We start from the raw sequence: 112,712 nt of genomic DNA, 5'->3' as shown, positions 1-112,712 counted from the left end.
CTAGAACCATCACCGTTATATCCCAGGCCCTTGGAACTTTGAGATCCAACTGCCTCCCTGAAGTCCTGTCAACCAGAGCTTTGGGTACACTGGGCTGAAATCAAAGCTCCACATCAAGTTTCCACTAAATATTTCTGTATCCAGAGGTGGGCGCTGATATATGGTGACCTAACTGAAAGGAAAATCATTCATGGGGGTTACAACCAAGTACAAAAAGCTGGAGGTGGAGCCCAGTATAGAAAGGTGCAGTCAAGGCAGCTGGAAGGAAGAGAAAAAGATGATGGTATGGCTGTCGGGGAAAGAACTCTTCCTTCATCACCAGGACCAGTTAACAGCCAGATGAGGAGGAGTATTCTCACTGGGAGAATCTCAGAAGACAAGGAACACCAAAGACAGAGCAGAATAAGTATTTTTCCCTACACCAAAAGTGGACCTCAAAGTGTTTCCCTGTGGCCTGTTGCTAAGAGAGCTTGTCAAGATCAGTGGTTGGTACAGTGAGAAGCATTGGTTTGGGGACATCCTTCATGCATTACAGGTCAACAGAATAAGACTCGGGGTCATATTCACCCAAGATTCCTTCATTAAAATTCCATTTTGAGTTTGCCCATCTTTCCAAGTGGAAGTTTATATTAGTTAGATGGTCATAGTTTTTTGTTGTTGTTTTGGTTGGTTTTTTTGTTTGTTTGTTTTTGTTTTTATCAATTTGACACAAGCTAGGGTCATCTGGGAAATGGGAATCTCAGCTGAGAAAATTCCTTCATTAGTTAGGCCTGTAGGCAAGTCTGTGGGACATTATCTTTTTTTTAAGTCTTTAAAAATTATCTTATTTGTGTGTATGGGTGTTTTGCATACACAAAATATCTGTGCAACATATGAGAATCTTGTACCCATGGAGCTCAGAAGGTGATAATGGACCACCTGGAACTGGAGTTAAAGATGGTTGTGAGCCACAATGTGGGTGCTGAGAATTGAACCACTGTAGGAGCAGCCAGCACTCTTAACAGTCAAGCTATCTCTCCAGCACTGGAATAATTTCTTGATTAATGAATTATATTAGAGTGCCAAACCCACTGTGGGAAGTGCCACTCCTGATAAAGTGGTCCTGGGTTATATTAAAAAAAACATTCTGAGAAAGCCATGAGAACAAGCATCATTCCTCCATGGCTTCTTCTTTAGTTCCTGTTTCTGGGTTCCCGCCTTGGCTTCCTTTAACTGACTGTGATTGGGATGTATAAACAAACTAAACTCTTTTCTCCCCATGTTGCTTTTGTTCGTGGTGCTTATCACAACATTAGAAAGCAAACCAGGGCGGAATTCCTCCTCCTCTACTTGCTCACTTCTAACATCAGGAAACACACGACTCCTCATACCATCTCATTCCTACTCCAAGGAATTTAAAGGGTTAAACCATGAGTCCCAGACTGCAGAGATGGCTCAGTGAGTCGTGGTACTTGCTGCATGAGAATAAGGACCCTAGTTTGAATCTCTAGTGTCTAGAGGACACCAGGACAATGAGGCTGGTGAGGAATTTGTGGGCTATGTTGGTTTTCCAAGCACAAATTTCCTTTTTAGATTTCTTTTTAGATTATGACAATGATGCTAGAGTCATGTGTAATCCACTCTTTTGTATTGCTACTCCATTAAGTTTTCCACCTTTGCTTTGTTGGGTACTAAAAGCTCAGAGATGAACCTAAATGTATAGGTTGTATAAACCTCCTACTCCTCAGTTAACTGCTTTCTATGTTTCCTTATGGTAACATGAAGGTGATGTAGAGAGAAAACTGGCACCAAGAGTGAAATCATTGCTCTCCAAATGCTGGAAGAACCGTTAGAATTGAGTAATGGGTAAATTTGGAAAAGAATGATAGAGAAGGCTTTTACAGTGCTCTACGACAAGTGCTGTGGGTAATTTAGGGAAAGAATCAACATAATTTGCTTATACTCTGTGTGTGCACTGTGACTTTGAACAAAGCTGACCTTAAAAATAACAGGCTATTCAGGTCTATGGCAATCCATCTGAAGATGAAGTTTGTGCTGGATGGGACGTAAAGATCTACCTTCACTTTTCTACCTGTAGGTATCCAGTTTGGCCAGCATCATTTGTAGAAGGTGCTTTCTTTCTTTGTTGTTGTGTTGTTGGCTTCATTGTAAAAAAAAAAAAAAAAAGTAGCTTTAAGTGTATGAACTTAGTGGGGTGCCATGGCGCAGGCCTGTGATCCCAGCACTCAGGCAGACAGAGGCAAGCAGAGGCAGGCAGATCTCTGTGAGTTCGAGACTGTTCTACAAAACAAGTCTAGGATAGCTAGGGCTACACAGAGAAACCCTGTCTCAAAAAAAAGTATATAGACCTGTATCTGCACCCTCACTTCTGTTCCATTGTTTAAGGTGTCTGTTTTAATGCCAGGACCATGCTGCCCTTATTACTATAACTCTGGACTATTAACTTGAAATCTGGAAGGATGATAGTTCCCACAGTATTTTCATTGCTCAAGATTGTTCCAGCTACCCTGGATCTTTGGGTTTCCATATAAAATTTAAGATTAGATTTTTTTAAATTTCTGTAAAAAATTGCATTGGAAATTTGATGGGTTGCAATGAATCTGTAGATGGCTTTTGGTGAAATGGCTATTTTTCTCAATATTAATCCTGCCAATCAATGAACATAAGTCTTTTCATCTCCTGGTATTTTCTTCCACTTCTCTTTTCAGTGTATTAAGTATTCATTTATGAGTCCTAGACTTCCTTGGTTAAATTCATTCATATATATGTATATATGAATATATATATGTATGAATATATATATATATATATATATATATATATATATATATATATATATACACATTAAAGACAGGTTTCTCCGTGTAGCCTTAACTATCCTGGACTCACTTTGTAGACCAGGCTGGCCTCAAACTCAGAGTTCCACCTGCCTCTGCCTCCCTGAGTGCTGGAATTACAGGCGTGCACCACCATGTCTGTCTATTCTTTTTTTTTTCAATGCAGTTTATTCAGGAACCTTGAACAATCATTGGACCCTGGGGAAAGCCAGCCCACAGCTTAAATAGCCTCTGGGTAGCCAACCCCAGCGTGCCACGTGGGCAATGCAGATAGGTCCACATACATGGAAGCAAGCCAGATCCTCAGCCTTAGCCAAATGTGGAGTTGTTTGTGACAGAGAGCACTCACCATCGGGAAGGTGGAAGGCAGAAACCAGCTCCATCTTTAAGGCATAGCATTCCGCAGCTCTCTACAGTTCCCCCTTTTTGTTTTAGACGCATCAGGCAAGAGTAGAGGTCTGATCTCTGATATTAGAAATAAATTGGGACTTTGTACTGATGTTCATTTAGGTGTCATCCACCCAAAGAGCATCAGACCCGTCCGATACCTTTTTCTCAGAGGCGGGACCTGGGGCATCAACCCACATGCAATCAGACTTGCTCTTCTCTGGGTCGAAAGCGGCTGACCCTGAGTGCAGTGCTTAGCCTCGCATCCTGAGCATAACATTTTAGCTTTTTATGGTAGCCAACCATGCTTGGGGAGACTGTCCTGCTTCAATGGCTGTAAAGGCCTGAATGATCATGGCTGCATTACGCTGTTGTGAGACTCTAATCTTGCATATACACCACAGGCAAACCAAGGAGACCAACACCAGAAGGCCTGCTAACGCTCCCATGCCCACCTATTCCTTCAGATGATTCATGGCTGCAGCAATCCATGGTGATAATCCTGTGGCTAGTCCTGCGTCCACTCTGGTAGAATTTACTGTGATGTTTTGAGACTATTATGGATGGAACTATTTTCCTGATTTCTTTCTTGGTATGTTTTTTATTTGTACATTAAGAGTTTCTGGCCACTGAGATTCTTCTGGATCCCCAAACATTACAGGCTATGGCCAATGCTTTTGATTAACTTCCAGAATTTGATGGCAAGGCACAGTTGTTGAATACACCACATACTTGAGTCACAGAACACAAAAAACTCAAGCTAGAACTATTTCAGAAGCTTCACTCCTTCTGGATAATTTTCATAATGATGGAAGGCCAGAGAAAATAATCACCAATCTTACCTTAGCTATGAACACTATGCGCTACAATAATGACTAGCCAGGTAAGACGTACTCACTGGTACAATGGTGGCATGAATGCCATAGGGGTAACCAAGCACTTCCTGAATGAAGTTTAGATCCACTCCATAAGTTCAAATTTATACCTGGCATTAATTCAAGTCCAAGATCCTGTGGCTAGACAGGTCATAGTTCTAAGAGTGAACCTACTTGTGGCTATGCAAAATGCACAAAGCATTAAACTTGTTCCCAATGATGCACTGCTCTACCCATAGATTAGTGGATCTCTCAACCCTCGGCAGATAAGCTTCTTTTTGTAGTAGATGATGGTGAACACACAGACCCACAACTGGTCAAGATGCAGCAGATAACAGACTTTAGGAAGCTCAGATACACAGAGGACATCTACATCATACACCTTCCCTCCAAAGCTCAGGGGTTTTTGTGGAAGGGGGAACAAAAAGATCGTAGGAGTCAGAGATGGACGACTACAACAATACAGTGTTTCCTGGACATAGCACGGAAGCTTCACGTACAAAGTCAAAGCAGCTAAGACAGCATGCATGAGGCCTGTGCAAGCTTAAGCCAGGCAGACTCTGTTTCAAGCTTTTTCTAGGAAGAATGGTTCCAGGAGAGAGATCCAGGGGGCTTTATGTTTCCATGGCTACTCAGGCTTCACTTCTCAGCGTCCATCCAGCCTTCATTCCAATTTGCTAGCAAAAGACCCAAATGTCATCCATCGGATGTGGTTTTGCAGTTTCATAGATTCCAAGTTATGGGGTCATGGAGGTTTCAACCAGATCTCAAAGCCTGGAAAACCAGGCAGAGCTGTCCAGCCAGATTGGAACACCCAATGCAGTGATAAATAGTGGTGCTGAGGAAGAAAAGCCAAAGCCATAATAAAGACCCAAGGAAGGAAGAGATGTTATCAGCCTGCCACACCAGTGAGAGAAAGATCCAGTAAGTGTGAAAAACACTTTGAGAATGCAGACACATGGGATACAACCTCCAAAGCCACCAAAGTGAAAATGACCATGCCCTTTGGGAGCCTGCAACCCCACCATAGAGTGCCCATGATACCAGACAAAGATCTTTGGTGTTGGATGTTTCCTCTTTTCTTGTTTTGGGGATGATGCCTCTTTTTATTTCTCCATGACTCCCTTTCAGAATAGGGGATGTTTACTTAATGTATGGCCTTTACCAATTTTGTATGTGATTTGGTATTTGGTTTTATTTAGGTTTTTGTTCGGTTGTCTCTTTTACAGAGGCTCATAACTGTAATGAGTCTTGATGAGACCTTGGGCTGCCAACCTGTGCTACAACAGTAGACTTTGGGACTGGCTTTGGACATAAAATCAATCTATCATCATCATTGTCATGTTGCTTTTGTTGTCATTGTCATCAATTTTTGCTTTGTTTCTTGAGACAGGGCTTCTCTGTGTAGCCCTGGCTGTCTTGGAACTTGCTTTGTGGACCAGAATGAACTCCAACTCAAGGATCTGTCTGCCTCTGCCTCTTGAGATTAAGGCCTGGCATTAATCCATTTTTCAATTGTAAAGTGGACACGAACTTTTGGAGCCAGGGTTAGGTTATACGGCTTGAATATGGAATGCCTCCAAAGGGCCATATGACAAGGGCTTGGTCCCAGAGTGTGCAGCTCTGAAGCAGGGAACCTTTCGCAGGTAGGGCCTATTAGGGAGTCCTTAGGTCATTGGGGGATTTTCCTCAGAGATTACTGTGATACCGTAGACTCCGTTCTCTCTTCCTAGTGCAAGTAAAAATTCCTAGTTTGTTCTTGCGCGTGTTCATGCTATCACATGCCACCTGCTGCCGCCCTCACAAAACTAAGCCTGTAAACTAAACAACCCTTTTCTCTGTGTAAGTTACTTGTCTCGGGCATTTCATTATACCACTGCAAAATTGAACAACACAGAATGTCACAAAATATCTGGTGTATCTGCAATGTTTTATGTGTATTTTTTCAAAACAATAACCATGTCAACAAGCTTTCTGTTACTGTCACAAATCCCTAATATGTAGCAACTCATGAGCAAAGGTTTATTTTAGGATAGCTACAAAAGTTTCCATCTCTGGTCATGTGGCCATGCTGCTTTGGGAGAACACTCAGGGATGGTGTCCCCGAAGCTTGTTTCATGACAGCAAGGGAACAGAGGGAGAAAGAGAGAGTTTGTAACCCAACATCCCCTTCAAAGGAACACCCCCAAAGACCAAACTTCTTCCCACTGGACCCTCTCTTAACGGTTGCACAACTTACTAGCGGTGCCTTAGGCTGAGGATCAAGCCACCATCATACACACCTTTGGAAGATTCAGAATCAAAACTGCGGCAGCAATCGTGGTTCTTAACGAGCAATGTAATTACAGGTGATTCTTTGTGTGTATGTGTGAATCTCTTCTAGAGGGTACGCTTTGACAACAAATAAATATAACACCAATGAAGAGAAGAAGACGAATTTAATTTATATTAATTTATTAATAAGTGCTTGGCTTGGGAAACAATACAGAAGTGTACTTGCTGAAGACTATATTCTGGTTTTCATCAAATCCAGACCCGCTTCTCACAAGCAATGGTCATCATCTCAGACTCATGACAATCAGTGTCACAGCCTTATCTTTTCCCCCTAGCTACACAGGCTGTGCCATCCACAACGCATGAGCACAGTGAGGAAGCCTGAGACTCCAGGTGAGGAAGCCATCAGCTGAAGCGAGAGGGGAAACTGTGTGGCTGTCATTGCAGGCAGAGTGCTAAACTTTCTGTTGGCAACACGCGGCAAGTGTTGTCCTGAGACTGAAGATACTGGAGGACCAGGTCACATATTCTAGTACCTTCCCTGATTGGTGTGGCCAGCAATTAGATAATTTTTATTTTTTTTTTAAATTGTTCTGGGTGTATAATGTATGGCAAATTATTTCCCCAATAAAAACAAAATGAATTTAACACTGATTCTGTTTTCAAGTTTCAAACAGATTGGATAAGAGACCGACACTTCCCCTTCACTTCCCACCTGCTTCTCAGTGGGTCTTGGATTTGTGTGATTTCTTAACTCGCCCCTTTCCCCCAAAGCATTTCCGAAAGCCAAAGGCACAACATTTAAAGACAATGAAGACCACTGTCAACACAATGGCCAGGAGGAAGCCAATCACATCCAAGGAGTGGTACTGGTACCAGGTGAGGTCATGGGCAGCTGGACGAAGGTGTGGCGCCCCCTTGTGCCTCATCACAAACTCCACCCAGAACACAGCCAGGTCCAGGGGCTCTATAGGGCGGTCCTTGTGAAGGCTGGAGAGGCGCATGATGTTCTCCTTGTAGCTGAACACAAAGCAGTTGTTAGTATGCGGAATACCCATGTAACAGACAGTAGCCCCTTAAACTTGGCTCCAGTGAAGCAGAGAAGCACGTTTTTATTAAAACCAGAAAAGAACACCACCCCACCTATTCTTTACATCTAAAAAGGAGAAGGAGAGATAGACGGTGGAGTGGAGAAAGAGAGGGAGGAAAGAGGGAAGAGGGGAGGAAGAAAAGAGCAAAAGCAAAAAAAAAAAAAAAAAACGTATAAATATTTAAACCTAGTTTCCTGTTTTTTTGCTTTTTAGTGATGTCTTTGTAGGCAATTATATTATACCTTACCTTTATGGTAAGATGAAGTTGAAGAGGAATCAACTATGTATTAAAGAATGTGTTTGAATATGTTGCCCATAGGCTCACAGGTGGGAATTTTGATCCCCAATGTGAAGGTACAGAGAGGTGATGGGACCTTTAGGTGGTGAGAAGCCACTGAGAGAGGTGGTGGCCTTTGTCCCAGAGCTAGAATCTGTCACTGGGAGAGCAGGCTGAGATCAGGCAATGATGTCACTTGTGTTTCCTCTCTTGCATATGCGCATCCTTTGAACCTCCAGGTTTCTACCATGTGAGGAGGCAGCATAAGAGCCTTCATGGATATAGCTGCCCCACTGTGGGCTTCTCAACAACTTCTAGAACTGTGAGCCAAATAAACTTTAACCCTTCATAAATCATGGATTCTGGGCATTCTGTTATTGCAACAGAAAACAGACAGGCAATGTGCCTGAAATTCTTTTTACACACATTCTCATAAACATGCCACACACTGTTGCTGGGTTACATCTACCACTGGCCATCCTCTCTTCTTCTCAAACTTTGTGCTCTTACTTTTAAGATTTTATTCTTATTTTTTATTGTGTTAATATGTACGTGTCTCTCTATGTGTGCATGCACATGAGTGAAGTGCCCATGGAGGCCAAAAGGGAGCACTGGATTCCCCAGAGCTGGGAAACAAACTGAGGGTCTGCGAAGAACAGCAAGTGCTCTTAACTGCTGAGCCATAGCTCTACCTCCCACCTTACAAATAGTTGTCCCGGGTTATACTGTTGCGTGTTTGTGTTTGTTTGGTTGGTTTCATCTTAAGACAGCTTCTTGCTATGTAGCCCCAGCTGGCCTAGAACTGGCTATTTAGCCTTGAAATCTTTTTGAACTGGTAGCAATCCACCTGTCTGTCACCGAAGTGCTGAGAAGACAAGCATCTGTCACATGTCGGTCTTCGCATCATTTTAAAGCAAAATAGTTCCAGTAACCTTGGCATCGATACACTAAATTTCAAGAGACAACGTGGGTGTGTGGGGTGTATGGCTGGGGGTGGGGTGGGGTGCGTGCACATACATGCACTTACGCATTCACTCAAAAGCCGTAAGACAACGTTCTGCTCGCTCACTCTTCACCTCGTTTCTTTGAGATAGTTTCTCACTAGGTCTGGATCTAGGCCGGTGTCTAGTAAGCACTGGCAATTCTCCCACCTCTGCCTTCCACTGTGCTGAGGCCTGGTCTTTCACATAAGTGCTTGGGGTTGAACTCAGTCCTCAGTCTTACACAGCAAGTACTCTTACCCACGAAGCCATCTCTCCAGCACCGTGCCTACAGATCCTTTGATGAGACATTACTTTGGATTTTAGAAATGAGATGCTTACTATGGTGACATTATTTTTAATCTAAGGTTTTTAATAGAGGAACACTAACATTTTTAACGAATTCTACAATAAAATATAAAGTCATTTTACAAGTAGAAATGACTCCCCACATTATCTAGATTCATCTAGATATTTATATATTAGTTGTTGTGCTCTTATCTTAACTGTAAATGCTGCAAGTAATGCTTGTTTTGTTTTGTTTCCCTTGTTTGTTACTTACCTCTTGTCATTGATGACGGTTTTTAGGGCATTTTCCAAATCATCAGCAGTCATTTCAAGGACATTCAGCATCACCCCAGCTCCTCGAGTTTCCATGCGCTTGGCGTTGTCCATCTGATCACCAAACAAGGGCATCATCACCATTGGCACGCCATTGCATATTCCTTCATAAACTCCATGGGAACCAGAGTGGGTGATGAATGCACGAGCCTTTGGATGAGCTGAGAAGCACAACAGACAGGGATACTGAGTTCTCCAGCCTGATGATGTCTAGATTCTGAAAACACCCCAAGGACTGTTATCTACATGTGACCTTTGTTGACACTCAGGGTAGGGGGTGATGTATGTTATGTGTACTGGCCACAATCAAGCTGCACAATCATTTAGAGCATCTATGCCTGTCGTTTTTCTTAATTTAGCTCTGGTTTGACCTAGATGTCAGAGGCTGCCCACTTACCAAGCAGATCATTTTGGGGTAGCCATTTGACAAGTATTGTGTTCTTTGCAAGATTCGATGGTCTAGTTCCAGTGTAGCGCCATAGGACCTTACAGGGACAAAAAGCACATGGTTTAATAAAAGAGCATTGTGACAAAAAAAAAATCTCTATACTAGCTAGAAAGGCTAATCTCATGAGTGAGAACACCTATGGCCTCTGCATGGTGGGAGGTTTGTGTATAAAAGGGCCCTGGAGCTGAAATGCAACACAGTAACTTGATGCTGAAGCTTGCTGAGGCAGAGTAAAAACCACCAACGCAGGCACTAAAGATTTCTTCACTTTGCTCCACTGCAAAGGGGAACTTTCTTAAAAAAGTAAGTGGATGCAAAACTATCAAAATAAGGACAAACAAAATAAAATCTTTTTGGAGAAACATTCTTTATTGATATGAAAAAACACTATTCTGCTTATTTTAACCAAATTCTCCCTAATACTTTGGAGTTTCCTAGAGAAAATGACAAATGTGAGTGCGGAAGACCATGTACCTGAATAAGATTGTGAAATATAATAACAACAACAACAAATTGTGGAATGGCAAAGGATTTCCAAAGGCCAAACTTCTGCACTTAGACCCCTATGTCTGGAGTTAACATTCTCATGAAAACAGATATGAAGGAGTCATGAAGAACTCTTACCGTCTGGGGAATCCTGCCTAAAGCCTCAGCGATTTCCATGGCTTTCTTCTGTGGAATTTCAGAGACCATGGATCCCAAGGAGAAAACCACAATGCCATGCTCTCCAGAGGCATTGATGTAGGCTTCGAACTCCTAGAGCAGGAAAAGAAATCTCCAATTCATCTCTTGCTTCTCACATTCCATGGCAGCTGAGCACAACAGGCTGCGATTACATACTTTCCTCTTACGGAAGTCAGTGAAGTGGTGGATGTAACGAGCACAAAGTCGTCACGGCGACTCTGTCTCCTTGTCCCCTGCCAATTCAGGAGGATTTGCTGCTTACAGGGCCATCTGTGGGGTTCCCTGGAGATTCAGAATCCAGGTAATGCACTGATTTCCCGTAAGAGAAGCAGAGGTCCATACATAAGGGTGCATGCACTTAAATGCGCGCCCATGAACAATGACACACATCCACATACGTACTCCCACCCGTGGCCCCATACAGGAAACAGACACTCAGAGGTACGGCAATTCTCCCACACCGTACGTTGTTGACAAGCCAACTAAGCACCAAAAATCTCTCAGATGGACTCAGATGTTTCCAAAGAACCTGGAGACCACAAATGTGATGATGTGATGTAAGAGGTCAAAGAATATGAAGCACATTGAGGTGATGGTGTGATGTGACAGGTTTCAGCTGAGGAGCTGCTTGGAACGTGATACTTTTATTACTGAACTCGAAATATTCCTGGGCAAACCATATCCCGATCCCTCTACATGAAAGATACAGAGAGACTTCTACCAAGCTCTGTCCTGAACAAATCAGGATCCTACACCGGGTAGCCTTCCCACAGGAACAGCCCTCTCCCCACCCAACTGAGGGACCCTGCAGTTCCCTGGATCATCAGAGCAGTAGCACCTTGATCCCACACACTGGGACCATCTAAAGAATCAGAGAGGCCAGACCAGACTTTTCCGTCACTGGCCTGGATTTTGATCTGTGTCAAGAGCATCCTGGGCTCGGTTGCTCTGAAGCCTTTCTTCCCTATGCATGTGTTTCCTGGTGACAGGCAGCTCCCACCCTAGCGCCCTTTGCTTTCCTTCTACCTCTAGATAGCACATAGCTCACCTACATTCTAGAACTTTTGCTCCTTCAAGATACATGTAACCCTATCTAGAAAGAGTACAATCTAGTTTCCCCCATCCTGTATGCCCTCCCACACCTACTCAGCAGCCAGTAGTATTTGATTAGCACAAAATCAGATCTGCAGGGTCATAAACAGCAGGATTTAACTAAGGCTTAACTGACACACAAGTTTGTGTACAGAGCCACAGAGGCAGGATGGTCAATGACTCTATCAACTTTTGTGGAGTCAATAAAGGTTAGTCCTCTCTACTTGGCGCAATATGACCAAAATTTGCCACATCACCGTCTTTGGGACAACCAAACAGTGAGGCAACATATTAACTGCAAATAATCTTTGCTCTCTGACGTGTTTCTTTCTAAACATGATAAAGTATTCAAAAGAAAGGCCTTCTCTCTCTGGGGGTACTCCCCACCTCCACCCCCACCCCTAAGCTGATGAGACCTTTAAATATCTGCTACATTCTACTGAATGCTGCATGGTTAGTTCTAAGCTCTGAACAAAACATCAGAATCCATTTGGACTACCTGTCGGAAGCCTTTCCCTTGAGCCAAGCACAAGTACTTGGAGTCTGCCTTCCTCTATGCTTTGTCTCTTCCCTCAGTATCTTTACATCTCTGGCCTCCTGTTGGCTGTTTACTTCAAATCCAACACATACGACTGTGGTCTCTGAATTGCTCTCTTTCACCAATATTGTCTCTTGCTCAGACAGAGAGATGACACCTTGCCCTACTGGAAGAAGAGGAAGGCTGCAGGACTGAACTTCCTGTTAGGTTATCTAGATATTAGAACTTTAACGAGGACCATAAAGGTAGTGTCTCCTGTCAGGACCTATAAAAAACTATTGATTCAGACTTGAGCTACCAGGGCCTGAATCAAGAGCACTAGTTCCAATCTAGGGTAAGCACACAGCTCTGTTCTCTGAAAAGTATCCCAAATGTGGTGGGTCTTCCAACAGTTAATGCTGGTTGCATTAAACTGAATTTCTCAGGAAAAAAAAATGCCAAAATATGTTTTCCCAAAATGCCATATACAAAGTGGTAAGTCAGAAGAGGATGCCAAAGACAAATTCAAGACTGGGCAACACAGGAGTTAGAAATAAAAACAGAGCACTTGAAAACACCCCAGCATGCTCACTGAGCTCAGCACATACCTATGGGAAGCTCCTTCCCCAAAGAATACAGGCATGGAAAGACCCCACTCAAATACACACCTGGGATACAGGCTTTTTCTGAAGACAGTTTATCCCACCAATAATAACCATGTTAGGCATGATCGGCTTGGGGTAATCTTTCACAAAGTCATATCTCATCAGCCAGATAGATGCAGGGCTCAGAAGGTCCTTGATAGTCACCTCTTTCTGTAAGATTTCCGAGGCAAGTGATGCATAGGGAGAATAAACCACATTGCATAGAAAGTTCTGTGACAAAGCAAAGAGCATGTTCCTCACTCGCTCCAGGAAATTCATGCGATCTGAGTTTAAAGACAGACCTATGGGCACATAGGACAGAGGAGCGGGGCATTGGGTCGCTTCCAAATCCAGGCCACATGGCAATGTATTCAAGAAGTATACAGAAGGCAGAGCCAGGAACTGGGCCACAATGGAGCCACAAGGAAGGAAAGGGTCTGTCAGTAGAGCATCAAAGTGGCTTTCTTCCAGAGAGGCCATGAACTCGGCATTGTGCAGCAGGTAGGAGCAGCCGGACAGGAGCATAGCAGATTGCCTTTTGACTCTCTCGTATGTTTTGACCACACGCCGCAGAAAAGGATCCTGATCAAAGGCACTGTGCCCAAGTTCTGCAAAAGAAGCTGTCACGTTTTCAACTTGAAATGGCACAGGGTACTTCTTTAAAGTGTAAAACGGTCCTTCTTTTATGTACACTGAGGCTTCAGGCGCTATGACCACTACCTCATGCCCCTTCTGCTGGAGCTGCTGAATAACTCCAAGCATGCTCAGCCAGTGGCTGCCATCCATAGGGAACAGCAGCAGCTTCCCAGCGTGGGACCCTGAGGGACCGAACACACACAGCTGAAGGCACAGCAAGAGCAGAAGCAAATGTGATCTCCAGCACAGCACAGTCATGGTACCTCCTCCGCCTCCGCCGCCACGGGTCTACTCAGGCTTGCTCATGGCTCATGAGAAGCAATTTGTGTGTCCAGTTAATGTTTGATTGTGCCTTATGACTAATGCTGTCAATCAACTGACAAAGACCACAGAACGTTTGCTTTTCAAGACAAAGAGGGTGGAGCTTTACTCAGTTCCTTAATAAATAACAGCAGTTGAACTGACGGCAATTCCTTCCTCGAATCACATTTTTGAATGGATATAGTGAGCCAACCCTCTCTGGCCAATTTGCACTCATTAAATTAGCATTTTCATAGGTCAAAAAGGATTAACAGAGAGGAAAACGGGCCAGGAAGTGCCAAAGCATTAAACCTTCCCAAGAATAACTTCCAAATAGCTGAAAGTTACTCAGAAAGTCTTTTGGAAAGAAAATAGCATTGTGACCAAATCCGCTTTTGCCCATTGAAGCTCTCTCCGTCATTCACTCAGGGCTCCTCCTCACCACTCCCACCATTTTAAAATGTGTGTGTGTGGTATAAGGCCAAAGGGTAACCTTGGGTGTGTTTCTCAGAGTCCATACATTTGTTGTTTGAGGCAGGCTCTTTAATTGGAGTGGAGCCTACCAGTTTAGCTTGTAGGAAGGAATCAACCAAGCTAAGAAATTTTCCTTTCTCTAGTTCCCCAGTGTTGGGATTACAAGCATGCCTAAGTGCTTCCAGCATTTTCATGTGGATTCTGGGGCTTGAATTCAGGTCCTTATGTTTGCAGAGCACTTTACTGACTGAGCTGTCTCCTCAGCCTCGGTCACTGTTTTCACTTCATCCTTAGTGAAGCTAGTACAGTGCTGGGTCTCAAGACTGCAGCTGAGACCAGCACAGTGGAGTGTCCTGCCTTTCCAGGACTCAGGTCTACCAAGAGAGAGAGACTCAAGGTTCAAGCTGATAAACTAGGCCCCTTGACAGTACAAATGAACGGAACCAGGCCGGGGTACAGAATGACCAAGAAGCAAAGGCGCATGAGTCTGTGGGCAGAAATCCTCTCCAAGAGCAGAACTGCATTCCCTCAAGAGAGACAGTGAGAAAATACATTCCGAATAGAAAATCAAAACACCAGCTAGTATAGTCATGTTCATCACACTGGCCTGAGATCAAGGAGAAATTCTGATGATTGAATTGAAGGCAATAAAGTCAGGTGTGAACTATGTGCCAAGCACTGTCAAGCTGACCCCTCTGCGACACATCTTATCCTGTAGAGCCACCTCACAGAAGCACATGGTATTTCCCTCAGTTTACAAACAGACTGAAGCTGACAGAAGCAAACACATTTGCCAGAGTCCTTGTCAGAGCTAAGAGACAGGCCCTGGGTGCTGGTGCCCAACACCTTCGCTCTTAACAACTTTCAGTCTCCAGTAGTACCCAGAAAAGTCCCCAGTGGAAATTTCCACCTAGACATTGAATGGGAAGTTGTGATCCTTGGGCCATGGCTCCACCATGATGAATGAAGAAAAGGCAGAAGCGGGACTTTGAGCCCAAGAAGGTGTTCAAACAGCACCATCTGTGGCCCTTGGAGAGTAAGGGAAGAGCTGCTGATCAGGGATGCCTCCCAAAGTGGCAATCAGAGTGTGAGCAGAACTCAGACTTGTACTCTTTCTGGGGATCCGCTGATGTCCTAAACAGTCTCAGGGAGAAAGCCCAGATCCCAGTTTTGACCACTGTACTGGTCCTGCCTGTATGGGGCAGTGCTGGGAACACCAAGGAGAAACAACTCACTTTGAAGCTTTGGTGTCCTAGAGAGCACAATGGACAGGGCCCCTCGCATTCTGGCAGTTAAAGAACCCTTTTCCTGTGCCTTTACACTTCCTCAACAGGATTCCAGTTTCACTTTTTTTTTCCAAGGGAGACACACACACTCCATACACACATGCACTCTGAACTCTGAAATCCTTCCCCACACTCAATTACTCCATCATTCTTAATTCTTGTTAAGCAGAAAAAGATGAAGCAATGTCTTTGTTTTTTGCAGTGCCTTTAACTGAAATTCCAAAGCATACAATCCAAGTTAAGCTTGAGTATTAGTAATCCTGGAAGGCCCATTTTGTAGGAATTTGCCTGCAGCTTATATGGAGCAAAGAGCCTGTAAACAGTATAATGCTTTTGCAACTTTGTTCCTGTTATCACCCAGAACCTTGAACTTTTTTTTTTATTTATTTACAAGGTGCTGGAGATAGAACCTAGGGCCTCATGCAAAGCAGACAGTGTGCTACATCAGGGCTTTTCGCAGCCAATGTGGACCATAATGTTTGGGGCTCTAACCCTACCCTTGGCCAGGGAATACTGTTGACTGATCTAAATGCAAAACAATCTATATTTCTTATGACCAGAAGGAGAGCCACTTCAAAGCAATCCAATGACAGCTCTGCCCTAGAACATGAGCAGACTGAACACATGTCAAATGCAAGGCTAATCCCTCCCTGTACCAGTGTGTACAGAACATGTGCATTCCACTATGCTGGGTGCTGTGCTAGGTACCATAGCCAAAGCCCAAATAGCCAATGGCCACTGCCTTTTAGGAGGGATCCAGTGGTCAGAGAAACAAACTGAACAATTACAGGGCACAGCAAGACTTACTTTGGTGGCTGAGACACAAAGCAGAGCATCAATGGAGGCCCTTGAAGAACGTGGTATCTTTGAAAAGCCCATCGGAGGGGTTTCTTTTGAAGCTGGAGCCAGAAGTTAATATATGTATCTCTGGGACACCTAGCTCCTGTGATGGGGTAAGAATGGAGGTTGATACTGAACAGAACACACTAGCTCTCCATCCTCCTGTGGATTAGCTAAGGACTCCCTAGAGGAAAAAGGCAGTTTTCCTCCAATCTTTGCAGCATTTTTCTCTGACCCGCCTTTCATCATCTAGAAGCTTGCACAGCTGTCCATGCGCTAGACTGAGCATAAGTGGGTACATTCCTCATAGGCAGACTTTCAGCTTTAGGATCATTGTCTCAACCCTGGGGCCACTTCCATAGCTATATATTCAGTTACTGTTTTGTACAGATGCCATCTGCTTTTATGATGGGCCCAATATTTAAGCCAAGTGCTTAATCTCTCAGACCCAGCTGCCATGTCTTATTTCAGAGCTTCAGCTCCTAGGCTGTCCCTCCAGCTTTCTCTGTCAGTTTCCCCGCTGTGTTAGCCTATACCACCACTGCTTCTGATACTATGGTCAACAGCTTCATAGGGCCTACAAAAAACAAAAACAAACAAACAAACAAAAAAAAAAAAAAACTCAACTCCTTTAGCCTCACTCTTCCTTAGACCCTGGGTCACTTCTTGTAGATTATGCTTCCTCTCTTGCTCCTCTGATTAGTCAGATTTGATTTGACTAATTAGAGGAGCCATTTCCTCCTAATCAGGATTTTTATTACTGTTTACTTAATGTGTACCAAGTGCCAGGCCTAGAGGTTCAAGTTCAGTCACTGCGTGTGACCTAAATTCAAGTGACTGTTCTGGTGCACTAGCACTCCTGGTTCGACCTAGCGCCCTTTGTGACAGAATCTTTAAAAGCTCATTGGTTAACCATTTCCCTTTAGAACTAAATAACCTTTATAGATGTCTATTGGCTCACAGCTGATAAAATAAGGTAATACAGTGTTCAAAAAAAAATACCACAGGAAATGGAGATAAACACAAGTGTCAAGAAAGGTCAGAAGGAAAGCCTTAGTCATGATACAATAGTAGAACAAATAAGAACATTTCACCTGCAGCACCACTAAACAGCCCACAAGTTCCAATTGATTTTGTTCTGAACAAAAATGGCTCTCCAGTTATTAGCTAGGGAACCTGAGTATCCAACAAGGGTCTTTCAGGGGAACTTTACAAAGTCAAAACTATTTCCATCAACAGGATACTGACTTTTTTAAGATCTTATTTTCTCGGAAGTATATGGGGGAGTTTTTTGTGAAACCACAGTAGATTGAATGCAGAGGCATAAGAATCCAGCTCTATTAAGCCGGATGCTGGAGTGATTTGAAGAATATAAATATAAACACCTTTCTGAGTTTTGTTTTGAAAAGTTTTTTTTTCTCTTAAGAACACAATGTATGTTAGTATGCAACTAATAGATATGGGTTGCTGTTTTTTTTTTTCATTGCAGTATTTCTCATGTGACCTGAATGAGTCCTGACCCCAAACTGTTTTAGAACATCAGTCCTTCACAAACCACTGTCCTTCAGACCAGGGGCAGATGAAACCCACTCCTGCCAACCTTCCTGTCCTCTTGGGAAGCTGGCTTGGACGCAGCACAAAAACTCATTTTTAAAAAGCCAGCTTTGTGAAGCACACCCACAATGCTGAGGCGGCGAGGCATCACTGCAAGTTCCTGGCTAGCGTGAGGTACACAGCTGGGAAGAAAAGGGCGAGCAATGGTAGGAGAAGAGGAGAAAACGGAGAGGTAGGGAGGAGGAAGAGGAGAAAACAAGGAAGGAGGGCCCAGAAAGAAAGGGAAAGGGACGTGGGAGGAGAGAAGGGGAAGAGAAGTTGGCGGAGTGGGAGGAGGAGGAAAGGGTGAAGTGGTACTTTTCTATGGCAGCCAGAGTCACAGGCCCTCTCCCCTGCCGTTCTTCGTCCCCGACCGAAAGGCCATTCACCAAGACCGCTGCACTCCGCTCCAGCCTTAAGCATCACTAAGCGTCACTGGGAGCAGAACCATCTCCCGGAGCCCTCCATTCTGATAGGCCGAGGCGCCGCCCGCCCCCACCAATGAGCGGCGCCTGCGTCACAAGGGCATGCGGCGCCGGCCGGTAGGCGGGTGCTCAGCAGCTGCCAGCCGCGCTGCAGCGCCGAGGCCGCGGGCCGGCCAGCCGCCATGGTGGACTACTACGAGGTCCTGGGCGTGCCGCGGCAGGCCTCAGCTGAGGCCATCCGCAAGGCGTACCGCAAGCTAGCGCTAAAGTGGCACCCGGACAAGAACCCCGAGCACAAGGAGGAGGCGGAGAGGCGGTTCAAGCAGGTGGCGCAGGCCTACGAGGTCCTGTCGGACGCCCGCAAGCGCGAGGTGTACGACCGCTGCGGCGAGGTGGGCGAGGTGGGCGGCGGCGGCGCGGCGGGCAGCCCGTTCCAGGACGCCTTCCAGTACGTCTTCTCCTTCCGAGACCCCGCCGAGGTCTTCAGGGAGTTCTTCGGGGGCCGCGACCCCTTCTCCTTCGACTTCTTCGGAGACCCGCTGGAGAACTTCTTTGGGGATCAGAGGAGCTCCCGGGGAAGCAGAAGCCGAGGAGCCGTGCCCTTCTCTGCCTCCTTCACCGACTTCCCAGGGTTTGGGGGTAGCTTCACTTCGTTAGATACCGGATTCACAGCCTTCGGTTCTCCGGGAAACTCGAGCCTTTCTTCTTTCGCCATGTCCTGTGGGGGTGGGGCGGCAGGCAACTACAAGTCGGTGTCAACCTCCACCAAAATAATCAATGGCAAAAAAATCACCACCAAGAGAATCGTTGAGAATGGCCAAGAAAGGGTGGAAGTGGAAGAAGATGGAGAGTTAAAGTCCCTGATAATTAATGGCAAAGAGCAGTTACTTCGCATCAATACTCAGTAAAGACATGAAGTGCGTTTTAAGGCCGATCAGGGCTTTTTTTGTCTAAACGCGTTTTCAAGGGAACTCTACTTTCAGAACAACTGTATTCAAGACATTATATGCAGTTCACGCCGGGGCCTCCTGTTATTGTTGGGACGACAGGGATAGGATCACTCTTGGTCGTTATACCTGTTGTAAATATCTGTATCCCGTTGGCACTTATTAAACTTAATCCTGAGGCAGAGCACCGTTATGTCCTAGTGCTAGGAGACACTGTTCGCAGCACCTAAACTGCACAATGTCCATTTTGTTGAAAATTCGGCCCAGAGAGCTTTCTGTGGGCCACGTAGCTCCTCTTCCCCACATGCACTCTGTGGTGGAAGATATGTATAGACTGAGTCTTTAGTTTAAATTTAAAAAAAAAGAAAATAGCTTTTAGTTTACCTAAAATGATGCTGATATGGGAACAGTTCACCGCTGTTTAAAGGTTGAAACTAGGTTTTTAAAAGCAGTTAAGTTGAAGAAAGGGAACTGTATGTCACTGCTGCAGTGAATTACCATGAGTGTGGCAGTGTATATCACATTTATCCTTCCCAACTTTTGTGGGCTAAAAATCTGAAATCCATTTCAGTGGGCCAAAGGGAGGGTTGTCAAGGATCATGCTCTCTGAAGGTTTAGGGTTGCCTTTGTCAGTCAAGGTCTCAGTGTGTAGTGAGCTGGGTAGTGCTCAGCCCTAAAATTGTTCTACAACAGTGGAAGATGCTGGAAGTGAAATGTGCTTTTTTCAGGACAAACAAGCTTTTCGATTGCCATATATAATATATATGCAGATATGTATATAAGTAAGAGAGTCCATTCTGTTAGCACAGTTGGGTGCTTTCAGAAGATGGTTGCCTGTAGAGAGAGTACAATACAGAATATTCTACCTCGTTCCAATTAGTCTGTGAAGACTTGATAAGATATGGAAGCAAAAGGGATCTGAATAGGTTTAAGATGCCATACTTTGTAATTCTCTACCAAGAGGTCATGGGACACGTAGCACTAATATTACCATAAATAAGACTACATGAAAATATATTGGATAGCCTTACTACCCCAAAAGTGTAACCTCATGCAGTGGCATATATACGATACACAGCAGAAACACGAGATTCAATACTGTCCCCAGGGCACACAGAGTCTTTAGAAATCATGTCAATAAAATAGTCACTGCAGTACTGCAGCAGCTGCTTTCTAAACAAGTTCCCAAATCAAACCAACCACCAGACTTTGAAATACAAAAATGCTTTCTCCATCCTAGTGATCAAATAAAGACAGTCACTGAGGGTTAGGGAGATGGCCTAGGGGTTTGAGTGCTTCCTAGACAAGCATCCCCAGAAATGTACAAGAAGGTCTGGTGTGTGTGATAGTCCTTAGGAGGCCGAGACGTGGGATCTCCGGAAAAAGCTGGCTAGCAAAATGAGCCATATTGTAAGCTCTGGATTTTTTTTCCTTTTGAGAGACTCCAGATAAGGTAGAAGAGTAACAGGATGATTCCTGACGTCAGCCTTGGACCTCCATGTGCGTATGCACACATGCTGGCACACTAAAACACACAGTCACACGTGCGCGCGCGCACAAAAATAGACAAGTCCCTGAGTAGGTTTTTGGTGTGGGTTGCTCTCTGAACTGGTAGAAGGTATCAAGGTTTGGGGGATATCGAGGAACATGTACAGTTCTGTGATGGTTAAATGTGGAAATCACCATGGGTGGGATACAATGAGTGGGTCTGAAACTACACAGTGGATAAAAGACTGTCAGCAGAGAGTCCATAGTAGGCAAAGCCTGGCATGGCAAGGTCACTCAGCGGTCACAGACCTTGAGCTCTGGCTAGTTTTAACAGTTGAGAGCAAACATAAGAATCAATGTTCATCTATCCTGGATTAGTACTGGTGTAAATGGAAAGTTTCTGTCTGGACTGGAACTTATTATGTAGGTCAGGTTGACCTTGAACTCACAGAAATCTATTTTTCTGCTTCCCAAGTACAGGGATTCACGGCATGTGCCACCAGGCCCAACTGTAAAGCAGTGTTTAATGAACTGTCAAGCTTGAAAATGTCTTCAAAAATTGCTCTGTCTCAAAACACTTCTGAAGACATGCCTGTGCAAAGGTCATCTTTTAGGGAAGGTTTGTCATAGTGGTTAAAAGGCATGTCCTGTGCAAAGAGGAGCCTCTTGAATTAACCAGGAGATCTGCATATAAGAGCACATTTCTGACAAGCCTGACAACTTGACTTTGATCCCTGGAACCTGTGGTGGAAGGAGAAAACCAACAACCAGAAGTTGAAGTTGTTCTTGACTTCCACATGAGTACCTGTAGTCATACACACAAGCGCAAATCACTTAACTTTTTTAAAGCATGCAAATCCACTTAAGGACATCCCCTTATGGAGTCCCTGGAAGCATTGCCAGAATGCACCAGCAATACACTGCAAGACCCGGAAGACTAGGAGGCCCTGCTCCACCTAAAACAGGAACAAGAATTCAAACAGCCAGTCACGGTGATGAGAGGTTCATATACATCTATTTGGGGTTTAGCTTAGTCAACATAGCTGAAAGCATTTGGAAGAAACTATACTGTTTTCAAGTAGCCACCTTCACTTTGATTTTATGCCACAGGCTCCAAACAAATTTTAGGAAGTCATCTGTATTAGCTTCCATTTCTAGAATTTCAAATTCCACATTCTCATCAGTTCTCTCTCTCTCCCCAACTCACCCTTATCATCTTCAGCCATTCTTTCTCCTGCACTCTCCATCGTCCTTTCTCTCTTCATCTTCCTTCTTCCCTTTCAGGGTCTCACTATGTATCCCAGATCTAACACTCATAATCCTACCTCATCTTTTGAAGTGCTAGGATTACTGACATATATCCATAAACCCAACTCATAGGTTTTCTCATTAGATACATATTCATTTAACTTCTTTTAGCTCTCCATTAAACCCTTTTAGTGTAGTTTCAATTACTGCCTGACAAGCTGACTAGACTGGGAAGTAGCCAGTGGCTCCAGGACTAAATGTACAACTTATTATTCACCTCTAACCTATGATAAAAAGGCTTGTTACGGTAGACTTCTCTTTTTCTTCTAGTTCTCTACATACCAAATTGGAAACATGCAATTTTATTATATTGAAGAAGAGCTGCAGTCATACAGTAGCTGCTCAGTTACACAGACTGCTGAGCATTTGATATGTGGCTGGTCCCGTAGACCCTATGAACTACTCATCAGCTTCCAGATCCCGAGTGCTCAAGTTTCCTGTGAATACACACCTATCTCATCCCTGAAAGATAAACTACCACATCAACAATTGCAATTTGCTGATTCATTTAACCTTCAAAACAAAATCTGAAAGAAACACACCCCTTGGTGGATCAGGCCACAGCTCAATTTCTTGGCTCCTGCACTGATCAGGATACTTGTCAATAGAAAAACCATGTCTGGATACATGGACATAGAATCCCACTACAGTTCCTTGGTCCTTCTCCCCTCACCCTACCTTTAGTCCTGACAGTGGTGTCTGAAAACGTGGAGTGTAGCACTGTGGACCCTTTACTAGGTCAATTTAACCAAAGCCTCTTAGGAAAAGAGAGATACCTTTGGAAAGATGAGTAGATGAATTTTTTTAAATTTCTGGAAAATTCTTGAGATAAAGGCAGAATACAGACCTGAGAGAGTGGCTTCCTGTTGGCACAGTTTATGCCCCCAATGAAGACCATGTTGGGCATGATGGGCCTGGGGTAGTCGAACACAAAGTCCCCTCGGAAAAGCCACACGGATGCATAGCTGAGAACTTCAACTAAGGACACTTCTTTCTTCAAGAGCTCCGAGGCAAGGCTTTCATAGGGAGCAAATGAGATATGACAAATGTACTTCAAGGTCCAAGGATACAGCATGTTCTTGACCCTTTGCAGGAAGCTCATGTGGTCAGAATGCCTTGTGAGCAGCCTCGGGATGTACGAGGAAGGGTTTGGACATTGCGTGGCCTCGTAGTCTATGTCACAGGGTATGGAGCGCAGAAAAAACACAGCAGGAATCTGTAGGTACTTGGCCAGCACTGCCCCACAAGGGAAAATGGGGTCCATTAAGACTACATCAAAGGAGCTGGAATTCAGTTGCTGGATAAGGTCCTCATTGTGCAATAGACCTGCACAAGAGTTTGCATAGAGTTCTGAAAAGTTTTTCATAGCTTCTATACTTTCAAAAAACAACTTGACGAAATGTTTTATTTCAAAGGCCATCTTAGAGTTGGCCAGTATTTTTTGCTGATAATCTTCCATGGTATATGGAAAAGGATAGGTTTTCAGGGTGAAGAAGTTTTCTTCTTTGATGTGCAAAGTCACCTCTGGAGCCAGGACCACAGTCTGGTGGCCTCGGGCATGGAGCTCCCTGGTGACATCCCTCATGCTCAGCCAGTGGCTGCCCTCCATGGGAAACACCAGAACCTTCGCACCTTCAGCCCAGGGCAGGACACACAGCAGGAGCAGCAGCCCCAAGAGTCCTGGAAGATCCATCTCCCCAGAGGCTCACAGCAGTGGGCTTTCCACACACTGTATTTCTGTGTAAGTATGTTAACCTTATCACCAGGCTGCCTATCACTGCAAGTCTTTGGGTAATTCAGTGCTCTTAAATTAATCATTACAAAATCTCCCTTGGCTGTTTACAATGCCCTGCCCTTTTGCCTACCTCAGCCTACAAAAACTTATGCTTTGCTTGTCATGCCAATAAAACTCCCATGACATGATGTGCCTCCCCACCAGGACATAAAAGTTCATCTCTTGCTTTCCTACAATTCACCAACCAAGGTGCTGGACATTCATTCCTTTCACCACCTTAGACTGTCAGTAGGTTGCTATTAAGCTCTGAATATCACCGTATGCCCTGATCTCCCACATAACCACCCTGCTATGTAAAGACCTTATTTAGTAGCTTTCTAAAGTCTCTCCTCCAATTCACAAGCAGCAGTCAATGAATCACAGCATATAGAGCACTTCAAAACAAGTTTAACCAAACCAAAGAGGATATCCCTTTGCCATGACTCATGGTGCCAGGAATATAAGAATCAGGGATTTGAATTAGCTGACTGCTGACAATCATGAGCATGCTAAAGATCTCAAAGTCAAGATCTGAGGATCTGATTCTTCTGTAAGGTCTCTTGAGAATCTTGTGAGCACTCCATGGAACGAAGTTGATGCTCTGTAAAGCACCTTGGGAAAACACCAGCCTAGTCACCGACATGGAGTAGGTTCTGAAAATATTCCACCCCACCCCCCATAAGCTGATCTCCTAAAATGGGATCAAGAGACTGCTGGGGAATGTGGCTCCACCTCAAGTTCTGTTCTGAATGCTGAGGGCTGCAAGACCCTGCACTCTGTTAAGGGACCTGAGTGAACATTAATCTGGGTCTTCACTGCATTCTGAGGTTTGTGATCAGGTCTCTGGCAATTCATGCCAGACTAGAATCCTGATAAGGATGGAATTCTCCAAAAAGCATGGACTACAGTTTTTTGGGACACTGTGCTCAAATTCAAGAAAAGGTAAGGTGAGGGCAAGACCCCAGGTGTAGGCGCTATGTGCATGACCATGAGTCTAGCTAGGGCTCAGAGAATTCCTCCCACGTGATGACCCATTGCTGCCACCTCCTTTTTTCACATGCCCTGGGGCTGTACCCACTCTTCACTGGGCAAGCCCCTTGGGAAGTCCTGCATTCTGTCTGTCTGCATCTGTGTCACTCTGCCATGCTGGCCAGGCTGAGGCTTCCCTCTGGAGAGAAGCCACTGACTCAACAGATATTTATATGCAAAATGCCTCCCATGTCCTGCTCTGTACAATCAGCTTTTGCATTTCACCCTTTCACGGAGGGTGGGAGTTCAGAAAACTGTTCTGCAGCTTCTCTTCTGAAGGCAACTTTTCTGCTTTTGTCTTCCTGCACCTGCCACTTCCCTGCATGTTTTATCTCAGGTCAAACCCCGTCATCCCCCTTCTGAGGCATCTGCTCTCTATGCAGAATTGCCCACGGATAGGCTAGAGCCACTCCTGTCCATGCGGTGCCCATAAAAGGGAAAGAATGAATGAAGTGAGTGGCTGAGAAGTCAGAACCAGAAATCCAAGGTTGCTGCATTTAGCTGCTGTTGTCAGCCTTAACAACACTCCCAACACTCCATCCAGTAGAAGCAGTAGCCGGTCCTGGGAGGCAGGACCCACTTCTGCCCAGACTCAGCGCACAGTTCTTATGCGTCTGTGCTGGTGAAAAGCAGACCACGGCAACCCTGGTGGTGGTTCTCAGGGAAAGGACCTGATGTGAGCTCACAGATCTAAAGCATGTAAGAGCCAGATACCAAGTCTGAACCAAGTTTCTACATATAAACTCGGTCAAATGAATACTTCAAGTTCTACTCATCAAGTGCCATGAAATGGGACCAGAATCATGAGGAGGCACGTGGCAAAGATTGGCCTTCACAATATTCTTGTTTCCCTTGTTATTCTAAACTGTTGTGAATATGTGTATGCTGTCTTGAGTATTACGATTAATGCCTGGGGAAACAGTATTAGTCCTTGGAACTAGGAAATGATGTTTAGTGCAACACTTTGAAACTTGCCTTTGGCCTGGGCTGGAAGTATGAAGGCCCTGGTAATTGTCCCTGGATACTTCATCCACCCTGGTGAAACACATGAGCATTTCAGTGTCATTCTTAAGGAACTTTGAGATAATTCAGTTGTACATAGGTGCTGCCAATGTCTTAAGAGATGACTGTCACTCAACTAAAAGTCGTGAAGCCTGACAAAATGGGAATCCTTAGTTTTCATCACATACTACATGGCTGAAATTCACATGGAATCTCTGCGTGATTTGGAAGCCACAAAGCCATGTTACCAGGATCACACTCCCACAAGAGCAAAATATTTAAGTCCATACCCTAAGATTTCAAGGTTGGTTGGTGGAATGTCAGGAATGGCCTCAGCTGCAACTTGGTTCTATACTTGTGCAAACCTCTCTATTTCCACAAAGGGGGCACCAGTTAAAGCCTAATAAAAGGCAGCTTTCACCCTAAACTTAGCTGGAGCTAGCAATGCTATACACATATGAACAAGCCACTTTAGTAGCATAGTTTACGCCCCCTATAAAGGGCTTTTATGACATGGTGGCCTTGGGAGAATCCAGCACAAAACACTATTCCTGCATGGCTATCTGTATAGACTAAAAAGATCTGAAAGTAGCTGGACAGACAGAATGGGCCAAAACACAAGGAATTCTTATATCTTTGCAGAGAATTCACAAACTGGGGTATAAAAATGGTTTTGGACACTCTTTCATGCCCTTAAAGTCTGAAATAAGTGAAAATGAGAAACACGCACACATGCGCTCGCGTACACACACACACACACACACACACGCATGCACTCCTGCATGCATGCATGTACTCCCTTTGCATTTCACCCTTTAATGGAGGGTAAGCATACGGAACAATGCTCTGCATTTTCTCCTCCAAAGTTACTTCCCTGCTTTCTTCTCCTGCACTGCTTTACCTCACGTCAGGTTCCATTGTTTCCCATCTATGGCTATCTATGCAGACTTAGCTGAGTCAAGGCAGTGGCCACACCTGCCCGTGTCATGCCCATAAAAGGAAAAGGACGGATGGAGCAGGTCTGCTGAGAGGTCAGAACCTAAAACCTGTGGTTGCTGCTTCAGCTTCTGCTCTCAGCATTAGCAAGAACACTCCCAACATCCCATCCAGTGGTAAAGGAGGCCAGTTCCTGGAGGGGACTCTACTCTCCTGCCCAGGTTCCATATACAGTTCCTATACATGTGCAGTTGTGGAGGATGCCTACGGAAGAGCACAGTAAGACAGTGTTGATGGCTCCCCTCACTGGAAGGGTCTGCTCTGTGCTCAGAGCCTCAAGGCATACATGAGCCAGAGGCCAAGTTTTAAGAACCTGTTTCTATACAAACTAGGTCTAGTGGGTACCATCAGCTCTGCTCACTCAGAAACATCAAAGTAGCTAGAATCACAAAGAAGCATGCAACAAATATTTGACTTAGAAATATTCTTTAAAACTTTTTAAACAAGTTGAGAGTGGTGGCACGTGCCTGCAATCCCAACACTCAGGGAGGTAGACCTCTGTGAGTTTGAGGCCATACTGGTCTACAAAGTGAGTCCAGGACAGTCAAGGCTACACAGAGAAATCTGATCACAAAAAACTAAACCCAAAAAAAAAACTAAATAAATGAGTAAATAAATAAAACAAAAAAAATTTAAAACAGCACCTTTGGAGAGGTTCCAAGATGGTGGCGAGCAGAGCGCACCGTTTTGGAGAGGCAGAGGACATGAATCTCCAGAATTGGTGAGTGGAGAGACAATCGAAACTAGAATTTGGACTTTTGGGATTTCTAAAGGAGAGGGGACACCACAGAAGCGTGGAGTGCTTGTAGAGTTAGATCGGGCAGACTTCTCTGGGAAGGAAGTAGGGCGCTTCCCTTGCCCGGGCCTCCCGCCGGGAAAACCTGCACACAGCACCAGGCAGCTGAGCGCAAAGCTCACAGCCTGGGGACTAAGACAGCAGAGACTGAGCTCCAGGCCCCTTAGCACAGTGGACAGCTGTAACCGCCTGCTGAACATGACCCCTCGGACACATGTTCCACCCGGGCCCTGCCAGGCCCCTCTGCCAAGCTCCGGACCCGTGGAGCGTCCTCTCCCCCCATCCCGCTGACGTGATCCTGCAGCAAGAAGCAGCAGAGCTCACCGCCCAAGCAGCCAGAGCGCACACACCACCGGAAACCGCCACACCGGAACAGCGCACCCACTGCCAGCGCCAGACACAGGCCCAACCACAGAGAGCCAACCACAGAGACTCAGTCCCGTAATACAATCCTTCCTGGATCCCAAAGCCGCAAAGCTCAGTACCCGGGACCCAAGACTGCGGAGGCCAGGCTCCAGACCCCACAGCTGCATTGGAGAGCTGTAACCGCCTGCTGAATGCCAGCCCTCAGAACACACGTCTGAGGAGCCCATGCCCCGCCTAGTGCCCTCTCACCGAGCTCTGGACCCCCCACTACCACCACCACCTGGCCTGGTCCCGCCGGAGTTCATGCAGCGCCAGAAACTCTACCCCTCCAGAGCACACACCCAAAGAGTGCCAGCCACAGAGACTCAGATCCTTAGTACAATCCTTCCCAGATCCCAAGTGTGCAAGTGGCAGCACTGACTACACAGGGCTGCCCAGCCAGTGACTGTATGGGCCATCCAACCCCTCAGTGGCAGAAAACCAGCTGAAGAGCCACCAAAGCCTAGCAGACCTGCAAAAACAATAGCACCCGCAATCTTCAACAGTGCTTGCGATCCCTTAAGTGCCTGCAACACCTTCAGTGCCTGCACAGCACCCCTCTCACACACTGAAGGCCTCTTCATTCCCCAACACCCTGTCCCTTAGGACACACCCACAAGCACACGCTCAAACACATGCTACCCCGCATTTGCCCTTCTGCACCTTCGAACTTTCCTTCTACAGGTATAGCAGAATCACCAACGCACACACTGAAACCACTAGACTTCCTCCATTTTCCTGAAGAATTCTCCAGACACCAGAGAAAGACCTGCCTGATCTGCAGAATCCAGGAATGGACAGTGAACACTACAGATAACCAAATGGCCAGGGGTTGGTGAAAGAACACAACCAACGTAAATCAAGTTATCATGGCTTTACCGGCAACCCCCAAAATTATTGGACACTCCAACTCATCAGAAACACAAGAAAATGATTTTAAAGCTATGATTATCCAGTTATTTGAGGCACATAAAGAGGAAAAACAACAAATCTCTCAGATTCAAACAGTTAAAGAGGAAACAAATAAATCTCTCAAAGATTTGGCCTCCCAAATGGAAACAAAGAAAAATGAAGTGAACAAAGCTCTTAAAGAAACACAGGCAAATATAGCCAAACAAATGGAGGCAGAAGTAGTGGCACTAAGAGAGGAAACAAACAAAAAAAAAAAATAGAGACCATCTTCGAGACACAGGAATCCACCTTCAAACAGATGAAGGAATTGTTGCAAGACATGAAAACAGAATTAGAATCAATAAAGGAAACACAAACCGAGAAAACCCTGGAACTGAAGAACTTAGAGAAAAGAGAAGAAACCACAAAGGTAAGCATCACTAATAGAATACAAGAGGTGGAAGAGAGAATCTCAGGTGCTGAAGATACACTCACAGAAATTGATACTTCTCTCAAAGCAAAAGTAAAATCAGAAAAATCCCAAACACAAACCATCCAAGAAACCAAGGATGCCATGAAAAGGCAAAATCTAAAAATAATAGGAATTGACGAAGAAGAGGATTCCAGGCTCCAAGGTCCAGAAAATATTTTCAAGAAAATCATAGAAGAAAATTTCCCCAACCTAAAAAAAGAGATGTCCACAAACATACAAGAGGCCTACAGAACACCAAATAGACTAGACCAGAAAAGAAACTCCTCACACCACATCATAATCAAAACACTTAATCTACAGAACAAAGAAAAGATACTAAAAGCAGCAAGGAAAAAAGGCCAAGTAACATATAAAGGTAGACTTATCAGAATCACACCAGACTTCTCATCTGAAACTATGAAAGCCAGAAGGGCCTGGGGAGATATCATGCAGGCCCTAAGGGACCACAGATGCCAACCTAGACTACTATACCCAACAAAGCTTTCAATCAACATAGATGGAGAAAACAAAATATTCCATGACAAAACTAAATTTAGGCAATATTTGAACAGCAAACCAGCCCTACAGAAAATACTAGAAGGAAAATTCCAATCCAACGAAAACAACTACATCCAAGAAAACATAGGTTAAAGATAATTTCCAACAAAAATCAAAAGGAAACAAGCAATGAATCACAGTAACATCGCCAACTCCACAGTAATAGGAAATAACATTCAATGGTCATGATTATCTATCAACATCAATGGACTCAACTCTCCAATAAAAAGACACAGACTAACATAATGGGTGCGGAAACAGGATCCAAAATTCTGCTGCATCCAAGAAACACACCTATACAACAAAGATAAACACTACCTCAGAGTAAAAGTCTGGAAAACAGTTTTTCAAGCAAATGGACCCAAAAAACAAGCAGGAGTGGCTATCCTAATATCTAATAAAATAGATTTTCAACCAAAACTAATCAAAAAAGATGTGGAGGGGCACTACATTCTCATCAAAGGAAAAAATCCACCAAGAAGACATCACAATTCTGAAAATCTATGCCCCTAATACAAGAGCACCTACATTCGCAAATGAAACATTATTAAAGCTTAAATCATACATTGATCCTAATACCTTAATATTAGGGGAGATTTCAACACGCCACTCTCACCAAGGGACAAATCAACTACACAGAAACCAAATAGGGAAATAAAAGCACTTACAGAGTCCCTAAAGCAAATGGACCTAATAGACGTCTACGGATCTTTTCACCCAAACTCAAAAGAGTATACCTTCTTTTCAGCACCACATGGAACCTTCTCCAAAATAGACCATCTAGTTTGTCACAAAGCAAGCCTCAACAGATACAAAAAGATTGAAATAATCCCTTGTATTCTATCGGACCATCATGGACTAAAGCTGGACATCAACAACAACAGAAATAACAAAAAGCCGACACGCACATGGAAACTGAACAACTTGCTACTCAATGACAGCTGGGTTAAGGAAGAAATAAAGAAAGAAATTAAAGACTTCCTAGAATTCAATGAAAATGAAGGCCCAAGATACCCAAATTTATGGGACACATGGAAAGCAGTGCTCAGAGGAAAACTTATAGCACTAAGTGCCTGCAAGAAGAAATTTGTAACATCACATACAAATAACTTAATGGCCCAACTGAAAACCCTAGAAAAAAAAGAAGCAGATATACCCAAGAGAAGCAGACAGCTGGAAATTATCAAACTCAGGGCTGAAATCAATCAATTAGAAACAAATAAAACTATTCAAAGAATCAATGAAACAAAAAGCTGGTTCTTTGAGAAAAATCAACAAGATAGACAAACCCTTAGCCAAACTAACTAAAAAACAGAGAGAATCTATCCAAATCAGCAAAATCAGAAATGAAAAAGGTAACATAACTACAGATACTGAGGAAATCCAAACAATCATTAGGTCATACTACAAAAGCCTATATGCCACAAAATTTGAAAATTTAAATGAAATGGACAATTTTCTTGATAGATTCCATCTACCAACATTAAGTCAAGATCAGGTAGAAAGAATGAATAGCCCTATATCCCCCAAGGAAATTGAAGCAGTCATTAACAGTTTCCCCTCCAAAAAAAAGCCCTGGGCCAGATGATTTCAGTGCAGAATTCTACCAGACCTTCAAAGAAGTGCTAACACCAATTCTCCTCAAACTATTCCACAAAATAGAAACAGAAGGAACATTACCAAACTCATTCTATGAAGCAACAGTCACCTCGAGACCTAAACCACACAAAGACCCAACCAAAAAGAAAAAAAGAGAACTTTAGACCTATCTCTCTTATGAACATTGACGCAAAAATACTTGCGTCAATAAAATATTTGCAAACCGAATCCAAGAACACATCAAAGATACCATCTACCATGACCAAGTAGGCTTCATCCCAGGCATGCAAGGGTGGTTCAACATACAGAAATCCATCAATGTAATCCACCACATAAACAAACTGGAGGAGAAAAACCACATGATCATCTCCTTAGACGCCAAAATAGCATTTGACAAAGTCCAACACCCATTCATGTTTAAAGTCTTGGAGAGATCAGGGATACAAGCCACATACTTAAACATAGTAAAGGCAATATACAGCAGGCCTATAGCCAACATCAAACTCAATGGAGAGAAACTTAAAGCAATCCCACTGAAATCAGGGACAAGACAAGGCTGCCCCACTCTCTATATCTCTTCAACATAGTACTTAAAGTCCTAGCCAGAGCAATAAGACAACTAAAGGAGATCAAGGGGCTACAAATCAGAAAGGAAGAGGTCAAAGTGTCACTATTTGCAGATGATATGATAGTATATATGAGCAACCCCAAAAATTCAACCAGAGAACTCCTTCAGCTGATAAACACCTTCAGCAAAGTGGCTGGATACAAAATCAACTCAAAAAAATCAGAAGCCCTCCTGCATACCAAAGACAAAAGGGCCGAGAAAGAAATTAGGGAAACAACACCCTTCACAATAGCCACTAATAACATAAAGTAGCTTGGGGTGATACTAACCAAGCAAGTGAAAGACCTGTTCGAGAAAAACTTCATGTCTCTGAAGAAAGAAATTGAAGAAAATACCAGAAGATGGAAAGATCTCCTGTGCTCATGGATTGGTAGGATTAACATTGTGAAAATGGCCATCCTGCCAAAAGCAATCTACAGATTTCAATGCAATTCCCATCAAAATACCAACTCAATTCTTTACAGACCTTGAAAAAAAGATTCTCAGCTTCATATGGAGAAACAAAAAACCCAGAATATCCAAAACAATCCTGTACAACAACAGATCATCTGGAGGTATCTCCATCCCTGATCTCAAGCTGTACTACAGAGCAATACTAATAAAAACTGCATGGTATTGGCATAGAAACAGAAAGGAGGATCAATGGAACCGAATAGAAGACCCAGAAATAAACCCACACACCTATGAATACTTGACTTTTGACAAAGAAGCCAAAACCATTCAATGGAAAAAAGACAGCATCTTCAACAAATGGTGCTGGTCTAACTGGATGTCTACATGCAGAAAAATGAAAATAGATCCATATTTATCACCCTGCACAAAACTAAAGTTCAAGCGGATCAAAGACCTCAACCAGATACACTAAATTAGAAGAAAAAGTGTGGAACAGCTTAGAACTCATTGGCACAGGAGACAACTTCCTGAACAGAACACCAACAGCAGAGGCTCTAAGAGCATCAATAAATGGGACCTCATGAAACTGAAAAGCTTCTGTAAAGCAAAGGACACTGTCATCAAAACAAAACGACTGCCTACAGATTGGGAAAGAATTTTCACCAACGCTTTATCTGACAGAGGGCTAATATCCAGTATATATAAAGAACTAAAGAAGCCGAAAAGCAACAAACCAAGTAATCCAATTTAAAAAATGGGGAATAGAGCTAAACAGAGAATTCTCGATAGAGGAATATCGAATGGCAGAGAAACACTTAAAGAAATGCTCAACCTCATTAGCCATTAGGGAAATGCAAATCAAAATGACCCTGAGATTTCACCTTACACCCATCAGAATGGCTAAGATGAAAAGCTCAAGTGACTACACATGCTGGAGAGGTTGTGCAGAAAGGGGAACCCTCCTCCATTGCTGGTGGGACTGAATGTAAACTGGTATAACCACTCTGGAAATCAATCTGGTGCTTTCTCAGACAACTAGGAATAGCATTTCCTCAAGATCCAGCCATACCACTCCTAGGCATATATCCAAAAGAGGCTCAAGTACACAATAAGGACATTTTGCTCAGCCATGTTTGTAGCAGCTTTATTTGTAATAGCCAGAAGCTGGAAACAACCCAGATGCCCCTCAATTGAAGAATGGATACAGAAATTGTGGTACATCTACACAATGGAGTATTACTCTGCAATGAAAAATAAGGACATCATGAAATTTGTAGGTAAATGGTGGGATCTGGAAAGGATCATCCTGAGTGAGCTGTCCCAGAAGCAAAAAGATACACACGGTATATACTCACTCATATAGACATATAATATAGGATAAACCTACTAAAATCTGTGCGCCCAAAGAAACTAATCAAGAGGGAGGACTCTGGCTAAAATGCTCAATCCCCACTCCGAAAGGCAAAGAGGATGGACACCAGAAGAAGAAGAAAACAGGAAACAAGTCAGGAGCCTCCCACAGAGGGCCTCTGAAGGGCTCTGCCCTGCAGACTATCGAAGCAGACGCTGAGACTTACGGCCACTAGTGTTTTAAAACGTTTTGAGGATGTGTATGCTGCTTCACGTCTATGAAAACCGGCAGCCACGCAAGCCCTACATGGACATCCTGTGTTCTGGAACAATTCTTGCAGAAGCTCATAGGAGTGGACTACCTCCCCAGGCTATGACTCCTGCTCTAGTTTAATCATCTCCTTATCTCCATGCTCCCTAACATCCAGCATATCATTGTGTGGCACAGTGTGACCTCCTTCAGTTAATCATTACAGAATAAATCCATGCTTAGCAGTGCCTACTGACCTGCCCTGCTGCCTTGGCACAACCAGAAACCGCTCTTATCATCTCTCTACTAGTAAAACGCCAGTGACCTGTGGCTGTTCTCTAGTGGACATCAGAGTTCACCTCACTTGTTCTCCAATATTCAAAACGAGGTTCTGCACTCAATTGATTTAACCATTCCTTTGTCAGCCACCGAGCTCTGAGAAGAACTTGATGGTTGGTATGGTGGTTTGAATGAGAATGGCCCCTATGGTCTCATATATTTGAATGTTTGATTCCTAGTTGATGGAACTGTTTTGGAGGGATTAGGAAGTGTGGCCTTGTTGGAGGAAGCCTGTCACTGAGGATGGGATTTGAGGTTTCAAAAGCCCATGCCAGACCCAGTCTCCCCACCCCTTCTCTCTCTTTCTCTCTCTCTCTCTCTCTCTCTCTCTCTCTCTCTCTCTCTCTCTCTCCCTTCCTCTCCCTCTCCCTCTCTTTTCCTTTCTCCCCATCTCTTCCCTCCCTCCCTCTTCCTTCCCCTCCTACTCTTCTTCCTCCCTCCACCTTCCTCATCTTCCTTCCTCCCTCTCTCTGCCTTCAACTTTGGATAAGATATACGTTCTCAGCTACTGCCCTAGCACCATGCCTGCCTGCCTGCTGCCACGCTCCCTTCCATGATGGTCCCGTTTTTACATTCTGAACTGTAAGCAAGCCCCCAGTTAAGTGCTTTAAAATAAAAAGCATAAGTTGCCTTGGTCATGATGTCTCTTCACAGCCACAGAAAAGAAACCGCAGCAGCTGGCGCCTGCTGTGCCCTCTTGCTAGACATGGTGTACTAGGAATGCTTTCAGGGTTCTCCTCACTGCAAGCTGCTTCAGTACATCACACAACACTTTGAGAAAAAAAAAAAAAAAAAAGGAAGTTTCTAGATTTCAAGACTGGTGTACTTCCTGTACCGGAACAATCATGGACAATATACTTTGAATGCCTGGCGACTGCCAACTTTCTGTCGTAGATGCTGAGGGCTGCACGCTTCTGCACTCCATTAAAAAACCTGGTTCCTCGCTGCCTCCTGTGGTTTGTGATCAGGCTCCTCTCTAGGGTTCTCGCCAGCTCAAAATTCTTCCACGGCTAGATTTTCCAGAATATCATGGCCATGGTCCTGTGGGACACTGTGCTCAAATATCAGTATGACAAAGCAAAGTTGAGACGCAGCTGAGGGCAGGGCTGTGGGGACTGTGCACATGGCCAAGAATCTGACCCTGCCTCAGGGAATTGCTCTAAGCGCTAAGCAGTTGCTGCCACTTCCTTCCTCTACAGGGCCTGGGCCTCCACTCTCCACCAGGTGAGGTCTGCTGTGGTGTCCTGCATTCCGCCTCGCCACATGGGTGTCATTCTGCTCATGGTTGTCCAAAGTAAGATTTCTCTCTACATCAAAGCCACATCCTTAGTACCTGGCAGCAGCCTCAGCATCTGGGCAGATGTGTACATGAAAATGCCTCCCATGTGCTGCCACTACCACAGTGTGTAAGAAGCCCTTGCATTTTACCCTTTGTGGAGACTAGGAGCCCAGGTCAATGCTTTGCAGTTTCTTTTTTATTATTACTTCCCTGCTTTCTTCTGCTGCACCTGTATGCTTTACCTCACGTCAGGTTCCATTGTTTCCCATCTATGGCTATCTATGCAGACTTAGCTGAGTCAAGGCAGTGGCCACACCTGCCCGTGTCATGCCCATAGAAGGAAGAGAATGGATGGAGCAGGTCTGCTGAGAGGTCAGAACCTGAAGCCCGTGCTTGCTGCTTCAGCTTCTGCTCTCAGCATTAGCAAGAACACTCCCAACATCCCATCCAGTGGAAGAGGAGGCCAGTTCCTGGATGGGGGTGGTCTCCTGTCCACAGCTCCCTTGCCAGTGTGACTGTGGAGGACGCCTATGGAAGAGCACAGCAGGGCAGCGTTGACGGCTCCCCTCACTGTGAGAGTCTGTACTGTGCTCAGAGCCCCAACGTACCCAGGAGCCAGATCCTAGGCATGAAGAAGTATCCTAGGTAGCAACTCAATATGGGTATGCTATTGAATCTGCATGGTCAGAACCCTACAATTCAACTAGACTCATGAGGAGACTTACCTATGGCAAAAACTGGACTTTTAACAGTCTTGACTTTATTTGTCTTTTAAATTTTTGTGAATACCTGCATGCCCTTTGGTATTAAACTATTGCCCAGGCAAACCATATTATTTCCTGGAAAACTGATCACCCCAGCACCTTAAGACTTTAGTCCCCTTCCATTTTTTTTTTAATCTGTGTCAAGTATCTTCCTTGGAAAAAGCTATAGTTTATTCTTCAACTTTGCAGTGAAAAATAAAGAGGAAATTGAAATAGCCTGTAATTTCAGCAGTACTTATGATACTCTGAGGTAAACAAATTACAAATGGCTCTCATTTAATATGTAATTATCAAATATATTATTTAATTTCAATTATTTAAAAATAGTTGACCACTATCAACTTGGCTTTTTAAAAATAGTTTAATTTAGTTGGACATGGTGGTATATTCTTATAATTCCAGACTGTGGGAGCAGAAGAATTAGGAGTTCAAAGTCATCATCCGTTACATAGCATGTTCCAAGTCAACCTAAACTGTAAGGAGACTGTCTTAAACAAACAAACAAGTAACCTAACAGAGTGGGTATAATTATATCCCTATCATTTCTCTAACAAATTATTAAAACCTTAGTGGTGTAAATCAGTCCACATTTATTCTCTCCAACAAAAGCATGTCAGTGCACCAAGACTATCCTCTATCTGAAAGCCTGGGTCCAAAATATAAGTGAAACCTCAAAACTTCAGGATTGGCTAGCCCCATATTAGGTCTGTTACTCTAGCTTAACTTGGTTTCACAATTGCCACAGGTGCTGGAAATAGCAAAAGGATTTGATACCCAACTCATTGTGATGTCCAGAGGACAGAGATCAAAGCAACTTGACAAAAGAGCTAGCTTTCACTTGGGTGATGAGGCACCCTACACATCAGATAAAGTCCATTGCTGTCAGCCAAAATTATGGTCCAGTTCATAGCTACCTTGGGAGAGTCTGAAGGAGGAGGGCAGACCAGTGTTCTCTGTGCCTTAGCAAAGAAAATCCTCCAGCTTTGAATGAGATCCAGGGCTCACTCATATGGATTGACTGTCTGCCGAGGGCAACGTAATGAAACCAGACTGAAGTCCGTATCGTAATTATCAGTTCCTTTGAAACTGAGGAAACTCAGAAATGCATTAGATGTACAAAACATAAAAATGTGACAATTTGGTACAGCCACAGAACATTTGAAAACACTAACCACACAGCAACCACATGACTCTGGAACACCTGAAAGATAGCCAGTAAAAGCCAAGCTGAGATGTAAATGAGGCTACCTGCTAGATGGCTTCCGTTTACAGCCTCAGGTACAGTGGAAGCACACACCCTACTGGGAGCACTGTTAAAGTAAAAAGTTCCTTTATCTTGCTACTGAAAATTTGAAAGCAATATATGTCTACTTGAGTCAGGACACGGGTGAGAACCTGTGACATTATGTACACCAATGAAGAATATAGATATCACTTTCTAGGCTATCCTTCTCTGAAATGCAGCTTTTCTGTGAGGATGCCTTTAAAAATGACGACAAATATGAAACAATGTGTTAACATTCCTTTTGAGAAAGTATAGATGTCTGCTGTCCAATGAGACCAGCCCCAACACCTGAACTACAGTTCTTTTGGTTTGGTGTAAACAGATCCTGTTTTTCTTGTCAGTGTAACACCATACAATACGAGACTATTCTTTGCCTTTATTCCTCTCAAAATTAAGCTTGGCCAAGATGGAAGTCATGAAAGTGGCCTCCTTCTTTTGTTTGGAGGGTAGAAAATGAGAATATTTACATATAGCCTGAGATGATGCGTCATTTGAAGTGTTTAATGATATATAATTCAGAAGAATTCATTACCTTGGAATTTATTAAAGCAAAATTACTTATTGAGAATGATTGCGGTTGTGAACATACTAAAAAAAGATACACACACACACACACAATCTATGAGATTCACTTTCAAGACCAATTTGGAAAACTGACCATGAAGAATACAGATTTAGTACCTAAAACATGCTCTTCTAGATCTGCTGCTCTGAGAACACAGGGCAAAACAGAGGTGACATGGGTAAAGAGAGGTGATGGTAGCTGAAGAACAAAAACTAGGGAGAGCAGGTGATCTTCAGAAAACATTGGTGCCAACTGCTCAGTGCCTTCATAGATAGTCCTCCTAGCTTTGTGTAGGATCTAGGTTCACTTCATAAAGAGTGAACCTGCTGTGTGCTAAACAAGAGCTCCCCCACCCTCGCACAACACAGTCGTCCCCCCAACTCTGTAGAACTCAGGACCGTGTTGTTTTCATTAGAAGATCAATGTTGCTGATACCGCTACAGGTGGTAGGGATATGGTTCCCTTCCACTTGGAAAACCCAACGTCATCAAAGGGTTCTCAGTAGTTACACAGGAGAGTCAGAGCTTTGAACTTAACACACCATATCTCCGTGGTAGTCACTGGATTCCACAATTAGAAAGAGAAGAGGAAATCTGAGATTGCATAAAATAGGAGAAAGAAAATCAGATATATACTAACAGATACTACCAGATTGAAGATTTTAAAATTTGAAATTTTAAGGAAAATCCTAATAAATGTTTAATTAGAGGCAAAGGGTTAAGTAATGTAATGACAAAAGAAAACAGTATTATGGTTTAGGTAAGTATGTAATTAGCAGATCATTTAGTGATAAGATGAGAGCTATATGATCAAACTACTGTTAACCTTTGTTCACCAATCTAACTGCCTAGTGTACAGGGCAAAACCATTAAAATGCAGAACTTAAGCAAACACCAGTACTAGGCATTTACTTGGGAACTGGGCAGATTCAGACACAAGTTCTTATACACAAAACATGAAAATGTGCCATCACAGGAACATTCACAGTGACCATGCAACAATCACATGACAATGGAGTACTTGAAATATGGCTTACCCAAAAGTAGCCATGCTATAAAAGGGAAAGAACCATGAGGTTGCTTCCACACTGGCTGAGCGACAGGCCTCCTGTGAGCACACCCACTCCTTCCTCACAGTGGAAGACCATCTTCCACTGTCAACAACTGCAGCTGGCTAGGTTGCAGATTCTCCTGCTAGGGAGAGTCTGAGAACAACACTCCTTTTGATGGGGCAGCTCACGGCCCAGCTTCTCTGGTCCCAGATTCAAGAAACCTCATCACATTTTGCAAGCAAATGGTGGGATCTAGAAAAAGTCATCCTGAGTGAGATATCCCAGGAGCAGAAAGAGACACATGGTATATACTCACTTATAAGTGGATACAAGATCTATAAGATAGGATAAACATACTTAAATATGTACACCTAAAGAAGATAAACAAGAAAGAGGTCCAGGGGTAAGATGATCAATCCTCATATAGAAAGACAAAGGGGATGGACATTAGAAATAGGAGAAAACAAGTAACAGGACAGGAGCCTACCACAGAAGGCACCTGAAAGACTCTACCTAGCAGTGTATCAAAGCAGATGCTGAGACCCATAACTAAGCCTTCCGCAGAGTGTAGGGAATCATATGAAGAAAGGAGGAATTAGTATAACCTAGAGGGAACAGGGAGCCCCACAAGGTCCAAACATATCTGGGCACAGGGGTCTTCCCTGAGACTGTTTATCCAACCAAGGACCATGCATGGATATAACCTACAACCCCTGCTCAGATATAGCCCATGGTAGCTCAGTATCCAAGTGGGTTCCCTAGTAAGGGGGACAGAAATTGTTTCTGACATGAACTCAACGTCTGGTTCATTGAGCTTCACCTCCCCCCCCCAAGGGAGAAGCAGCCTTGCTAGGCCACAGATAAGGACATTGCAACCATCCTGAAGATACCCGACAAGCTAGGGCCAGATGGAAGGAGAGGAGGACACCCCTTCTCAGTGAACTTGAAAGAGGGCAGGGAGGAGATGAGGGAGGGAGGGGAGAATTGGAAGGGAAAGAGGGAGAGGGCTACAGCTGGAATACAAGTGAATGTATAAAATTATTTAAAAATAAAAAATATTTTAAAAAAGAAACCTCATCCCTAAGACACCATCCTAGCCAGTGGGCAGGCTCAGCGGAGTCCCACCATCGCTCCTCAGTCCTGGTAGAGACCCTGAGTATTACTCCCAGTTCTCAATGACCACTAAAAACCTGAAGTAGCGACTCTGAATGCCTTAAGAACTTAACTCACGGGGGGATGCAGAATGAATAAAGTGTAATTGATGAAAAATTTAAGAAAAAAGGGAAAAAAATAATTTAAGAACCTTAAATGACTTTCAAAATTGGAGGAAAACATGGAGTTAGTCAATTGGCATGGAGCACGTCTCGCCCCTGGGGGCAATGGTCTCCTGAACCTACTCAGACCTTGGACACCACCACTGCTAGTTCTAGAACTGACGCAGGATGTTCCAACGAGGGGTTAAGGCTTCTCATAATATTTCCTATAAGCCCACACCTGTTTGTCTATATCCCCCATTTTTATTCATTATTAGCCAGATAGACCCAAGTAATTGTGGTAATGATACTTGCTTTTTTGCCCAATGCTGGAATGCTAGTAAATTTAGGTATGCCCTGGTTACTCGCATGCCTCACTGGGTGCCTGTGCCCATTGATGCCCCTCACGCTATGACTCTCTTCAGACAGAAAAGGGATCTTGGAACTACAGCCACCATTGTTACTACCATCTCATTGACGGCTGTTGGAGCTACCACCAGGGCATTAGCCATGAGTCATACTGGGCAGACTGCTCAGACCCTGAATAATCATTTAGCCAATGTAGCTCATGCCTTAGTTGTACATAAAGGAATTAATGCTCAACTAAAAGGAAGCTTGATGGTGTTCAATCAGAGGATTGACCTCTTGCAGGAGCAAATTGATACCCTATGGCAAATCGTTCAACCTGGCTGTCAATGAAAGTATGCTGGACTTTGTGTCACTAGCATACAACATGAGAATTTTTCCTGTGCTGCAAATCTGTCTAAACAATTGTCGAGCTATATTTTAGGTAATTGGACTGGAGAATTCGATACTACGATGGAGCAGCTGAGAGTGGCCATTGTCACAGTAAATTCTACCAGAGTGGACGCAGGACTAGCCACAGGATTATCAACATGGATTGCTGCAGCCATGAATCATCTGAAGGAATGGGCGGGCATGGGAGCGTTAGCAGGCCTTCTGGTGTTGGTCTCCTTGGTTTGCCTGTGGTATATATGCAAGATTAGAGTCTCACAACAGTGTGATGCAGCCATGATCATTCAGGCCTTTACAGCCATTGAAGCAGGACATTCTCCCCAAGCATGGTTGGATACCATAAAAAGCTAAAATGATACGCTCAGGATGCGAGGCTAAGCACTGCACTCAGGGTCAGCCGCTTTGGACCCAGAGAAGAGCATGTCTGATTGCATGCGGGTTGATGCCCCAGGTCCCGCCTCTGAGAAAAAGGTATCGGACGGGTCTGATGCTCTTTGGGTGGATGACACCTAAATGAACATCTGTACAAAGTCCCAATTTATTTCTAATATCAGAGATCAGACCTCTACTCTTGCCTGATGCGTCTAAAACAAAAAGGGGGAACTGTAGAGAGCTGCGGAATGCTATGCCTTAAAGATGGAGCTGGTTTCCGCCTTCCACCTTCCCGATGGTGAGTGCTCTCTGTCACGAACAACTCCACATTTGGCTAAGGCCGAGGATCTGGCTTGCTTCCATGTATGTGGACCTATCTGCATTGCCCCCGTGGCACGCCTGGGTTGGCTACCCAGAGGCTATTTAAGCTGTGGGCTGGCTTTCTCCGGGGTCCGAGGATTGTTCAATGTTCCTGAATAAACTGCATTGAAAAAAAAAAAAAAGAACTTAACTCACCAAAGACAATTAGAAGAATTACAAAGAGAGAAACCCTAGAAAAATGAGTGGGTTATCGAGCAACTCAGTAATTTCAGTTCAGGTTGGTTTTTTTCTATTGTTTTTAACACAATCTTGCTGGAAACTCATTTGAATAAAGACTGAATACAGACCTGAGAGAGTGGCTTCCTGTTGGCACAGTTTATGCCCCCAATGAAGACCATGTTGGGCATGATGGGCCTGGGGTAGTAGAACACAAAGTCCTTTCTCAATAGCCACACAGAAGCATAGCTGAGGATATCCACCACAGAAAGCTCTCTCTGCAAAAGCTCAGATGCAAGTCTTTCCAAAGGACGAAGATAAATATGGCAGAAACTCTTAAATAGCAAAGGGTGCAGCATGTTCTTCACTCTTTCTAGAAAGCTCATGTGGTCAGAATTCATTGTGAGTATCCTGGGAACATAAGAAGAAGGGCTTGGACATTTTGTTGCCTCAATATCTAGTTCACAGAAAACGGATTGCAGGAAAAACACAGCAGGAACTTTCAGGTGCATCGCCAGCACTGCCCCACAGGGGTAAAAGGGATCTGTTAAAACCACGTCGAAGGAACTGGAGTGCAGATGCTGAATCAGAGCCCTGTCATGCAGCAGACCCATGCAAAACTTTACAAAGAATGTTGACATATTATTTACACCCGCCGTATCCATTAAAAGCGACGTCAGAGAAAATTCACGTTCAAAAAAATTTTGAAGGTGGCCCAGCAGGCGGTGCTTGTATTCTTCCTTGGTGTACGGAACGGCATAGGTTTTGAGGGTGAAGAAGTCCTCTCCTTTGATGTACACAGACACTTCTGGAACCAGGACCACAGTCTGGTGGCCTCGGGCATGGAGCTCCCTCACAACATCCCTCATGCTCAGCCAGTGGCTGCCATCTAAGGGAAACACCAACACCTTCGCACCTTCGCACCTTCGGCCCAGGACAGAACACACAGCAGGAGCAGCAGCCCCGAGAGCTTCTGACACAGGCACACCTGAGTTCCCATTGCTAACACTGGAGAAATCCACAGCAGTTGAACTTGTTTACTGTCTAAGCTGCTTAAGTTATTTCCTCATCTTATTCCCGAGTCCAAATATAAAGTGACTGGGTGGCACAGTACCCTCCTTGAGCTAATCATTGCAGAATATATAAGCCTGGCTTTTATTACTGTCTTAACCTTTTGTCTCATTATCAAGGAACAATTTCTCTTATCTTATCATCTCTCTACTAACAAATCCCCTGTGGCCTGCTACTGCTCCCTGGAGGCTATCAGAGTTCATTTCATAAAACAAACAATGCAAGATGTAAAGATTAATCCCAACACAATAATGGGTGACTTCAGGAGCCCATACTCACCAATACAAAGGTCATCCTAACCAGAAAAACACACAGAAGGATATCACCTACATGGCATCATAGATCAAACGAATGAAACAGGCATTTATAAGACATTGCATCCAAACACTGCAGAACGCACAATGTTCTCAGAAGCCCCCTGGAACTTTCTTAAAAATAAATTATATAATAGGATACTAAGCAAGTCCTAATTCATGTAGGAAAGCTGCAATAACTTTTGGTATTCTACCTGAACACAATGAAAAAAACTACAAAATCAACAGCAAGGGAAACAACAGAACACATGCAAAATCACACACCAGTGAATGATGACCAGGCCACTGAAAAAATCAGTAACAAAAATTTGAAATTCCTAGAATTCAGTGGAAAAGGAAACACACTGTGCCAAAACCCATAGGACAACATGAAAGCAGTCCTAAAAGGATATTTATACCTATAAGTTTATAGCTGCCTAGAGAGAGAGAGAGAGAGCTCTCAATTAAGTAATAGGTACACCTTGTGCCCCAGAAAACAGAAAAAAGCCAAACCCCAAATTAGTACATAGTAAGAAATAAGATCAGAGCAGAAAGAAATGAAATATAATTTTTAAAAAATTACAATCAATGAGACAAAAAGTTGGTTCTTTGAAAAAAATAAATACAATCAACAAATCCTTTGCCAAACTAACCAAAGAAAAAGAAGACATAAATTAATAAAATTAGAGAAAAGGGAAGCCATGAGAGCTAGTAACAACTAAATTTAGAAAATTATCAGGGGTTAACTTAGAAGCTCATACTCTACTAAGATGGGAAATCTACAAGAAATGGAAGACTCTCTGGAGGTAGATGACCTACTGACATTAAACCAAAATGACAGAATAAGTTAAATAAATCTGCAATAAGATTTAGAAGCAGGATTAGAAACTCTCCTGATAAAAAAAATAAACCAGACCCAGCTGAGTTTTACCAGCCATTCAAAGAAAACTGAACACCATCCTAAAAACTGAAAGGGGAGGAACACTGCCAAAGTCTTCTCACAAAATCAGTGTTGCTGTAGTTCAAAACCAGTAAAAACAGCAACAAAAAGAAAATCAAAGGCCAAACTCCCTGATTAACAGAGATGCAAATGTTATCTATAAAACACTTGCAAAGTGATATCAAGAATACTTCAAAAAGATCATTTACCATCATCAAGCCAGCTTCAGTCTAGTGTGCAAATTTGGTTCAACCTAGGGTAATCAATAAAATAAATATAATACACCACATACATGGACAAAAAACAAAAATCACATGAATGCCTCCACAGATGCTGGAAAAGTTGGGGGAACTGAGGCTTCTTTGACCACAAAGGTCCCAAAGAAACTAGCAATGGAAGGGAGTGATCTCAACATAATAAAGGCTATGTACCACAAAACTATAGCTAGCATTATACCAAATGGGGGGGGTGGAGGCTTAAAGCATTTCCAGCAAAATCAGGAACAAAACAAAGGTTCCCTTTTTTCCCATTCCCATTCAATATAGTATTTGAAGTCTGGCCAGAGAATCTGGACAAGAAAAATAAATAAAATAGATCCAATAGGAAAGGAAGAAGTCAACATATCATTATTTGGACATGATATTGTTCTATATATGAGGGATGATAAAGACCTTCCCAGAGTCATTATGTATGCACAGAGGACTTTTATACAGACATAAAGAAAGGTGAATCATGCCATTTGCAGGAATATTGATGCAATCATAACTTTTATGCCATGATGATGAGGAACATGAACCAAAGAAAGAAAACACGCCTTATGTTGCTTCTCTTTCCGGCAAAGCTGAGAAGATGGTAAGGGTGAGGAGCTGGTGATATAGAACGGAGAAAAGCAATCCAGGAAATGGCTGCACTTAAGGACCATCAGGTCAGACTGCTTAGAACCTTAGCAGAAAGCCATCCCAGCTTTGTGTGATATCCAGGTTCACTCCAGGCTTACTGCCTACTGTAAACAAAGGAATAGCTCCACAATGGGGCCAACATCTGGATCCCAGAACTTGCTAGTGAACATCTGAGAGCAAGTTTAGCTTCTCTGGTCCTCCTGGGGTTCAAGATAGCTCATGACCAGAATAGACTGTCTAGCTAGTGTACACATTCAATACAGTCCCAGCACTTCTCCTCAATCCTATCAGAGACCCTCACTATTGCCTTCCAGTCTTCTCACTGGACACTAAAATCCTGATATAACAACTGTGGGCGTCTTAATGATTTAACTTGCCAAAGTTCCTAGAAAAATGGGTGTATAAATGAGCAACTCACAATGAGGACATTTAGAAACCAATCTTGTGTAACAGGCTTTGGATGAAAGCACAATACAGACCTGAGAGAGTGGCTTCCTGATGAGACAGTTCATTCCCCTGACAAAGAACATATCAAGCATGATGGGCCTGAGGAAATCAAACCCAAAGTCAAACCTGAAGAGCCATACGGATGCATGGCTGAGAAATTCCAGTATGGACAAGTTCTCTGGAAAAGCTCAGAGGCCAGGCTCTCATAAGATGTGAGAGAGAAGTGGCAATTGAGCTTGAATAGCAGAGGGTAGAGAATGTTCTTGACTCTCTCCAGGAAGCTCATGTGCTCTAAATTCCCTGTGAGTAACCTTAGAACATATGAGGAAGGGTCCGGACACTGGGCAGCTTCAATGTCAACATCACAAGGAATGAAGCGCAGAAGAAACACAGCAGGAACATACAAATACTTGGCCAGCAGTGCCCCACAGGGATACAGAGAGTCTGTTACTATCACATCAATGGAACTGGAGTTCGGATAGTGCATAAGGCCCTTGCTGTGCAGGAGACTCATGCAAGAGGTCACGTAGAATGTTGGTACATTTTTCATAAGTTCCACATTGCTTAGGATCACTGTCAGAGAATATTCTGTTATGAAGAACGTGTTTAAGAGGCTCAGCATGCTATGTTCATGTCCTTCCTCGACATATGGAACAGCATGGGTTTTCAGAGTGAAGAAGTCCTCCTCTTTGATGTACGCAGGCACATCTGGAGCCACAACCATAGTCTCACGCCCTCAGGCATGCAGTTCCTTTACAATGCTCAGCCAGTGACTGCCCTCTATGGGAACCACCAGAACCTTCCCACTCTGAGCCCAGGGCAGAGCATAGAGCAGGAGCAGAAGCAGCAGCACTGACAGTCCTCTCAGAGACACCTGAATTTGCATGGCCAAGTCCAGGGAAGCCTGTACAGGTGAGCCTTCCTTACACATCTGTGGCCCAACAGGAGTGTCTCCATCTTATATTACCACCAAGTCACGTTGTACAGTGGCATGTCATTGGTAGGCACAATGCCCACCTTCAGTTAATCACTGGATAATAAATCATGCCTTCGCTACTGTCACAACCTTCTCCTGATACACAGAGAAAACAGGCCTAATCATCTCTGTGCTAGAAAGATCCTGTCATTTGTGGCTGGTCTCAAATGGTCAGAGTTCACCTCTTCCCCTGCCCCCAATTTCAAAACAATGTTGTGTGCACTCATTTTGTCATTTCCTTCTCTGTCAACAGTTGAGCTCTGAGCAGTGGCTGATGGCTGAATACCTAGCACAGCCCCTCTTTCTTCTCTGGACACAATCAACCGAATAATTCCTTAAAATCTCTCTTTCTCTTCCCAAGTAGCACTCATTACATAGTTGAATCTATGTAATGCTTTGTGGAAAGTCTGACATGTACATCATGGAATAAAGTCAATGCTATCTGGAAAGCCATCATCCGGGTCCCTTCTGTGAACTGTTCCCTTGATATACTTATCAGATGGAGTCTAGATCTGGCCTGGGATCTCACCTCATCTGAGACTTCAAAAGAGAAGTCCTCTTCTCCTTTACAATAGGGCTACAGTCTTCAGGTCTCTATTTAGGGACCACAGTGGACACTAACATCGGTCCTCACTAAATCCTGGAGTTTGTGATTAGACTTCCTTCCATGATCACTGCGGCTCTGCACTCTGATATGGATGCTGTCTATGAGAGCAGCATGGGGTGCTGTGCTCTCATAGAGCCTGTGTTCTAACTGTGAAATGGAAAAGACGCTCTGAGGCTGAGCCTGGCATGTCAGAGGATCATATAGAATCAGAGTCTGTACAAGTATTTCGTGTACACGTGCTCAGCAGTTGCTGCCATGTATGGGTCCTACTTGCCCTGAGGTGCCATTTCCCACCAAGCATGTCCCAGAACTATCCACAATTCCACCTCATAGTACCTGTGGCTTTCTACCAAGTCTGCTCAGTTATGGTTGTACAGAGAGAAACTTCCATGCGAAGAGAAGCCACTGCTTTAGAGAACTACTCTGATAATAACAGATCCCAGTACTGACCGGGTAGATGTGTGTTTGCAAAATGCTTCCTATCAACCACTAGGTGTCACTGCACAGCAATCCTTTATACCCCTTCAGGAGTCTCAGAGTCCAGAATCCCTTTCCTTTCCCAAAGCAACTTTTCTGTTCTTTTTTTCTGGCTTTTTCTCCTGTCCTCACCACTTCTCTGTATGTTTTACCCTTTACTCAGTTTCTGGCCTTCTCCACAAACATCAAATCCTATCATTTTCCTTCTCCCAACAACCACATGAAATGCCCTGGGTCTGTGCTGAGGCCCCTCCTGTCTGTTAAGAGGTCAAAGAAACTCCTGAGTGGATGGTGATGTTCACTGATAACTCTCTGGTCTCCGCTTTAGCTGCCGCTGCCATTGTTTGCAAGAGAGCCACTCACTCCGCATCTGATAGAAAGGCAGCCAGTTCCTGAAAACAGGACCCCCAAAAAGCAACTGAAAGATCCAAGGAGAGTAGGGAAAGAGCTATCAGAAGATGTTTCTTTTCAAGATGAGAGGGATGCTAGGATCTGCGGCTTAAGGCAAAGTGACTCAGCAAGTCTGTACTGTATTTCTAGTGTCAGATATTTGAAATAGCAGGAAAGGAGAAAGGAGAGAGACACAGAGAAAGAAGGAAGCCCTGTGACAATGCTCTCCAGGTGGACTAGAAAAGTGTGACATGGTTTTTGAAGGTCAATGCAAAGGAGAGGGAAGGAGGACAAAAGCATAACACGAAGAATGCTTGAAAAGCCATAAGGAATCATATTATTCTTTATTTATCCAAAATTACATATAATACATTTAAGTGTATATATGTATATACAGTTACACATATAGTTCAGATGAAGTTCAACCATGAGATAAAAATGCTTCTGTTGTAGTAAATAAAAAATGAGTGTTGGGCTATATATTATTTATTATTAGCTCAATACTTATTGAGATGGTATTATTTGATCCACTCTCACAAATAATAGGACACAGACACCTGTTAGATTTTATAATTGCCTTATCACTTTGGGCCGGGCAGATATTTTTACCTACGTTATCTAGATAACTTCACCATCTATCTCCCAGCTCGCACCCAATGCCATCTGCCTAACCATCTTTATCTGGGTGACTTTCTACCCATAGTCGTATAAATACTTGATTATATTTGGTGGTTTTTTCCGTCCACACCATCCTTGGAGTCTTTTCTCCCAGCCCACTTGGTTTCTCTCCACATTAAACCATCGTGGTGTCCTCTTTCCTCGTCTCTTCCTCTCTGTCTCTTTCCCATGATTCTCTATGTCCTCTAAAGCCCGGGAACCTTAGCCACGCCTCCGCCATTCTGCCCCACCCAAGTATAGGCTGTTTAATCAACCAATCCGCTATGCTTTAGGCAGGTTTACACAACAAGGATAGGGATATCCAGGAAGTAACCAGATCTTGAGGGCCAGCATCAGAACAACCCCCAACAGTTTCCAAGAGCTACAGACTATATCTAATAATAATTAAAAAAAAAAAAACCTCAGTAATTGGCTTTTGAGTTGTTGGTCACGAGAGTCAAAAAGACTCCCAAAAAATACACACCATTGCTGTTGCCCTTAGTCACCTCACAGAGGTTGAAAGTAAACCCCTACTGTTGATGAAACCATGCAGTTTAGACACAGGACTTAGAAACTGGCTATGACCTGAAAGGCCCTGAGGACTAACTTTAATAGTTCTGGAATTTTCTACGCAAGCTGCCAACGTGGAAGATCCACCAAAAGTCATATCCAGCTTTGAAGACTATGATCAAGATGATGAGATTCCTTTAGAGAAAGGCCTAATAGTGGCATTTGTTTCTTGGTGACAATTCTCTAGCTGGATTTAAGATGCACTCAACAGGGAGAAAATGATGCCTGGTACTAGAAACCTAGCCAACCACATGAGGTTTGTAAGGTCTTAGATCTTAGAGAAGAACCTACTACAACGCTTTCCTAAACCAGAATATTTCCTAACTGCAATCTAAATACTTACCCTTAGACAAGCAGGTAAATAGGTCGCACCTAGCCCTCCCTAAAGAAGTCTCTCTTTGCAACAGACAGAGACCATTATAAAAAGCCGCAGCTGTTCAAAATGCAGATTACAATTGATGGGGAGTGCCTAGCCTTAATGGATAGATATATCTCCAATACAACTGTAGCACTTAAGGCTCAGGGAACATACCAGAAGGGACAAATAGATTCAAGATCTAGAGGACCTCCCCCCCCAAAAAAAAACTCTGTTGTGTAATTTTGTCTCCTAGAAATGACAGGAAGGCTTCACCAATGGTACCCAAAAAATATGGCTACCTAAGCTTACCTAAACAAGGACAACACTGGCATGCTAACACTAACACACACTAAAGCAGATGGAGGAAATCTCAAGGAGCCCCACTCTTCTACAAAGAACTACAGGCAACTAAGGATCCTGAGAGTGGGAGTAGTCTTTCCCCAAGAAGAAGGAGTACCCAAGCTGGTTATCCAAAACCGAACGACCAGCCCTGAAATCATCCACATGCAACACTGAATGGACTTAGTAGGCTGTATTTACATATTTACGCACAAATATGACATATATGAGCAATTAGAGATAAGGAGGTTGGGAAATTGAGGGCAAATGAAAGTGGGGCATGGGAAGAGTTGAAGAGAAGGGAATGGAGGGAAAATGTGTAATTATATTTTGAATTAATAAATGAAAAATCAAGATCAATTTAAAATGATGGCTTTCAATTACACATAAAAGATGAGGAGTCACTTGATAATTGTTAACATGTCAAACCAGACTTAAAACTTAGGGAAATGTGAAAGGGGAGTCACTAGGCACCCATTACCTCAGATGTAGTAGTTTAAATCCGTTCACTCTTTCCTCTGCACAGTTTTTTAGATCAGAAAGTGGTTCTGGGACCATGCTCCCTCTGAAGGCAGAGGGCAACACACTTAATTGAGAGGCTCAAGGCTCTGTGGCTAGTGCCATATTAGCATGGCATTCAGCCCTAGCTTGGTTCTACAAAGTGGCAAAGGATGGAGAGAGAAAGGACACTGCACTTAGGCTCACATGCCTCCCCACTGTCATGTGGGGACTCAGACCAGAGGAGAATCTGACTGCATGAGACTGCCCACACTCCTCTGAGAAGTTCACGCTTTTAACACAGTCTATGCCTCACAGTCAGCCCACTTTTGGCATGCTCACCTTGGAATGGTCTATCACAGAGTACCCCACCCTGCATGGACTTCTAAGAAAACTGTGTAAGACATTAAACTGAACTGAAAATAAAATCGAGCATAAAATAAATAAAACCACAACATTTCTTAACCCTCTGCACACAGATAAAAGGGCCTGAACACACTGGCACAAACTAAGACCCTGTGAGGGTGCATCTGGGTGCCTTCTGAAGGAGAAAATAGGAAATCACAGCATAAGACCACATGTGGTACTGCTGAATTTTACCAGACTTCCAAAGAACTGATGCCAATGCTTCTCAAATAAATCCACAAAACAGACAAGGAAAGAACATCATCAAACTCTTTATGAGGTCAGCATTGCCTTAATTCACAAACCACATAAACGTACAGGAAAAAACAAACAAACAAAAAACAACAACAAAAAAAAAACAAGCCACAAACCAATCATCCTGATCAAAGTAGGTGAAGAACTTCTCAATCAAATACTCACCAACTAAATTCAAGACTACGCCACAAAGACCAATCATGGTCAAGCTGGCTTTATACTAGAGGTGTGACATTGTTTCAACACATGCAAATCAACAAATGCAGAATATCACTAAAGTGGACCGAAGGACTGGGACCAAAGGTCATCCTGATAGGTACAGAAAAAGCATTTGGCAAAAGCCAAGATCCCTCAAAGCAAAAAGCCCTGTATACTCCACAAATTGAAAAGACATATCTCAACATAATAAAAGCTATGTACCACAAAACTGTAGATGGAATTTAGGAAGTGGGGAGAAATTCAAAGCACTTCCACTAAAATCAGGAACTAAAAATGATGTCCATTCTGTCCACTTACTGAATCTAGTACCAGAAATCTTGTTAGAACAAGACAAGGGAAGCCAGGTGTGGCGTTGCAAACCTTTAATCCCAGCATTCAGGGAAGGCAGAGGCAGGAAGATTGCTGTAGGTTTAAGGCCAGCCTGGTCTACAAATTGAGTCCAGGACAGCCAAGGCTACACAGAGAAACCTTGTCTTGAAAAAAAAAACAAAGGACAAAGGAGAGAAATAGAAGGACACAAAAAGAAAAGGGAAGATAAGTATCCTCTTTTGCATATGAATATATGATATGGCTGTGCCCAGGAGCAGCCTTAAAGACTCCACCTGAAGTTCTTAGAGATGAGAAACACTTTCTTCAGCGCGGTAGAATGTGAAATTAGCAGTTGTCTTCCTAATCACCAACGGCAAACACATTGTGAAAGTAGCAAGAACACGATCCCATTAAAATTGCCTCAAAAAAGAATAAAGCTAACTGAGGCTGTAAAAGAACTCAACAATGAAGACGTTTTTAACACCAAGGAAAGACATTGGAGGTGACAGTAGGAAATGGGAAACCTCGAATGCTCTCGTGGAACCAACAACTGTGATTTGAAATTCCTTTATCCCTCTCCTAGGAATGTGCAAGTAGCATTCCTCATAATAGGTCAGGTCACAGCTCAGTGTCTGTTCCTGCCCACATTCAGGAAAGCTCACCCTCAGGAAAACGGTATACAGACACATGTACAGATTCAGAAGGAAAGTTAGCATTAGAAAATAGGTTCTGCACGGAATCCTGATTGGTTAAAGACCTCATTCAGTACAGACCTGAGAGAGGGGCTTCTTGATGACACAGTTTATGCCCCCAATGAAGGCCATGTTGGGCATGATGGGCCTGGGGTAGTCGAACACAAAGTCCCCTCGGAACAGCCACACGGATGCATAGCTGAGAAGCTCCACCAAGGTCACCTCTCTCTGCAAAAGCTCCGAGGCAAGGATCCCATATTTAGCAAAAGACATATGACAAATGTACTTCAAGGCCAGGGGGTACAGCAGGTTCTTGACCCTTTGCAGGAAGCTCATGTGATCAGAATGCCTTGTGAGCAGCCTCGGGATGTACGAGGAAGGGTTTGGACATTGCGTGGCCTCGTAGTCTATGTCACAGGGAAGGTAGCGCAGAAAAAACACAGCAGGAAGATGCAAGTACTTGGCCAGCACTGCCCCACAGGGAAAAACTGGATCTGTGAAAACCACATCAAAGGAGCTGGAGTTCAGTTGCCGGATCAGGGCCTTATTGTGCAAAAGATCTGTGCAAGACTTGAAGAGAATCGCTGATAGGTTTTTAAAAGCCTCCGAGATTCTAAAGAATGTCTTCACGTAGTTTCCTGTTTCAAAGACCAGCCTAAAGTTTTGCATCAGGTTTTGCGCATATTCTTCGTCTGTGTACGGAACGGCATAGGTTTTGAGGGTGAAGAAGTCCTCTCCTTTGATGTGCGCAGACACTTCTGGAGCCAGGACCACAGTCTGGTGGCCTCGGGCATGGAGCTCCCTCACAACATCCCTCATGCTCAGCCAGTGGCTGCCCTCTAAGGGAAACACCAACACCTTGGCACCTTCAGCCCAGGGCAGGACACACAGCAGGAGCAGCCCCACTAATCCTTGCAGGGCCACTTGGAGCCCCATGGCCATCTCAATAGGAGCCCACAAGAGCAGATCTTCCTCACCAGGCTATGGCCCTTACATTTGTTTCTTCATCTCTTATCTCCCATCCAACCTTGCCATGTCATTGGGTGGCACAAGCTCCCAGACATTAATCATTGCAGAAGAAATCTGTCCTTGGCACCTGCTCAATCCTGCTTCCAATCAGCTAGAAAAACAGCGACAGGATTCTCTCTCTCTCTCTCTCTCTCTCTCTCTCTCTCTCTCTCTCTCTCTCTTGATCCCATGACATGAATCTACTGAGCGGACTACTCAGAATTCTTTATCTACACAGTGGAATAAGAGCTGTTGCTCTCTACAGCACACTTGGACAAGACCAGCCGAGGCAGTTCCACACAGTGGGCTGACACAGCACACTGCTCTCACGGACTGCTCACCTTGGACCAAAGGTGAGCAGAGAGAAACAGGGGCCTGGAGTCTTCCCAAATGTCAAGTTTGTTCTCCTGAATGATAAGGGCTGCACACTATTTATTATCAATATTCACCGGGTGGACACTAATCCAGGCCTCCACTGGGGTTTGTGATCAAGGTTCTAAGGTCATCACCAGCCCCATACGCTAATAGAACGAAGTCTCCAAACATGGACCATGTATCTTGTGAGCCCCAGGTTCAACTTTCAAGATGAAGAAAGCCAATACATGACCCAGGAGGCTGGTCCTGCCCCATGGTGCTACCCTCACAGGGGACGAGTAGACTGCTGTCATCCAGGACTGTGTGCCCAGGCTCCCTGGGCTGTCAGTCATTCCATCCCACTGCGGCTCTGCCTTCCTGCCCAACCTGGCCACCCACGGTTGGGTTCTTTGGAGAGAACTTGCTTAATGTAGACATTTACAATGAAAACAGTTTCGACCACTGAGCAAATACATGCAATACAGATCACTTCCTGTGTACCTCCAACTCACACCATACAAAAGTTCCTTCATGTTTTACACTTTCCTGGAGTCTGGGATCTTTGTTCTCTTGCTTCCTTTTCCAAAAACAACTTCAGTGCTCCCTTTGTAGCTCTTCCCTGTGCCCCAGCCATTTCTACGCATGCTGCCCAAAAGGCTCTTTTTTTTTTTTTTTTTTTTGTCCTTCTATATGAGTCAGATCTCATCAATTGCCTTCTAATGAGACCAATACAACATGACCTAAGTCTAGGTTGTGGTTACTCATGTCCTTAGCAATGGCCACAGTAGCAAGAAAGGGGATGAGGCAGTTAACTAAGAAATCAGAACTTAGCACCTATGTTTTCTTCTCTAGAATGCTACTGTTGGCATTAAAAAGACAGTGCCCACACCTCATCCGCAGAGCAAAGTAACCGCTTCCTGGCGGTGGGATGCCACTCCTCGACCTGAATTTGGGTTGCATCTCATGTGCATCCCAACTGCACTGAACACCTGTGGGAGAGCACACCAGGACACTGCTGTGGATCCCCAACCTCCCTCCTTCTGTGGGTTTGTAGAGAATTCACTTTCATTTGCAGAAAGCAGTGTTACAGGGACTTTGCTCTCTCTGCAGGCTGAGAGCAAACTGTTTAAGTCAACACTTGAAGTTCCGTGGTTGGTTAGTGACATGTTAGGATTTGACTCAGCCCTAACTTGGTTCCACAACAGAGGCAGACACTGGAGGGAGGGTGGGGGTGCTTTTCCCTAAGTCCACACAAACCAGCCCATTACCATGCGGAGGACATAATAGAAAGAACTTGACAAAAGCCAGCTTTTACCTGAGGCAACTATACACATTCGCTGTTGTTTGGATCAGAGGATTTGCTTCTGGAAGGGTTAGTGAACGCCAACTCACTGAGCAAGTCACCTGGTTACCACGCCCCTTGGTCTGATGGCAGAGGAGCTGTGCTGTGATCGGTGCGAGTACGCAAGGCTGTGACTGGTTTGTTCAAATAGCTGAAGAAGCAATGCAGGCTAAGATTGGTTCAAGTACCTTTGTCACTTGAAGGAGCTGTCCCAGGGACACCCTCCTGGGAACACCTTTTCTTTGTGTGGCCTTTTCTGACCCATCTTCAGTAGTGTGGGCTGAAAGAGTAACATGGAAGAAGCAACAGAGGCAAGAGCTGAGTGCCAGCAGGCCGGGCTGCAGAACGGCCATGCTAGCCTGACAGTCAAAGCAAAGCCACCGAATAGCTTGGGAGCGCCCAGAGGAAAGGAAAAGGAAAGAGGAGTAAATGAGGACAGCGAGATAAGGTCTTCAGACTGGAGAAGAATGAAAGGCTGTGAGGAAGCAGAGAAAAGAAAGTGGGGGTGCTGGCTGCTGGAAGTGTTCCAGAAAACATCCAAGTCTTCAGGGCCAAGGGCCTCAGACCAGGGACAAGAAGAAGACTATGTCACTGGGAGGTGCTAGCTACTGCTGCTCCCACCCCACTGCTGTCTAAATGAGTAACATTTTAAGGTCCTGAGGCATAGTCTTCAAGTTCTTTCCTTCCTTCCAATTGTAATCACACTTCAACCTGTAACAATGCCTTGTGTGTTATACCAGGGGCCTGAGTTTCATCCACAGTATGAAGAAAATTGCAGATGGTGGAGTGGCACAGCCGTGCTGTGTTCTAGGAGGATCTAGAGTGGCCAGGCAGAACCCGTGGTTTTGCAGAGGGAAGATCCTCAGCCTGATCCTCAGAAACAGAACCCTGTGAAAGCAAGAAATGGACATATCCAGCAGAGGGCAGGCAAGAGTAGCAGTGGGAATGGTTTCCGCAGCTTCATTCAGAAGGCTGAATAGATAGAGGAAGCTGCCCTGGGAGCCTGGGAGCCTGGAAGCCAGGGTGCTCTACAAGAGCTTCTCTACTGAGGGTGAAGAATCCTGACCCCTTATTTATGTCCACTGATCACCTTTTAGATAAACATGGAGAGGGGTGGGAACAGGCCTGCAAAAGGCTTTCATCTCCATTACAGGGGTCCCCGCTAAGTTACCTCAGTGGCAGTTAGGAGAAAACAGGAACAAACCTTTACACCTTCTAATATTCCTAAGACACAAAAAGTTTAAAAAAAAAAAAAGTTACAAATGAGCTAAGTTGGTGTTTTTCAGATGGCTCAGCAGTGGCTGTTCTTGCAGAGGAACTGAGTTGTGTTCCCAGTATCTTCATCAGGTGTTTCAAAACCACCTTTAACTCCAACTCCATGGGGATCCAATGCCCTCTTCTGGCCTCTGCACCCCTGTCTCTTTGTCTATTACTGACTCTTTTTCTCTGTCTTTGTCTCTCTGTCTCTGTCTCTGTCTCTCTCTGAAACATTTTCCCTTGGAAAACACTCATTTCTATTTGGTTTTTTTTGTTTGTTTGGTTGGTTGGTTGGTTGGTTGGTTAGTTGGGGTTTTTTTGTTTTGTTTTGTTTTGTTTTGTTTTATGAGTGCCAGAATAGGGCATCAGATTCCAGTATAGATGGTTGTGAGCCACCATGTGGTTGCTGGGAATTTAACTCAGGACCTCTGGAAAAGCAGACAGTGCTCTAAACCATTGAGCCATCTCTCCAGCCCAACACTCATTTCTAAAAATGAAAAAAAAAAAAACCCTAAGGAAATGGCAACATGTATCTGACAAAAGACGGTATTTTGACTATTCAAAGAAACTTCACAATTTAAAAATGAGTAAACAGTAACAATGAACAGAACGTGGCACCGATCTGAACATGTGCTCAGTAACACAGAAGAGCTGTGCAAGGCGCGCGCCGTTGCCAGTCATGGAAAAGAGGCAAACAGTAACTGGGGTGAGCTCCCAGCACACGAGTGCAAACGGCTGACACGGAAAAGACTGCTAATAACACACATCGGCAAGAACATGGAGAAACCGAAACTCAGACAAGCTAATGGGAGGGATATAAAACAGTGCCACTGCTTGGAAACGTGGCTTGTAATTCGTTATGGAAACTTGGGGCTCAGCAAGCCCAGTTATAAGCATTTTCCCAGGAAAATGGAAAGTGTATAATCTATGGAAAACCAAAAAGAGGTATTAGGACAAAGCAGTCACAACTCGCTTGGGGAGGGGACCACTAGTGGGGGAGGGGAGCTGTGACAACAAAGGATAGTGAGGGATGACAGCAAATAGGAGCAAAGAACACGGAACACGCAGATGGTACATTGTTTGGTACCATTAACATATGGCAGTATGTTTGCTCCGAGTAGCAGAAAACAACCACAAAAATTGAATTAGCAAGTTTTTAAAAAATTTACCACAAATACAGAAGTCGGAAATCCTACATACACAGTCAGCTCCAATTCTTCACAGCAATGGAGGAGGAGAAAACATTTCCAACTCATCCCACAAAGCCAGTGATGTCCTCACATCTTACAAAGATCAAATTGTTTTATTGAGATAAAACTCAGCATAAAAGTGCTAGCCATCTAGCTCAGTATCCAAGCGGGCACCCTAGTAAGGGGAACAGGGACTGTTGCTGACATGAACTCAACGGTGGGCTCTTTGACCTCCTCCCCTCCACCCCAGGGAGGAGAAACCCTGCTTGGCCACAGAGGAGGACTTTGCAGCCGGTCCTGAAGATACCTGATAAACCAGTATCAGATGAAAGGGGAGGAGGTCCTCCTCTATCAGTGGACTTGGAAAGGGGCAGGGAGGAGATGAGGGAGAGAGGGTGGGATTGGGAGGGAAAGAGGAAGCGGGATACAGCAGGGATACAAAGTTAATAAGCTGTAACTAATATTAAAAAAATAAAATAAGTGCTTGCCATCAAGCCTGACTGCTGTAGTTTAGTCCTGGAACAGACATGGTGACCATGAGAACTAATTCCTGCAAATTGGCTTCTGATGTCCACATGCAAAACCATAGTATGTGCACCCTTGCCCTACACTAAATGAATAATTTTAAAATGCATAAAACTTCCAGCCTCTTTCATGAATGTATACACAGAAATCTTCAGCAAAATAATATCGAGCCAAATCTAGTGATACATAAAAAGGGTTACAATAGGGTAAACAGGAGTGTCCCTGAAAGACAAAGCTAGCTTAAGATCAACTGCTGTGCTATGCTTTGTCATACAATAAAGAAGAAACTACATGTTGACTTTAACAGACACAAGAAATGCATTTGACAAAATCTACCAGCCCCTATATAGAGACAATACAAAACAAAGTTGTGACCGTTGGAAATTTTCTCAATGTTTTAATCTGAGAATCTACCTAAATATCTCTAGTTATTAACGAGTAATGATGAAATGTTGAATGTCTTCCCTCTAAGACTGGGAACAACAACAACAACAAAAATATCTTCCTTTCTCATATACTCTAGCTAAGCAATTAAGCAGCAAAAAAATAGGTAGATACATAGACAGATACATGAATACATACATACATATATATATATATATATACATACATACATAAGATAGATACATAGATATAGAGATACATACATAGATACATAGAGATATAGATACGTACATAAATACATAGATAAGCTTCCCAGGCTGGAAATGAAGAAATACAGCTCTCTTCTTGTAGCTGACTCGATCTTCTATTTAGAAAATCCTAAAAAATCCACTACAAACCTTGACAGTAAATAAATCCAGCAAGGTTACAGAGAACATAATCACTATTGAAAAACTGATTATATTTCTAGTAATAGAAAATTCAAAACTAAACTAAAACAATCCCACTTAAAATTATATCAAAAACTAAAATGTGCTAGAGAGATGACACAACAGTTTTGAGCACTTACAATTCTGCCAGCTGAGCAGAGTCTGAGACCCTGCAACTATGTCAGGTGGCCCAGGGGTTCTACACCCTCTTCTGGCCTCTGCTGCTACCCACCCAAGCATGCACATACCTCCACACCAACACATGTACAAACACCCATAAAATACTTGAATAACAGATTGAAAGCCTTAAAAGAAAATGACGAAACAGCGTGAGATTATTAAAGAGGACCAAACCACACAGAAGAATATTCCACAGTCACAGAACAGATCTTTTAATGTTGTCAGGATGCATTGAGGCACGAAAAGGAAGCTAGGGGGAAGGGCCCACTGGGTAGAGACAAAAGAATCCCCAAAGAAAACCTGTCTCAAAAAAAAAAAAAAAAAGTTGGACAGGGAAGCCAGGTGTGGTGGCACACACCTTTAATCCCTTTAATCTGCACTCAGGGAGGCAGAGGCAAGTGGAGCTCTGTGAGTTTGAGGCCAGCCTGGTCTACAAAGTGAATCCAGGATAGCCAAGGCTTACACAGAGAAACCTGTCTGGAAAAACCTAAATAAATAAATAAACAAACCCACAGAGCTTGGGCCATCTGGCCTGGACAGCCAAGGCCACACAGAGAAACCCTTGGGCCATCTGGCTTGATTCCACAACAGTAAACCCTGTTGCAAACAAAGTAAAAAAGTTGTCCTCTCACTACCACATGTGTACCATTGTACCTGTGTGCATGCGTGCATGCACACGCGCATATGCACACAAACACACACACACCTCTTATACACATACCAAAGAAACTACAAAGAAAAATAATCTGGAAAGAGATATGTGTGTAGATGCATACACCCTACATTCATTACAACACAACTACAGAAACAATTTAGAGATGAACAATGGCCTGGACGTTCCTCCCACCCAACACTCCCCAAAAATCAAGACATGGAAATGGCCAATAAGCAGTCAAAAAGATAGTGACTATCAAGCCCTTATGGAAATTAAAATAAAAACTATGAAATAGCATTCATACCTACTAGGATGACTACAATTTTTAAGTGGAAAATAACAAGTGTTGGCAAAGATGTTGAGAAACTGGAACCTTCCGTTCATTATTAGTGGAAATACAAAATGGTGAAGCAACTGTAAAAAAAAAAGACCCTCAGGTCCTCAATAATTTAAACATAAAATTGTTTTATGGCCCAGAAATTCCTCTCCTGAACATATATTCAAAAAACCAAAAATGTGTTCAAAGACTTATACCAAAATGTTCATAATAGGACTTTTCTTAATAATGGAAGCTATTCAGATTGTGGAAAGTCAAATATCCATAAACTGATAAAAATGTGAGATATTCATACCCATAACATTAGTCAGCCACAAAAGTGAAGTACGTCATGGTACATGCTACAACATGGATGAACTTTAAAACCTACCAAGAAAGCTGACACAAAAGATCACAAATTCTACTTGAAATTTCCAGAATAGGCAAGTCCATGGAGACAAGAGGGTAAAGACGTCTAAGGTTAGGGCTGTGAGATGTCTTTGGGAATGACTGGAAATGTTCTTAAATGGCTGCAGTGAATGTTGACAAACCTCTGAACATAAAACAAACTCTACACAGCTGTCCTAGTTCGCTTTAACTCTCAGCCTAAGTCACCTGGGAAGGGCGTCTCAGTTGGAGGATTGCACAGGTCAGTCTGGCCTGTGGGCTTGTGCATGGGACAGTTTCTTGATCATTAGTTGATGTAGGGGAACCTAGTCCTATTCCCTGTCTAAGAAAACTCACCAAGCATGAGCCCGAGAAAGGCAGCAAGCAGCTTCCTCAGAAAGTTTTTGCCTCTACCTTCCTGCTTGAATTCTTGCCCTGACTCCCTTCAAGGATGGACCTACAAGTGTAAGCCAAAGAAATCTTTTCCCCTGACCTGCTTTTGGTCAATGTGTTTTATCACAGCAACAGAGAAGAAACGAGGACAAAAAGAAAAAAAGAAATCAATGAACTGTAATCATTAAATAAGTAAGAATATGGTATGCAAACCACTCTGAGGTTTTTTAAAACTCACTTATAAGAGAAATATAAAAAGATATGTAAAAGTTTAAAGCCATTCATCTATTCCAGTATTACCTAAATTATTAGTTACATCTCTAGCTACTTAGACTCTCCTGTGGAATACCAAGTGCAAGTCTGGACTTAGCCCAGGCTTTAGAGCTGAGCAACAGAAACTGGCTGCCAAAATATTGTGTAATCTCCAAGGAAAGACAAACACTGAAGGGAGCCAAGCATCACATGCAGTGTGTGCGCTGGGTTGAATAACACACCTCAAAAAGTGCGTGTTAAGGATGAATCAGCATCTTGAAGGCTGCACAATGAAGAGGGTATTTTTTTAATTTTTATTACAGAGTCTAAAATCATTATTTTGTTATATTGTCTTTTAGCATACTCAGATGGGTTAGAGTGTTTTTTTTTTAAGCTAAATATCAAGGTTTTGTTTTATTCTCTCTCCTTTCCCTATACTCCATTTCTCCAACTCCTTCTCCTTCTCTCTTCTTTCTTCCCTCCTTTCCTTCCTTCCTTCTGCTCCTCCCTCCTTTCTGTCCTTCACCTTCTCCCTCATTCTCCCTTTTTTTTTTTCCTTCTGCCTTCCAGGCTGTCCTTGAATTCATCATCCACCCACCTCAGCTTTCCAGAGTGTCAGGAGCACTCAGGTTACAGATTTATGTCCCCATGCTAGACCTACCTTTCCTTTCTTCTTTCCTTTCTTCCTTCCTTCCTTTCTTCCTTCCATTTCTTTCCTTTGCTTTTTTTTTTTTTTTTAACCATGATGGGAATTGAACTCAGAACTCAATTCCCAAAACCCAAGTGAGTTCCCATCTAGCTACATCCCAAGACCCGGGTCAGCCATTCAGAACGTTTACAGCACAGCGTAACCACTAGCCCACCTGGCCTCCAGCACTCCCAGCACAAGCAGGTATGGAAGTAGCAAGGCTCTTAGGGTCTGCTTGAGGGTTTCCCCCAGATGAAAATCCTGGATGAAAGACAGGAATGGCCTGAAGCCCTTCAACTGTTCTGAATTGAAAACATTATTATTTTTCCAAGTTGCTGTACATCCTACGTCATAAAGAGACATTTATTTGAACCACCATATCTTCCTGGTAAAGGCTGGAAGGCAAATGATCACATTTTAGAAGCCAGATACATTCTACCACATTTTTTAGCTGTTGTTGTCAACCCAGAGTACTATGATTGAAGAAAAAGAGGAATGGTTGTGGCAAAGAAGGAAATATGGTGAGGAACAGCTAACACTAAAGAACTTTTGGAAATCCATATAGAAACCTACTACTGCAGAAGCTTCCTAAAATATGTACATAGAGGAGAGAAATTTACATGGGTTCACTGTATATTGAGGGATACAAAGTTTCACATCGGTGTTCATGCTTACTTAGTTGTGGACCAGGTTAAAGCAAGCTCTGGGAGATAGAACCTCTGACCTGACCTTTACTGGCTGACCTCTGGCTTAGGGCCCAAGGACTAAGCATTCAACAGAATTGGTTGAGAAAGTTTTGATCTGGACCAATCCCCTGAGTCAAACCTTCACCTCTGTGACTAAAAATTTCTAACGCTTCTTCAAAGACTTGGTGACTGTCCCCAGATCACCAAAACAAGCATATTTTCTCCTGATGCCAAGCAAGAACCTGTATTCATCCACCTTTGAAGACACATACCTGGTACTCTGAGCCTGACATTTCCTTGCTTATCACTGTGTCAACTGACCATCTTCCTAAGGAGAGGTAGCTGATGCCAAACATAGGAGAAGGAGCAGCTGACAAGAACCAGATCTGCCAAGGAAGAGATAATGCAGCCAGAAGACATGAGTCCACCCACCTGAGACAGTTTTGCCTCCTTCTTGCAGTTAAGCCCTCCAATGAAGATCATGTTGGGCATGACTGGCCGTGGGTATTCGAACACAAAGTCATACCGTAACAGCCACACAGAGTTCTGGTGTAAGGCAGGTAGGGACACATATCTCTTGAGGAGGTCTGAGGCAAGGACTTCATACTTTGAATACAGACAATAAAATAAGTAGTTCTCCATGACATTAACAATGAAGTTGGCCACCCGTTGGGGAAATGTCATGTGGTCTGAGAATTTGGTATAGAATCTGGGAATGTAGGACACGGGGCTTGGACTTTGACCGTGCATATGCTCCAGATAGCATGGAAAGCCTCTGAAAAGGTAAGCGGAGGGCAGCTTGAGGTACTCAGCCAGGATCACACCACAGGGAATGGCCGGGTCTGTGAACAGAGCATCAAACTTGCTCTCCCTGAGGAAGGTGAGGGTGGCAGAGTCCTTCAGGAGGTTCTGGCAGCTGAAAAAGCACATGTCGATGACAATCATGTTGTTCCTGTACTCTTTTAGAGGAGCCAAAAGCTGTGAACCGGGAGTAAAGTGCTGGTTTCCAAAGGCACGGTAACGGCGCTTCAGCTCCTCCAGGTCATACGGCACTGGGAAGGTTTTCCTTGTGTAGTATTTGGATTCTCCCAAAAGCAAATTGACCTCCGGCACTAGCACCACAATATCATGCCCCCTTTGACTGAGGTGCTCCACTATCTCCTTCATGCTAAGCCAGTGGCTTCCATCCTGGGGGAACACCAGCAGCTTGTCACCTAGAACTGAGCCCCAGAGTATTAAGAAGAGAAGCCCTAGTGGAACCCTCTGACCGGCACGAAGAAGGCAAGCCATCCTAGAAGAAGTTGAAGCAACAACAGTGAATACTCCTGAAGCCACGGACCTCCAGTCACTCCCTCTAGTCATCCAGTGATTTTAAGACTCCCGCCTTCCTCTCCCTTGCTCTAAATCATGTCCTCTAATAAGAAGGAAGCGAAATTAACATTTAAGCACACAGTTGGCTTGGTGCAGCTCAGCAACCTCCCGTAGAGATTCTAGGTTTCCGTCCTCATCTCCACTAATGGACCTCTTCCTCTCCAGTGGGTCTTTGTTACTGTTTAAGGGCAACCTGAGGGGAACTCTGGGGACCCAAGCAGACCCGTTAGGTTAGTGGAGCAATGGCTTTCTCTCAACGCTTCTACGTTTTCTTGCCAACTTTGCTCACAACAGGAGCAAATAGTAACTTAACAGAGGACATATTTGATGTTCAAAGTAACACAGAGACCTGCCCTCCTCAAAATTCTTAATTGTCACTTTTCCTATGTGTCTCTGGGTCTATGTGACCCTATCTTTATGAGGATGCCAGTCTTGTAGGTGGGACCAGTCTTAAGGACCGTATCTTCACTAACTCCATCTGCAATGACTATACAACCAAGGTCAACTCAAAGGTGCTGGGCATTGACGTCAGTGCATTTTCTTGGGAGATAGAAGTTAGGCCTTAACCCCCACCATCGTCTCACACAGTCTGAACCTCTGAATGCAGTTATGGCCAGGCATCTATGTGCAAAAACCTGAGGTTGCTGCCTAAGCAAAGACAATTATAACCCTTGCAGCTTTTGAAAGAAACCTAAAATTAGCTACTTCTCGCTCAACTGTTCACAAAGTCTTGGGCTTAGAACTCCTTCACAGCCATCGAATCATGGAAAATTATGACAAATTTAATTTTAAAAACGTAATTGAGGGCCAGGGATGAAGTTCTATTGGTAGAATGTTTGCCTCACCAGTAATCTTTTTACCAGGGAGGTAGAGGCAGAAGGATTGGAAGTTCAAGTTCATCCTGGAGTTTGAGGACAGCCTGGAGTGCATGAGCATTCGCCTCAAAAACAGGAGGGGCCTGAAGATATGGCTCAGCAGTTAAGAGCACTGTCTGCTCTTTCAGAGGTCCTGAATTCAATTCCCAGAAACCACATGGTGGCTCACAATCATCTATTAAGGGATCTGATGTTCACTTCTGTCATGCAGGCATACTTGCAAATAAAGTCTCATGTGTATAAGTAAATAAACCTTAAAAAAAATTAAAAAAAGAGTTGTTTTTGGTGTCTCTTTACAGAAAAAAACAAAACAAAACCCTAAGACACTCCTTCTAGGTAATTTCATAATAATTAGGATGTCAGTTCTAATCACCCCCTTCCTTTGAGCTTCTAATGTCCCATCTGCAGTACCTTTCCTGGTAAACCTGTGGATAAACAGCCCAGCCTGTCACTCTGGAGCTCCTTCCATTCTTTGCCATCATTATCTATTGTACATTTACTGCCTCTCTCCCAGCTCCCAGTAGCATAGGCAGGGCAGGTCAGTGAATGCTCCTTTTACTCTGTTGTATCTGCAGCATCCAGATCTGTGTCTGCCCTGCAGGAGGCTTTCGGTACGTGTTTGTGGGCGGGTGGACTAGCTTTGGAGCCAGAATGGGTACTCTACCCTTGTGTTTCATTTCCATCCAAGTAGTAATGGTTCACCCCAGGACTAACAAGCACTGACTCTAACATGTTTAAAAGGGAAAAATAAAAATTTTTACTTTAAGCTTACATTGATTCACACAGCACTTGTGTTACCAGGCTGAGAGATGGGTCCCTCCCACCCAGCTTGTATGTATGATTCAACTCTGCCGCTTAGTGGGGTTGACAGAGCCCTTGAATAAAGGGCTCGGTCCCACAAGACTGCCTCCATTTCAGAAACCCAGGTTCCTGTACAGGTTCCTTGGCTACAGATCAGAGGCTCTTTTACTTGGCTTTTGTTCTGTTAGAACTGTTCATAGAACTAAATTACTCACAGTTAAGGGTTCATTGCAGTAGATATCACCAGCAGTAAAGCAAGACACCAGTGGAGAAATGCAAAGGGCCTGGGGACAGGGATGTGAAAGTCTCCTGTACTCTTGGGGAGACAAGCCCTCCACACCTCCAGCAACCTGGCAGCTCCCCAACCCCGCTCCCTCTGTGCTTGCACACAGGCTTTGTTATGTAATGCAGGGGACTGATTAAGTTATTATCGATCAGTAATCACCCCAACCTTCAGCCCCTTTCTCTGCCCTTCCCTCTAATCTCAAAATTGGTCCCAGCTCCCAACCTTACGAACTTTCCAAAAGCTACCCCTTTATCATAAGCTTAAAAAAGGCAGAACAGCTTGTTACAAATAATAAGCCAGTACAGTTTTGCCCTCCCACCCCTTAAAAAAATTACAGGCATTCACGAAGCTCTGGACAGTAAGTGAAGACAAAGAGCCATCTATTTCAAATTCTGTATTGTACTTTCACAACACATATACTTGCCTTTAAAGAGAGTAAAGTCAGAGATGGGTGCGTCTGGGTAGCACGTGAGGAGAGACTTTGGAGAAGAATTAGAAATCTGGAAGTCTGCTTTCAATCAGCCATCATTAGCCAGGGAAGCTATTTATCCCCTGAATGCTGGGTTTCCCAACCACCACCACGGAGGGAGGGTCATGTTTGTTCTGTTACTTTATCACTGTTTTGAGGGCGGACCAGGGATAGATGTGGAAATCAGGGAGCGGGTGTTCTTTGTATCAAAAACCTGACTCACTCAGAACTTGTCACACATATGTATATTTGAACCAGCATGCAAGAGCTTGCCTTAACCTTGACACCCTACTGTTCTGGGGCTCAGGAAAGCAGGCTTGACAGGGCCATCCCCAGGGCAAACCTGGCCCCAGAAACACAGAGGTGAAAGTTCCTTGTTTAAGGCATACAAAGACAGGGCAGGGGGAGAAGTTGTTTATTTGTTTGTTTGTTTTTTACTTTTAATTGAGTCTTTGTGAGTTTCGCATCATGCATCTCAGTCTATTCATGGCCCCCATCCCCTCATACCTGATCTTCAACTTTGCAACATTCTCTCAAATTAAAAAACAAAACACAAACAAGCAAAAAAACAACCACAAAACAGAAAACATCTCATCGTGGGAGCTGTAGCAGGTCAGTGTGTCCCACAGCATGTCCCCTTTGTCTGCACATCTTCACTTACAAATGCTCACTGCAATGAGTCCATTGGCCTGCTTTGAGATCGTTAGCTTCTGTGACATCATCAGGGTTTTTTGTTTTTGTTTTTGTTTTTTGTTTGTTTGTTTGTTTGTTTGTTTTCAACTCAGAATAAAGAGAGACACTGGAGGAGGATGCCGGCATCCTGGCTCACAGCAATGAGAAACTCCTCCCCAGAGACTCAAAAGGAAGTGCAGTGCATCTCTGCCCTTCCTGAGCAGCTGAGGAAGAAAGGTTCTTCCCACAATAGCAAGCACTCTGAGGAGAGAAAGGCTTTCAGCAAGCTGGCATGGATTGGGGGAAGCAAGAGGAACTGTGTGTAGCCTCAGATTCTTTATAACAGACACACATCTTACTGTGGCCTGTGGCCTGGGCCCTTCCTAGCAGGGTCTTGCTAAGAAAATCATTAGGCTCATCTGGATACTGGAAGGGGAAGTCCTGTTCTTATTCTCAGCAGGCCCAACTGGTCATAGGTTGAAGGCAGAAGGAGGGCAGGAAAGGAAGGCGCCTTGCAAGCTTTGTTCATTGGATTTGGCCTTATTGTTTCTTAGACTGCTGTGTGTGTGTGTGTGTGTGTGTGTGTTCACACATGCATGTGTATGTGTGTGTGCGTGTGTACATTCACACACACAGACACAGGAGTGCGCAAGTGTGGGGAGTGTTTCTGTCTTGGGCACCAGAAAAGAGAATGTGGCATGTCTGTCACTCTTAAGTTTGATCCCTAAAGAATTGCTGGCCAGAAGGCCCAGTCCTGCCATCATGGGAAACATTACAGGCTCGTACCGTCTTGCATCATCACATTTCTCCTGAGTGTACAGGGCAAGGTCAGCTCTCACCCAGGGATTTCTGAAGGACAACAACTTAGGCTTGGGGCACCTACCAATGGAATGAAGGGATAGATCCTGGGATGGAACCATTCCGTGTGGGTAATGAACAGATGCCCCCCAAAGTAAGTGAAGGCCACCTGGCATTCAGAGTAGGGGCGAGGTCTGAAAGTTTGCAGGGTATAGTTTCATGCCAGGAGCTAAGGGCTACCTGGAGAGATTAACCATGTAGAGGAATCCCTTCTTGGGTATCCTCTCTTCTAGAACCTTCAGATACCTACAGCCCATGGATAAGGGACCCAGGACCCACAAGATGCAAGAGGACCTTCAGAACAAGTTGAGACTTGAAAAATCTGAATCCAGAATACAAAAATGACAAAAATCAAATTGATTAATTGCCCTAGATTTATTTCTACCTCTGTGATGAAACACCATAGCAAAGAGTTGCCTAGGGGAGAAGGGCTTCTCTGCACTTGTAAGTCTGGGTTCCAGTCCATCATTACTGGGAAGTTAAGATGGCAGAAACTTGAACAGCCAGGCAGAGCCACAATCACAGGCAGAGAAAAGTGACTACACATATGCTTAGGGCTCAGCTAGCTCTCTTTACTTCTTACGCAGTCCAGGACTCCAAACCAGGGGACGGTGCTTCTCACTTTCAGGTCAGATCTCTCCACTTCAACCCTGGCAGTCAAGACACTCCACTGCAGACATGCACAACCCAATCATGTGATTCTGGGTTGTATCAAGTTGATGATTAAACTAACGATCATGTTAATGTTTTAGCACATATCTCCATGATTTTAACAATAAACTCTTCTTAATTTATCAAGTTACGTAAGCAGTCCATGCAAGTGTAAGGAGTGGAAGAAGACATGAGTGACTGTAGTCCCTAGCAAATATGGATTTTGACATAAGCATGGCGTGTCAAGGACTCTGTTTACTCATATGGGCCAGCTAAGAGTCAGAGACCCTCTCATAACCCCAGCTTTGTCGTATGTATGTCTGCCCTGTCTTCATTCTCTCACCTCCACTCCTAACCAGGCTCTGGTACCCAAGCCTTTCAGGAAGCAGCATCCAAGCACCACAGCGTGTATCTACAATCACAGTGCTGGGGACGCAGAGACAGAAAGAGTCCTGGGGCTTGCCGGCCAGCCAGTCTAGGTAAGTTGGTGAGATACAAATCACTGTCTTGAGACAGTGACTCAAGAAAAATAAGAAGTCGTGCAAAAGAGGAAAGCGTTTCATGTTGACCTCCATTATTTATGCACACACACACACACACACACACACACACACACACACACGTGAGAGAGAGAGAGTAGAGAAGAGATGTTAACTAGAAGTTCTGACTCCTATGTTGCTGGGGCATGGGATTTTAGTAGACGGCTGCTGAATGAAAGACTAAACATAAACAAGACATACAAACAAACAAGAAAACCCATTGTTGTGACATCCTGTAACGTCATCCAACCCAGCTCACAACTGCTGAGGGGTTACATTCAGAGGACCTAAGTCTAATTTTTTCCAATGCTGGAAAACTTCATTGTGGGAAATGGTCCAGAAAGGACAAAGGCGAGATGTTTCTCCGGTGTACTGACTACACACAAGGCAGAAAGCTGCAGAGGCCACACACGTGGGCTTCAACCGCTCTTCTGTTGCTGTAACTATTGGCCTCCCAACTCCAGAGCCATCAAGGTCCTAAACTGCCCACGGTGTCCCTAATTAGCTCCAGCTGAACTCAGTAATAAATTCTACTACAACTCACTGGGAGAAATGAAAAAGCCTGGAAGTGGCTCTTTCTTATTAAATCTACTTTAACAACAGCACCCCGTTATCCTCGCTCAAGTATGTAATTACATCTGTGGATACAATTAGCCTGCATAAACTCATGAAGATTTTGTTAAAGGAGGCACTCGGGAAAATTATCTTTAAAATGGACCAGAAACACAACATGTACAGATGTGCACAAGTAACCGCTCACTTTCTCCCAGGATAATGCTTCCTTCTTGTCAGACACAGTATCCAGGCTAGCACTCCTGATCCCCAGCACCATAACACCGTGTGGTTTCCAAGCGGTCACCGTCTCACCCGAAACTGCCATGAAGGCATACATACGTGGAGAGGTCACTCAATGAAAATTTGCCTTAGTGTGCATACTATGCCCACGACCTAAGCCAAAGGGCTGTCTCTGTGATCCAAACATCTCTTTGTGCAGTTGCTCCGCTTCGTATTTACCCATAAATAACCTTCCACTTATAGAAGATTTTTCCCCACATATAAATCCTTTAGCAGATACATAAAACCATATAGACATATAAAACAATACTTAGCTGTAAAACTATCGTTCAATATGCTCATATTTTATAGGTACGTAGACATAAAATCATATATAGCTTTTATGTCTATAAACACTGGCATGGTGCAATGATAGCCTGTAATATCACTATCATTCAGAGAGTTTCAGGTCCCTCCCTGGGAAGGAGGGCAAGAGTGCAGGCATGACCTGGGTAGTGCTTGGCACTTTATTGATGCGGAGTAAAGGGGAAAAAAAATCTTTTAGCTGACTCATTGTCCTAAGGTCTTGCCACCTGCAACTCCCTTGCCTGACCTTCCCAAGAACAGGAAGCCTCACCTCGTGTTTTAAAATTGTAGTTATGTGTGTGGTTGTCTGCCTACCTGCATTTCTGTGCACCCTTTGTGTGCCTATTGCCCTTGGAGGCCAGAAGAGAGGCATCAGATCCTCTAAGACTGAAGTTGAAGATGAAGAGCAACCATGTGGGTGCTGGGAGTTATACAAGATTCTCCAGAACATCACTTAACCCACTCACCTTCATTCTTCATCTTGATACAGCTGAATCCATGGTTCTCCAGCATTGTAAAAGGAACATTTCTTTTCACTTTGTCTATTATATTAAAACGTGCCAATTTGTGAGAAAATATGGCTCAGTCACAAGGTCCACTGAACATTTGGCAGCAAAGCACAACCCATCCTGAACTATCCCCTGAGATAAGACACCGGAGCTTAGGTGCGGTGTGCTTGCCAAGAGTGCTGTGCTCTCGTTTATCAAGGCGCTTTTACTTGCAAGTCATTGGACCACAGTTTAAACAGCCCTGAACCAATACTACTCCATGATGCTTTAGAAGTCTATGTTCGAGCAAGAGGAAATGGTATGGATTTCAGGAGAGGAAACTGTGCATGTCACTGTATAGTCAATACCTTTCTAAAACTAATCAGACATCAGGAATATGGCTCTAAACAAAATACACATGCAAAAAGCAAAGCTGTGCTTTATCAATGACCACCGCAAAATAGAAGAAAAAATTTGCCCATTTGTACCAAAAATTTCTACCAAGCCAATAAAAATACCTAGGAATAAATTGTTATTAAAAATGTGCATAAATAAATTTTAGAAAAATAAAGAAAATACCTAATCTAGGCTATTTTATGACATTCATTTAGAATGCCTTAAAAAAACAAATGTATATCTTTCTTTTTCTTTTCTTTCTTTCTTTCTTTTTCTAGACAGGTTTTCTCTCTGTAGCGTTGGCTGTCCTGGACTCTTGTAGGCCAGGCTGGCCTAGAACTCACAGAGATCTGCCTGCCTCTGCCTCTCAGAGTGCTGGGGTTACAGGCAGGTGCCACCATGCCTGACTCTATCTTTCTTTTTTGTTAACATAATATCTAAGATATGAAAGGTGATAAAGAATACTCACAAAAAAAAAGATAGGATATGTAACACAAATTGTTATCAACAGATATAAAATAAGATTTGAGGCAGAAAAGAAAAACTAATTCTGACTAGGAAGATATCAAGGAAAAACCCTGCCAATGTTTCTCAAACTAGACAAAAAGACATTTAATGTGATGTCAGCAGGGCCTTAGTCATGTGCTAGTTAGTCTGTTTGGTTGGTTGGTCGGTTGGTCAGTAGGATTTAAAACATTTTAAATATTAGGAAAGAAAGTGCATGCTGGAGATCAACAAGAAAATTCAGGAAAAAAGAATAGAAGTTCGGCTCGGAGGTAGATCTCCCAGACACTAACCTACCATATAAAGCAGCTAACTCAGGAGAGGGTCTGAACCCAGGTGGGTAAGTCAGCCAGTGGGGCAAGAATAAAAACTGAGCTGAAAAATTAAAATTAAATATGATAAACACGCAACTTAGTTTAGAGGCCGAGTAATGGAACTAAGAGTGACATTAAGGCCATCCTTTGAGAAGTCACAGACAATGCATCCTTTATGCGATGTCCTTTAAAAACCTCTTACCAAAAAGTGAAATAAAGTTGCTAACAAAGGAAGAGTTAAATGTTTTAACCACAGCATGGGGAAAACGTGTGTGTTTGGCTGGTATAGAAATTAACAAGCTGAAATAAAAATGTTATCAAAGATAAAGTTTATCTATTTTGATTCCTGCAAAGTGAAAATTTCAAGTGGGATAAGATGAAGAGCCATCAGTGGAGACATGTCTGTAGAGCATAGGAAAATGGTAGGGCTGGAGAGATGGCTCAGAGGTTAAGAGCACTGGCTGCTCTTCCAGAGGTCCTGAGTTCAATTCCCAGCAACCACATGGTGGGTCATAACCATGTATAGTGAGATCTGGTGTGCAGATGGAATGATGCATAAAGAATAAATCAATAAATAAATAAATAAATGCTAAGTGTTGGTATGCCTAGTCTTCAAGACCTTTAAAGGAGCTCATCATCAAACATTCCTGTTACTCACAGGAATGTTATTCGACTATAGAATGTGAGTATGTAACTCACTAAAGAAGACACGCAAATGACCTTACATGCCCATGGAAACAGGCAGTGAAAACTGAAGTCCCTGAGCAGGACATTTCTGCAGAAAATCAACAGACTTTTAAAAATGGCGAGGATATGAGGAGACCCAAATCCCAAATCCCCACGATCTATTTATGTTAGTGTGAAGCTCGGAAACTACTTTCCCAAGTATATTAAAATAGAGGAGGTGTGTATACCACCCAACCCACCCACCTTGCTCCCTAGAACACTGGCCTGTGGGGATTAGCCAAGTGTGTGGAAACACTGAGTGTAAGAAAAGCATTTCAGAGTACTTAGCACAGCCGGGTTCTTAAAAAGCAAAAGTTGGAAAATATCTCCACATTTGCTGGCTAAACTGATCTTTAATGTCACCAAATTAGAAACATTTATCCAATCGTTTCAGTGGGAAATGTCAGGAAGTACCTGGAATAATATGACTAATCAAAAAGGAAAATAAAGAACATTGTGCCAAGCCTGACACGATGCTAATTTCAGGTGCAATGATTTACGTTGGACGCGTGCAGGCACGCAGCACGTGCACAACACTGCTAAAACTGCTGCCACCTGAAATAACTTGGGATTTGAGGTAATTTTCATCTCTTATTGTGGTTTTCACTATTGTTTTTTTCAGAACAGTAATAAGAAAGGCAGCTAAGAAATGATACGTGACTATGCATGATTAGCGGTAAGGAAAAGTTTATAAAAAAATCTTCAGGCCCACAGTAAAAGAATTAGTACAAATTCAGTGAACCAGGAATCCTAATTGCAGTGAATGTAAATGAGAAGAGCAGTTGAAGACAAAATTTCTGCTTTCCCAATGTCCAGAGCCTGATTCATGGGTGTCTTAGTTAAGACTCCTAGTGCTGTATTAAAACACCATGCTCAAAAGCAAGGTGGAGAGGAAAGGGTTCATTTTATCTTACTCCTTATGGTCCATGACTGAGGGAAGCCAGAGCAGGAACTGAAGGCAGGCACTGAAGGAGAGACCACGGGAAGAATGTCGCTTACTGTTGCTCCTTGTGGCTTGCTCAGCCTGAGTCTTATACACCCCAGGACCACCTACCCAGAGATGGCACCCACAACAAATTGGGCCCTCCTAAATCAATGGCTAAGACAATGCAGAACAGTGGGCCTCCAAGCAAATCTTATGAAGGAAATTTCCCAACTGATACTAGCTGATACAGAGTTGACATAAAAGCCGGCAGCACAGTAGGTGATTGGAGATTAAACTTGGGGCTTCTTCACACACACTAGGCAAGTACTCACGAAGGAGCCAGCTCATTCTTCTTCAAGGAGAGATAACATAGCTGGAGCAGTGGATTTCCCCGATGACAGCTGACGCCGTGTTGGACATCACAGGTCTGGGGGACTATGACACTAAATCAGTGTGTGACAACCAAACTTGGCTAACAAGGTCATACACTGTGGCAGGTCGGAGACTTCAGAGGCAGTTTCTAGGGCAGTTTTGAAAAACCAGGGGCAAAGTGAACACTCCCTCATATAGTAGAGATGGTTCCCCTCACATCCTTTGGAAATCATGATGCCTGTGGATCTCAAAAGAGCTCTGTGAATGTTAAGAAATAGGACTAGGTCATTGAGCACATTTTTTAAGATGGTGGCAAAATATTCCCCTGGTGAAGATCGTGGATGAGAGTGGATCCAGAAACACAACAGCAAATAAACTCGGCTTTAAGTGCTCACTAACTTCTTATCATTACACAAGCTTCTTCAGTGTGAAAAAAAAAAAATCCAAAAACACCATTCACCCGACTCATTAACAGAGAAAGTATATTATCTTCCTGTGTCCTTCCTTGTTGATAAAAGCCTTGAATTTGTGGTCCAGATCCTCCAGAGTGTGAGAAACTGAATAAGACTTTACCATAAAATTCAGTGATCACCCCAGTTGCCAATTCATCTCTGGTCCCACTGCCCTCACCTCGTGTCGTGCCCTCTGTGGCTGAGTTTCTCCACAACCATCTGCATGGTGAACCAGTGGCTCCCGTCCATGGGCACCACCAGCAGCCTGCCTGCCTGGGCAAAGCCAGAGGCCAACAGCAGACACACACACAGAGGAAGGGAGGCTGGAAGCTCTGCGGGAGCCATGGGGGAAGCTCAGCCCAGGGCATTGCAGCTTTTGGGTCTTTGCTGTTCTGACTCACCAGGGGGAAAGGACAGGATCAAAGCTTCCCTTGTGAAGGACTCATACTCGCATGTCCATCAAGGCACACTGTGCTGACAGTAGCTACCAATAAGAGCACTAATAAATGAGCAGTCCTCATTGAGATGCCTGCTTGTGTGTTTACCTGATAAGGGAAAAGCTTAAAATATATAGGCCTGGACAAAGGTGTGCAATGTGCATACGGCAAGTTATGAACCGTTACGAAGAAACGTGACTGACACCAAGGATTTCAAAAGAAAGAAAGAAGGAAGGAAGGAAGGAGGGAGGGAGGGAGGGAGGGAGGGAGGGAGGGAGGGAGGGAGGGAGGAAGGAAGGAAGGAAGAAGGAAAGATGCATTTCTGGAACTGGTCTCAAAGCAAAATGGATGCAATTTCTTCAGACTCCCACCAGAGTGTCTGCTTAAAAAGGACATGCTGCTTGTGCTTCCAAGGCACAGGAGGAAGATGCTTAGCACTCCACCCTAACCCCTACCACCCACACACCCATGCCACACACTGAAAAACTCTTCCCCCGCTGGGCACATCTACACCTGCACAGCTCCTGCACATTGTGAAAGAGGGGCCACAAAGACTGTAAGAGCCAGAATAGCAGGAAGTCTGCGTGAACCAATCTGTCCTGCATGAATGAAACCGGAACAATGGTAGCAGCCGTGGACACGCTAATGCAGAAGGGGGAAACTTTCACAAGGTCCCACCCTTAGGCAAAGAGCTGTTACAGACTACTGGGAGAGGGGGAGTTAGACTCTCCCTGGCATCAGTCCTTCAGTGATTGTTCAATACAGAGTGGTCAGCCCTGAGACCATATACACACAAGCAACAAAAATAAACTCAGGAGGCTATGTTTGTATATTTGTGAAACACATACACACAGGAAACAATAATAATCAAAGAAGAAGAGGCTGTCAATTTGAGAGTGGGGAAGGATGGGTGGGGTTGGAGAGAAGAAGGGAAGGGAGTCATGATATAATTCTATTTTGTTTAAAAATGTAAAAAAAATGTTGACAAAAACTATTATCACCAACATAACTGGTGAAAACATTTAGATATTTGAGATTCAGAAAAAAAAAAAAAAACATGTTGAAATCTAAAAATTTTTAAAGAAAAAGTTATCATTTAAAGCAAAGGGGAAAGTTAACCAGTTTGGACTCCCGCCAAATAAAAACCATGTAAATTAAAAGACAAATAGCAAAAAGACACAACAAGAACAACAGAACAAAAAACATGTACCACAGCACCACCTATTTAAAAGCCTGGGTGTTAATATTCCTGAACTAGAGACAGGGTAATTGGTAACTTTGTTAAAGAAGTAGGTGTGTAATTCACCACGGAGGAAATGCTAATGGCCCAGCCTTTCTTACGGAAACAGATGCCACAGACAGAGGCAGCTGACACTGAAATTTTCAGGCTCCACTTAATGAAACTGCTAGACAAGCCCTGTGCTCCAGGGAGACGAGCGTAATCAATCAGGAAGTGCTCCGAATGAAGAAGAGACTAAGAACCTGTTGTCCAGACTGATCTTATTTTAAGAAAATAGTTCTAAATGTTTACAGCTACACAGTTTGTGAAGTAATTCCTCAAAACTGAGAAACACACAAGACTCTCCAGAGTGTTTTTTCTTTTTTTTTTTAAAAGAGTTAGTGTACAGGAATGAACAAAATGAAGCTCTGTTTCTTACTGTGTCTCTGTTGCCAAAACCAATGCAGATTGGTAATGATATATATGAGAATGTCAGTGGTACACAGCAAATTTTTTAAGTTGCACAATTGCACAATTATCTGTAAGTGGTCAAAAAATTTAGTTAAAGCAAAAGAACTGAAAATGACAAATGTAAATGACAAACCACAGCTCAGTAAGGAATAACTTCACTGTCCAAAGCCAGGGCTCTCCTCATGTGCTAAAGAAGATATAACATACCTTAGAAAGTGGCTTCCCCTGCTGGCAGTTGATCCCACCAACATAGACCATGTTGGGCATCACAGGTTTGGGAAAGTCCAGCACAAAGTCAATGCGAAGCAACCAAATGGACACTGAGCTGAAGAGGTCTCTCATAGTCACTGGGGTCTGGAGAACTTCAGAGGCAATGTCTGTAGCAGTTTTGAAGAAATAGGGGCAAAATGCATACTCCTGCATGTAGGAGAGATAGTTCCACACTCTCTCCTTGAAAGTCATGGTGTCTGTGAATTTTAAGAGAAATCTTGGAACATAAGAAGGGGGACTGGGGCACTGGGCACCGTCTTCAAGGTAGTGACAAAATATATTTCTTGCAAAGACCACAGATGGGAGTGAAAAGTACTTGGCAACAGTTAAGCCACATACATCAAAAGGATCCAGAAACACAGCATCAAAAGCACTCTGCTTCAAGTACTCCACTAACTCCTTGTCGTTAAACAAACTCCTACAGTGTGAATATAATAAGTCAAAGAAACCTTTGGCTGGATTTTTTAGGAGGGAATATACTTTTTCGTCTTGTTTTTTCCATTGAGAATCAATAAAAAACTTGAACTCGTGGTTTAAGTCCTCCAAAGTATAAGAAAGTGAATATGTCTTCACTGTAAAATTCAGTGATTTTCCCAGTTGCCAACTCACCTCTGGCTTGACTACTACCACCTCATGCCCTCTATTGATGAGTTTCTCCACAACCATCTGCATGGTGAACCAGTGGCTCCCGTCCATGGGCACCACCAGCAGCCTGCCTGCCTGGGCAAAGCCAGAGGCCAACAGCAGACACACACACAGAGGAAGGGCAGGAGCCATGGGGGAAGCTCAGCCCAGGGCAATCCAGCTGCTGAGAATCTGAGCTCTTGTAACACAGGAAGTGTGAGTGAGAGAGAAGTCTGCCTGCTCAGGAGGGCGTGTACTTACACGACAATTCGGGAAAATAAATGATTTACTCCGGAGAACAGTAATAACATGAGCAAACATTGTTAAGGGACGCACTCGATTGTTTTCCAGATAAGAAGGGCTTGTGATCTTTTTCTTGGGCAGAATCACGCAATGTGAGTTTAGAAGTAGTTATTAAGAAATATAGTTGACCCTAAGGAGTCCAACGGTTTTTTGTTTGTTTGTTTGTTTGTTTGTTTGTTTTTAAATGAAGCAAGTTTCAAAGAATCTCAATCTCACATTTCCAGAATTGGTCTCAAAGCAAAACCTAGACACTTCCTTTCGGCCACTAGACTGTGTCTCAAAGGGATTTTCTGCCTTTGCTTCCTAAGCCTGAGGGGAGGGTCCTGAGCCTGACCCCACGACAGACAGTGAAAGAACTCTGACACATGAGCGATACTGCTGCTCTTGGTGCACGTGCAGTAGGATTCTTGTTCCACTTCCAAACATGCGTGTTGTCTGAATTGCTGACACAAGCTTGGCAAACATTCACACAGAGCACACCAGGGACATAAGAAAGGGTGACTGTCATCCCCATTACATCCCTCCTGATGGGTTTGATGCCACAGTCACACAGTCTCCGGAGAAGCAGAAAGTTCTGCTGTGATTCCACTCAGTTGCCCAGGGACTTTCCCCACACATCTACAGCTTTGTCTCCAGTGTCACTGCGGCATCTGCGGGGCTGTTTCCACCTTGTGGCTACTGTCAATAGTGCTGCCACCAACATGACATACAGGCTCTTAGCAACTGATTTCAAGTCCTTCACCTGAGATGGATGCTGCTGGCTCATAAGGAAATGCTCTAGCATTCACTGCTGAGAAACCACCAGACAGCTTTACACGGGGCTGTATCGCTTTAATTTCCCACCAGGCCTGCATTGTTACTATCTAGTCTCCATGGTAGTGTGGATGGCACCTTGTAGTTTCTGCTTGCATTTTTGTAACCACTCCCATATCCTGCCTGATCTTGCCAGGACAAGAAAGCAACACTTAATTTCAAACGTCCTAACACTGGAGTCTCTAATTTTCAGAAACAACATTATCTCAGTTTCCTATGAATTGGTTGAAAATCTCTCACTCACCAAATATACCCAGTAGGAAAAAAAAAAAAAACAACTAACCTATTATAAAGCCTTTCACTTTCTGCACAGCATCTCTAGAAGTTTGTTGAGCTATTATAGACTGTGGGTCTGGTAATTTTGGTATGTGATGTTTCTATTTATTTGCAAGGGTTTTTGTCTGTGTTTTTGTTTGTTTTGTTTTGGAGACAAGGTTTCTCTGTGTAGCCCTAGCTGTCCTGGAACTCTCTCTGTAAAACAGGCTAACCTTGAACCCATAAAGATCTGCCTGCCTCTGCCCCCAGAGTGCTGGGATTAAAAGTGAGCGCCACCTCTGTCTGGAATATTTGCAAGTATTTTTAAATAATAAAGTTTATTTAATTTTTTTTAAAGTCAGGTATATCACAGATTATTCCGTGTATACTGTGCATGTGTGCTTTGTCTCCATGTATGCAGTGTGCACATAAGTACCTGATGATCAGAAGAACTCTGTGGGTTTGGAGTTATTTATAAGCTGTTATGTGGTTGTTGAGAATTAAACCTGGCTCTTCTGTAAATCGGGTGATAGTCTCAACCACCGAGTCATACCTCCAGCCCCATAAATTTTAAATGATCATGAGGATGAGGAAAGTTTGTTATTCTTTCAATTATTTTAATATTAAATATATTTTAAGTTCTGATAACAGTTTTGAAGACTATATTGTTTAATGAATGCATGTTATTTACTTGATAAAGTGCTATATACATTTTACACAAATAAATTCAAGCGTGCATCTGTATATTTTATCCTATTATTCTTTGAAATATAAACAAAGTCTTTTGAAATGCTGAGTGAGCCAGAATGCAAATACTCAGGCCAACTGTTATAAAACATATACAGAGAAAGAGATGGGGTATTCAACCTGAATTCATTTGAATTCTAAATTAAACAGCTCAGAGCAGCAGCTTAAGACATTCCAAAGTCTTAAGGGAAGTCTTAGTTAGGGTTTCTGTTGCTAAGATTTAAAAAAAAAAAATGACCAAAAGAAACTTGGAAAGAAAAGAATTTATTTCAGCTTTCCACTCTCTGGTCATACTACCTCTCTGTGGGAAGGCAGGGTAGGAACTCCAGGGTAAGAACCTGGAGGCAGGAGCTGATGCAGAGGCCATGGATGAATGCTGCTTATTGGTTGTTCCCCATGGCTTGCACAGCCTGCTTTCTTACGCAACCCAGAACCACTTGTCCAGAACTGGCACTGCCTCTCGTGGCCTTTACCCTCCCAGATCAATCATTAGTTAAGAAAATACTGTAATCCCAGCACTTGGGGAAGCCAAGACAGGCAGATCACTGTGAATTCAAGGCCAGCCTGGTCTACAAAGTGAGTCCAAGACAGCCAAGGCTAAACAGAGAAACCCTGTCTCAAAAAAAAAAAAAAAAATGAAGAAGAAAGAAGAGAAGAGAAAGAAAAGGCAGCACAGGCTTGCCAACAGGCCTGTTGTAGGGAAGTAGTTCCTCAATTGTGGTTCCCTTTTCTCAGATAGCTCCAACTGGTATCAAGTTGGTGAAACCAACCAGGACAAGGGTACATAGTCAAAAAGAAGAAAAACTGTATAATAATGGCCTGTGATATGTATAGTGTATCTGATAACTCTTATAAACTACTAAAGAAACTTAATAACATGGCCAGATAAAACATAAAATAACAAAGGTATATTTTAACTACCAATAACTACTTCAAAACCCAAATAGCTTTAAAATAACACAAGCCTAAAAATACCTTTTCATTATAAACACAAAATTTGCCCATAACATACAGTTTTTAAGTACAAAATTGTATTACTGGAATAAAATAAAATCTAAATATGTAAAATAGAATGCAGCTTCCTGGCTAAGAAGACAGTATCAACAACATACCAGCATTTCCTCGATTAACGAAAACAGTTAATGCTATGCACATAGCCCTAATATTTGTTTTGATTTGTAGAGCTCAACAAAATAATTTTCCAGGATCTCTTTTTCATTATGAGCACCTGTGTATCTGTATGTACGTGTCGCAGGCGTGGGAGGTCCCACAGAGGCCAGAATCTGGTGTCAGACACCTGGAGCTGAAGTGAGAGGCGGTTGAGAGCAGCCTGACATGAGCTGCGAGCCAAACCTGGGTTCTCTCAAAGGCTGCAATAGCTCCCGCTTCTGAGCTGTCTCTCCAGCCTCAACAAGACTATTTTTAAGTTTTAAGGGAGAATATATTATGGGACTCGCCAACACAATTTGGAAGCCGGCAACCATGGGACTCACACTACCAAACACGCTAAAGCCTACCACAGAAGCAATCAGCTAAAATACAGTGCGCGTGTGAGTGTGGTCAAATGAGAGGCTGAAAGCAGACAGAAACCAACGTGGAGAATTAAGTCCTGATAAAGACGCACTGCAAGTCCACCCATGGACCACGAGCTATCTATCACTCAAATGATGTTAGTGAACTGTAGTCAACACACATCCACAGCTACATTCAAACACCTATACTGTGCAGGGCCAAGTTCTCAGAAAAGTGCTGTCAGCCTTACAGGTATAAAAACACTCTGATATTTGGGGTTTGGAAATAGCAATATACATTGAAATCTAGGAAGTTTTAAAGTTAACATAGAAAGCAAAGAGAAAAGTTAACCAATTTGGAAGCCCGAAAATAAAAACCAAGTCAATTAAAAAATGAACAGCCAAAGAGCCAGAGAGGCGTCTCAGGGATTAGAAGAAATGGCTGCTTTTTCAGAGGACCCAGGTTCAAAGAACAGCACTCACATTGAGCCTCACAGCTCCCTGCAACTCTAGTTCCAGGGTATCCAGTGCCCTCTTTCTGGTTTCTATGTGTGCTATATGCAGGTGGTATACATACATGAAGAAAAAACACATTACACATAAAAATTGAAAGATAAACAGCTAAGAAAAAAGTGCAGCACATATTTGAAGGGCTAAGTGTTCCTGTTCCCGAACTCTAGAGGCTAGCAGCAAACGGAGAGATTGCTGAAAGGATGTCAATGTGTAATTCACCAAGGAGGAGATACGCAATGGCCCAACCACTTACTGAAACAGCTAGTGAGCACTGTAGCACCTGCTCAGGATGTTTCATCACCAACGTTACAAAAACTTTAAAAGATGGACAACATCCAGAGGAGAAGAGGGCATGGAAAATGACCAAATGGTGAAGTTTCCCAAAGTTTTGAAAGCAATTGACCAAATGCACTAAAATGTTGTGTGTGCATAGCTTTACCCTGCCACTCTGCTCCCGAGGCTCTGTGCTGCTGAAATAATAGCAGGGTTAGGAAATGCTCTGTGTGTAAGGAAGGACTAAAGAGCCAGGCATTGCTGGCACACACCGTTAGTCAGGAGGCAGAGGCAAGAAGATTTGTGAGTTTAAAGTCAGCCTGGTCTACAGAGTGAGTTCCAGGACAGCCAGAGCTACACAGAGAAACACTGTATGAAAGAGAGTGAGGGGAAAGGAGGGAGAGAGAGAGAGAGAGAGAGAGAGAGAGAGAGAGAGAGAGAGAAGACTAATGATAAGTAGTCTAGTCTGAGATTAAAAGTCTGTCAGTATTTGTGGGTTAGAAAGACAAAGACACATTTAAGACAACATGCTTGTCATGTGAAAATATGTAAAGAACTGGAGAGGATGGAGTAGGGATAGATTTGGTCAAAATACATTGTATACATGTATGAGATTCTCAAATAAAAAATCAAAAACTAATTTTTAAAAGACTACGGAAAGGTTACTGCTGTGATGACTATCACTTTCTGGAAAGTGAAGAATAGGTGAAGAAACTTATGTCTAGGCTGACACTAGACCTCATTTAAGAAAATAATTCTGAGTGTTTACAACTACACATACTATTTGTGAATTAATTCCCTGAAACTGAGAATCACACAAAACTCCTCAGAGCATTTTTAAGAAGGTGGTAGAGTACCGGAATGAGCAAAGTCAACTATCATGTCTTACCATGTTTCTCTCTCTATTTCAAAAACAGTAATAAATGCAGCCTGGTGATTATAAGAATGTCAGTGGCGTACACGAATATCAACAAGCAAGATTTATAAGTTGCACTATTATGTGTATAAGAGTAAATGGTTGAAAGAAATGGAGCAAAAGAACTGAAAATGACAAACCACAGCTCAGCAAGGAATAACTTCACTGTCCAAAGCCAGGGCTCTCCTCATGTGCTAAAGAAGATATAACATACCTTAGAAAGTGGCTTCCCCTGCTGGCAGTTGAGTCCACCAACGTAGACCATGTTGGGCATGACAGGTCTGGGAAAGTCCAGCACAAAGTCAGTGCGAAACAACCAAATGGACACTGAGCTGAAGAGGTCTCTCATAGTCACTGGGGTCTGGAGAACTTCAGAGGCAATGTCTGTAGCAGTTTTGAAGAAATAGGGGCAAAATGCACGCTCCTTCATGTGGGAGAGATAGTTCCACACTCTCTCCTTGAAAGTCATGGTGTCTGTGAATTTTAAGAGAAATCTTGGAACATAAGACGGGGGACTGGGGCACTGGGCACCGTCTTCAAGGTAGTGACAAAATATTCCTCCGCTGAAGACCACAGATGGGAGTGAAAAGTACTTGGCAACAGTTAAGCCACACACATCGAAAGGATCCAGAAACACAGCATCAAAAGCACTCTGCTTCAAGTACTCCACTAACTCCTTGTCGTTAAACAAACTCCTACAGTGTGAAAATAATAAGTCAAAGAAACCTTTGCCTGAATTCTTTAGTAGAGCAAACATTCCTACTTCTTGAGTTTTCCATTGAGTTTGAGCAAAAAAATTGAAGTGGTGGTTCAAATCTTCCAGAGTGTAAGAAACGGAGTAAATTTTCACTGTAAAATTCAGTGATTTTCCCAGTTGCCAGCTCACCTCTGGTTTGACTACTACCACCTCGTGCCCTCTGTGGCTGAGTTTCTCCACAATCATCTGCATGGTGAACCAGTGGCTCCCGTCCATGGGCACCACCAGCAGCCTGCCTGCCTGGGCAAAGCCAGAGGCCAACAGCAGACACACACACAGAGGAAGGGAGGCTGGACACTTCGCAGGAGCCATGGGGGAACCCAGCCCAGGGCAATCCAGGAGCTTCAACTCAGTGCTCTTCTAATTTTGAGAAGAGGAGAACTGTGGGAGCTAGGATACCTCCCCCACCCCCCAAGGAGGACATGTACTCACATTCATTAAGAAAGTACACTCCCTGACAGTGACGAACTTTTGAGAACAATAACAATGGAGCCATTATTGAGATGCCTATTTGTTTTCCAGATAAGAAGAGACTATGATCTTTCTCTTGGGCAGAATCAGACAATGTGAGTTTAGAAGTAGTTATGGAGAAATATACTTGACCTTACGGAGTCCAAAAGTTTTCACAAGAGGAAGCAAGTGTCAAAGAATATTATATTTCTACAATGGGTATCAGAGAAAAATCTGGACACTTTCTTTCAGCCACTAGACTGTGTCCCAGAGGGACTTTCTGCCTCTGCTTTCAAGGCCTACAGTGAGGGTCCAGGAGTGTCGCCTCACTGACAGACAGTGAAAGAACTCTGCCAGATGAGCTACACTGCTGGTCTTGGGGCTTGTGCAGTAGGATTCTTGTTCCACATCCAAACTCCCTAAATGCTGTGAATTCCTAGGCAACGATGTTGTAGACCACTCCAGGGATCTGACGTCATATGACTGCCATCTCTGTCACATTTCCCCTTCTTATGTCCAATGCACTGGACAATCACATGTTCCAAAGAGATTCTGAGAGCTCTTCTGTGGGTTCACCAGAGGATCCATGTAACGTTGTCCCGCACTCCCTTGAGCACTCCTTGCAGTGAGGGCATATAATTCCCTTGTGTATTCACCCTGTTTGCACACTACCCTCACTTTGGCTTCTTCAGGGATGAACAAAAAGAGTTCTTATTTAGACTCAGTTGAGTTATGCAGGTTTTCTATATGCTTTCGTGGGTAGCCCCAGTGGCATATGTCAGGTAATACACTGAAGCTCATCTAGCAAGAAGCATTACAGCCAGCCTGGGGTGTATTCCTTGTTAGTACAACAACATGGTTCTTTTTTTTTTTTTACCTCAAATGTCACTGTTAATAAATATAGATTTAGTCACCTATTTACCTTGGTGACTAGGGAACACTCAGGTGATCATCTTCAAAGACTTAATAGACCCTGTCTCAAAACAAAACCAAGTGAACAAAAGAGTGGCTAGGATGAAATCTGTGTGATTCTGATATGGGAAGATTCAGGCTCCCACAGAAAAAATAAAAGAACAACTCTCCAGGACCTCATCTCAAAACCTTAACAATGGAAAACAAGCCCAGGAAGCCTGAGCAGGTCACAGAACTTAATGAAGCTCAAATAAGAAAGAAAGAACAATTGTCTTTTTCAGGTCATGCCACCCAACCCCTGTTCCCAAATCACAGCAATGACGATAAAGGAGAACATTTACCCTGAGTATGGACCTGCTGGCAGAGAAATGAGCTGGCATTCATAATACAAAGCCCTTAGTGTTTTCAGAAAACTAGGACTGCTCTAAAGATATTTCTGGGCGGTTGGGGAGTCACTAGGAGAAAGGACTGGTCACGCCACATGGGGAGAAGCAGAATCAAAGAAAAGAAACTAAGGTCATCCTTAGCTGTACAGGGATCACCATACCTTAGTTTCCCTGCTGGCTCTGGACCGTGTCCAGAGATAACAGCTAAATCCTAGCCCAGCTACAAAAGCAGCCAGGTCAACTTTCATAGGCATGAGAAGGCATCTGAGCCAGAAGCACTTATTACACTTCTATGTTCCTAACTCATCCCAGAGTAGAGTCCGACTTCCCCAGATAGACAAGGAGCTGCATTCCTGTCCCCTTAAGAGTGTTGGGGCTGGCTGTGGTGGCTCTTCACAATTGGCAGCTTGATCGTATCTTGAACCATCTAAAAACTAAGCTGCTGGCCATACCTGTAAGGGCTTTTCTTGATCAGGTTTAGAATGGGAAGAATGATCCACCTTGAATGAGACAGCACCTTCTAGTGGTAGGTAAAAGGAGTTCCAAGGGGAACATTTTTCTTTTTGTCTCATTGCCTTCATGTCCCACTGAGCACTTATTTATCCTGTTGCTGCCACTTCTACTACCTTCCTTTCCTTCTATCACAGCTCTGATTCGCTGGGCTTCCATCAGGGACTGCAGGCCAGTGGCTCACCAGGGATCCTCCAGGATTTCAATGGAACTCTAAGACTTGTTAGGTGTACAGCCTCGTGGATTGAGCGTAACCAAGTTCTCGGGCTCTCCAGTGTGAAGACATTGTTAGACTGCCTGGACTCTAGCTATCACAATGCCTGGGCAGCAGCTGCGCCTGGTAGCATACCCCAGCAGGTACGCATTCATCAGCAAAATCCACCAGCAGCAAAAAAGTACCCAAGCATAAGCAGAGGCAACAAGCACCTTAGTCAACTAGGAAGCTCACAAGAAACCCTCTTACTCAGGCCCTTCCAGAGTTACAGGCTGGAATAAATGGTCTGTTCCTACCCAAGGATACATGTCAAGAAGAGTTCAAAGCATAAGTCTGACATTTCAACACAAAGATATTATTAATATTATAAAGAATCAGGGACCAGTGACAAACTTAAGAGAAATTAATAAAGTTGTAATGAGGGGGCACTAGAAAAATTGAGATCCATGTAATGACTGAGAAAGAGTTTAAAATATGAGTCATAAAAATGTTCAATGAACTATCAAAATATAGGAAGTAAATTTTAATGACAGTAGGCAAAAACACAGAAGTTGAACAACAGACAATAAAAAGTCAGATAGAGGCAAACTGAAAAGCACAAAGCTTCAAGAGCAGATATGACCAAGCAGAAGGATCAGCGAACTGGACAGAGTAATTGGAGCTGTCCACACACAGAGCAAAAGGGAGGAGGCAACTCTACAGGAGAGACAGGATACCCCCAAGAGGCCAGGCTGGCATATATATGAAGGCAGTTAAAGAAAGAAAAGGAAACATGAAACTGATTTTCACCTGAAACTAATACACCAAGACACACTCTTAGTCTTGGTGTATTAGTGTATTAATTTCTCTTAGTGTATTAATTTCTCTTAGTTCTCTGAGCTACTAAAAAATTAAAGATAGTGAACAATCCTGAGAACAAGAAGGGGTAGTGTAGTGGTTTGAATAATAGTGCCCCTAGGCTCATGTATTTGATTGCTTCATCAACAGGAAGTAGCACTATTTGAGAAGGATTAGAGGTGTGCCCTTGTTGAAGGCAGTATGTCACTAGAGATGGTTTTTGAGGTTTTTAAAAAGCCCTGCTAGGTCCAGTCTCCCTCTCTTTGTCTCTGTCTCTGTCTCTGTCTCTGTCTCTCTCTCTCTCTCTCTCTCTCTCTCTCTCAGGATGTAGCTCACAACTACTTCTTCAACACCATGCCTGCCATGTCTGCTTGCCATGCCATGGTGATAATGGACTTCTGAAACTATAAGCGAGCTCCCAAGTAAGAGTTGCCTTGGCTATACCACTGCTAGGTATATACCCAAAGTTTGTTCAAGTACACAAAAAGGACACTTGCTCAACCATGTTTATAGCAGCTCTATTTGTAATAGCCAGAACCTGGAAACAACCCAGATGTCCATCAACGGTGGAATGGGTACAGAAATTGTGGTATTTTTATACAATGGAATACTACTCAGCAATCAAAAAGGAGGAAATCATGAAATTTGCAGACAAATGGTGGGATCTAGAAAAGATCATTCTGAGTGAAATATCCCAGAAGGAGAAAGACAAACACGGGATATACTCACTTATATAGACCTATAAGATATGATAAACATAATGAAATCTAGACACCTAAAAAAGATAATCAATTGAGCGGACATGGGGTAAGATGATCAATCCTCATTTAGAAAGACAGATGGAATGTTCATTGAACGTATGACAGGAGTCTACTGAGCGCATCTGAAAGACTCTAACTAGCAGTGTTTTCAAAGCAAAGACTCATGACCAAACCTTTGGCAGAGTACAGGGAATCATAAGAAAGAAGGGGAGTTAGTCTGATGGGGAAAGGATAGGAGCTCCACAAGGACCAAATATATCTGGGCACAGGGTCTTTTCTGAGACTGACATTCAACCAAGGACCATGTATGGATATAACCTAGAACCTCCGCTCAGATGTAGCCTGTGGTAGCTCAGTAACCAATTGGTTTCCCAAAGTGAGGGGAACAAGGGCTATTTCTAACAGGAACTCAATGACTGGCTCTTTGGTCTCCCCACCCCTGAAGGGAGGAGCAGTCCTGTTAGGCCACAAAGGAGGGCTTTGCAGCCAGTCCTGAAGATACCTGATAAAACAGGATCAGATGAATGGGGAGGAGGTCCCCCCTATCAGTGGACTTGGAAAGGGGCACGGTGGAGATGAGGGAGGGAGGGAGGAACTGGGAGGGAATGAGGGATCGGGACACGGCTGGGATACAGAGTTAATAAAATGTAACTGATAAAAAAATAAAAATAAATAAAAATAAAAAAAAAGAGTTGCCTTGGTCATGGTACCTCTTCACAGCAATAGAACAGTGACTAAGACAGATAGGAAACAAACAAAAGAATATGAATGCTACTCATTGTCAGCAGGGGTCTCAGGACATTTCCCACAGCCCAGAAGAAAAGAGAATGATGTATTCAAGGTGTCGCAAGGTGTGTGAAGAGGCAGGGGGTACTCGTCAAAAATATTTTACTAGCAAGTTTGTTTTTTGAAAGTGAGTGAGAGGCAAGGTGTGCTCACATAAGCCTGTAACTCTAGCACTCAAATTTTAGCTCAACCTAGCCTACAAAGATCTGGTTTGAAGAACAAAACCAAACCAAAACAACGAATGATGAAGAAGAAAACTGACATAAATAAATGCTTAGCAAATTCACCACTAGAGCTAATAGACAGGCCTTAATTTCCTTTAACCTGAGAAGGCCACCAACTGATTACAACACATCACAAATCCTAATGGCAAAAGCAAAAATGTCTGCCTTCAACACTCTGGACCTGTCAAGATGGAGTGGACAGTAGATTTACTCCTCCTATTAGGGATAAACTATGAAGCTATGAATAATATGTGCCTACAATTAAACACATCACAAAATACTCAAATTCAGATCTAAAACATGAAGCGTGATATGGGTTAAACCAGTCAAAACTGAGAGTACTAAATGTCCCATGGAAGCCTTGGAGTACTCTTTCATAGAAGTGCAACAAATGTTAGCAAATTTCACAGTACACCACTGCATAAAACTGCCAAAGCAAAACAAAGGCAGTAAAAAATGGAGCAATGAAGATATTGTCTCCACAATTAGAAAGCAACAAACAGGATGGTAGTAACATTGTACCTGTCTAGAATTACCTTGGGGACCACTGTGGGCTGTGCCACACCTGAGCTTGTGGTCTTGGATGCTGTGAAAAAGCAGGCTGAGCAAGCCATGAGGAGCAAAGCCGTAAGTAGTACCCTTCCATGGTCTCTTCCATGCATCACCTCCTGCCTCCAGGTTTCTGTCTTGAGTTCCTGCCCTGACTTCCTTGATGAGGTAAACTGAGATAAACTCTTTCCTTCTCAGATTGCTTTTGGTTGTGGAGTTTTATCACAGGAATAGAGACAGTATCTATATCACAAACATGAAATTTTTTCCCTAAGATCTCAAAAAATAATGCTCACTCTTCCCATTTTTTGGGCAATATAATATTAGAAGCTGTTGTCAAATATACCAGGCAAGAGAAAGAAGTACAGCATCCACATAGAAAAGAAGTAATGAAATTGTCAGTGTTTGCTGATTTCATAATATAGAAATCCCCACAGAGTCCACCACAAAAAAGAAAACATGATAGAACCAATGAATAATGACAATGCAATAACAATGCACAACACTAAGTCACTAAATATGAGTAGTATCTCTTCACACTACCTACCAATTACATGAAAAAAAATTTCACAGAAAATTCCATTTATAGTAATTACCCTTCAAAGAAGATACTTAGTAATAATTTTAACCAAAGAGACGAAAGGTCTACACATTTAAAATTACAAAACAGTAAGAAAGCTTGAAGGAGATATAAAGATGAAAACAAAGAGATAGCCTGTGTTATGGATTAGATGAATTGATGCTCTTATAGTGTCCATAATACTCAAGTGGTCTACAGACTCAGTGTGTCGCCTCTAAACACACCAGTGGCTTTCTTCACAGAAACAAAACAACAATCCATATATTTGTTTTAACCACAAAAGAGCCCATGGGTCCGATGTAGCCATGGGCAACACTAACAAGAACAAAGATGGAAGCACCAAACTAGACAACATCAAACAATACAACAATGGGTTGTAATCTTGGGCAATTGCTTCCATTTCATCGAATGCAAATAGGTGTCCTAATTTCTCTGTCCTGCGTGCAAGCACTTCGGATAATACTGAGGGCATGGTTCTCAGCCAATATATGTTATGTTTCGTTATATCTAATCCACAAGGGAACAATTCACCTGTCTTAATACAGTTGTCTGTGGGAAGTACCCAACATAAGAAGAGCAACATGTGTTTAGTCCATTCTGAAGAGGCCCGGATGTGTGGTTACTCCTGCTAATGCTGTGGAGGTGGAAAACGGTTGTACTATACAATGCATTCTGTCCACGCCACCTGGGCTACTAGAGGGTCCTTGCTGTGTAGCAGACAGTTTTCACATGTAGGACAGTTTCATCTGGATAACAGCTATTTGTGCCGGGAGCTTCCTACAGGTGTGTTAGTTTCAAAGATGGGTGATGTACAGGATGGCTGCAGAAGCCATGTTCTCAAACTCTGTATTTAACTACCTTCAAACATAGCTTAAGTAGGGTCACTCTACTGACCCTAACTTAATTATCCTCACACTGTGGAAATCCCAGTGTTCCTAACTGACACTAAAAGCCCATGGAAATAGAATTGAATAATGAAGGAGTTCAGACTTCTGTCCACATTTCCATAGACCTTGTCCTGCAAGTCCCTTTGGATTCATCACAGAAATACCAGTCTGGTGGCTGTAGAATCCAACTAAGAGCAAGAGCCTCTGAGGACAAACTCTTCGGCACAGCCCTCTACGCCAATCCATTTGCAAATGCATCCAGCAAATGTGTTCCAAGTTCCAGGCAAGTTCTGGAAAAGTTGTGTTTTTCCTGCACTAGGGAGTTAAAACATGAGGTATAGACAGTGTGTGAAGATTAGTGGAAGAATTCATTTAGCTGTGATTATGACACGAATGTTAAACTATGTCTCCAGGCACCATGAGATATCAGGCTTGAAGGGGTGGCCTTGAAGAGCGGGTGGTCATGAAAAGCTTCCTAATGGTATATCACTAGAACTGAATCAAAATAATGAGTGGTTTGGGGGGGATGCTTGGGAGAGGAAGAGGATTTAAGAGAGAAAATCGTAGTCAGAAAGACCCCAAGGAAGAATGGAATGGAGTGACTTGAGAGACTGGAAGAAGAGACTGGAACACAGAGGTGCAGGGATGAGCAGGAGAGGCAGGAACACAGAGGTGCAGGGGTGAGCAGGAGAGGCAGGCAGCACCTGGGTGTCCAGGCAATACATTAAGAATGTGTTGGTTCCCCGTCACCATTCTGAGAGTTCAGAGGCTAAAACTTGCCCAGTGTGACCCATGCCCAGTGCTCTGTGTCCTCATTCAGGACTACTGAGTAGGAAAAAAGAAAACACACCTGGTGATGTTCTTCATTATCAAATCAATCTCACTATCATTAAAAATGATTTGAAGGTTGGAAGGAGGAATTGACTGGAAGGCAACTGTGACAACTGTTACATAAGCCAATAGCGGAGGAAAGAGAATGGACTCTACTCTTGAAATATTTTGTTTTTAAAGAAAAGAACCTTGTCTATAATAAGGATTTTTCACCCTCAAAATCAACAAAACCTTGAAAGCTGTACAACATCTGTAACAGAAGAGGACATGGAGAAAAGAGAACTCTCACATACAGCTGACCAAATGGTGAAGCTACTTGAAGTTTTGAAAGCAGTCAACCAACTACACTAAAATATGGTATGTGCATAGCTAGACCCTGTCACTCTGCTCTGAGTCTCTGTGCTGCTGAGATAATAGCAGGATTAGGAAGTGCTCTGTGTTTAAGGAGCTCGGATGATTACTCCAGTCTGGAACCAAATGTCTATCAGTATTGGTTGGTTAAAAAGACAAAGGCACATCTAAAACAACTCATTGGTGGTGCAAGGGTATGAGGAGTTGGAGAGAATGGAGTGTGGAGGGGTAAAAAAAAATTGTAAGATCAAAGTAAATTGTATGTATGTATGAGATTCTCAAACACAAAGCCAAAAGTCTGTTTTAAAAGAGGACCTGGTAAGTTTACTACTGAGATGTAAAGACAGCTATCAATTACTGGAAAGTAGAAAATGAAGAAGCACCTGATATCAGGACCAATGCTAGTTTTTACTTTAATGAAATTGTTGTAAGAATTGATATTATCATACATATTATTTATAAAATAACTTCCCCCAAACTGAAAAATGTAAAACATCTCAGAGCATTTGTCAACAGGATAGGGCATGAGAACAGCAAAAAGAAAAGTTTCACTTCTTACTTTTTTTCACTATTTTCCCAAAAACAATACAAAAATGCACCTTGGTGATTATATGCTAGAATATCAAGAAAACACAAATACACATCAACAAGCACAGATTTCTAGAACACAGTAATGGTACAAGACCAGAAGAAACCCCAAACAACTCACAGATCGGTAAGCAAAGCGTTTATTAACAGTTTAAGACCAGCTTATTCTTCCTGTCATGCAGGAGTAAGACCACTCCTTGGCCAATGTCTTTCCCTGTCATCAGTTGATTCCTCTAATGAAGATAATGTTCATCACAGATCTGGGATAGTCCAAAATAAAGTCTGTGCATGACAATCAAATGGGTATGAGACCACACGCTGCAGTGAGTGTTTGGAGAATCTCTGGGGCAAGTTCTATTGATGTGTTGTTTTTTTTTTTTTTTAATATAAGGGCAAAATAAATGCTTCCCTAAATTGACAAATTGGTTGAATAGTCTTTCATTGAAAGTCATGGCATCATAAAAGCGAGAGGGAAGCCTGGGGATGTAAGAAAGGGGACTGAGGCACAAGCACCTTCTACAAGGTAGTGGCAAAATACTACTCTGGTGAAGACTGCAGATGGGAGCAAAAAGTGCTTGGCGGCAGTTAGGCCACAAGCATGGAAAGGATCCAGAAACACAGCATCAAAATCACTCTGCTTCAGTTACCCACTAACTTCCTGCCATTAACAAACTCCTACAGTGTGAAAATAACAATTTGGAAAAAAAAAAAAAAACACAACAGTTGGTGAACCTAGTAGGAGAGAAAAGAGCCTTTGTTTCCAAGTTCTTCACTGGGTATCAGGAAAAATCTTAAACCTGTGGTCCAGATCCTCCAGAGTATGAGGATGTGGGTATTTCTTCACGGTAAAATTCAGGGATTGTCCCAGTTGCCAACTCACCTCTCACACCCCTGTCACTACCTAACGCCCTCTGTCTCTCCACAACCATCTGCATGGTGAACCAATGGCTTCCATCCATGGGCACCACCAGCGGCTTGCCTGCCTGCCTGGCCAAAGCCAGAGGCCAGCAGACACATACACGGAAGAGGAGAGGGCATCAAAACTGCAAAAGCTATGGGGGAAGTGCAGCAGAGCCAGCCAGCTGCCAGGACTCCAGACTTATCCAACACAGAAGGTGGAATTCCTACAGAGAAGAGAAAAACCTGTGCCAGTGAAGGCTGTGTGGTCATACATTCATTAAGGAAATGATAATCAGTGCTTTACTCAAACAAATGATATTGACATACTCACCAGCTGATTTCCCAGACAAAATGGCTCATGAGAATCATTCCCTGTACTGTAATGCTGAGTTCAGAAACAGAACTGCTAAGAAATGTGCTTAGACACTGAGGAGTTAGAAAAATAAAAAGAAAACTAAGTGTGAGTAAAGTCCATATTTCTGAAATTTGGCCCAAAGCAAAATATGGATATTTTCTAGGTAATTTTAACAATTATTTACTTTGTGATTATGCACAAACAGACACACACACACACTGAAATAAGCCTAACAACCCCCCTGTGTGGGCCATTCCAAAGATTTAATAAAATATGACTGTCATCTCTTTTTTTTTATTATTATTTCCCTTTGATAAGTTCAGTGTCATGAGCCACCTGTACAGTGCTTGCCAGAACATTCTACCAAATGCTTCTGTCCTTCTCCTATGCCTACATATTCTCAAGAAAACCTGAGAGGTCTTCTGTTGACCTCTACTCATGGTCCTTCTCAGGAGTTAAAGTTGGCTCCCTCTTGTACCATACACATCATGAGACATTTGCTTAATCACCATCGATGTCAATGATTAAATGACCCTTTGGATAATTGTCTTTAAAAAACAAAAATGACTGCCTGACAGATGGAAGGATCTGATATTCTAGGTACCAGCCACACTTGAAAAGCATTCAACTATCAGCTAATCACAAACCAGAGCATCTTTTTTTAAAAAGTTTGTTTGTTTGTTTGTTTGTTATTACAGTTTATTCACTTTGTATCCCAGCTGTTGCCCCACCATCTCTGCCCAGTCCCACCCACCATCCATCTTCTCTCCTTATGTCCCTTCCCTACTCCACTGATAAGGGTGGACCTCCTCCCCTTCTATCTGACCCTAGCCTATCAGGTCTCATAGATGTCTCTCAACCAAGGAATGGATACAGAGCATCTTTTAAAAAAATAAAAACAAAAACAACTAGCTTAAAAACACGCTTGACATTTCTGCACAGCTTGTAGACCTGGACATAGTCCAGATCACAAGGGTAAGAACATCTGCTGCAAATTGCCCCTCCCCATTAGATCCACAAATCACACAGCACAACACCAGATGGGAGTGAGTATCCCAGGTCAGTGATGTCAATAAAAAAAGAGAAACCAGCAGCACTCAGCGTTTCCTAAGTCTTGCAAGCCACTTCCCAGAAAGTTCACTGCAGGAAGTAGAGTGGGAATTGCATGGCCACCTCTGAGGAACTCAGACAAGCAAATCCTTGAAGAAGGCAAACAGGAGCCAAACTTGGAAAAAATTAAAAAAAAAAAAAAAGAAGAAGAAGAAGAAGAAAAAGAAGAGCCTGGGGAGGGGTGTAGCTAGAGAGAAGGCTCAGTGGTTGGGAGCACTGAGTACTCTTCCAAAGGACCAGTTTCAGTTCCCAGCAAGCTCACAACTGTCTGTAACTCCAGTTCCAGGGCTTCTGACACACTCACACAGACATACACACAGGCGAAACACCAATGAACATAAAATAAAACCATCCATTTTTTTAAAATGTCTCCTCTCCCTGGTACTAAGAGACTGCCACCTCTGGGAGTGTTGCAGTAGAAAGCAACCAAGAGCTATAATAATCTAGGAAAGGGCTGGCAAATGACCCAAGAAGCAAGCTGGAATATCCATTCTAATATCTAATAAAATAGACTTTCAACTAAAATTAATCAAAAGAGATGAGGAAGAACACTTTATACTCATCAAAGGAAAAATCCACCAAAACAACATCTCAGCATCCATGTCCCAAATAAAAGGGCATCCACATTTATAAAAGAAGCATTACTAAAGCTTAAATCACACATCAAATGGTACACATTAACAGGAGAAGACTTTAACACCCTTCTCTCACCAAAGGACAGGTGAGAGACAGAAACTAAACAGAAGTAATGAAACTAATGGATATTATGAGTCACATGGACCTAATGGATATCTACAGACTATTACAGCCAAACTCAAAAGAATATATATTCTTCTCAGCACCTCATGAAAACTCCTCCAAAATTGGCCACATAGCTGGTCCCAAAGCAAGTCTCAACAGATAGGAGAAAATTGAAATAGCACCTTGTATTTTATCAGACTACCATGGATTAAAGCTGGACCTCGACCATAACAGAAACAACAGAATGCCTACTAACTCACAGAAACTGAACAACTTTCAAGTCAATGACCACTGGGTCAGGGAAGAAATAAAGAAAGAAATTAAAGACTTTCTAGAATTCAGTGAAAATGAAGGCACAACATACACAAACTTATGGGACACATGAAAGTATTTACATATTTATAGGTAAAGTTACACTCATGACCAATGATTTATCCAGAATAATAGCTAATGAGCTTTCTATATTTTTTGTGTGTTTTCCAGAAAAAAAAAAAAAGCTTGTGACATTTGCCTTGGGAAGATCATGCCCTCTGTGGCAATGCCAGCTTTCAAACAAAGTTATGAAGTGAAGTGTTTGGATTTTGAGAATTCAGAAAAATCAAGAACAGGCACTACGAGCCTCTGTATCTATATGTGCTTGCTTGGCTGAACATCTGAAGGAGGCTAGGAGGGGTGGAAGGCAAGAAATGAGAGTGAGGTGGCAAAAAGAGAAAAGAATGCTAGAGAAGGCCACAGGAAAGCGTGGCCCACACCTAAAGACCCATTGTGTAGGGAAGGGCTGCTGCAGAGCCAAACCAACACTCTTGTGGTTATGGCAACTCCATGGCCTCACCATTGCTGTGAGTTTTAATGACACCTGGTATCAACCTCTACAACTCCAGAGACTTGTAGAGGTTGTGTTATAAGACAGTCATCAAATCCCCTAAGCAGGACCTAGCATACTGCACACAAATACATGGCTAGAACCTGCAGTCACAAACAGTTTCCTTCTCAACACACAGGAAAATCTCCACCCATAACTTCTTTTTCCAAGCAGCACACACACTGTATGTGAAGCATGGCTCCCAAATGAAATAATAGGCCAGATTCAAACATGTTCTCAGAGCTGGGTTGTTTTTTTTGTTTTGTTTTGTTTTTTTTGTTTTGTTTTGTTTTGTTTTTAGATTTGGGGCTATGCCCTATCCAAGTTCTTTATCAAGAGCCTCTACATACACACATATATGTGGTTGTGTGTGGCTGAGCACGGTGTGTGTGTATTAGTTCATGGTGTGTGAGACTTGGAGTGATGGTGGTGCTGATAATGTGTGTCCGTATGTGTGTGCGTGTGTGTGTGTACATATGGGATGTTCATGAGTGTGGCACATGCCCGGCTGTATTACTCAGCAACCCTACATCTTGCCTGTTGAGATAACAGAACAGAACATAGAGCCATGTTCATATAAAGAAAGTGTTAAAGAATAGTTAGCACAGGCTTTTTCTCAAAAAAAAAAAAGATAGTACATATCACTAGTGATCACTACAAAATAAAGTCAATCAATGAAAAGACTGGAATATGATCACTAAAAGAAGATGCCAAATCTGTTTGGTTTTGGCATGTGACCATGTCTCTAATCTATTGGCAAGTGAAATTGGCAAGAAAAAGAACATCATGTATCTCTATGAGTTTGTAGAGGTGGGTCCACTTCTTCAACATTATTCAATATAGTACTTGAAGCCTTACCTAAAGGAATAAGGCTGAAAGCCATCAAGGGAATACAAACTAAAAAGAAAGTAATCAAATTAGCTTTATTTTCAGATGATGTGATACTGTATATAAATGATCCTAACAATTCCACCAGGGAACTCCTAGAGCTAATAAACACTTTCAGCAAAGTAGCTGGATACAAAATTAACTCAGAAAATCAGTAGCGATCCTGTATACAAACAAGAAAAAGACTGAAAAAGAAATCAGGGAAACAACACCCTTTACGATAGCCTCAAACAATATAAAATATCTTGCAGGTAGCTCTAACCAAGTCTTTGAAGAAAGAAATGGAAGAAGATATCAGAAGATGGAACTGAGGATTGACATAGTGAAAGTGGCCATCCTACCAGAAGCAATGGGCATATTCAGTTCAGTCCCCACATAAATTTCAAAACAATTCTCAACTTCATGTGGAAACCCGAAAATCCCAGGTTAGCTACAATAATCATGAACAATAATAGAACTGGATCCCTAGAGGTGGCAAGAAGTTAAGGCAGTTGGTCATGGCGCATGCCTTTAATCCCAGGACTCAGCATGCATTAGCAGGTGGATCTCTGAATACAAGGCCATCTTGGTCTACAGAGTGAGTTCCAAGGACATTCAGGGATACAAAGAGAAATCCTGTCTCAAAAAAACAAAAATGACTTCATGAAATTTGTAGATGAATATATGGAACTAGGGAAAATCATATTTGATGAAGTAACCCAGACCCAGAAAGATAAATATGGTAGGTGTTTGCTTATATTTGGGTATTAGTCATAAATAAATGATAATCTAGCCACAACCCATAGACCCAGTGAGGTTAGGTATAGAGGGAAGGGCTAAGAGTATCTCCTTGGAAAGGAGATGTGAAATAGATTTTATTGGAAAACTGGAGCCAAAAGAGAAGACAACAAGGGGAGGATAGTGTGGGAAGGGGAAAGGAGATAGGATTGAGGAAGAAATTGTGGAGAGAGAAGCTAGAATTGAAGAGCATTTTACTGGCAGTGTGGAAATAGAGCGCAATGAAAATCCCTATAATATAGGAAGGCAACCCTTACAAAGTCGCATATACTGATTGAGACAAAAACACTGCTGGCCACATCTTGGGAACAAACAAAGTTGTCAGTGCTGGGACTAGGTTTCATCCCATTCAGTTGTTGGCCAAAAGGATCCCATAGATATCCCCAAATAAGCCAGGCTGTTGCCAAGACAATACCTTGTTCTTCACAAACTGACAACCAGGTCCATTGCTGCAGACAACATCCATGCAACTCACTGAACATGGAGAGGTGATCTAGTGCCTACATAGAACCTTTACCCTCATGTTCTAGGGTCTATGACAGGGAAAGGTATGCTGCAGGCTACCAGAAGAGAAGAAAATCACCAACCCAAATCATACAATATTTGACTTACAATCTGTCCTGACTGTTAACTATGTGAGGGCAATGGAGCCACAAACCTTCTGAGAGTAACCAGCCAATGTCTGCTTTGAATTAAGACTCACTCGGTGAGATGGAACACACACCTGTCACTGTTTGGGTGACAAAGAAGCAGAGTCTAGTAGCCTCAACAGCTAATATAAAACCAAAAACTTCTGTCATTAAAAAAAAGTTAACAAAGATGATTCCAAAAAGTATTCTGCTACCCTCATAATTTGGTGCCTTATTCAGCCATTATCATGGCTGCTTCCACCTGCAACAGATAGGAACAAATACAGAGACCCACAGGCAGAAATTACACACACAAACACACACACAGAGAGAACAGAGACTTGGAACACACAGCTCTAAAAGAGATCAGATCCCTCCCCTCAGAGATCAGGGGACCCCATGAAAGAGGAGGCAGAAGGAATGTGGGAGACGGAAGGGACAGAGGACAACAAGAGAACAAGGCTCTCTAAAATGACTCAGCAAAACATGTGAGCCCACAGAGACTAAAGGGGTCTATACAGGACATATGGGCCTATACTGGGCCCCAGAATGTATACTATAGTTTTCAGTTTAGTACTTTTATGGAACTCATGTATGTGTAAACAAGTTGGTCTCTGATTCTTCAACCTTCTCTTGGGGCTTTTATTTTTCTGTTAGCTTGTCTTGTCCAATGTCTTGATGGTTTCTGTTTAATCTTTCTATTTTATTTTCTTAAAAACAGCAAAATCACATACATTCCATCCTACATATATCAATAACTTTAGCAATTTGGAAAAACTGCATGTGTACTGCTATAGAGTACTGCCTACAAACAATGAGCTGCTTCATGGCTAGATGTGTTTTTCAAGTGTCTCCAAAACCATTAAAATGTAGCTTGAAGATTTATTTTTCTCTTTTAAACTAGTTTTCTGGGACAGCATACAAATTATTCAGTGTAATAATGGCATTTTTCAGACATATCACACTTTTCTTTTGTTTATTCCAACCCCCCCCCCCAAAGAGTGGTAAAGCCAGGCTTACCCCATATGTTCTCTTCCTACCCTCTTTCTGCATTCATGTAACATGTTTATCATTACTATCTTGGTTCCTTCTCAGGAAAGTTTTCTTTGTCCCCTCCCTTTCTAATTTCATGATCCTCAAACACTAAGATAAAGGCATACATATATTTAAAATTAGAATGTAGCTTGGAAGTTATTTACATTTATGCCACAAGTGTCACATCCATATCAATAATGTACCTTTATAGAATTTTGCTCCTCAATAGTGAGTTGGCACAAAACAATACTCTAACCTTCAAAAAATTCCATATGCAGTAAGATGAATAATAAATAAAAGATCAATGAAGACTTTTTATTTTTAAGAGCTAGATCCTCTTTGTGTGCTAAAGAAGATATAACATACCTTAGAAAGTGGCTTTCCCTGCTGGCAGTTGAGCCCACCAATGAAGACCATGTTGGGCATCACAGATCTGGGGAACTCAAGCACAAAGTCAGTGCGTAACAACCAAATGGATACTGGGCTGAAAAGGTCTCTCATAGTCACTGGGGTCTGGAGAACTTCAGAGGCAATGTCTGTAACAGTTTTAAAGAAATAGGGACAAAATACAAGTTCTTCAAGGTAAAAGAGGTGGTTCCACATTCTCTCCTTGAAAGTCATGGTGTCTTTAAATTGTGAGAAACGTCTAGGAACATAAGAGAGGGGACCAGGGCACTGGGCACCCTCTTCAAGATAGTGGCAAAATATGTCTCTTGCTAAGATCACTGATGGGAGAGAAAAATATTTGGCAACAATTAAGCCACAAGCATAAAAAGGATCCAGAAACACAGCATCAAAAGCACTCTGCTTCAAGTACTCCACTAACTTCTTGTCTTTAAACAAACTCCTACAGTGTGAAAATAACAATTCCATGAAATCTTTAGCTGGGCCTGATACTATAGTATGCATACTTTCTTCTGTATTTTTCCACTGAGCGTCAGAAAAAACCTTGAATTTGTGGTTGAGATCCTCCAGAGTGTAAGAAGTTGAGTATGTCTTCACTGTAAAATTCAGAGATTGTCCCAGTTGCCAGCTCACCTCTGGTATGACAGCCACCACCTCATGCCCTCTGTTGATGAGTTTCTCCACAACCATCTTCATAGTGAACCAGTGGCTCCCGTCCATGGGCATGACCAAGAGCCTGCCTGCCTGGGCAAAGCCAGAGGCCAACAGCAGACACACACACAGAGGAAGGGAGGCTAGACACTTTGCAGGGGCCATGGGAGAAAATCAGCCCCACACAATCCAGATGCTCTGACTCTATGCTTTTCTAATAGAGCTGGTTGAAAAGCAGAGGATGAGACCTACTGCAGTGAACAGAGATCTTTATAAGTTTGCAAGTGAAGTTAAATTCACTGTTAATGATTTACTCAAAAGAGCAATAATCAGTTAAGTTCACAGGCTGAAATACCTGTTTGTGTACTGTCCAGATAAGAGAAGTTTATGATCCTTGCTTTGGAAAGACCATGCCATCTATTGCAGAAACAGATTGCAAAGAATTATGATTTTGACAATGGAGAAAAACTAAGAAGATACCTGTAAAGAGCCTGTACAACCATCACATGCTCATTTATATATCATAAGAGAAAAGCAAAGAAGGATGAACAGGGAGAGTCACCAAGACAAGGTATAGAATGCTAGAGGTCACAGAGAAGCAGGTCCCTCCCTAAAGGACACATTATGTTGGAAAGGACATGCGAGGTCTCAAATCCACCCTACATTACTTTGAGTCTATGAATCGGAGAGTTTACAAGACTTGACTGGCAGACAATGAGGCTTGGACTCTGCCCTGACCTGCTGTAGAACCCTAAAAAACAAACATGCGGAGCTCTGTTGGGCCCTGAGAACTCACTGAAATGACCACAACCCGCATTTTTTTTTTTTTTTTACCTACTTTGGGGCTGTTCCCACCACCCTGTCTTGATTGGTCAGCCTGGCTCATCAGGCCATCGCTTGAGAGGAAAAAAAAATCTGTGCATTTTCCTCCTTCCTGAGGCTAGCATGGCTGTAGAAAGTGCTCTGTGAGTCAGAGCTGGTTTCAGGACTGCAGAGCAAGAGGGATTTGTTTATCTTCCGGGCTGGCTGGGAGGAGGCCAGGGGAGAGCATGGGGGACACCCAGTGCCCTGGGGCTGTGGGCCTGGCCCCGCCTCTGCGCCCTGGGGCTTCTCTTTGGGGAGCTGTGTTTTCCTACAGGGCGGTTGCGTGGAAATACAGCAGTCCTGGCATGGGTTTCTCAGCGTGTCTTTGTGCTGAATAAAAGGAACCCGCCAGTCACGGGATGGGAACTTTTGAACCTGATATAGGCAATGACAGCACCACGATCTATACCAAAACTTTTAATTCTCTGGATAGAAGGCTTCTGGGTAAGATGATCGTTGTTTCTGTTTTCTGGGTGTTATATAAAATCTACCCTAGGTCGCTTTTGTTCTGCCTACATAGCAAAACGCGATTCCTATTAGGTCTCTCTCCTTTTCTTTCTCGAAAAAAATAAAAAATAAGGCAAAAAACAGAACAAACAAACAAACAAACAAAACTCACCGTAGGTCATGTCCATCGCAAAGCAGGAAACATTCACCAAATTTAGAGTGTTTCTGTTCTGTTTATTCTAGCAATGTTTCAAAGACAGGATGACTTATTTCTGAGCCTGGCTTTTATACAGACATCTGGACCAAAGACAGAAGATGGAGAGTATCTGAGGCTTTGAAAGTTGTTGACTTCAATCACAAGATGGGATTTAGTTACTCTAGGTACAATAGACAGGGCTTCTGCTTCTCTAGAAACAAAAGGGCTGGGAGCTTAGGATTCATACATTGCACCACAGTTCCAGGAGAAACTGATGATGTTGAACTTGGTCCTAGTGTTGAAAAATGAGTTGAGGCATAGTAACACTGTATGTAATGTGTTCTCAAAAGAGACTCTAATCACTAATGGTTTCTGACAAACAGTAGTCACCAAACCTTTCACGTGAATCTAAAACAGTGATACTCCAAGTCTGCTCACCAAAAAACAGTGTAGGCCCAGTGCTCCCTCCCACCACACAGGAGGCACCAGGACAGTGTGACCTCTGAGAGAGACTCTCAGAGCAAGGTTATGATGATTTTACCAGATAGGGTAAGAGTTTCATGGGGTTAACTTTGCTATTCTGTCATGCATCATCTTTAAGCTAAGTTCTGTGTGTCATAAACAGGTATCATTTCATGTCTTCTCATGTGTACATTCATGTGTGACCACAACATCTGTTTAAGAATCCATGTTTCCAAGTTGAGGAGCTTGACACTGGCAGAAGAAAAGACAAACAATTATGGAACTATGAGTAGATTTCTCTTAGGATCTCTGCTACTATTCCACTAACTTCTTACAGATGATTGTGAGATGTTTGTACAAATGTAGCTGCACACTCAGCCCTAGTTTCCAGTTATTACGGTAAAGTACCCTGGCAACATCCACCTGATGGAGAAGGGTTTATTTTAGTTCACCATTCTAGTCATAGTCCAACGTTGCAGAGAGGTAGAGGTAGCAGAAACTTAAGACAACTGTCATGTCATATTCACATTCAGCGGCAGACAGAAATAATGGCATCTGTGCCTACTATTCAGCTGAATCTCTCCAGTCTCATATAGCTCAGGAGCCATGCACATTCTTTTCCCCTGGAATTAACACAGGTAAACTACTCAAGATCTGATAGACAGAAAACAGGAGAACGAGTTCATAGTGACCAATATGCACACCTTGTCCACACTTCTGGTTGTCACCATAGTTCCAGGAGAGAAACGTACCCAGGTTGTAAGCACAGGTAGAAAGGAAAACATGGATGCTGATGCTGTCTTATATGACATGGAGTAATCAATGAGGGCAGGTGGCAGCAGATGCCTATTGTTTACACAAGGACTCTAGTCAGTTTTTATTTCTGTCTGAACAGTGGTCATGCAAAGCCTTTGTTTTGGATACAAGGCAATGCTGTCCCAGCTCTATCCCCAGCACACAGTGCAGGTGCAATGTTCCCTTCCATCCTGCAGACATCAGAGCAGACACACACATGACTCCTGTGGAGAGACTCTCAGTGCAACAGACACTGCCTGGTCACCCAGGCGTATCACCACTGCTCTTACATTGTGTATCTCTGGTGTTTAGCATCTTCTAGGATCTCAAGTACCATTCACAAAATCATGAACCCATGATAAATGGGATGAATTATTGTTTAGTCTTCATGTCGAACAGTTTAAAAAGCACCAGTGTGGTCAAACCCCTGCCTACCAGGTCCACCTGGGGCACAGCCAGCATAGGTGAGGCCCACACTGCTCCCTGAGCACCACTGCCTGCCTTCCTGAGGAAGCCTGCTAGGCCCCAGGAATACCCTGGTTAGACTCTTCCCCCCTCCCACAGCCCTGGAAATTTCCTGCCTACTTGGGACCACCTGGGGCTCAGCCAGCAGAGGAAGCTGCAAGCTGTCCCCTGAGCTCCATCATCAGGCCCATGGCTCTTCCTCATTTCCCAATGAGTCCTGTAGGCATAAGGAACATCCAGACAACACCAGGAACAACCAGATGGCTAAAGATCATCATAAGAACACAATCAACAAAAACCAGGGTAATATGGCACCACCAGAGCCCAGCTATCCTAATATAGCAAGCCCTGGATGTCCTAACACAGCTGAAGCACAAGATGATGATCTGAAATCCAATCCTATAGAGATGATAGAGAATTTTAAGAAAGAAATGAATAAATCCCTCAAAGAACTATCAAAAAATAGAGATATTTGTTTTTTTTCCTTGGGGTGAATAGTTTATCCTGTTTTAAAAATTAGGTTATTCTTAATGTCAGACAGTTGAAGGAAGTGAATAAAAGCCTTCTCTATCCTTAAGATGGCTATAGAAGCAATAAAGAAAACACAAACTGAAGGAATCGAGGAGATGGAAAACCTAAGAAAGAGAACAGGAATTACAAATGTGAGCATGACCAACAGAGTAGAAGAGATGGAAGAGAGAATCTCAGGTATAGGAGATATGATTGAAGAAATAGATGCATTGGTCAAAAAAATGTTAAATCAAAAAAGTTCCTGACACAAAATATCCAAGAAATAGGAGACACTGTGGAAATAGCAAATCTAGAAATAATAGGAATATAAGAAGATTCCCAGCTGTATGGCCTTGAAATTTTTTTCAACCAAATCATAGAACAAAACTTCCCCAACCAACCTAAAGAAAGAAATACCTATAAAAATATGAGAAGCACATAGAACATCAAATAGATTGAAATAGCAAAAAATAAAAATCCATTCACCACATAATAATCAAAACACAAAATGTACTGAATAAGGAAAGACTATTAAACAATGCAAGAAAAAAAAAAAAGACCAAGTAACATATAAAGGCAGACCAACAAGAATTACACTGACGTGTCACCAGAGACTCTAAGAGCCAGAGGGCCAGAGCTGATATCTTGCAGACTCTAAGAGACTATAAATGTCAGGCCATACTACTATACCCACCATAGAATGAGGAAGCAAAATATTAAAAAAATTTTTTAAGCAATATCTCCCCACAAATCCAGCCTTACAGAAGAAATTAGAAGGAAAACTACAATAAAGGAAGGTGAACTACAACCAAAAAAACACAAGAAATAATAAACCAGTAAGAAAAAAAAAGTAACACACACACTACTACCACCAATATCAAAATAATAGGAACAAACAATCATTGGTTATTAATTTTTCTCAACATCAATGGAATTAATTCCCCAATAAAAAAGACATGAGCTAACAGAATGGATGTGAAAATAGAATTCATCATCCTCCTGCATACAAGAAACACTCCTCAGCAACAAAGATAGATATTACCTGTGGGTATTTCCAATAAAGTGCTATTAGGGCTGACAACCTAGAGCAGCTTTCGCTGATGTGACTACAGAAGTAGTTCTGTGGAAAATGTGTGACCTGATGTTGGAGAGTATGCCCAGAGATGAACAACCAATGGCAGGCTCAGAGACAGGGTGAAGGAACCTGATAGGTCACCCAAAACTATATCACCTGTTCTCTCTTCCAGAATAAATGTGTCTACAGCTGTTCACTCTCAGTTTGCATTCACCTGACTCCTAGTGTCTGTGTGATGACTCCGTGCCTCTAATCCCCTTGGCCTGGGGCCCCAGTCCTCACCCACTGGCTGGTCCTTCAGGTGGAGGACCAACATCTGGTTATCAACGTGACCTTCACCCCCTCGAGTTGGCAAGATGTCCCTGTTTCGGTGAATAGGCCCCTTTTCCTACCTAGGCCAATGTGGCCTTGGCCCCCTCAGCATTGGTGAACCACCCATGTTTGTGTGTTTTTCGGCTGCTTGTGGGTGAGCATGTAGCCCCCTACTCTCTCCTTTTGCCTCAGTCTATCATTCTCCCTCCACACATCCAATATGACAGAGCAACCTGCAGAGAGTACTCAACAGGAAGAGGAGTAGCCAACAACAGTTAAGACTCCAAGAGTGGGGCAACCTAAGACAGGCACCGTCACTTAAGGTGAGCCCCCGAGGCTTGGGGCTTGGTACCACTTACCAATGGTAAATCAAGATCAAGTAAACAATTTAAAGAGACCTATAATCCCTAAGAAAAATGGAAGCAGTCATTAAAAGTCTCACAACCAAAAACAGCCTTGGGACAGATGATTTTAGTGCAGAATTCTACCAGACTTTCAAAGATGAGCTAGTACCAATACTCCTCAAATTATTCCACAAAATAGAAACAGAAGGAACATTGCCAAACTCATTCTATGAGGCCACAGTCACCCTGATCCCTAAACCAAAGACTCAACAAAGAAAGAAAATTTCAGACCAAGGTCCATCATGAACATTCATGCAAAAATACCCAATAAATACTTGCAAAGCAACTCCAAGAACACATCCAAAACATCACCCACCATGATCAAGTGGGCTTCATCTCAGGGTTGCAGGGATGGTTCACAATACAAAAATCCATCAACATAACCCAACATATAAACAAACTGAAAGAAAACAAGCAAACTAACATGATCATCTCATTAGATGCTGAAAAATCTTTGACAAAAATCTGACAACCTTCATGTTAAAAGTCTTGGACAGATCAAGGATACAAGGCACTTACCTAATCTCATTACAGGCAATATACAGCTAGCCAATAGCCAATATCAAATTAAATGGAGAGAAACTTAAAGCAATTTCACTAAAATCAGGGACAAGACCAAGCTGCCGATTCAGTATCTAGTCAATATAGCACTTGAAGTTCTAGATAGAGCTGTAAAACAACTAATACAGATCAAGGAGATGCAAACTGGAAAGGTAGAAGTCAAAGTAATCTATTTGCAGATGAATTAATAGTATACATAAGCGACCCCCAAAATTCTACCAGAGAACTCCAAGAGCTGATAAGCACCTTCAGCAAAGTGGCCGGATACAAAATTGACTCAAGGAAATCAGTAGCCCTGTTGTTATTGCTGACCTGCCTTTCTGATTTGGGTGGGAAGGTTTCCAGGAAACTCACAACTCAGAGGCCCAAAAAGGGATCACACTCTGGGAGGAGGCCTCCTCAACATAGATGTTGCATCTCTCAAGAGAGGATTACAACGGCCCCTCAGGAGCTGAGAAGCCTAGGAGCCTGAGCTCTGCTCCTTCTTCACTTGTTCTTTCTTCTCTTCTTCTTCATTACTTCTTCAGATTAGAAAGTCAAAGCAGGGAGTATATATCTTAAAAGAGATTTATCAGAGGGATGAATCCAGCAGTTGCTGCCTCTGCTCCCAGGAGAAGGCAGCCAGGAACTGGGCAGACACAACCTTTATGCAGGATTTCTTAGGGGGCAGAACTTCCTAGGACAGGGATTTCCAGAGTGCGGATTGGTGGGATTTCAGTTCCTATGTTGGGATTCTCAGGGATTGGTGGGATTTCTTGTTAAGAATTGGCTAGTTCTCCTGCTCAGGGATAGCTGAGTTTTGGTGGGAAGCTCAGGGATTGATCAATACTCCTGTTCCTGAACTCATGGGGTTTTGTGTAGACTTTTCACCTCAAATTAGCATAACATGGTATGAGTCCTACTGAGCAGCTGCTGGTGACAGTTATAGAGGTCTGGGGGAGGATCTGGGCTGCTGAAGCTTCCTTACAAAGGAATCTGGCTGCTTTCCTGCCTTGAGGGGTTATAAAGTATATAAAGAATTCAAAATTTACAAAGAGTGCCCTCTGCACATGGACAGGCCTGTGGTATTGTCAGTAGGTATGCTGCAGACTCCGAAAAGAGAAGTGCAAACACCAGCCCAATCACAAAACCTTTGACCTGTACTCTGTCCTGACTGTTAAGTATGCTATCGCAATAGTGGCACCACTGTGAGAGTTGCTTACTGTGAGAGTAAGCAACTGATGGCCGAGTTAACATAAGGCCCACTCTATGAGATGGAACTCAGGCCTGACACTGCTTAGGTGACCAAGAACCAGAGTATAGGTAGCTCTGAGAGCTAAGATAAAACCAAATACTTCTGGCCTTTAAAAAACAAAAACAAAAAATAACTCCTAATGGTATTCTGCTATACACAGAGATTGGTGCCTTATTCAGCCATCATAATAGCTGCTTCCTCTTGCAGCAGACAGGAACAAAGACAGAGACCCACAGCCAGGCATTATACAGAGAGAGAGAGATTGAGAGAGAGAGAGAGACTGACTGACCTTGGGACAGACAGTTCTAAAGGATATATCTCCATCAGTTCCCTCCCCTCAGACCTCAGGATACCTAAAGGAAGAGGAGGCAGAAAGACTGGGGGAGACAGAAGGGACAGAGGACAACAGGAGAACAAGGCCCTCTAAAACAACTCAGCAAAGCTCACGTAAACCCACAGAAACTAAAGCAGTATGCACAGATCCATCGTATCTGCACCAGGTTCCCTGCATGAATACTATAGTTTTCAGTTTAGTACTTTTCATGGAACTCCTGGATGTGTACACAAGTGGCTCTCTGATTCTTGTCTTTCTCTTGGGACGCTTTTATTTTTCTGCTGGCTTGTCTTGTCCAATGTCTTGATATGATGGGTTTTTTTTTTGTCTTTTTTATATAATTTTTTATATATAACAGTTTATTCACTTTGCATCCCAGCTGTAGCCCCACCCTCTTTTTCTCCCAATCCTGCCCTCCCTCCCTTCCTCATCTCCTCCTATGCCCCTTCCCCAGTCCCCTGATAGAGGAGGACCTCCTCCCCTTCCATCTGACCCTAGCCCAATAGGTCTCATCAGGACTGTCTTTTATAGTCTTCCTCTGTGACCTGGTCAGGCTGCTCCCCCATCAGGGGGAGATGATCAAAGAGCCAAATCTTTTTATATTATTTTCTTAAAAATAATAACATCGTATACATTCCATCCTACATATCATCTCACTAACTTCTGCCATTTGGAAACACTGCGTGTGTACTCCTACAGAGTACAACCTGCAAATAATGAGTGCTGCTTTATGGTTTGATGTGTTTTTCCAATGTGTCCAAAAGACATTGAACTTTACCGTGAAGGTTTTCTCTCTTTTTAAATTCCTTTACTAAGTTAGTATATAAATTAATCAGTGGCATTTTGGCATTTTTTTTTTCAGACATATCATGCTTTTCTCTTTTTTTTGTTTTTTTTTTTAATTTTTTTTTTACTTCTTTATTTTACATATGAGTGCTCTATTTTGCGTATACATCTGCATGACAGAAGAGGGCACTGAATTTCATTATAGATGGTTGTGAGCCACCATGTGGTTGCTGGGAATTGAACTCAGGACCTCTGGAAGAGCAGACAGTGCTCTTCACCTCTGAGCCATCTCTCCAGCCCCGCTTTTCTCTTTTTATTCTACTTCCCTACCTTCCCCTCCGTATGTTCTCTTCCTACCCTGAATATTATCCCTTTCTGCTTTCATGTAACATGTCTATCATTGCTGGGTTTGTTCCTCAGAATTTTTCTTTGTCCCCTCCCCTTTCTAGTTTCATGACCTACATGCACACACACACAAATATAAAGGCATACCTACATATTTAAAATTAAATTTTATCTTTAAAGTTAGATACAATTATGCCTCAAGTGTACATATCCATATCAATAAGGTACTTTTATTGAATTTTTCCTAAGTACTGAATTAACACAAAACATTTCTCTAACCCAAAATAAGTTCCATATAAATAATAAATCACAGCTCACTGAAGAATTTCATTTTTTTATTTTCCAAAGCCAGGGCTCTCCTCATGTGCTAAAGAAAAAATAACATACCTTGGAAAGTGGCTTCCCCTGCTGGCAGTTGATCCCGCCAACATAGACCATGTTGGGCATCACAGGTCTGGGGAAATCCAACACAAAATCAGTGCGTAACAACCAAATGGATACTGGGCTGAAGAGGTCGTACATAGTCACTGGTGTCTGGAGAACTTCAGAGGCAATCTCTGTAGCACTTTTGAAAAAATAGGGGCAAAATGCACGATCTTCAATGTACAATAGATGGTTCCATACTCTCTCTTTGAAAGTCATGGTATCTGTGAATTGTGACAATAGTCTAGGAACATAAGAGAGGGGACCAGGGCACTGGGCACCCTCTTCAAGATAGTCACAAAATATGTCTCTTGCAAAGACCACTGATGGGAGCGACAAATATTTGGCAACAGTTAAGCCACACACATCAAAAGGATCCAGAAACACAGCATCAAAAAAACTCTCCTTCAGGTACTTCACTATCTTCATGTTGTTAAACAAACTCCTACAGTGTGAAAACCGTAATTTGAGGAAATGTTTAGCTGAGCCTGTTGTTAAAGATCTCATACTGTTTTCTGGAGTTTTCCACTGAGTGTCAGAAAAAATCTTGAACATACGATCCAGGTCCTCCACAGTGTAAGAAATTGAGTATGTCTTCACTGTAAAATTCAGAGATTGTCCCAGTTGCCAGCTCACCTCTGGTATAACTGCCACCACCTCATGCCCTCTGTTGATGAGTTTCTCCACAACCATCTTCATGGTGAACCAGTGGCTCCCATCCACAGGCACCACCAGCAGCCTGCCTGCCTGGGCAAAGCCAGAGGCCAACAGCAGACACACACACAGAGGAAGGGAGGCTGGACACTTCGCAGGAGCCATGGGAGAAGCTCAGCCCCACACAATCCAGATGCTCTGACTCTATGCTTTTCTAATAGAGCTGGTTGAAAAGCAGAAGATGAGACCTACTGCAGTGAACACTACGTTTGCAAGTGAAGTTAAATTCAGTGTTAATGATTTACACATAAGAGCAATAATTAATTAAATGCATTGGCTGAACTATCTGTGCTCTCCAGATTAAAAAAAAAAAAAAAAGGTTTGTGATCTTTGCTCAGAAAAGATCATGACCTCTATTGCAGACCAGTTTTGAGAGAGTTATGGAACAATGTGTTTGGATTTTGACAGTTCAGAAAAATTAAGAAGCTGCCTGTAAGGAGGCTGTACAACCATCACATGCTCAGTTATACATCATAAGAAGAGAAGCTAAGAAGGATGGAAAGTGAGAGTCACCAAGAAGAGGTAGAGAATCCTAGAGGTCATAGGGAATCAGGTCCCTGTTGAGGGTTGGTCTGGTACACTATGTATTCAGATGTTATATGTTTCCCTGAGATCTGGTTGCAACCTGAATGTAGGCCTTGTCACATACATTACTCAATGTTGTGTAATTTTTGCTTCCCAATTTTCTTCAATTGGTTAATTGGACAGCCAATTGGGCAGAGGAGATAGGTAGGCAGAACTTCTGTTCCCCAAAAGGTAGGGACCATGAGGGAGAGAGAAGACAAGAAAGTAGAGAAAAGAAGGGGTGAGAAACACTGACCTGATGGAGCAGAAACAGCCCAGGCAGGACAAATACGACAGGTAATTCTGGGCCCATGGCTGGGAAATAAAAGACTAGCACATGTAATGGAAGTTTTGGGTTTTTTGTAAACTCAGTTATATTATGTAAATATGCTTTTGTTTTAATCCCAAGTGTGGAATTTTAGCTGGGCTAGAGTTTGCCCACACCTGTTAATTGTCTAATGCATGTTGTGACTCCTGTCATCTGGTAACAGTCTTCCACGTGTGGCAAGGAGTGCGGCATGGTCTAGGCCTCTGAAGCTATAAACTGCAAGCCACGAAAGAGAAGGTGTGGAGTGCAGTGTTGGTGTGTGGCATGCTGCAGTTTGGAGAGCCTCGAGAGATGGACAATGTGGCGGTTTAGAGCAGACAGATGGAGAGAATTGTTTCAGGACGGGGATTGGTATAGCCCTAAAGGAACCCCTTAACCCTAAACAGCCAGAAGTAAAGGGACCCTCTCTCCCCAACTAATTTCTCTCTCTCCTACATAGGGTTGGGATGTTGGAAAGGAGGTTGAGGCCTAAACACCCCAAATAAAGTAGAGTTTTTAAAAAGAGGATAAGTAGAAATGCTTATCTGCACAGTTATTGTGCTTAAAAATTATTGATAAATCTCCATCTCACTTACTTGGGACCTATAGTATATAATTAGAATAGTCCCCAAAATTATAACTTATCTTTACAAAACTGAGAAAAGATAGAGAACACCAGTGTCACAGAGAAGTGGGTCCCTCCCTAAAAGACACATTATGTTGGAAAATACAAGCTAGGTCTCAAGTCAACCCTAAGTTACTTTGCGTCCATTAAATCTGAGAGTTTACAGGTCTCAACTGGCAGGCATTGGACTTTGGACTCTGCCCTACTATAGGACTACAGAAAAAAAAATAACATAGCCACTGTCCCTGTCAAAATGGGAAACTTTCACCATGTTAAATATTCATTAGAAAGTTTCTGTGCTTTCTAC

At 43.0% G+C, this 112,712-nt stretch overlaps 3 protein-coding genes and 2 pseudogenes across 10 annotated transcripts; 1 reads left to right on the top strand and 4 right to left on the bottom strand.

Annotated features, from left to right (window-relative positions):
• Positions 1-6,536: 6,536 nt before the first annotated feature.
• LOC110540486 (UDP-glucuronosyltransferase 1-6) lies at positions 6,537-111,113 on the bottom strand. 8 transcript variants are annotated; one of them, XM_060368811.1, is made up of 6 exons: positions 66,573-66,699; positions 63,248-64,106; positions 10,415-10,546; positions 9,740-9,827; positions 9,284-9,503; positions 6,537-7,393 (listed from the first exon to the last, which is right to left on the bottom strand). In XM_060368811.1, the coding sequence occupies exons 2-6, from the start codon at positions 64,103-64,105 to the stop codon at positions 7,096-7,098; spliced, it is 1,596 nt and encodes a 531-aa protein (XP_060224794.1). In that variant the 5' UTR covers position 64,106; positions 66,573-66,699; the 3' UTR covers positions 6,537-7,095. The 8 variants fall into 8 exon arrangements, with proteins under 8 accessions (XP_060224794.1, XP_060224798.1, XP_060224795.1 ...); XM_060368815.1 differs by lacking the exon at positions 66,573-66,699 and adding an exon at positions 66,078-66,141; XM_060368812.1 differs by lacking the exons at positions 63,248-64,106; positions 66,573-66,699 and adding an exon at positions 110,160-111,113.
• LOC110540487 (dnaJ homolog subfamily B member 3) lies at positions 18,381-20,600 on the top strand. The gene has a single exon (XM_021627257.2). The coding sequence runs from the start codon at positions 18,464-18,466 to the stop codon at positions 19,187-19,189; it is 726 nt and encodes a 241-aa protein (XP_021482932.1). The 5' UTR covers positions 18,381-18,463; the 3' UTR covers positions 19,190-20,600.
• On the bottom strand, positions 42,361-44,007 carry LOC110554541 (UDP-glucuronosyltransferase 1A3-like; annotated as a pseudogene).
• On the bottom strand, positions 74,274-75,282 carry LOC110554543 (UDP-glucuronosyltransferase 1A7-like; annotated as a pseudogene).
• On the bottom strand, positions 83,128-85,287 carry LOC110554545 (UDP-glucuronosyltransferase 1A8-like). The gene has a single exon (XM_021647211.2). It carries the CDS (start codon positions 84,073-84,075, stop codon positions 83,194-83,196), a length of 882 nt encoding a protein of 293 aa, XP_021502886.1. The 5' UTR covers positions 84,076-85,287; the 3' UTR covers positions 83,128-83,193.
• Positions 111,114-112,712: the final 1,599 nt, after the last annotated feature.

Source organism: Meriones unguiculatus, chromosome 15, assembly GCF_030254825.1.
Source record: "Meriones unguiculatus strain TT.TT164.6M chromosome 15, Bangor_MerUng_6.1, whole genome shotgun sequence".
NCBI lineage: Eukaryota > Metazoa > Chordata > Mammalia > Rodentia > Muridae > Meriones > Meriones unguiculatus.
The sequence above is the reverse complement of the archived record's forward strand: the minus strand, read 5'-3'. Positions and strand labels throughout refer to the sequence as shown.

Coding starts and splice junctions, on each gene's coding strand:
- LOC110540486 (XM_021627255.2), bottom strand. CDS start 13,621: ATGACTGTGCTGTGCTGGAGATCACATTTGCTTCTGCTCTTGCTGTGC. Junction 10,547..12,751: donor AGAAAAAGCCTGTATCCCAG/GTGTGTATTTGA, acceptor TTCCTGCTCTAG/GAGTTCGAAGCCTACATCAA. Junction 9,504..9,739: donor ACCCCAAAATGATCTGCTTG/GTAAGTGGGCAG, acceptor TGTGCTTCTCAG/CTCATCCAAAGGCTCGTGCA.
- LOC110540487 (XM_021627257.2), top strand. CDS start 18,464: ATGGTGGACTACTACGAGGTCCTGGGCGTGCCGCGGCAGGCCTCAGCT.
- LOC110554545 (XM_021647211.2), bottom strand. CDS start 84,075: ATGGCTCCTGCGAAGTGTCCAGCCTCCCTTCCTCTGTGTGTGTGTCTG.